Raw genomic sequence first — 144,179 nt, 5'->3', positions numbered from 1 at the left:
TGAAAGTTTTCTTTAGTGACATACCTGCAACAACCTCACCTAACAGTACTCAGGAGACTGGTGACCCTAGGATGTGGAAATTAACGGATATGGGACTGTACTTACAGAGTGATTTTCAACCCCCAGTAGTTAAAGACTCTATCAACACTTACATCGATCTAGTGAGAAAAGGGGTGGAAGAAATTGGACTACAAACAGGCACACATAATATTAAAAAGAATATGGGTAAGGGTGAGACGATGGCGCTAAAAGCGATTTGCAGTAGGAAGGACATTACAATTAAAAAAGCTGATAAGGGAGGGGCAATAGTCATAATGGACACTGCAAAATACATAGCAGAAATACAGAGACAACTAAGCGATGTAAAGGTATACAGACCTGTAGACTCTGACCCTAAGTTTGCCATTATGCGCAAAATAAAACTGCTTGTTGATGATGCCTTTGCCACAGACCTGATTGATGAGAAACTACACAGGTTTCTACTAGTGGAACGACCGGTCACCCCTATACTATACATGTTACCCAAAATACACAAAAGCCTAAAGAAAAAAACGGACGCCCAATAGTATCAGGGATCAACTCAGTATTCTCTCCACCAGCAACCTTTTTGGATAAATACCTCAGGATTTTATGCCCACGCCATGGCACTACCACCACCATGCTTCAGTGATGAGGTGGTATGCTTAGGATCATGAGCAGTTCCTTTCCTTCTCCATACTCTTCTCTTCCCATCACTCTGGTACAAGTTGATCTTGGTCTCATCTGTCCATAGGATGTTGTTCCAAAACTGTGAAGGCTTTTTTAGATGTTGTTTGGCAAACTCTAATCTGGCCTTCCTGTTTTTGAGGCTCACCAATGGTTTACATCTTGTGGTGAACCCTCTGTATTCACTCTGGTGAAGTCTTCTCTTGATTGTTGACTTTGACACACATACACCTACCTCCTGGAGAGTGTTCTTGATATGGCCAACTGTTGTGTAGGGTGTTTTCTTCACCACGGAAAGAATTCTTCGGTCATCCACTACAGTTGTTTTCCGTGGTCTTCCGGGTCTTTTGGTGTTGCTGAGCTCACCGGTGCGTTCCTTCTTTTTAAAGAATGTTCCAAACAGTTGTTTTGGCCACGCCTAATGTTTTTGCTTTTTCTCTAATGGGTTTGTTGTGTTTTTTTCAGCCTAATGATGGCTTGCTTCACTGATAGTGACAGCTCTTTGGATCTCATCTTGAGAGTTGACAGCAACAGATTCCAAATGCAAATAGCACACTTGAAATGAACTCTGGACCTTTTATCTGCTCATTGTAATTGGGATAATGAGGGAATAACACACACCTGGCCATGGAACAGATGAGAAGCCAATTGTCCCATTACTTTTGGCCCCTTAACAAGTGGGAGGCACATATGCAAACTGTTGTAATTCCTACACCGTTCACCTGATTTGGATGTAAATACCCTCAAATTAAAGCTGACAGTCTGCAGTTAAAGCACATCTTGTTCCTTTCATTTCAAATCCATTGTGGTGGTGCATAGAGCCAAAAATGTTAGACTTGTGTCAAAGCCCCAATATTTATGGACCTGACTGTATGTGCTATGGAACAAAAGACATAGAACAAGGAATATGTCAGATATCCCTTCCTGTGACCATAAGCAATGAAGACATCATGGACTGGGGAATACTGATAGTATTTCCCTTGTAAAAATATAAAATCCATTTGCTAGTAGCGAATATTACAAACATCTAAAACTTTCTTGCAAATCATTCAAGCAGGAAATTGTCATTAGCTCTAGATATTCTTTGGCACTGAGTCCGTTGCCTTAGGAGAAGAAGGGTACGAAGGATGAAGAGTGCAAGCATTTGTTCTGCTCAGATACTAAAAAATAGTGTATGCTGAATGTGTATAATTTTCACATGATGGCTCATAAGCCTGGATATCTGAATGCAATGTACTGTGACTACTTCTTGTCAGTAAGTGGCTTGGAGCAGATTAACATCACCATTGGCTCCAAAATAGCAATAGCTGACTGGGCAGTACATTGCATTTGCAGTGACCCAGTGTGTCACTGATAAAGGATCAAAAACAATGCTCTGATATGTTTTGTGGTCTTATTTTATTGCAGATTGTTCTTCTGTTGTTTGTGTGTACCCGAAGGCTGATTTATGGAGTTCATTTCCTTCCACTATAGAGAGTACCCTCTGCACTTGGATCTTTAGATTAGGGCTAATGCACACGACCATTGTTGTTTTGCGGTCCATTTTTCACGGATCCGTTGTTCCGTATCTGAGTTTTTTTTCTCTGATTTAAGTCCTCTTCCATTCCGTCATTCCACAAAACATATTTGTATGGTTTCCATATGCGATCCGTTTTTTGTTGATCGGAAACAGAAACAGTAAATTATTAACACATGAGCAATATGGGCTGGGCATAGCATTTCTACAGTATGGATCCGCAAAATACGGATGAAATACGGATGACATACGGATGTGTTCCGTATTTTTTGCAGACCCATTGACTTGAATGAGACCTCGGACCATGATTTGCGGACAATAATAGGACATGCACTACATTTTGCAGAGTACCTTCCGTTGTTTTTGTGGACCGATTTGAAGTGAATGGTTCCACATACGGTCAGCAAAAAAAGGAACGGAAGCGGAAAGAAAATATGTTCGTGTGCATGAGCCCTTAGAGTGAGTCTATCAGTTAATCAGTGAGAAACTTGTAGGAACTAGTGTCGGGCGAGCAACGTTAAACACTACACTATAGAGCTGCATGGCCAGTTACTTAAAAAAAATAAAAAATAATTGAGACTTCTGCTATATAGAAATACTTACTAGTAGTAAGTATTCCTATACAGCAGAAGTCTTTTTTTGAAAAAAAAAGCAACTGGCCATGCAGCTCTATAGTGTATTGGTTAACATTATGGGCTGTAATATAGAAGGTTGTGAGTTTGAATCTTGTCAGAAACTTTTCAGAAATAGAGGCAAAATTAAATTTATATATTTTATATTTTTTTTAGTAGTTGTAAAAAATATGTAATTACAAAAAAAAATAATATATATATATATAAATAAAATCATACTTCTGATATACAGTATATGAATGCATAATATGTGGGAAACTACTACTGATGTTTTAGCCATAATATATTTACATATATTATAATATATTATATATTCTAAATACATAATAATATGTGTAATTATATTATGGCTAAAAACTTATATATATATGTTTAAATTAAATTTAGCATTTATTTCTGAAAAGTTTCTGATGGGATTCAAACGCTCAACCTTCTACATTACAGCCCAGAATGTAAACCACTACATTATAGAGCTGCATGGCCTGTTACAAAAAAATAATAATATATAAGACTACTGCTGCAGTGGGGGCGGGGGGGAGGGGCCGTCCGCCCCAGGTGCCGGCTCTCGGGGATGCCAGAGCCTAGAAGCAATGAGCGCTTCCATCAATATAAATGGAAGCGTGCATTTCAGGAGCACAGGGAGCTGCGGTCCTGTCACCAGCTACCTGTGCTCTGTCTCTCCCGCACTGAATGGTGAAGCAAGAAGACTTCTCCCTGCTCCACCATTCAGCCTGCAAGCACAGATTGTGCTGCCGGCCTATGTGGGCAGAGCCTGCAGCCTGGAAATCTGCATAGGCTCCGCCCATACAGTGCTGCAGAGCGATCTGTGTCTGTAAGGGAGAGAGGACTGTGAGCTTCAGGAGCGGGACAAGGTGAGTAGGTTCTGTGTTTTTTTTTATTTTATTTAACAGAGGGCATTTGGTGGGGGCACAGAGGGCATTTCTACCATGGAGAGGGCACAGAGGGCAAAATTACTACAAAAGGGGCACAGAGGGCATTATTACTACAAAGGGGGCACAGAGGGCATTACTACTACAAAGGGGGCACAGAGGGCATTACTACTACAAAGGGCATTACTAGTATCAGGAGGGCACAATGGGCATTACTACTATGAAGGGGGCACAATGGGCATTACTACCATAAATTGGATACAATGGGCATTATAACTATGAAGTATAATGGGCATTACTACTGTGAAGAAGGCACAGTGAGCATTATTACTATGAAGAGGGCACAATGGGCATTACTACTATTAAGGGGGCACAATGGGCATTACTACCATAAATGGGATACAATGGGCATTATAACTATGAAGTGGGCACAATGGGCATTACCACTGTGAAGAAGGCACAGTGAGCATTATTACTATGAAGGGGGCACAATGGGCATTACTACTATTAAGGGGGCACAATGGGCATTACTACTATGAAGGTGCACAATAGGCATTACTACTATGAAGGGAGCACAGATTGCATTACTACTGTGAACGGGGCACAGAGAGCATTACTCTTGTAAAGTGGGTGGGCATAACTGCTATGGGGCACTGAGTGGGCATTATTACTATGAAGGGGCACAGAGGGCATAATTACTGGTATGGGGGCACAGTAAGGGGAAAACTACTCTGAATGGGGCACAGAGAGGGCATTACAACTGTGAAGGGGGCACAGATGGGGCATTACTACTTTTAAATTGGCACAGAGAGGGCATAACTACTGTGAGGGAGGCACAAAGGGGGCATTACAACTGTGAAGGGGCACAATGAAGGGATAAATACTTTAAAGGGGCACAATGTGGGCATAACTACTGTGAAAGTGGTATAGTGAAGGCATAAATATCTTGAAGGGGCACAATATGGGCATAACTACCATGAGAGGGCACATATCTGGACAAAACTACTGTGAAGGTTGTACAATGAGGGCATTACTACTGTAAGGGGGTACCATTTTTTTAAAAGTATTGGTGAGGTGTGATAGAGAAAGGACCGCCCTGGGTGCCAAACACCCTAGGCACGCCACTGTTCTGCTGTATAAGAATACTTACTACTAGTAAGTCTCTTACTACAGCAGAAGTCTCTTTTTTTTTTTCTTTTTTTTTAAGTAGCTGGCCAAGCAGCTCTATAGTGTAGAGGTTAAGATTCTTGGCTGTAATGTAGAAGGTTGTGAGTTTGAATCACGCCAGAAACTTTTCAGAAATAGAGGCTAAATTGAATTTAAATACATTGGGTGTCCCCAAGCACTGACTCCATATATGGACATAGCTAAATATGGAGTCAGAGCAGGGACTCCTAAGCTGAACTAAAGTCCCGACACCCTCCCCTCTTCAGAGCAGGGGGTGTCTGGTTTAATGCTCGGGTTCTCCCATTGACTTTCATTGTGCTCAGGTGCTCTATAGAGCACCCGAGCATCGGGAAGTGTTCTACTCGAGCACCAGAGCACTATGGTGTTCCACCAACACTAGTAGGAACCAGTCCTGTATGAAGAGAGGAGACCAGGCAGGACTCCCCAGAGTAGTGAAGGTCAGCAAGAAGGTTGGGTAGCCAAGAGAAGAAGGTTTGTGTGCGGAAGCAGGCTGTGGAGGTAACACATGCTTATGGCTCCTGGATTCCATAGCCCTTGGCTAGGTTCAAACAGCCTCTGACTCCCTGTCATATCAGTAGGACAGATTGTGTCTCTGTCTTAAGGTCCATACCCTGCAGGGGCATTGTAGATATATATTTTTGTGAGAATTGCACATTACTTCTCTACACTTTATTATATCACTTTAGATGAAGCAGTCTACTGTGATCCTCATGTCATCAATCCTGATGACATCTCACTATGGAGGTAAGGTGGCCAACTATATTCATACTGTGGGTTCCTCTGAGACAAATTCATCATAGGGGTCTCTAGGATCCTCCAATTTCTTGCTTTCAAATATATTTTGATAGGGCAAATGGCAAAGGATTGCCTGACATCAGACAACCCATTCGTACATTAAACCAGCATGTCTCATTTCATCAGCTATATTTTAAAGGGGCTCCTACTATTATTATCTTCCCCAGTTCCATTATAAAAAATCACTATATACACATAGGAATGACTGGGTAGTAATCTGTAGGAAATGTGCTTTGCAAAAGCACTCTCAATATAGTATACTATACTCAATATACTACATGGGGTGTTACCTAAACAGACCTGCATCTAACCTCGATATAAATAACATAAATGTAATTCATCAGAATATCCATTTAAAGGCAATGTGTCATAACAAATTGACTGCTGTTCAAAGGGACTTTGTCACCTTGGACCTCAGCAATCCAGCCAAACAATTCATAAAAGTCCTCGCTATGCATTACATGGTTGCAGGGGCGTAGCTAGAAATGACTGGGCCCCATAGCAAAAAATTTTATGCCCCCCCCCCAGATCTCCCACCCCCACATACCTCTCGGACCTCGCCGCCACATCCGCAGCTCCTCATGCACTGACTGTAACGCGTAGGACTGAGCACAGACAGTTGGTCACTGGCAACGCATTTGTGCCAGTGTAGGAAATGTATGAATCTAAATGTCTGTGTATTAAAGCAGGACTAGTCAGAACTGCCGCCCAGACTGCGTGACCACTCCAGGGGTCAAGTCCTGGGAAAAAAAGTGTGGGAACTCACCCAAGATCCACTGCCACCCCGACCCCCCCCCCCCCCCCCCCCCCAAAAAAAAATATATATACAGTACAGACCAAAAGTTTGGACACACCTTCTCATTCAAAGAGTTTTCTTTATTTTCATGACTATGAAAATTGTAGATTCACACTGAAGGCATCAAAACTATGAATTAACACATCTGGAATTATATACATTACAAACAAGTGTGAAACAACTGAAAATATGTCATATTCTAGGTTCTTCAAAGTAGCCACCTTCTGCTTTGATTACTGCTTTGCACACTCTTGGCATTCTCTTGATGAGCTTCAAGAGGTAGTCCCCTGAAATGGTTTTCACTTCACAGGTGTGCCCTGTCAGGTTTAATAAGTGGGATTTCTTGCCTTATAAATGGGGTTGAGACCATCAGTTGCGTTGAGGAGAAGTCAGGTGGATACACAGCTGATAGTCCTACTGAATAGACTGTTAGAATTTGTATTATGGCAAGAAAAAAGCAGCTAAGTAAAGAAAAACGAGTGGCCATCATTACTTTAAGAAATGAAGGTCAGTCAGTCAGTCAGCCGAAAAATTGGGAAAACTTTGAAAGTAAGGGCTATTTGACCATGAAGGAGAGTGATGGGGTGCTGCGCCAGATGACCTGGCCTCCACAGTCACCGGACCTGAACCCAATCGAGATGGTTTGGGGTGAGCTGGACCGCAGAGTGAAGGCAAAAGGGCCAACAAGTGCTAAGCATCTAAGTATATATTTCGCAGAAAATTCAGTGCAACATAAAACGTAAACAAAAACTGGAATTTGCGCTATATGTCTGTTCAGACATAATTCGTCTCTTTCATATTATAAGCTCCCCTTATATATCATTTACTTACAGTTCTTAAGACTCAGGGGTGCTGGCTGGCTTGGCCTCAGGGGTGCTGGCTGGCTTGGCCTCAGCGGTGCTGACAGGCTTGGCCTCAGGGGTGCTGACAGGCTTGGCCTCAGGGGTGCTGACAGGCTTGGCCTCAGGGTTGCTGGCTCGCTTGGCCGGGCAGAAGGAGTGTGGGAGACTGTGAAGCCTTTTTTCTCCAAGCTGCTCCAGAAAAAAAATATTTTTCATTATACCTCAGGTCAGACCACCAATCAGACCCCCAATGTTAATCAGACCTCAGATAACAGCCCCAATAAGATCCCCAATGTTAATAAGACCCCAATAAGACCTCAGATAACACCTCAGCTCAGACCCCAATATGAATGACCCCCAATCAGACCTCAGATAAGAGCCCCATGCCTCATAGCAGCCCCCAGTAGCCTTATAGCAACCCCCAGTAGCCTCTCCATCAGCCCCCGGTGCCTCTCCATCAGCCCCCAGTGCCTCTCACCAGCCCCCAGCGCATCTCCATCAGCCCCCAGTGCCTCTCCATCAGCCCCCAGTACCCTCTCCATCAGCCCCCAGTGCGCCCTCCCCAGTATTAAAATCATTGGTGGGCAGGGCCCCCCCCCCCCCTGTATTAAAATCATTGGTGGGCAGTGCGCCCCCCCCCCTTCCCTGTATTAAAATCATTGGTGGGCTGTGCGCCCTACCCCCCCTCCCTCCCCTGTATTAAAATCATTGGTGGGCAGTGCGCCCTCCCCCCCCTCCCCTGTATTAAAAACATTGGTGGGCAGTGCACCCCCCCCAAGTATTAAAGGGAGTCTGTCACCTACATAACATTTTTCAAACTGACTATATAGCTCTGTGGGAGGCAGATCCATAACACTAATGGTACCTGGGTTTAGTTTTTTTAGAGCCTCCAAAGTACCCAAAATGAAGTTTTAAAGATAGGCAAATTACCTATCGCAAGTGCCCAGGGGCGGATAGTGTCCTGCAAGTGCCCAGTGCCCTCCACCTTACTTGCTCCGACTCCTCCCCTCTGTATCGTCCGGCCAGCCCTGTATCCTTGCGGCATCATTCTCGTCTCCATTCATAATCCAGAGCCTGTGCGCTTCACCGCCAGGCCTGTTACTTAACTGGCGCATGCGCACTGCATATCAGTATGCCTCTGCCCACAGTGGGCAATGTACTGCGCATGCCCGGACCCGGTGGTGAAGCGCACAGGCGCAGGATTATGAATGGAGATGAGAATGACGCTGCAAGGATACAGGGCTGGCCGGACTATACAGAGGGGAGGAGTCAGGAGCAAGTAAGGCGGGGAGCACTGGGCACTTGCAGCACACTCTCCGCCCCTGGGCACTGCCGCTGCCACATGAATTTAATTTTTTTTAAATCCTCAGCCGGCGGCCCGGGCCCCCAGTGGCGTAGGGCCCCATAGCTGTTGCTATGGCTGCTATGGCGATCCCTATGCCACTGCATGGTTGGTTTGTGGATGAACAGGGGAAGACCCAGAGGGAATATAGAAATAAAGATTACTGATGTGAACCCACATGTACTATTCATGCATTACTGTAGTTAACAGGGATGGTCCGAGGTGAAGGAGTCCCTTTGAGTTTTTATGTTAAACATATAGGAGGTCATTTACTATTCTGAATATATCTATAAGACTAAATTAGGTGTATGTCAGGAGCAGATGGCCATCTGCGACTTCGCCCCACTCATGCCAGGTCTAAAATTATGGACATGATGTGGGCGGGGAAGGGGACGGGTCAGCAGGCCCGACTCATTCATTACTTTCTACGCATGTTTTAGGCATAGAAAAAGGTCTAAATGTCAGAAAGCTCAGAAGCTGCGGCAGTGCGTGGACCAGGAGCGACGCAGGGAAAGTGATGTGGGACCCGGGTAAGTATAGGATTGGATAACCCCTTTAATAATTTTTGGTAAAATTTCTTTTTTAATTTTTCTATCTTTACATTTTAAACAAAATCCTAAAATCCTGCAGTTTTCACACTGGCCACTAAGCCTCATTATAGGCTGACACTTCCCACACTGTGGAAGTCATTTCTTTATCATCACAGGTAATATTAAAATGACAGGTAGAATAGAAAGACAACCAAGGCCTCCAGCTTGTGGCCACGGTATCAGCCTTCTTAGCGAGAGGGACAGTTAGCTCAGGCATTTCCTCAGCATGAACCCTTCTTCTGCTAGATTTTTCTCCAGATCTGACTTGTCACTGTGTTCTCCAGCATGTTCAGGAAAACAGGTTGCATGCTAAGTTTCAGAAGTGCATGTTCGAAAAGACTTCTCTTCCTGGATTATATATTCACCGACCGTGGCATTCAGATGGACCCAGAGAAGCTGAACGCAGTTCTGGAATGGCCTACTCCCACAAGCCTGAGAGCCATCCATTCTTGGGCTTTGGCAATTATTACAGGTAATTTATCCCTCACTTCTTCATTGTTATCACCACTATCCTTACATTTACCCGCAAAGGGTTAACACAAGTGAGAGGACACTTGAGACAGAATCTGCGCTCCATGCTCTCAAGCAGGTCTTCTCCACAGCCTCAATTTTGCCTCATCTAGATGTCTCTAGGCAGTTCTTATTAGATGTGGATGTGTCCAATGAGGGAACCAGAGCTGTCCCCATCCCAAAAAGTTACTTCAGTAAGATGGTCACTTGTGGCTACTTTTCTAAGTATGAATCTAAGTATTCCTAAGAATGGAAACATCTCCTAAAGCATCATCTCTGTCACCACATTCAAAATCATGTTAAATAGGAGTCAGCATACACCTGCCATCATTTAAAGTGCCTCTGACTAACCCCAAATAAAGTTCAGCTGCTCTAGTTGGTCTTTCCTGAAATTTTCTTAGTCGCATCCCACAGCAAAAGCTATGGTCCACAGAGAGCTTCCAAAGCATCAGAGGGATCTCATTGTTAAAAGGTATAAGTCAGGAGAAGGGTACAAAAGAATTTCCAAGGCATTAGATATACCATGGAACACAGTGAAGATAGTCATCATCAAGTGGAGAAAATATGGCACAACAGTGACATTACCAAGAACTGGATGTCCCTCCAAAATTGATGAAAAGATGAGAAGAAAACTGGTCTGGGAGGCTACCAAGAGGCCTACAGCAATATTAAAGGAGCTGCAGGAATATCTGGCAAGTACTGGCTGTGTGGTACATGTGACAACAATCTCCCATATTCTTCATATGTCTGGGCTATGGGGTAGAGTGGCAAGATGAAAGCCTTTTCTTATGAAGAAAAACATCCAAGCCAGGCTACATTTTGCAAAAAAGCATGTGGGAAAAGGTGTTATGGCCTGATGAAACCAAGGTTGAATTTTTTGGCCATAATTCCAAAAGATATGTTTGGCCCAAAAACAACACTGCACATCACCAAAAGAACACCATACCCACAGTGAAGCATGATTATGGCAGCATCATGCTTTGGGGCTGTTTTTCTTCAGCTGGAACTGGAGCCTTAGTTAAAGGGTTTCTACCACCACATTTTGACCTAATTAGCTGTCAGACACTAGCGATCTGCTAGTGTCTGCTGTACCTAACCATGCTATTGTAATTCCTTTCTCTGCAGCGGTTACCCTAAAAAAACGTAGTTTTATTGGTATGCAAATGAGCCTCTAGGTGCTATGGTGGTGTCTTTTCAGCACCTAGAGGCTCCGTCCACTCACCATTTCTGCCGCCCAGCGCGCTCCAGCCCGCCCCTCTACTCTAGATTGACAGCCTACTTCTCTCCATCTCGGCCGAATTCTCATGCCTGCGCCGTGTGCTTCTGTATTCGGCGCAGGCGCAGTGACTGTCTCCCTGCGCCGGCATCTTCACTGCGCCTGCGCCGATTACGGCGCAGGGAGCAGTCCAACAGTCACTGCGCCTAGCAGATCGCTAGTGTCTTACAGCTAATTAGGTCAAAATGTGGTGGTAGAAACCCTTTAAGCTAGAGAGAATTATGAACAGTTCCAAATACCAGTCAATATTGGCACAAAACCTTCAGGCTTCTGCTAGAAAGCTGAACATGAAGAGGAACTTCATCTTTCAGCATGACAACGACCGAAAGCATACATCCAAATCAACAAAGGAATGTCTTCACCAGAAGAAGATTAAAGTTTTGGAATGGCCCAGCCAGAGCCCAGACCTGAATCTGATTGAAAATCTGTGGGTGATCTGAAGAGGGCTGTACACAGGAGATGCCCTCGCAATCTGACAGATTTGGAGTGTTTTTGCAAAGAAGAGTGGGCAAATCTTGCCAAGTCAAAATGTGCCATGCTGATAGACTCATACTCCAAAAAAATTAGTTCTGTAATAAAATTAAAAGGTGCTTCAACAAAGTATTAGTTTAAGGGTGTGCACACTTATGCAACCATATTATTTTATTTTTATATTTTTTCTTCCCTCTACCTAAAAGATTTCAGTTTGTTTTTCAATTGAGTTGTACGGTTTATAGGTCACATTAAAGGTGGAAAAAGTTAGATTTTTTTTTTTTTACATCACAGAAACCTGACATTTTAACAGGGTTGTGTAGACTTTTTATATCCACTGTATATTGTAACACAGTGAGAGGTTTTGTCTGGGAAAACAAGTATTTTGCTCCCAGCATGTGCTGCTGGGCTGATTTACGGCCAGGTGAGGTCAAATACCAGACCGGATTTTAAGTGCCGGTCCAGGTTTTGGCAGCACCTGGCTGTCCTTAAATAGGCAGCTGGGCTCAGAAGCCAGGTCTCTGTGTTGTGATCTGGGAGCCTTGTGTCTGGATGAAGGCTTGCTACCTGTTTGGCGTGAAAACAGGTTGGTGCTACTATGGTCAAGGACTCTTTGAGGCAGAATTGACCATTGACTTTTTGGAGTGGGTTGTTGTTCCCACGCCTCTTTGGCCAGGTCCAAGAGACCGCGAGTGTGTCTGCCATATAGCAGTTCGAAGGGCGAGAACCCAGTAGAGGCCTGGGGTACCTCTCACACTGCGAACATGAGATAGGACAGAAGGAGGTCACAGTCCTTCCCATCTTTAGCCACTACCTTTTTCAACATATTTTTTAATGTTTGGTTAAACCGTTCTACCAGACCGTCCGTTTGTGGATGGTAAACGGACGTCCGTATTTGTTTTATGTGCAGCAACTTACAGAGTTCCCTCATCACCTTGGACATAAAAGGGGTCCCTTGGTCGGTCAGAACCTTTTTAGGTAGTCCTACTCGAAAAAACATCTCCATTAACCCCCTAGCTATGAGTTTGGCCGAGGTATGTCGCATTAGCACTGCCTCCGGGTACCGAGTGGCGTAGTCTAGAATGACTAAGATGTGTTGATGCCCTCTGGTGGACTTCGGTACTGGGCCTATGAGGTCCATGGCTATTCGGTCAAACGGTACTTCAATAATCGGGAGAGCTACTAGGGGACTACGGAAATGTGGCTGGGGGCTAGTTATCTGGCAGGTCGGGCAAGACTTACAAAACTCTTCCACTTCTTTGAATATGCTGGGCCAGTAAAACCACTGTAGAATACGATCCTGAGTTTTCTGCAGCCCCAGGTGCCCACTGAGAACATGTTGGTGGGCTAGATCTAACACAAGCTTGCGATAAGCCTTGGGGACCACCAACTGTTCAATATGCTCACCCTGTAGTTGGTTTACCCGATACAACATATCCTGATAAACCACAAAATGGGGAAACACTGACTCTGCCCCAGGTTGTGGTGGTTCACCATCTACTATTAACACATTTTCCCAGGCGTGGGATAATGATGTTATCCAAGTGACAGGATTAATGATGTTATCCAAGTAGTATGGGCTTGTCACTGTACCATTCACAAAGTGTAGAACAGTTCTGTATTGACTAGACACACCTGCCCACACTGTAACAGCACCACCACCAAAGGCTCGTCTGGTGACAACAGTGACTGATGCATAGCGCTCTTATTGACGTCTCCAATATCATTGGTGGCCATCATTTCTGCTCAGCGTGAATAGACTTTCATCAGTGAACAGCACTGAGGCCCACCGGTCCCTCCTTCAGGGTGGAGGCTCCCTGGCCCATGCAAGATGATGACTCCTGTGCCTGGTGGTGTGGTCAGGTACCCTTAGTGTGGTCGTCTAGCACGCAGACCATGCTGATGTAAACGTTTTTGAATGGTCTGCCGTGACACTTGGGTGAACCTCACCTCCCTTAAATGTGCATGGAGTTGTGTGGCATTCATCATCTGGGTCCGCAGGGCATTGTTTACAATGAATGAAGTGCTCATCAGTGTGGGATGTGGCCCAAGAACATCCACTTCTATGCCTTTCGACTCTTCCAGTCTCTCTGTATCTCTATTGCAACCTGCTGTTAACACTCTGTGATACTCTAAGCGTTGCAATGGCGAGGTACTGTTGATCAATTTTTAGGTGTCGTCTTGGTGTCATGATGTCGAAATGTGAACAGCATGATGAGGACCGTTTTAATACCAATTCTATTTGAAACAGGAAATTTATTGGGTGATTTATGGATCAAACACCTGTTGTAAATTTTGCTGTTAAGCACCTTGTTAGAGAACAGCAAGTTGCGCAAAAAGTACTAAAACATTGAACAGTTGGACATGTGCATTAGAGAAGATCACATTAAGTTCGCCTGTAAAGGTTAGAGTGCATTTTAGGTTCACCTACAAGCCAAATATCTCTAACTTTTTGTGAGTAGTGTATATATATATATATATATATATATATTGTGGGGTTTCGCTCCGGTAGACCGGATTAGCGGACGCAGTATAGAGGCAACAACAAGTTCTTTGGATCAAACAGTTCAGTGTTTTATTCACACTTTAGGCAAGTGACAAAACAAACAGTCATAAACAAGCAAAAAGTCACCTTGCGGTATTGGTGGTAATTGACACCATGCAGCAAGTCTGCCTCAAAGAGTCCTCGAGCATAGCAGCACCAACTTGTTTTCACACCAAACAGGTAGCAAGCCTTCATCCAGACACAAGGCTCTGAGATCCCAACACAGGGACCTGGCTTCTGATCCCAGCTGCCTATTTAAGGACAGCCAGGTGCTGCCACTTAAAATCCGGTCTGGTATTTGAACTCACCTGGCTGTAAATCAGCCCAGCAGCACATGATGGGAGGAAAATACCTGTTTTCCCAGACCAAACCTCTCACTGTTTCACTATATATATATATATATATATATATATATATATTTATATATATATAATACACAAATAGTGCAGCAGCACAGTCAGACACGGTGCACCGGGTGCAACTCCCCACAGAGGTCGGCTATTCCTCCACGATATATATCAAGCAAATGATGAGGCAGCACTTCCAGCTTTAAAGCTGGAAGTGCTGCCTCATCATTTGCTTGATATATATATATATATATATATATATATATATATTATACAGTCAGGTCCATAAATATTAGGACATGGACACAATTCTAACATTTTTGGCTCTATACACCACCACAATGGATTTAAAATGAAACAAACAAGATGTGCTTTACCTGCAGACTGTCAGCTTTAATTTGAGGGTATTTACATCCAAATCAGGTAAACGGTGTAGGAATTACAACAGTTTGCATATGTGCCTCCCACTTGTTAAGGAACCAAAAGTAATGGGACAGAATAATAATCATAAATCAAACTTTCACTTTTTAATACTTGGTTGTAAATCCTTTGCAGTCAATTACAGACTGAAGTCTGGAACACATAGACATCACCAGACGCTGGGTTTCATCCCTGGTGATGCTCTGCCAGGCCTCTACTGCAACTGTCTTCAGTTCCTGCTTGTTCTTGGGGCATTTTCCCTTCAGTTTCGTCTTCAGTTAGTGAAATGCATGCTCAATCGGATTCAGCTCAGGTGATTGACTTGGCCATTGTGCAGTACGCAGCCCTGCAGGGTGAGCGAATGTGAGGTCACGGGTTAATAGGCAGACCGGGGGTTGCTCTTGGTACTCACAGTTTATAGAAGACCCTGGGCAGGCATACAGCAGTGATGGAGAGGCTGGAACATGGATCCTCTGGGGCACTCTCTGTATGTAGGGACCAGGCCGGATGGTAGGTGAGGTGCCCTGGGTGTTGTAGGTTTAGTGTGCCGGTGGCAAGATCCCTTATAGTTCGTGACGCCAGTGCCGGTAACGATGGCACACCGATTTGTTGTAGGAATAATTGAGGTACACAAAGTTGCAGTGAACCAGAACTTCTTTTACTGAACAGTTCAGCTATATACAGTCTTCAGTTAGTTTCATATGTATAATGTTGAATACAGGCAGGCTTCATACAAATGGCAGGCAAAGTCTTTGCAAGATACTCAGAGGGAATAACACTTACAGATCAGGCTGTACTTTCCTCAGATCCTGTCTGGCTTTCACCAAGGCCCGTATGCCCTATTGTTGGCTTTATCCTTGGGTAGGGAAAACATCCTCTGGTATATATCCTCTTGCTGTAAATATCCTTCTGCCCTTCAGCTTTCTATTTGGCTGGATAAAAATGGCTCTGCACTGTACTTTTAAAGGTGCTATATATCTTCAGGAGGTAACTTCTTCCCCTGGATTACCTTCTGAGCTTCTCTTGCTCAGGGACCTCAGGCAGGCTAGACTGAGCTACTTAGCCTCCTGAATTAGACTGAACTAACTCTTTCCTGTCCGGGCTAACTATATATACTAGGGGGTTCCCTAGCTCCCTCTACAGCTTGGGAGGAGAAACTACACCCCTAACAGGCCTGGTACACAGGAATTAACATGGCATTACACATTACAATGCAATACAAAATACCAATCTCCCACAGGAGGTGGTAGCAACATAACCCTTATTAGTGCCCACCCTTACGTAGTGGGACATTACAATTGCATAACATTCCACTTCTTTCCCTTAAAAAACTCTTTGGTTGCTTTTGCAGTATGCTTTGGGTTATTGTCCATCTGCACTGTGAAGCGCCGTCCAATGAGTTCTGAAGCATTTGGCTGAATATGAGCAGATAATATGGCCTGAAACACTTCAGAATTCATCCTGCTGCTTTTGTCAGCAGTTATATCATCAATAAATTCAAGAGAAGCAGTTCCATTGGCAGCCATACATGCCCACACCATGACACTACCACCACCATGCTTCACTGATGAGGTGGTATGCTTAGGATCATGAGCAGTTCCTTTCCTTCTCCATACTCTTCTCTTCCCATCATTCTGGTACAAGTTGATCTTGGTCTCATCTGTCCATAGGATGTTGTTCCAGAACTGTGAAGGCTTTTTTAGATCTCGTTTGGCAAACTCTAATCTGGCCTTCCTGTTTTTGAGGCTCACCAATGGTTTACATCTTGTGGTGAACCCTCTGTATTCACTCTGGTGAAGTCTTCTCTTGATTGTTGACTTTGACACATATACACCTACCTCCTGGAGAGTGTTCTTGATCTGGCTAACTGTTGTTGTTTTCTTCACCAGGAAAATAATTCTTCGGTCATCCACCACAGTTGTTTTCCGCGGTCTTCCCGGTCTTTTGGTGTTGCTGAGCTCACCGTTGCGTTCCTTCTTTTTAAGAATGTTCCAAACAGTTGTTTTGGCCACGCCTAATGTTTTTGCTATATCTTTGATGGGTTTGTTGTGTTTTTTCAGCCTAATGATGGCTTGCTTCACTAATAGTGACAGCTGTTTGGATCTCATCTTGAGAGTTGGCAGCAACAGATTCCAAATGCAAATAGCACACGTGAAATGAACTCTGGACCTTTTATCTGCTCATTGTAATTGGGATAACACACACCTGGCCATGGAACAGCTGAGAAGCCAATTGTCCCATTACTTTTGGTCCCTTAACAAGTGGGAGGCACATATGCAAACTGTTGTAATTCCTACACCGTTCACCTGATTTGGATGTAAATACCCTCAAATTAAATCGGACAGTCTGCAGTTAAAGCACATCTTGTTCTTTTCATTTCAAATCCATGGTGGTGGTGTACAGAGCCAAAAATGTTACAATTGTGTCGATGTCCCAATATTTATGGACCTGACTGTATATGTGTGTAATACATTAGTTGTACCTGAAAGACTCTGTAATGCATAATAAATATATATTTTATTAGTATACTGCATGTCGAGTCTCCGTGCGTACATACAACAGAACGTGAGAGAATAGAACATTATTAGGGAGGCGGAGACCCCCCCCCCCCCCCCCCCCCCATATCCTTTTAAAGACTGCACCCTAGTTTTCTCCTGCAGACAAGATTTGACTGTCCTCGAAGAACATCAGACTCAAGGTACCCTCGTATAAGTTGGTCCTTTTGAGGTTCTTAGAAAGTTGAATCCGGTCAATTAACCCTTGCATCCTCCTGCTTCTTTACACATCCCTAATTCCTTTCATGTTTCCTTATTAAGCCACTTGTGTCCAACCATTATTTCAGATGTTCTGTCCTGCTCTTACTCCTGGCTCAGTATGAGGTCAAGGACATTTTAGACATGAAGTCAGAGGTAAAAACTTCTTCCTGGAGGAGGTTTTGGTCAAGATAAGATGACTACATGTTGCTACCTCTGCCTGTCTCCTGGATTTGATTTTGATCTTTTGATGGCTGATCTGACCTCTACCTGATCTCTGTTCTGTCCCATAGCTGATCTCCCTGACCTTTGGACTGTTTATCAGATTACAAAAACTCTGCTTGTTCAGACCTTGGCCTTTCCCTAACAACGGCTTTGCCTGATCCCTGAGTGTGTTACACCGGTGTCTCTTGTCCCCATGTGGGTCAGCCGTCACTTGAACAAAGATTACTCTAAGAGGTAGCAGCCTGGTGGTTACCCTACAGCAAAGTCCAAATTCCTGTACAGGGCTTAAAGGATGAATACCAGGAGGGATAAAAGCCCTTAGAAGTAGTCCTAAGGTAAATGTGTTCAAGTGACAAAGCAAATACACATCCACAATGTGAAGAAGTTTAGCTTAAACCAGGCTTAGGCTGTCTATACACAATGTGGTCCTGCATGTGTTTCAAATAGCACGTGCAAGCGTGGGTGTCAAGTACAGGTACAGCACAGCAATTAGCGGTGATCAGCACACAGATCGGCTGCCGGATTGCATTGTGTATGGGCAGACTTACTGTAGGAACAGTTTAAATCCTAGACATGTTTAAAATAGTTTGGGGTGAGTTTAGGGCTCCTTATTAGTGGACCCCAGATGCATACTTATACTAGTAATGTGTTTGCTGTTGAACATACAGGAGTTAAACACTCACAAAAAAGGCTGTAACATTATCACAGGCAAGATACAGGAAATAATTATGCCAGCAGGGCTCCTTTGTGAGACTGTATAATAAAGGACTAAGTAGGGCTTGAACGCCGCCTTAAGTTCCAGCCACTAAAGAATCAGTGCTGCATGCATCATACTTGCTCCACAAATTCCCTGAGCATCAAACCTCACATAAAGCGAGCAGCAGGAGGGCGCCAGATACGTGCGCTAATGCAGTCAAGTATGAATTGAAGTTCTTTTGAAAACACTTCTTTCATACAATTGATTTTATTATCAGTTCCCTCGCAGTCGTCCGTCGTTATGAACTTTCCTTCTACACTAAGAAATTTCACTGTCTTCAGGTGCTTATTTAAGGAAATGTGAAAGCAAGGTACAGTGTAAATTAATACCTAATAACACCCACCTCTGAGATCATTCTACATTTTCTTTCCGGTAAACCTGCAATTATTCAACTGACATTAATGCGTACCTTTCGCCCACACATGCTGGAGGCAGCCATTCTGTGCCTGACCCAATATTCATGGGGATGCAGCCTATCAATTTACTTGAAATTAGCAGCAAAATGATTTCCTATATATTAATAATAACCACTGAGCCCATCTGCTATGTCCCCATCTCAAACCATGCCCTCACTATGTGAGGGTTACAGTTAGGTCAGGGCTACAGGGCAAAATGTGTGAGGCCACTGCTAAATACAGAGCGTGCACCAGAGAGTCCTCATATTCATGAGTTCCCAGCAATGTCCCACTCAGTTTGTGCTAAAGTTTAGCAAAATGACTGAATCAGTTCAAGAACGTGACCCAGCATTTCGCTAAGGTCTCAATCACACGACCGTATGGCCGCCGTGCCTGTGTTGTGGACCGCAAACAGCCATTTGCTGCCCGTGCTGTGATGCTGAACCATTGACTTGACTTGGATCCGCAAAATACAGCAAAAGATAGGACATGTCCTATCTATTGCAGAGCGGAGGCATAGATCGGAAGCCCATGGAAACACTCAGAAGCCCTTCTGTGGGATTTCGGGTCTGTGCCTCCGTGTCCTATCCTTTGCCGTATTTTGCGAATCACGGACCTATTCAAGTCAATGGGTCCGCACCTCAGCACGGAGTGCACACAGCAGGTGCCCATGCATTACGGACCGCATTGCATTGCAGTCGTGTGAATGAGTCCTAAGGGTATCTGTCACCAGTTTACGTAGCACTTATTTAAGACACCACAAAACTGCTGACAGATTCCCTTTAAAGGGAACCTGTCACCTGGATTTTGGGTATAGGGCTGAGGACATGGGTTGCTAGATGGCCGCTAGCACATCTGCAATATCCATCTCCCATAGCTCTGTGTGCTTTTATTGTGTTAAAAAATAAGATTTTATATATATGTAAATGAGGCTACTAACGTTTCCAGAGCCCGTGAAGGAGCCCAGCACCGCCCCGCATACTCCGAATCTCCTCCTTGCTCCCCGACGTCACAAAGCTAGAGCGCTGTAATCTTGTGATGCGCGAGCTAGCACATGCACAGTGTCGGCATAGTGTTCCTTCCCTATGCTGGCATCAGCCTCAGGGAACAAACTGCGCATGCGCTAGCTCGAGCATCGCAAGATTACAGCGCTCTAGCTTTGTGATGTCGGGGAGCAAGGAGGAGATTCGGAGGATGCGGGGTGGTACTGGGGTCCTTCACAGTGGGTGGGGCTGGGCTCAGAGTCCGAGAACGCTGGACTCATCTCTCAAGCATGGAGGAGACAGGACTCATCTAAGGTTCATTTACATATCTATAAAAAAAAAATGGACACAATAAAAGCACAGAGAGCTATGGGGACTGAATATTGCGGATGTTCTAGCGGCGATTAGGCAACCCATGTCCTCAGCTCTATACCCAAAATCCAGGTCACAGGTTCCCTTTAAAGGTAGTCTATCACCAGGAAATTCACTCATAAACCAGGCACAATCCCTTGTAGGACTAGCTCAGGTTTATGTAGTGATACCTTTCAATTAGCGATCCATTACTTCATTATGGAAAAAAAAGCACTTTAGCCCATATGCAAATGAGCAGTTAATTGCACCAAGAACAGGACCAAGAACAATTGCTCCTCCTGCTTCCTCTACCAGCTCCTCCTTCTCCATCTTGATGTACAGGACCAGGCAAGATAACTATGCAGGAACCTGGAAGGAAAGGGCGGGGCTGGCATAGGAGCAGGGGTGGCAGGGGTGCTTGGGCTTGGGCCCACACTCAGTGCACTTAAAGGCTCATTTGCATATTGATTTAAAGTACTTTTTTTCCCATAACGAAGCAACAGATCACTAAGTGTTTATTACATGCAGCTGAGCTAGTCCTACAAGGCATTGTGCCTGGTTTATCAGTGAATTTCTTGGTGGCAGACTCCCTTTATCACTCGGTCTTTGGCACTTAAGATGCAGTGCAGCATTAAAAAAAAAATAATGACCGTGGATTTGTCATTCTCTGTCAGATGAAGCAGTGTCAGCATCTAACATCTTGTATTGCTTACACCGACAGTGTCCAGTATGGCAGTGCACTGAATGCTTTGTACTTTCATAGTTGTCAGCAGGATCTGCATAGTTTCTACTGTGTGTCAGGGCAATAGCTAGTATTATGCATTCCTATTACTCCTCGGGCCCTTTGGAGAAATGCAACAGAGAAGTCTGATCGCATACGGCATACAGAAGCGTCTTCTCCTTGCCGTTGTGCTCAGCTGTCAAAGTTCACCTTCTCATTCTGGCTGCATCTGGGACCTTAAGATTTCAGGATGAAAGTTACCACAAACGCTGTACATTTACTTCCATCGTCCTGTAAATTTGCTGAAAGCCAAGAAAGAACTTGGTTTTCATAGGAACCTGAAGTCAGAACATGACAGGGTTTGCTGAAAAAAAAATATGTCGCAGCTTTTCCCTGGTGAAAATATGATTTTATGCTGTCTATCGGGGCAGATTGAAATCTTAAAGTGGCCCCGGAAAAAATAAAATAAAAGTGGCCTTATATTGTTGTTTGGTTAAACTGGCAGCAGGTGGGGTCAGCAAATCATCAAGCATGACCACCTTGGTGGTGTGCAAAAATACAATGGAACACCCCATTGACAATAGGACAGAGCTTCCCAACCCTCAAAAGAAGCTCTGGAGCGCCATGATTTTAAATATAGCTCTATATAGGGAGTCCAGTTATTACATACATAGTATATATACATACAACAGGACACAAATCCCTAACTCTTATCTGCAGTTCTATGGCAAATATGGAGCTGTGGATGTGCCATTCGTGCCATACACAGATAGCAGTTGGTTAATGGATGAATGGCACTTGAATAAATGATTATCTGGTGAACGATCATTTCACAGACACAACCATACACGTTTTAGTCCAAATTGGCCATACATATTCGACGAAACCGGGCGATGGACAAAAGATCTTTCTACAAGCATTCTTTCTTTCTATGAACATTTCAAACATTCTATTCAGATAATGATGGTCTGTCATCAGTTGGCTAAAACAATGATTTGTTGTTAAATTTCACCTGCTGAATTATCATTTTGGCCAAAGTTGTCTATTTTGCACAATTTTAAGTTGGCTGGTATCCGTGTTTTGCGGATCCGCAATTTGCGGACCACAAAACATAAACGGCCATGTGAATGGGCCCTTAGGAAGATGTCAAAGTGTCTAGTGAAGGTCCCATAGTAAGCCATAAAAGAGCCAACCTCCATTCAGCCTCCGCCTAGGAAATTACCACCAGCAAAAATGCTGCATTGGAACACAATTCTGTCTTGGTATAACACAGCAATTCCAGAGCTAAAGACATCACTAAGTGAACATGCTCCGTCTCTGTTCTCAATTATGGGCATGACACTTACACATTTAAACACAATAACAGAACAAATGAGTTATCTGCTGCATCATCAGATGGTCCTTTGTGGAGTGCAATCTGTGGGAAAACTACAACTCCCAGCTTGTGGAGCCCAGGGAAGCAGGTTTTAGGGAGTACTACAGTCACTATCCAGACCACTGCTGGTGAACCCAAAAACTGCTGCCAGCCTTCTGAAATCAGTCCGGCTACCCCTAGGTATTCACCATACGCAGGCTGCTAGGGACCCAGGATACCCAGAAAGGGGGTCCAACACCGTATTAGTATGGTGTTCCTAATAATTCTTTAGGTGAGTGTATATATATATATATATATATATATATATACACACATACATATTTATTTATACACAAAATATAACACACGTGTTTAATATATTTATATGTGTATATACATTGCAGTCCGCAATGCATGGGCACTGACCGTATGTGTATATATACAGTTGCAAGAAAAAGTATGTGAACCCTTTGGAATTATATGTATTTCTGCACAAATTGGTCATAAAATGTGATCTGATCTTCATCTAAGTCACAACAATAGACAATCACAGTCTGCTTAAACTAATAACAAACAAAAAATTAAATGATACCATGTTTTTATTGAACACAGCATGTAAACATTCACAGTGCAGGTGGAAAAAGTATGTGAACCCCTAGACTAATGACATCTCCAAGAGCTGATTGGAGTGAGGTATCAGCCAACTGGAGTCCAATCAATGAGATGAGATTGGAGGTGTTGGTTACAGCTGCCCTGCCCTATAAAAAACACACACCAGTTCTGAGTTTGCTTTTCACAAGAAGCATTGCCTGATGTGAATGATGACTCGCACAAAAGAGCTCTCAGAAGACCTACGATTAAGAATTGTTGACTTGCATAAAGCTGGAAAGGGTTATAAAAGTATCTCCAAAAGCCTTGCTGTTCATCAGTCCACGGTAAGACAAATTGTCTATAAATGGAGAAAGTTCATCACTGCTGCTACTCTCCCTAGGAGTGGACGTCCTGTAAAGATGACTGAAAGAGCACAGCACAGACTGCTCAATGAGGTGAAGAAGAATCCTAGAGTGTCAGCTAAAGACTCACAAAAGTCTCTGGCGTATGCTAACATCCCTGTTAGCGAATCTACGATACGTAAAACACTAAACAAGAATGGATTTCATGGGAGGATACCACAGAGGAAGCCACTGCTGTCCAAAAAAACATTGTTGCACGTTTACAGTTTGCACAAGAGCACCTGGATGTTCCACAGCAGTACTGGCAAAATATTCTGTGGACAGATGAAACCAAAGTTGAGTTGCTTGGAAGAAACACACAACACTATGTGTGGAGAAAAAGAGGCACAGCACACCAACATCAAAACCTCATCCCAACTGTGAAGTATGGTGGTGGGGGCATCATGGTTTGGGGCTGCTTTGCTGCGTCAGTGCCTGGACGGATTGCTATCATCAAACGAAAAATGAATTCCCATGTTTATCAAGACATTTTGCAGGAGAACTTAAGGCCATCTGTCCACCAGTTGAAGCTCAACAGAAGATGAGTGTTGCAACAGGACAACAACCCAAAGCATAGAAGTAAATAAACAACAGAATGGCTTAAACAGAAGAAAATACGCCTTCTGGAGTGGCCCAGTCAGAGTCCTGACCTCAACCCGATTGAGATGCTGTGGAATGACCTCAAGAAAGTGATTCACACCAGACATCCCATGAATATTGCTGAACTGAAACTGTTCTGTAAAGAGGAATGGTCAAGAATTACTCCTGACCGTTGTGCAAGTCTGATCTGCAACTACAGGAAACGTTTGGTTGAAGTTATTGCTGCCAAAGGAGGCTCACCCAGTTATCCAAGGGATCACATATTTTTTCCACCTGCACTGTCAATATTCACATGGTGTGTTCAATAAAAACATGGTACCATTTAATTATTTGTGTGTTATTAGTTTAAGCAGACTGTGATTGTCTATTGTTGTGACTTAGATGAAGATCAGATCACATTTTATAACCAATTTGTGTAAAAATCCATAATATTCCAAAGGGTTCACATACTTTTTCTTGCAACTGTATATGTGTGTATGTGTGTGTATGTATTTATGTCTAAGGGTCCATTCACACATCCGTGTGTGTTTTGCGGATCCACGGATCCGCACAACACGGACAGCGGCAATGTGCGTTCCGTATTTTGCGGACTGCACATTGCCGGCACTAAGAGAATATGCCTATTCTTGTCCGCTATTGCGGACAAGAATAGGACATGTTTTATTTTTTTCAGGATCGGAATTACGGCCCCATAGAAATGTATGGGTCCGCAATTCCGTTCCGCAAAATGTGGAATGGAATTGCGGATGTGTGAATGGAGCCTAAGTATGTGTACATATAAATATATATATATATACAGTACAGACCAAAAGCTTGGACACACCTTCTCATTCAAAGAGTTTTCTTTATTTTCATGACTATGAAGGCATCAAAACTATGAATTAACACATGTGGAAATCTTCAAAGTACCCACCTTTTGCTTTGATTACTGCTTTGCACACTCTTGGCATTCTCTTGATGAGCTTCAAGAGGTAGTCCCCTGAAATGGTCTTCCAGCAGTCTTGAAGGAGTTCCCAGAGATGCTTAGCACTTGTTGGCCCTTTTGCCTTCACTCTGCGTTCCAGCTCATCCCAAACCATCTCGATTGGGTTCAGGTCCGGTGACTGTAGAGGCCAGGTCATCTGGCGCAGCACCCCATCACTCTCTTTCATGGTCAAATAGCCCTTACTTTCAAAGTTTTCCCAATTTTTCGGCTGACTGACTGACCTTAATTTCTTAAAGTAATGATGGCCACTCGTTTTTCTTTACTTAGCTGTTTTTTTCTTGCCATAATACAAATTCTAACAGTCTATTCAGTAGGACTATCAGCTGTGTATCCACCTGACTTCTCCTTAACGCAACTGATGGTCCCAGCCCCATTTATAAGGCAAGAAATCCCACTTATTAAACCTGACAGGGCACACCTGTGAAGTGAAAACCATTTCAGGGGACTACCTCTTAAAGCTCATCAAGAGAATGCCAAGAGTGTGCAAAGCAGTAATCAAAGCAAAGGGTGGCTACTTTGAAGAACCTAGAATATGACATATTTCCAGTTGTTTCACACTTGTTTGTTATGTATATAATTCCACGTGTTAATTCATAGTTTTGATGCCTTCAGTGTGAATCTACAATTTTCATAGTCATAAAAATAAAGAAAACTCTTTGAATGAGAAGGTGTGTCCAAACTTTTGGTCTGTACTGTATATATATATATATATATATATATATATATATATACTGCTCAAAAAAATAAAGGGAACACAAAAATAACACATCCTAGATCTGAATTAATTAAATATTCTTCTGAAATACTTTGTTCTTTACATAGTTGAATGTGCTGACAACAAAATCACACAATGTATGAGCAATGTATGAGCAATGTATATATATACAGTATATGACTATACATACACATATGTATATATACATATTTATATACATATATTTACACACATGTGTGTGTTTGTGTATACATTGCAATGCATGGGCGCCGACAGTGTGTCCACTGTCTGCAGACATGAACCCATTCATTTAAATGGGGTCTGCAATCTGCATCCGACAGTACTTTTTCGCAGTGCGGAGGCATAGACAGAAAACCCATGGATGCACTCCATAGGTTTCCGATCTGTGCTTCCATTCCAGACCACACCGTATCTTTCGGATTTCAGACCCATCACTTGATACGGTACGCACACGGCTGGTGCCTGTATATTGCAGACCCCCTGTTTGCTGGCCACAATACAAGCGCAGGCAGGCTATGGTCATGTGTATGAGGCCTAAAGCCATACCTCCTTCCAGTATCCGGCAGGACAGTCCCGGATTTCAGTGGCGGTCCTGGTACGGGGGAGGTATGTCGAAAATGGATCAGTTTTGCCCTAATGCATTCTGAATGGAAAAGGATCCACTCAGAATGCATCAGTTTGACACCGATCAGTCACCATTCCGCTTTGGAGGCGGACACCAAAACGCTGTCCGCCTGATGAAACTGCGCCAAACGGCACAATAGAAAACGGATCCGTCCCCCATTCACTTTCAATGGTGTTCAAGATGGATCCGTTATGGTTATAGAAGACCTAATACAAATGGATCCGTTTATGACGGATGCATGCGGTTATATTATGGTAACGAAACCGTTTTTGCAGATCCATGACGGATCTGCAAAAAACACAAGTGTGAAAGTAGCCTTGGGCACGTAGTGTCCCTCTTCCTTCTATTCTAAAGTTGGGAGGTATGCTAGAGCACTGATGAGATGACACCTGAGGTGCTGTTGTCACTATGGCATCACAAGTCGGCAGAGATGTCATGTGACTGCTCCCCTGGAGACGCTTGCTGTGATGCATGCTGGGATTTTTACTTTCACTTTGCAGCTGCTCCACCCCCACAGCCTCTCATTAATGGGAGCATGCTATGCCGAATGCAGTAGAAAAATGATATATATACAGTATATCTGTCATGATACAAATTCCTCTTGGCTTTAGTTATTGTCTGGGGCACTTTATTGTTTTTTATACTTATGGTGGCCAACCCCTTTAATGTCGTTGTCTGCTAACCATTTCTTTACCACTTTTGCTGTGTGTTTTGGGTCATTGTCATGCTGAAATGTCCGGTGGTGCCCAAGGCCAAGTTTCTCTGCAGACTGCCTGATGTTGTCGTTGAGAATCCTCATGTATTGCTCTTTTTTCATGGTGCCGTTTACTGTGATTAGGTTCGCTGGTCCATTGGCTGAAAAACACCCCCAAAGCATTAGGTTCACACCACCACGTTTGACAGTGGGGATGGTGTTCTTTGGGTTGAAGGCTTCTCCTTTTTTACGCCAAATGAAGGAAACATCATTGTGACTAAACAATTCAATTTTTGTTTCATCTGACCATAACACAGAAGACCAGAAGTCTTCTTCTTTGTCCAGATGAGCTTTTGCAAAGGCCAAGCGAGCAAATGTAAATAAAAGCTGAGAAATGTTTTTTTCTCCACAATAATGCCTCTTGTACATCGTCTTACTATCTTTTGGGAGACACCTATGTCATTTGCCGTCAAAAAAAATTACTTGCTGGTTGAATAAAAGTAACTTTAAGTCAAAATTTGCCAGGGGTATGAATAATTATGGGCAGCACTGTACATATTACATGAGCAGGAGATTCCAAACTCTATTGAAGATTTTAACTTTAAAGTTTTATGAATATGAAATGTTCAACAGCCAGTAATAGAAGTAAATCAAAGGCATAGTTAACAATTAATATCACCAAGAATAATGACTGATGATCAGCCAAGAGAGATTGTACAGAGTGATACCATATGAAGGAGCACTTTGTATCATTTATAGGAAATGGATCTTCCATTTGTATCATTTATGGAATAACAGAAGCAAACTATCAGATTCTTTTATCTTTCATACATACATATAAATTTGGCAGCATATTTTTTCTGGAGCATATACCCAAGTAATAAAATTCATCTGTAATTATTAACATTGCTGTTTTATTAGTCTGCTCACTTTTTCACTTGTTAAAGCAGTAATTTTTGCACTAGAGCTGTTGCACCCCTTGGGGTCCAGGGTATTGCTTTTTATCTTATTCAAGTGAATGGACCAAAGCTGCCCCACCCTCTACTACAAACCAAAAACCGGACCATATCGCTTGCCTGGGCACTGTAGATTAGTAGAGGTGCCCAGAAGAAGTCCCTCACCAATCTGATTTGGTTGGCCTATCCTACGGATAAGCCTTGTTTAAAAGGATAAACCTTTTAAACGAGTAGCTGCTAAGCAGGTCCAGCCTGAGGAAGTGCAGAGAGTGCATTTTCACATAAACAGTATATATTACCTCTGACATTTTCAAGATGAATTTCTTAAATGGGTTCCGGGGAACCCTATATTGATGACCTCTCCTCAGGGTAGGTCATCAATATCTAATTGGTGGGATCTGACACTCGTCAACGTCACCAATCATCTGAATGAAAGGACCCCGGCCAGGGGCCTACGCTAAAGGCTTGTGGGCCCTGGTGCAAGATTTTAGCTTGGATCCCCCCTTCCCTCAGAGCACATAGCTCTCCTTCAGTCTGAGGTAAAAATTGAAACTGCCCCCCCCCCACCTCCCCCATGACAAATTCTTGACCTAACCCTTTCCGTCCAGCCAGAGGTGTAACTTGAAGATTATGGGCCCCAGTGCAAAATCTATAAAAGAGCCCTCCCAGCATGCACTTTCTATAATACCAGTGTCTTCTTATGAGGGTCTTTGGGCCCCCTCAAGCTCTTGGGCCCGGTTGCACCCCCTATAGCTACGCCCCTGGCGCTCCAGTGAGCATTGCAGCCTCCTCGCAGCTTACCAAGCACAGCGCCATACATTGTACAGTGGCTATGCTTGGTGTTGCAGCTCAGCCTCATTCATTTGAATGGGACCGAGTTACAACTAGGCCATGTGACCAATGAACATGACATCACTGACCTAAAAAGAGGCTGCATCACTCATCCGAGCGCCATGGCCTCTTCAAAGAGCTGATTGGCTTGGATGCCCGGAGCTGGACCCCCACCGAACAAATATATAAAATCTGGAAAACCACTTCAAGGTAAAAAAAATTTAATAAAGTGTGGCTTTTGTGCACAAGACCTATATTACACTATTATTCCTACTAGAATTGTGTGAATAATTTGACAACTGATCACTACCATTATACATTACTGTTACCAATGGGGTGTGCCCCATACACTGTCTGACTTTGTCTGCACTGATTGGACAGCGTCACACGATTTACGGACACGGCCCATTGATACGAGAAATTCTAATACCCAGCTGTCAATTTATTCATACAGTCCCAGGAGGAATAACATAGTAATATCACAATGAAGAGATCTAAGAAAGGATGCTCCAGAACTGCTATCCCAAGGGCAGCTAACGGGTGGATTTTCACATGGTAGACATTTATGGCACATCTGCCTCTGAGACCTCCATTCATTCTCTACCTAGATGTTCTCCCTGGGATCCCACCTGTCAGACATTTATGCTGATATCCTGTAGATATATATTTAAGATCAAGAAACGCTTTTAATGAACTGGCAATGCTTGATGATCCTGTTCGGTGGATATCACCACTGAGCATGAAAAAATAAAACACTTCTCATATATTATCTACATAACTATACTTTGAAGGGCCCCTCAAGACCCATTTTCCTCGCTTCCATAATGAGGTTTAAATTAAAAACAGAATAATGAATGTCTACAAAATGTATTACAGAATCGGATGTATGTAGTTGACAGCATTTTAATAGTATTTCCATGTTACCGCTTGGCATTTTCATCTCTGTACATTGTCCTGGAGGACCTCCGCGATGATCTTGACGTCGGCATGGAGTTATTTTTTTTTTTTATTGCCTATATTATTCACTAAAGATTAATAATCCATCTGAAATAGGAATGAATCATGAGAACTGAAGGTCTGATATTATGATTCAATGGCGTGTACAAGTAAATAGTGCATTATTCTCTTATAATAAACTGTCTGGAGGACCATGGTGGAGGTCCAGACCACACATAGGAATTCAGACAGTTCTTGCAAGACAAGTCATTTTTAAAAAGAAGTGGGCCCTACCATCAGCCGATTATCGTGGCTCCAGCTTCTCAATCAAGTGCAATCACTATGGAAAGATGTGTCACTGGAATATACATTTACCCTCTAGGTGCTCCTGCAGGGCAAAAATAGCATTCAGGCTCATTCACACGACCGCATAAATGGGTCTGCATCCATTCCGGAACAGTTGCAGAACCATTAATTTCAAGGGGCCTGCAAAAGATGTAGACAGCACACCGTGTACTGTTCTGTTCACATTTGTATGTCTGTTCCACGGCCTCGCAAAAAATATAGAGCATGTCCTATAGAGCATGTTTTTATTCCAGTTTCATTCCGCAAATTGTGTGTGAATGCGCCCTTCCAAAGGGTAAACTGAGCAAAGTATTGGAAAATTCGATTCGGGTGCTTCGTGAAATTTTACAAAAATATTTTGCTTTGTGACTAATTACTTCATCACAAGCCATTGCACCGCGCCCCCTACACCCCCCTTCCCCCGTCATTGTACCCCTCAGATGCCGCATCCATCGCTGAAAGCAATAAAACTGTAAAAATAGAAAATCATACTTACCTCATCCGTTTGATCGCGAATACCCAGCCGCAGTCATCTTGATTGAAGATCCCGCGCGGCCTGTGATGATGTCATTACATCAGCTGACATGGTGACTTCATATGTCACTGCACACGGGATCTTCAATCAAGATGGCCGCGGCCCGCTCTTCGCGATCAAATGGATGAGGTAAGTATGATTTTTTAAATTTTTTACAGCCATTTCAGGGAAAATTGATTCACTACCAAGAAGCACAGGGAAATTCGGTTTCACGGCTAATCGAATTTTCCCTCTCAACATAAGCATGGATCCCCTAGGTGGGAGAGGCAACTGTTGGACGTCTAAGATGGGCAGTAGTGCCGCCACATCCCACTGTCCATGTTTAGCTTGGACAGACTTCCTTCCACATGTAACAATTTAGAAAATTGAAAAGTCCAAGTCAGCAGAACTCCAATAAAAATCCCAAATGTGTTATTTCTTCATTAAAGCATACTCGTTTGCGTCCACACACAGCCTTTACAAGCCAATATCTCGCTTATATATATTCAAATGGAGCAATTGAGGTTTTCAACACATCTATTCAAATTCCCAAGATTAGATGGTTATATCCACAATAGGGCAGGTCAGCAGGATACATGGAAAGCACTTGACCACTAAAACCGTGGTTCCATGCGCCACGTTGCCTGTATATATGTGCACCGCCATGTGGCCATGTGTTGTGTACATATCCTGGTCACCAAGTGGAGTGTCCTACTATGGAAAATTGTGGAAATAACCATCTAACCATGGGAATTTGAACAGATGTGTTGAAAACCACAATTAATCCATTTGAATATATATAAAAGCGAGATTTTGGCTCGTTAAAGGCCGTGTGTGTGCGAATCATCGCTAACAAGCACGTTTTAAAGAGGAAAATAACAAGTTGGTGATTTTTTTTAATTGGAGTTTCGATGTATGAGAATGGACAACCCTTTTAAATGCACTTTGGGAGCTGTACATTTGAAACAATTGGAGACCATGGGTATAGTGACAATTATTGAGAAGCCATATGTTGGCTTTTAAAGAAATTAAAGGGCATCTGTCAGCAGATTTGTACCAATGACACTGGCTGACCTGTTACATGTGCGCTTGGCAGCTGAAGACATCTGTGTTGGTCCCATGTTCATATGTGCCCGTATTGCTGAGAAACATGATGTTATACTATATGCAAATGAGCCTCTAGGAGCAACGGGGGTGTTGCTGTTGCACCTAGCGACTCTGCTCTCTCTGCAATTGCTGCTCCCTCTCCAATTTGATTGACAGGGCCAGGATGTGAAAACGTGATCACACCTGACCCTAAATATCAACTGACCACACAGTACATGTCAACGTTTACTAATTTAGCGAGCTAATTGATGATCCACCAGGACCTAAATACGTCTTTGGATCATGTACTGTTTTTATTATCTAAAACTTTACTTTTATTCATTAACTTTTTTTAAAAATGTGTTTTTCCCCTACCACAATGTATACATAGACATTTAAAACTATCAGTGGTGAGGGCTGCTCTATCTTGTTATTTTTATATGTCACTTATAGTGCCCTACTACTGTTTAGTTGCCACAGTTATTCGTGGCCTATGTTTACTTGTCACAATAAACCTATTTTCCCTTGCATAGCTGTGTGATCACTTAGTTCATTACTGACATTGCTATAGATCAGCTGCTACTTTTATTGCCGCTGTTATTTCTACCTTTTTGTTAATGATGGCTATACTTCATTGCCACCTGTATCTCTATGCATGCACTACTATTATAGCGCACCCTCACTACCACTGTCTAAAAGCTAACACTCATGCACACTGCATCCCGACATGTTTCGCTGGATAACCAGCGTCTTCAGGGGATAATGCATTAGCATTCGTTGTAACGAATCGCATTTTTTCCTAAAATGGCTGCTGCACGTGTTAGGACATGGAGCAAGGAACTCTGGGAAAAAAGGATCACCCAGGATGCCATGCATGCAGCCAATCAGCATCCAGCCAGCCCTGTGATGTCACAGCCCTATAAATAGCCTCAGCCATCTTGGATTCTGCCATTTTCCAGTGTACTTAGTGCAGGGAGAGACGTCAGCAGGCACTAGGGAAAGTGGTAGAAAAGACTTTAAAACTTTTATTTTGCTGTATAGAAGTTCAGGGAAAGGATAGGGAGGAATCATTCTACAGTATTGAAGCAGAACAGGGTTCAGTAGGGGAGTTTACAGCCTGGGTAATAGGAACAATCCTATTACACCTTGCTGCACTGACTGCGGATCCAAATTGTCATTATACAGCTCTGTAATTCCAGCAAACCATTTTTGTTACTGGGGTGCAAGTGCTGTTTGATACAGGCATTTACAGAATTTATTACAAGGAAATATTTCTACATCTTATTTGCCCTTGTGCGGTGCAGTTATATGTTCTAAAGGATTTTTTGGCTTGTATTAGTGGGAAAAAGGGGCCTCTTAGCTGTTGTGTGGTGAAGTGAAAAAATGATAGCCCTTTTTGGCATGTATTAGTGGCAAAAAAATATATATATATTTGCCGTTCAGCGGTGCAGTTATATATTCTAAAGCCCTTTTTGACGTGTATTAGTGGCACAAGAAAAAAAAAGTATTTGCCGTTGTGTGGTGAAGTGAGAAAATTACAGCCCTTTTTGGTATGTATTAGTGGCAAATAAATATATATTATTTGCCGTTCAGCGGTGCGGTTATATGTTCTAAAGCCTCTTGTGGCGTGTATAAGTGGAAAAAAATAAGGGCCTATTTGCCGTTCAGTGGTGCAGTTATATGTTCCAAAGCCCATTTTGGCATATATTAGTGGCACAAAAAAAAGTATTTGCTGTTATATGTTCTAAAGCCCTTTTTTGTGTCTATTAATGGGGGGATAAAATAGGGCTTATTAGCCGTTGTGTGGTGAAGTGAGAAAATTACACACTTTTTTGGGGTGTTTTAATTTCCTTTTTATTTATTTATTTTATCTAACAGTATGTCAGACAGAGAAGTGCCAGGCTGTGCACAGGGGAGTGGCAGAGGCCTAAATGTTAGGCGGCGTGGCAGCAGGAGTCGCAGCAAGAGGCCTGAGCTCCCGGTGTCATCTAGCGGTCGTATCTTAACCAGCATCCCAGCGGTTCTTGAATGGTTGACTCGGTCATCCACTTCGTCCCTAGTGACATCAGACACCCCCAGCCAAGAGTCGGTGGGTTCGTCAGCCCTGTGCCCTCACCTGTCCTCAACCTGCCTCTGTCCTTTTCTGTTCCCTCAGCCAGAGAAGTATTTTATCCTGTGTGGCTCAGCTCCACTATACAGCGAGGACGAGCTACTAGAGGACAGTCAGCAGCTACTGGCCAGCCAAGATGTGGAGAAGACATCTGCCGCTTCCTCCGGAACGCGGGCAAGTAGTGATAAGAAGAGTGGCGTGGGAGCTGGTGTTGCGAGTGGTCAGGCTCCTGACCCAGAGACCGTTGAGGAGGACATCAGTGACGTGCAGACAGCACTCGATGATGATGATCGCACTTGGGAGCCGGGTGAATTAGGGGCTTCATCATCATCAGGAGAAGAGGGTGGCAGCTTGTCCGTGAGGCAGCGGTGGAGCCAGCCAGTCGCTAGTGTGGCCAGGAGTCAGCAGGGTGGCAGCAGTGGGATGAAAGGAGACGTGCCCGGGATAGACCACCCGCTTCACAGGAGCCTACCTGCTCACGGAAGCAGAGGCGGTAGCAGTCAGTCAGTGCGTAGTGTTGGGGGTAAAATCACCTACTTGGCAGTGTGGCAGTTTTTTGTTAAGCCGCCAGAGGTGAACATGGCCATTTATAGAATTTGTGGGCAGAAAGTGAAGCGTGGCCAGCATGCCAATGTTGGCACTAGGGATAAGCGAATCGACTTCGGATGAAACATCCAAAGTCGATTCGCATAAAACTTTGTTCTAATACTGTACAGAGCAGGAGCTCCGTACAGTATTAGAATGTATTGGCTCTGATGAGCTGAAGTTATTGCTAAATTAATTTGTACTGTAAAAAAACATTTCCCGGTTCGGTTCCATGTAGTCACACAGGTGAGAAGCTGCACCATGTCCTTCATCAAGAAATCGAATCCTGGCTTTCTCTGCGACAACTCAAAATCGGAACCGTAGTGACCGACAACGGGAAGAACATGGTGTCGGCACTGCGTCAAGGAGGGCTGAGCCACGCGCCCTGCATGGCACACGTGTTCAATCTGGTTGTCAATCGGTTCCTGAGGTCTTCCACCTATCTGCAAAACATATTAAAAATGGCCAGGAAACTTTGCATGCACTTCAGCCACTCGTACAACGCAAAGCACACCCTCCTTGAGCTGCAGCAACAGAACGGCATCCCCCAACATAGGCTGATATGCGACGTTTCAACCCGTTGGAATTCCAACCTCCATATGTTGGATCGACTATACAAACAGAGAAAGGCCACAAATGATTTATTAATGATCTAAGCGGACAGGAGTACTCCCCTGTGTAACCGTTTGCTCAGGCCCTTTGAGGAGGCCATGTTATTTGTCAGTCGCCAGGACTATGAGATGAACAACATCATTCCACTGCTTCATGTCCTGGAACAGATGCTGGTAAATCTGGCTGGTCAGGGGACTGGAGACGTGGTGCCTAGATCTCACGGCCACATGAGCCCTGTGGAGGCTGAACTGGAGGTGGAGGTTGACATTGGAGGGAGGACAAACTGAACTACTATAGAGACATCCTATGTAGTCAGTTGGCCGCTGCCCATCTACGCCATTGTCCATCCTCTCGCAGGTTTGACCGGGGGGGACCTCTGCGCTCACGTTCCTCTGCCATGGCTGCTGTGGCATGGTGGGAGGGTAGAAGTAGTTCCAGCTCCTTCAGCAACAACTTGAGTCTAGAGTCGCTGATGAGCAGCTTTCTTCACCCACATAGTGAAGAAACTACTCACCAGCAGCAGCAGGTAGACCTGGAGCAGGACCTGAACCAGCAGGTGGTGGCATACTTGGACAGCACCCTACCACCCCACATTGAAGATCCGCTGGACTACTGGGCAGCCAAACTGGATTTGTGGCCGCAACTGGCAGCGTTTGCCCTGGAAAAGCTGTCCTGCCCGGCCAGTAGTGTGGCATCTAAGTGGGTGTTTAGTGGGTCGGGGGCCATAGTTACCCCAAGAAGAATTTGCCTGTCCACCCAAAATGTGGAGAGACTGACCTTTGTCAATATGAATCAGGCATGGATCAGCCAGGATTTCCACCCACCAATGCCTGATGCATCAGACTAGATCATCCATGGCGCCACACCAACACTTTGACAAAAGAGATTGGTTTCTTCTGGCTGCCTGCCTCAGCTACTATTCTGATGCTGCCACCCGCTGATGTCACACATCTGATGCCAAGTGCTCCTTCTTTCACCAACCATCTTCAGCTGGTACTGGAATTGCCACCCACCTCCCCACTCTGTCACCGGGTCACTCTGTGGTCTCCTGATGCTGCTGCCACCTCAACACTATGTCACCTTGCCACTCTATGGCCTCCTGATGCTGCTGTCACCTCCACACTATGTCACCTTGACACTGTGTGGTCTCCTGATGCTGCTGCCACCTCCACACTATGTCACCTTGCCACTCTGTGGTCTCCTGATGCTGCTGCCACCCTCACACTATGTCACTTTGCCACTCTGTGGCCTCCTGATGCTGCTGCTGCTGCCGCCACCTCCACACTGTTATTGTGCCACCCTGCAGCCTCCTCATGATGCTGCTGATGCCACCTCCAAACTGTCATTTTGCCACCCTGTGGCCTCCTCTTGATGCTGCTGGTTGCGCCACCTACACACTGTTATTGTGTCACCCTGCGGTCTCCTCCTAATGCTGCTGATACCACCTCTAAACTGTCATTGTGCCACCCTGTGGCCTCCTCCTGATGCTGTTACTGCTGCCACCTCCACACTCTATCATTGTGCCACTTTGTGGCCTCCTGATGCTGCTGCTGCCATCTCCACATTGTCATTTAGCCATCCTGTGGCCTCCCCCTGATTCTGCTTCTGCCACCTCCACACTCTGTCATTGTGCCACTCTGTGGCTTCCTGATGATTCTGCTGCCACCTCCAAACTCTATCATTGTGTCACCCTATGGCCTTCTCCTGATGCTGCTGCTGATGCCACCTCCACACTCTGTCATTGTGCCACTCTGTGGTCTCCTCATGCTGCTACCACCTCCACACTGTCATTGTGCCACCCTGTGGCCTCCTCCTGATGCTGCTGCTGCCGCCACCTCCACACTCTGTCATTGTGTCACTCTGTAGTCTCCTCATACTGCTGCCACCTCCACACTCTGTCATTGTGCCACTCGGTGGCCTCCTGATGCTGCCGCCTCCACACTGTCATTGGGCCACTCTGTGGTCTCCTCATGCTGCTTTAACCTCAACACTATGTCAAAGGGCCTCTCTGTGGACTTCTCATGCTGTTTCCACCCTCCACACTTCATGACTGGGCAAACTATTTTGCCTTTCTGCCTGGCTGACCATCATTTATTTGACCCTTCTTCTGATCTGTCAGAAGGAAGGAAAAATGAGACGCACAACGGATCCTGTCTATGTAATAGCTGTAAGGCCTGCATGACATGGTCCCTATTTTGCATCAGAATTGGCTTATGATTTGGTAGCCAAACGCAGGAGTGGTACAAAACACAGAAGACATGCAAATATTCCATTCACGTGTCATCTCTGTTTTGGATCCACTCGTTTTTTTGGCTTTAGCAATACTGATGGATTACTGACCAAATGCTGACCGAGTGAAGGCAGATGCTCCACAGACAGGATCAGTTTTTTGGGGGTTATTGTTCTGACAGATGAGAGGAAGGGCAAAATAATCTGTGACATCAACACAAACTTACTTCTGACACCCTCTCCACTCTGTTGGGTGGGCTCTACTTGTATAAGCGTTTAATAGAACAGGTTCTGTAGACATCTATGTGGAATCAGCTGACGACGGTGTAAAAAGAGTGCACTTCTTCTTGATGCTAACATTGACCTGTAAGGCTGAGTTCACACTTGAGTTATTTGGTCAGTTTTGGCCCAGTGACTGCCCAAATAAGTGAAGTGTGCAGTGATTCTAAGAGCGAAGCGTGTGATCTGCATGTCATACGGACTCACAGTATTGTTTCACTACCACAGCAGACTCCCTATGCGTGTTACTGCAAGGTGCAGTGTTTTACACCACTGTAAAGGCTCTCTGCAGCCAGGAAATAGCTGTTTTTTAACGCAATTCGCTGCGAATAAATTCAGATCGAAACAATTTTTTTTGAAAAATTTGGCGAACTGGCCAAATCGAATTTTTGAGAAATTCGCTCATCTCTAATTAAAACATTTTTCTCAGCAATGCGGGCACATAAACAGATGCCTTCAGCTGCCAAGTGCACATGTAACAGGTCAGCCAGTGTCATAGGTGCAAATCTGCTGACAGATGATCTTTAACAAGGATTGAGCTACTTCTAAGTCAGTCTTTCCACGTCATGATGTAAGGAGCCACTAGACGGTGCGGGATACAGTCTAACTTTCCATTTCAGCCTGACTTGTGCAGTCATTACACATAGCTGTAGTTATCATCTGCATCCCAGGATTGTGTGGAGGCAGCTGACATATCATTCAATTTGTTCAGTGACCTAGGAGTGACATTCGCCTAATTGGAACGGTCACCTTTAGTCATGCAGGAGGCTCTGTATAAAATGACTGCAGGTAGGTCTGCCTGGCCTCCGGAACGCCATACCTTCATTTAATGTACTAACTTACTTCCATAATGGGAAATGTACCTTGGGCTCTAACCCCTGAAGTAATTTCACGCAGGATCCTTCTCCGACCTCTGTCTTTTGCATGAGGTGGAAGGTTAACTGTTTCGGTGGCAGATTGCCTATTTATCAGGTCTACCCAATTACATTCCACTGGGTTCGATATGGCCTTCTCCACAGGACATCATCATTATTAAACCACATTTTAGAACGCTCTCTGCACATGAACTCCCCTCACAGAGCTCTCGGAATTATTGGAAAGGACAGCTAGTGGGGCTTTCAGTTCCTCATTGTGAGGTCCCATCTCATCGAATTTGCTTTTTAGCTAGATAATTTCAAAGGTTTTGTTCTGGTTTCATCTTTACTGTATAGAAAAGTTACTCAGTCTTCTAATATACTCTGTATTTCAACTAGTCACCATTTTCAAGCTCCTTGCTTGCTGTCAGTGAATAAAAGGTTTCTTGTTTTCCTCAGTAGTCATATAAAAAAACTTTCGCGATCATGTCCAATTTCACAGGTGCATGACTTTGTTAAAGGAGTATTCTAGCTTTTAGTATAGGTCAGGGATCAGCAACCTTCGGCACCCCAGCTGTTGTGAAACTACAATTCCCAGCATGCTCCATTCATTTATATGGGAGTTCTAAGAAGAAAAGAGCAAGTAGGCATGCTGGGAGTTGTAGTTTCACAACAGCTGGAGTGCCGGAGGTTGCCTACCCCTGGCACGACGCAACACCCGGCACCTGCATCGATCAGTTACTTTAGGCAGCCGCCAGCACTGGAAACATAGACAGAGCTGGCAGTAGGCACTGTGCACCATGTACTGCACCTCCACTCCCACTCAAGTGAAAACAGATGATAGGTGGAGGTGCCAGAGGATACGTCAATAATATCTAAAAGCTGGACACCCTCTTTAAGGTTGTCAGATGCAGAACTCATGCTAAATCTAAGGCGCCATACACAGTATTTTCCAGCCATATTATTCCTGTTTCAGCTGCACAGCTAGATGCATATCACTCAGAAGTGGGGCATCTGCCTTCTGTCTAATTTGCTAGCACTGTACTACTGTGACATCCTTTCCCTTACTTCCCACCATGTTTGTTTTCAGCTCTGGAGCTCACAGAACAGATCAAGAGGGGGAAATAACACAGACACACAGGAGGCTCCTATAACCTTCAAAAGCTGTTGAGAAGCAGTTTCATCAGGCAATCTGCTGTGCCTCGGTTACCAGGGTCAGATCTTGTCTGACAACAGGCAGTGGACTGCAACTTGGGTTGAAGTGAGACCCCTGGTAGTCATGACTTTACAGCTAATTACACCATTTTCTATTAACCCTTAGGATACCAGAGGTTTTTTGTTTTTGAGTTTACATTTTTCTTCCCTATCTTCCTTGTGCCATAACTTTTTTATATTTCCATTCACATAGCTGTATGAGGTCTTATTTTTTGCAGGATAAGTTGTACTTTTTAATACTACCATAAATTATAGTATAAAATGTAGTGGGAAGCAGTAATAAAAATTCCAAATGGGGTGTAATTAGAAAAAACTAACGCAATTCCTCCACTGATTTAAGGGTTTTGTTCCCACGGCGTTTCATTTGCGGCAGAACTGACTCATGCCCTTCATTCTCTGGGTAAGTACGATTACGATACCCCAATGTGTATAGGTTTTTTATGTCTAAATTGTGTAAAAATAAAGCAAGGAAAAAACTTTTTTTTCCGTTAAGCCATTCACCGTGTTAGATTTTTTTAAAATATATTAATAGTATAGGCGCTTTCAGTTGCAGTGATACCCATGATGTTTATATTTATTGTTATTTAGGTATTTATTTATATTATACAGAAAGGGGGGGTGATTTAAACTTTTATATTTTATTTTTATATATATATATTTTTTTAACTTTTTAAAAATAAATTATGATGATTTTGAAGTTCATATGAAGGGTTTTGGAACCGCGCTGCTCTGGACCAAGTCTCCCGATAAACGTGGATGGCAGAGGATGAGCCCCTTTCTCCCAACACCCAAAGGATCCAATCTTCAAAAGATCTCCTCCTCTAAGGGTTTAAATGGGATAGGCAGAATAGTGAAGCACCCTTTGCAATTTTTTCTTAAAAGGTTTTATTATACTCACAAGAGTTGGTAGACAAAAAGCATATAATACAAGATATCAGAACGTCAGGTTCCTGCCCGACCCGGGTTTCGCTGTCTCGCTTCCTCAGGGGACCTACCACACTACTCCGGGACCAGCAGCAGCGCAAGTAATTTGTCGGTGTTGGGACACAGGACTGACTTTTCATTTTGCTTTTGAAGTTCATATGAGCCTATAAACTATGGTTTTTAATTTTGTACTATCAGGGATTTTTTTTTTTTTTTTTTTTTTTTAAGCTTGAACTTTTCATCACAGTGTATTTTTATTGAAATATCATAAGTAGACATAGATTCCAACATAAATGATATACATTACATGTGGATTATTCATTACATGTTATTATTTGCATAACAGTAGTGTTCCCACATTACGGTGCTTTTTATATCATGTCTTGTCGATATACATATATATATTTTTTATAAGAGGGTAGAGTATGGTTAACCTACCAAAACATTTAAACATTTTGTTATTACAAACTTTCCTATGTCATTTTTAACATATACACAGGTTATAAATTGTTACAGATTGCTACAGATTCAAATGACCTGCAATTTTTAACTGTATATAACTGTATATACAACAGTGATTTTTAAAATGGGTTTTGGACAGAAAATTGCTCACTTCTGATCCTGGCCTGCCAACTGGTGGCCAAAATAAGAATTGCAGCATGAACGCTATAAGCCTCGCCAGCAAGGCTGATAGTGTTCAGTGCAGCTACCAATGCCCCCATTGGCCACAGGGTTTTTGCGCATTTAAAAGCCATGATCTCACTTGATCAAGGCATCTAAAGCCTTTAATTACTGTGATCGACATTATTGCCGGTCACAGTAATTAGCCACAGGTCTCTGCTATTTGAAACAGCAGAGACTTGCTTGCCATGATGCCCACTGCACGTGGGAGCGGGCGCCGTGTTCGCACATCGCTCCAGCGCCATAGATGTACGGCGTTGGTAGCGAAAGGGTTAAATTAAATTGTGTGAAAGTAGAGTGACTCTTTAATGATCTGGCAGAGCTCTCATAAAGCGCTTTGTTGGTTCAATGAAAGCACCGGCCTCTGCATACTTCTCTCCCCCTGCCTGACACCGATCTGTGTTATCAGTGCAGGCAAGAGAGGAGGCTGAATGATCGTCCAGCTAAGGCCTCATGCACACAGCCGTTGTTTTGGTCCGCTTCCGAGGCACAGTTTTGGCGGCTTGGATGCGGACCTATTCACTTCAATGAGGCCATAAAAGATGCGGACAGCACTTCGTGTGCTGTCCGCATCCGTTGCTCCGTTCCGTGGTCCGCAAAAAAAATATAACCTGTCCTATTCTTGTCCGCGTTTTGCAGACAAGACGAAGCAGTATATTAATGGCTGTCCGTGCTGTTCAGCAAATTGCGGAACGCACACCATCCGTGGTTTGTGGACTGCAAAACACACAACAGTCGTGTGCATGAGGCCTAAGGCTGAGTTCACATCGCTATTATTTTCCGTTCTTCTGATCCATTAGAAGAACAGAAAAATAAAGAATAAGCAGAGCCAGAGCATCAGTTATACACATTTGGCATCCATTTTTTTTAGACGGGAAAAAATCCTGCATGCATGCAGGGCTTTTTTTTTTTACATCTAAAATAACAGATCACTGTCAGAAATGGCTCAAATGGATGTCAAACGTGCATAATGGATGCTCAGGATCTGTTTTTTTTTCTTTATTTTTCTGTTCTTCTGATGGATCAGAAGAACAGAAAAATAAATGGTGATGTGAACTCAGCCTAAGGGCTCCTGCACACGAATGCACGAACACCGACTGTGGGACAGCCGCATGTTCTATCTTTTTGCGGAACGAAAGTAGGGGAGAAAGAACTCCGTAGTGCTTTCATAGGGTTCCGTTCCGTGCTTACGTTCCGCATCTTCGGACACATTAAAGTGTATAGGTCCGCATCAGTGATGCGGAATGCCCACGGAACGGCGCCCGTGTATTGCGGATCCGCAAATGTGGTCCACAATACGGCAACGGGCAGCACACGTTCATGTGCAGCACACGTTCATGTGCAGGAGGCCTAAGACTAGCTTCACACTAGTGTTCAGAGATCCGACAGGCTGTTCCAGCAGGGAACAGATTGCTCGAGCTCCCTGGATCCGGCGTTGCTGGACACTGCCTGAATACCCGCCGACACCAGCGGTTTTAGTCCAGCTTATTTGCCAAGATGCATCTGGAACTCCGCCGGTCTCCATTACAGTGAATGAGGGCATTCAGGCAGTGTCCAACAATGCCGGATCCAGAGAGGAGCAGCCTGCCAGATCTAGTGTGAAAGTAGCCTAATGGCTTTCTCCACCCTGAAGGTCTCCAAGCTGCAGATAAGGAGATGGAAGCTACCACCAACTGCAGCTTCAGGGCCTTTGGTCACAAGTGGGAGGAGCCAGACCAGGAAGAGCAGAAATGTGAGGTTTTATTAACGTTGTGTGTGAGCTGCGTATGCAGCAAAGCTGTGTTTGTCAGTTGTGTGTGCAGCATTGCTATATGGGTCAGCTGTGTATGCAGTAGAGCTGTGTGTATGCGTCAGCTGTGTATGCAGTAGAGCTGTGTGTGTGTCAGCTGTGTATGCAGCAGAGCTGTGTGTGTCAGCTGTGTATGCAGTAGAGCTGTGTGTATAAGTCAGCTGTGTATGCAGTAGAGCTGTCTGTATAAGTCAGCTGTGTATGCAGCAGAGCTGTGTGTACATGTTTATGTGTATGCATACTGCACCGCTGTGTGTGTGTACTGCAGGGATGTGTGTGTGTAATATGCATTCTGTAGAGCGGTGTTTGTAAAATGTGCATACTTTAAAGATGTTTGTATTTGTATAATGTCATGATCATAGGGGGTAAAAAAAATATATACCTAAAAAATAACTAATCTAGCAGAACAAGCATGGCGGAAGACTACAGCGCAAAAGCAGGAAACATATGTCCTTGGAAAGGTACATTAATGAGATAACCACATGCGCCATTGCTGTTGGTTTCAATGGCTAGCAGAGGACACACTAAGGTTGGCGGATGCTGACCAAAACTATTAACCCCTTCCGCTAGACCCCAAAGTTAGTGACCTAATTTTCTGTTTTCTAAGCCTGGTGTGTGTCTTATAGCTAGCTGCGTCTTATGGTCCAAAAATATGGTATTCTAACTTTATTATTCATATGAAATATGGACCTACAGTGTGGGCCCATATAACAGCTATCTACAGTACATACTGCTTTACAGCTTGGAGCCATGTACAAAGCCATAGGGCAGCTTATTATATGAAGCTTTAACCCTTAAAACCCTCAAACTAAATAACCATTTAAATTCCTACTTTTAAAGATTAAGGAACACTACACATGGAGAATACACAGAAATGTTTTTAAAAAATCTCCCTTCATAACCTTCTTTCTTTTTGAACCTATTTTTTTCTAATTTTACTATTAAAACTGAGAAACCTATAAAGACATCTGTGTACATAGCTGGTGCTCCGCCAAGTCATCCCCCCTTCTCACTATACAGCATCTGGCTGTAGGACAGCTGGCTGAGGCAGAAGCCTCTCTGCTCCAGACCTCTCACTTAGATCGGCAGATCTCCAGCTGAAAATGGAACAGATCAGCAGGAGAGTCTTTTCTGTAGGATTTCTGCAAGACTGGCAGGAAGGGAAAGCCTATCTCCTGTTTACTTTTTCCATTCATTTCTAGCTATAGCTTTGCTCTCTTTTAACCATCTTTATAGGAGCATGGCAAATATGTCATTTATTTATTTGTTGACTCAAACCATCGGTATAAAATGAAAGCAGCCATTTGGAGCAGGCATAGCGATTTGTGCTAATTTTGCTCACTGGAAAATTCTGTACTCCTCCAATACCAGTGGATTCAATCTACAGTAACTGCATATCAAAGCCATTGAGTCATGGTAGGCTAGTAACTGGGCAACACCTGCTCAGTCTCTGTGTGTTCTCCACTGGCACAATCTAAATTAATATGATAAGAGAATTGTATATTGTGATCTCGATGGTGACTAAACAGCACCCGGCATGTAGGTTTTCCAATTATTCATGCATGTATCCTTGCCAGGCTCTTCCATTATTGATACCTACTTCCGCACCTGCTAAGGCCAGGCTAAGTTCCTAAAGCCGTATGTGTTTGTAATTAGTGCTCTGGCCAGCAGAGGGCGATCTTCACTGTGAGAAAATGTCATAAACCACACTTCTGGCAGACGAACCAATCAGAAGCGTAAATAAGGCAACTGCAGAGCAAGCCTAAAAATGATCGGTATAAGTTACACGGAGTAGGGAAGACCTTTCTGATATGTCAAGAAACGTGTGACATACCAGAAGGTAAAGATACCTGTAAAGGGCATGTGGTAAGGCCTTGTTCACTTTTCAGTCTCTGCATTTTCCAGACACCACATGTACCCACTGAAATTAATTTGTTTGTTCACACATCAATATTTTTTTTTATTGACTGAGAGCTCATGCACACGAGCATATTTTTTGTCCCCGTTTTTTTGTGCAGTTCGCATCATGACCAAAGATAGGATGGTTCTATTATGGCCCAGATAGTCTGTTCCTCAAAATGCAGAACGCACACGGCCGGTATCCATGTTTTGCGGACCGCAAAGACTGTTATGTCCATATGCATGAGCCCTGAGTCAGTCAAGAAATCATGGAGACATGCACCACTTTGGTCCATGATGTGGACCAAACATGCTCATTAGTCTATGGGTCCATGAAAATCATGGACGATCCGTTTTCACTGGCCAATGATAGGAGAGGTTCTGCAAATTTATTTTCAGCCAAGTAGTGTCTGTGGAATACGGATGACACACGGATTCTTCATGGATAGATTTTTTTACACAGACGTCAAACAGACACAGAAATGTGAACGAGGCCTAACTGCGATACACATCGTGTGGTACGGCCATCTGGACTCCCAGAGAAGAAAAATAATGATCTCCCCTTTCAAGTTGAGGGCAACCTAACAAATTCTGGTTTTAGAGGGCCCATCTCTGGAATGGTGAGAAAATATTACTAGTGTAGCTATGAAGTCAGTCAGTGTTCTCCAACCTGTGGCTACACTGCTGTCACAAGACTACAACTCTCAGCATGTCTTGGTCATCTCTCTAATCTGGAATTAGCATAAGTGTTCAATATCTGCCTGACAGGGGTTGGACACCTCTTCATCAGTTAAATGAGGGGTCAGTAGCGCACCATACATAGAGGTGGCCAGACCTGGTACTACATCTCACCAGCATATGGACAGTGCTGTGCATCAGAAGACTGTGAAGAGGACAAAGCGTTCACTATTGTTTCAGCCAGTGGCATGGCCGCTTCATTCAGCTGACTGGTGGGGAGGCCATTGTTTAGACCCCCATTAATTAAATATCAGATAGGCCATCAATAGTACAGTTCCACTTTAAATAGGACCTGTCAACCCTATTAAATCAAGTACACAATATTGTTTGGTAGGGTTGATCCTGCAGATTAAAACTTGAAGAAAATCTGATTAGTGATTCAGGAGACATCTTCGTTTGATTCCATATACACGTTCAGCCTTTGGTGCACTGAGGGGTGGGCTCAAGCATCTCGGTGGACCACAGCTCCTCTGCTTTCCAGACTTTGGCAAACTCCTGTGTGACAGTGCCAGGCATCCTCATTGTACTGTTGTCTGGCCTTGTAATCCAGTGCATGCACAGTACATCTCATCTAGGTTTCCCTCCTATCAAGATGCTTAAAGCGCATGAGCTGATGAAGTCACCCTCCAACCGGAAGAGTGACTATAGAAGCAAAAGGCACAGACATTGGTATGTGTGCACTAGGTTTCCCCTGTAGTGGCCGCTGTAGGCGGAAGTGTATAGCCAGCAGCAGCTGATCAGTTGGCAATCACAAGGGGTTTCTGCAGCATGCCCTGCAGTACAAGGCGACTACCAGCTTCTATGAAATATCTAAAAAATACTGTACTGATATGTTACAGCCATTAGAGCTTCCTCAATAGGTTGCCAGTAAATTGCTGAAGATTCAGCAATGACAAATCTGAATCATGCAGTTACACCTCTCCGATTTGGGAAAACTTTACTTGTCAGAATGGTCCCTTAAAACTAAGCCGATAACTCATCCCCTGCTGGGACCCCAGTGATCTGCTGTAATCTGAGGGGGAGCCTGACAGAGCTCAATTTCCCCGCAGCGCCACAACAGGGGAGCATGAAATACAGGACAGGTCCTCCAGCGAGATGCTCTGTGTAGGAGGATTCCGAGCAGAGGACTTTTTTGGTAAATTCACCCATGGAAGATTTGTTGAAAATACTTCTGCCCTATTCAACTGCATAAAGCTTTAACGCTAGAAGATTTGCCATCCACAACTTAAATGTTGAATGACCACCATAAAGAGCTGCAGTGGTGACCAGATTAACGCGTAACTAACTAGGGCAGGGATCAGCAACCTCCAGCACTCCAGCTGCTGTGCAACTACAACTCCCAGAATGCACACTTACTCTGCTGTTCGTGTAACTCCCAAAGAGGTGAAAGGAAGATTCTGAGAGTTGTAGTTTCAGAACAGCTGGAGTGCCGGAGGTTGCTGATCCCTGAACTAGGGAATATTGACTTCAATTAGTAAGGGGCACCCTCCCTCTATGAGCCAGATCAGCGAGCAAGATGCACGCAGTGACTCTCGTTCTGACAGATCCAGTCCACCCATTGTGCAACTACCCCATGGAAGATATCCAGCAGAAGTACCAGTGTAAGCCATTCGTGACCTCTTCATGTACATATGCGTCAGAGCTCCCATTTATTTACAGTGCCTCTTCCCCTGGCGATCACAGGGTTCCTATTTAAGGTGGCATCCAGATCTGATTAACAGCCTCTGGTCCAGGTGCTGCCAATTGGACCCAACTGGTTCAAGGTCCAGTAATTAACATTCTTCAGTCCAAGGCCTCTTGCACATAAACGTATTTTCATTCCGTTGCGGTTCTGTATTTTTTCTTTTTGCGGACCGTCTACAGAACCATTCATTGCAATGGGTCCGGAAAAAAAACAGAAGGTACTCCATGTGCATTCCGTCCTGCAAAAAAAATAGAACATGTCCTATTGTCTGCATTACGGACAAGGATAGTGCTGTTCTATTAGGAGCCAGCTGTTCTGTTCCACACAATACGGAATACACATGGATGTCATCCGTATTTTTGGCGGATCCGTTTTTGGCAGACCGCAAAATACATACGGTCGTGTGCAAGAGGCCTAAGTGCTGTTATCAGGACCTGAACCAATCAGATCGCAAGAGGACATAGGAGCAGAGACTATTAATGGATCTAGTAAAATGTTCAAAAATAATATTAATGAATAGAAAAACAATAAAAAGTTTAAAAGGGATTCGGTCATGAGATTTTACCCCTATAACCTAAACATATGCTCATGTCCGGAGTAGTAATAAGAATCCTAAGCAGGCCTTATTAAACCTCATTGTGGCTCTATTTGCACAAAAAACAGGTTTTTATAACCTGTCACTCACTTAAGGTGCCAAAGGGGAGGTCCGTTAATACAGGGTGCCCGGCCGCACCCCTCGCCGCCTTCCCTAGCTCAGCGCTGCCTCCGCAATCCTACCTGTCCCTCTGCCAGATACCGTGCCTGCGCACTAGGCTCTGCCTGATGCTAGGAGTAAGCGGCGCAGCGGCTTCGTGGAGCGAAGTGCGCATGCGCCGGATGATGCTTAGCTTAGGATTCCTATATATTACCCCTAGGCTATAGGGGTAAAATCTCATGACAGAATCCCTTTAACATTAATGAAAAGTAAATGTGTGATGTGAACACATGAATGTTTTGTATGGGATCAGGTGCTCAGGCTTTCATACACTATGGGGGAGGTTCATCAAACTGGTGTAAACTAGAACTGGCTTAGTTGCCCATAGCAACCAGACTGCACCTTACCTCTTTCACAGCTCCTTTGGAAAATGAAATGCGGAATCTGATTGGTTGCTAGGGGCTGCTGACACCTGTTCATGAAGTAACCACTCCAACTTTCCTGAAGCTGATGCAGAACATCCTGGTTTAGTATAAATAGACTTTATTGAAGCCGATGCCTCCACACTGAGGCCGAAGTTTGGGACTACAGATGCACTAGTTGTAGCATTTCACACAACTTCTATAAAGGAATGTCACCGGTTACAACGCTCATGCATAACATGGTCTGATCACGTTTCAGAAGCGGATTCAAACATTTCTAGTGAAATGCTCAGAGTATTGTTATATATAGAACTACTTCCAATAAACTGCAAAAACATTGATCGATGTTTCCAGTACGAGCTACAGTGTCAACACAAAGGGGAGCCATAAATGTTTCATTTATGTAAGAACGTCATGAAAGAACAAAAATTAAAAAGCTTTCAGATCAAGGCCATCACTGAACCATCACAACAAGGTACAAATTTATCAGTCCACATTCTCTAGATCTCAAAAAAAAAAAAAAATTGAATAAAAAAACTCATTCGTGAACCCTCAGTACTGGGAGTACTCCTTTGTCTGAAATTTGGCAATGAGTCTTTCCAGCTGCCTCTTGGCTTCACACTGTGGGAAGTTGCTCATGTCGTAGTACTGGGCAGCAATTTTCACCAACCTGAAATAAAACGTACATACACACATTACTCATTACATATAAAACAGAGGAAGATGCTATTAGAATCAGACAGCCTCCCGTAGAAATTATAGGGATGCTCGGCCTTTTCCTTACTGGTGATCTATCCTTTGGATAGATCATCAGCATCTGATTGCCAAGAGTAGGCACTCGGGACCCCCACTGATCAGCAGTTTTAGAAACGAGTGGTGACGTCACTGGGCTGCGGCCCACTGTGGGTGGCACTGGGCTGCACGCATGCACTATATTTTTTTTCACCACAGTAGGTTATCGCAGAGGTTTGGATGAACATTTACGCCTCCTGCAAATACAGGAATTCAGCTGCCTTGAAAAATATGACCTGAGGGGGAAATCTTGAAACTTACCATTCCGGCTTTATGTCTGTGCATGTGCGGATGTAATTCTTTGTTGTAAGGACAAATTCATTATAAAGGACCCACTCTGGCTTGTGGTCCAGAACCGTAGAAGGATGCAACTGCACAACCTGGTTGTCTTTCACGGTCAGGTAATGGCCGGTTCTTTCCAAATGTGCCACCTTAGGAGAGGAAATAAATCCAACTCTTATGAAAAAGGGATTATAATCCTTACAAAGCTGCTCAATGAAAAGCTACACGAGGACAGAAAACAGTTTATTTACACTTCATTGCTCAAGGGCATAGACAAATCTCTGCACGGTCAATAATCAGAAGACTTATACTGCTGCAGAGCGGGGGACAACTAGCACACTAAATTAAAACCCTTACGCCACCTAACACGGCCGCGCAGACGTCTGCCGCACCAAGAAGAAACAGATTTACCTGGGAGATATGTACTAGATATAAAGAAAATGGGCAGCAATGCTACAGCCTGGTGTATTGTGGAGTTTCAGGTTTTTACGTTTTGGGGTACATATACTGTATTGAAGAGGACATTCCCCCGCTCCTGACATGCCTGATTTAATAGCTTCATGCATTCCCCATGCAATAACAATTCTGGAGCGTGTATTATGACTATGTTGTGCTGTTTCTTTATTATTTCTACTAGAAGGTATGAATGAATAGCTAGCAGTCTGCAGTAAGGGTACAGAGGGGCGGCGACAAGTTAGGGGTGTGTACCTGCAAAGGCTGACTCTATCCAATCAGTGCTGCTATTTTCAGTCTGTGCAGGTACACCCCCCCTAACTGGTTACCTCCCCTCTGTACCCTTACTGCAGACTGCTAGCAGTTCATTCATAACTTCTAGTAGAAATAGTAAAGGAATGGCACAACATAGATCCATAAGAATAGAGGCTCCAGAATTGTTATTACATGGGGGATGCATGAATATATTAAATCAGACATGTCAGGAGTGGTGAAAGGTCCTCTTTAACACAGTTTATTATATTGTACTACTTGCACAATAAAACCACCATTTACAAAATTAATTGTGTGTCACCTCATTCCAAGACGCAACCATTTAATGGCGTAACTCTGTGGAGGCTGTTTTTCTTGTGGAACAATTTGTAGTTTCCATTGGTGCCATTTCTGATTACTATTTATTCTGGGTTGGGTAGGGGAGATGAATGGAAGACTGCAAGCCTGGTATAGTTTTATTTTACGGTGTTTCCTGCACCCCATAAATAAGTTACGTTTATGACGTGAGTTGCTACAGATGACAAAAAATATTGGTCAAGTTTAAATGGATGGAAAAGGGGTGTGGTTATGGGGGCGTGGCTTAAAGGCCTTTGACACATTTTTTTTTATTCCTGTTATGTTTAACATAAAATGCAACTGAAAATGATGCAAAGGCATGCTGTGTGAACAAGTGTTATTGAATCACTGCTGCCCCCATGCCATGCAGCCCTATGCAGGAGCCCTACCATATAACTGAAAGCGATCATTTACAGCAAGAGTCAGTGAGAGGAAAGTCTTCTCAGAGTCAGAAATCTTTATCATACATATTAAACAGATAGATATTAGATTTTCCACTCTAGTGATGATCATTATTGCTATTACTGCAGCATGCAATGATTAGCACTAGAGAAGCGGCCTGTATATGTTACAGTAAAGATCAGGTAGGGACAGTGTAAAATGTAAACTTTATTGAGGTTTCTGTAAAGTTCAACTTGACACAGTGTACCAGGCACTAGTAAATGTCTTGGGTCATGACATTAATAAATGGCCTAATTAGGTGCAGAGGGGTGATTAGATTAGACACTCATATGACAATCAGAGCAAAGTGATCTGACTGATGGGGCAAAGGGGGATTGATAACATGCACAGAAGTCCATGTGTAAAGCAAGGTTTTATTGATTGGCCCTTCCTCTATAAATCCTTGTAATTTAAAGGGAACCTGTCATGTGGATATTTGATTATAATCTGACTAATTATATACAATCATTAACTACTAAAAAGTACCTTAGATGTATTCACTTACTGGTGTGACAGATGGTTACCTCATAATATACACACAAAGATACTGCATGCTAGAGAGCTGATTTGAGTCCAGCGTTTATTTAATTAACAGCTATAGCCACTCCCCTGCTGCTGATTCATATGGAAAATAACTGTCAATCAGCAGCAGGTGGGCGCAGAGAGTCAGGAGCTCATAAATATTCATGACTCATCATCATCAGCTGGAGCTTTTCAATACAAGATGTTGGCAGATTGACTCGGTCAATTAAAGAAAGTGACCCAGCATTGTGCTAAGAGAATCAGTCACTTATTTATGTTGCCCTTAGTTAGGACACCATAAAACTGGTGACAGGTTTCCTTTAACTGTAGTTATGCCCGATACTTGGCTGTATTTCTGCAGTATGAGGTACCTGTACTAGCAGGGTGGGGCTAGGAGATGAGAAAACACTGAGGGGAAGATTTATCAAACTGGTGTACAGTACAACTGGCTTAGTTGCCCATAGCAACCAATCAGATTCCATCTTTAATTTTTTTACAGCTCCTTTGTGAAATGAAAGATGGAATCTGATTGGTTGATATGGGCATAGTTTTGGAACAAAGAGCATAGCTCCATTGAGACATCAGGGTAAGGACAATTTCTTTCAGTTATTCAGCGAGTTATTTCCATCAGTTATTGGGAGCCATAACCAGTAGTGAAGCCTTCAGAAACCAGGTGTAATATAAAGATTTGCACCTATTCTATGTTTTTGCTCACAATAAGGCCTCATGCACACGATCGTTGTTTTGGTCCGCATACGAGCCGCAGTTTTTGCGGCTTAGATGTGGACCCACTCACTTTAATGCTTTGCTCCGTTGCATGGTCCGCAAAAAAAAAAATATATAACCTGTCCTATTCTTGCAGAAGGCACACGGATGCCATCCGTGTTTTGCGGATCCGCAATTTGCGGACCGCAAAACACACAACATTTGTGTGCATTAGAGCTGCAGCTAATGATTATTTGAATAATCGATTAATCGGGGAAAAACACCAAAATGACGAAAAAGGGGTTTATATGACGTTACTTGAAAAATTATGTTCAAAGGCCATATTAAAACAAGTTGTGGGTGGCACTGTTATGGGGAGGGGGATCTGTGGGTGGCACTGTTATGGGGGGGGGGGATCTGTGGGTGGCACTGTTATGGGGGGGGGGGGGGATCTGTGGGTGGCACTGTTATGGGGGGGGGGGGATCTGTGGGTGGCACTGTTATGGGGGGGGGGGGATCTGTGGGTGGCACTGTTATGGGGAGGGGGATCTGTGGGTGGCACTGTTATGGGGAGGGGGATCTGTGGGTGGCACTGTTATGGGGAGGGGGATCTGTGGGTGGCACTGTTATGGGGAGGGGGATCTGTGGGTGGCACTGTTATGGGGAGGGGGATCTGTGGGTGGCACTGTTATGGGGAGGGGGATCTGTGGGTGGCACTGTTATGGGGAGGGGGATCTGTGGGTGGCACTGTTATGGGGAGGGGGATCTGTGGGTGGCACTGTTATGGGGAGGGGGATCTGTGGGTGGCACTGTTATGGGGAGGGGGATCTGTGGGTGGCACTGTTATGGGGAGGGGGATCTGTGGGTGGCGTGGCACTGTTATGGGGAGGGGGATCTGTGGGTGGCGTGGCACTGTTATGGGAGGGGGATCTGTGGGTGGCACTGTTATGGGGAGGGGGATCTGTGGGTGGCACTGTTATGGGGAGGGGGATCTGTGGGTGGCACTGTTATGGGGAGGGGGATCTGTGGGTGGCACTGTTATGGGGAGGGGGATCTGTGGGTGGCACTGTTATGGGGAGGGGGATCTGTGGGTGGCACTGGTATGGGGAGGGGGATAACAGTGCCACCCACGGTGCCATACACAGATCCCCCTCCATAACAGTGCCATACACCGATCCCCCTCCCCATAACAGCCCTGGCCCTGCCGCTCACAGCAGTATTCCTTAACCGGCAGTAACTTTTACTTTAAATCACTGCATCTTCTTTTACCTTACAATGAAGCTCCAGTAACAGGCAGAGCGGGCGGCGTAACGTCACTTACTCACGTGACGCGCCTGCTCCACCTACTTTATGAATGAAGCAGGCGGAGCATGTGCGTCACATGAGTAAGTGACGTTACGCCGCCGCCCGCTCTGCCTGTTACTGGAGATTCATTGTAAGGTAATAAAGATGTGATCTAAAGTTCAAGGACCCGCAGGCATAACGCCTGACCGCCCGCATAGCAACGAATCGGCCGATTATTCGATAACGTGATTCGTTGACAACTAATCCGGTTATCGAATATTATCGATAACGTTGATTAATCGTTGCAGCCCTAGTGTGCATGAGGCCTAACTGATTGAAATAACTGATCAAATAACTGAAGTGTGAATTCAGCCCAAGATGTCTTGCTACCATCATCTCTAGTGGCATCATATGGGTGTCAGCAGAGTGATATGTTGGGCACTGGTCGTTTTGGAGCGAGCCCATCCGTTTGACGACTCTTGGTGACTGTTACTTTAGCTATTTATATCTGTGTATATATCTTTTAGTAAAATCTTTATGCCCCCAAGTCATGTTCGGTGTATTTTTTTCCAAACCTCAGATCCCACGATAATACACCCTGCCCCTGAAGTCCTGTACAGATGGGCCTCTTTCACATGAGCGTATTTCCAATTAGTATATGACACACATTTTGTGCAAAGGAATCTGCTGCTCACGTTAATTAAAAGGGCTATTCACATGGGTAGTATTTCCATCAGTATTTGAAATCTGGAGCATGTCCCATTTTTGTGCTTATTTGCTTCCAGATACACCTATTGTAGTCTATAGGAGTGAATAAAACATTCAGGAAGGAAAGAACACGCATGTACGTTCCAGGAATCCGTGCATATTCCAGAGCTGGAACAAGGACAGATTTTGATAGGCTCGTGTGAAAGAGGCCCTGAACAAGGAAAAGAGGAACTATATGTCCCCCCTTCCTGCAACCTGTCCCCTACTGGCCTGCCTCTCCTCCTCCACACAGGCAAAATGAAAATGACCAACCATGGTCTGTGAAGAAACTGAACCAGAGTGTAATATTGGGAGATTTCAGTTCCGAAGGCTGTTGAGTTGTGAATGCAGCACTGGAATAGGATATAGGCTGCGATTTAGAATGTACAAGTAATGCAGAGATTTTTTACAAGCCACTTACTAATGTATTGTTATTATCCATATTGCTTTTTTTTCTGACTGGATTCATTTTTCCATTACATTATACATTCCTAGTTTCCGTGGTTACGGACACCCTGCAATCCAGCAGTGGTGGTCGTGCTTGTACAATATAGCTAAAAGCAGTAGTCCATGTGCGCTCCCAGTCACCAGAGAGGCTGGTGCTTTTTCTATAGTGAGCAAGCACAACCACCACTGATGGATTACAGGGTGGTCTGTAACCATGGAAACAAGCAGCGTACAATGTGATGGAAAAATGAATCCAGACAGCAAAGTAAGCAATATGGATAACAAGTGCCTTGTCTTAACTTCTTCTACAAGATAAATGCCACTTACTGAAGTGAGACAACCCCTTTAAGAGTTTAGACTACTAGTTAGATAATAAAGGCAATAATCAGGCAATCCAGATACATCAATATCCTAAAGTCAAGAAAATGGATCTGAAAGAGCCCTTCACGATTAATCCCCAGTGCTCCGGAGACAGGCAGATACTTCCCATTGCATGCAACATTTCCCTAAATCTGAGGTGACATACTTGACAATGCACCACATGCTTGATAATTTCATCTAATGAAAGTGGCTTAAAAAAATAAAAATCTAAACAAGAGCAGGAGTCGATGAGCACATAGAGAGTTAATCTTCTCATATCACAGATCAGTAGGGAGGCCAGGATCCATTTATGTGGAGTTAATTGCTTGTACTTTCTCCAGTCCCTCCAGTTCTCACATATCAATTCCTAAAAGACCTTGTTATATGATTTTAGAGACTCTCATAACCGTTTATGCAATTTATTTTCCATCTGAACTCAACCTTAAAGGCAGGAATTTAAAGTTCCCTTTTTCCAGATGCTGAAACGTACCTGCATAAAATAGCCGGTAACCAGGGCTTTTCTGATATTAATGTAATAATCCCGGCTGGTGAAGTCTGTGCTTCTACGTGGCAAGTTAAACCTGTCCATGATTCGTGACAGCTGCTGCCGTACATTGTCTGCAGACATCAGGGACCTGTAGTTAATGAAGTTGTCATAACTCCACTGAGACGACTCGTGGTCTGGGGGAGGAAGAAGAGCACCTTGATCAGAAAATGGAAAAAACAGGCTCAAGCAGTCCAACAAATGACATTGCATTATGGGTGAAGAAACCATTAAAATAGAGCACTGGGGTCATTTGCAGATGTAACATTAACCTGGTTTTATAAGGGCAGCAGATTTGTCCCTATGACACCGGCTGACCTGTTACATGTGCACTTGGCAGCTGAAGGCATCTGTGTTGGTCCCATGTTCATGTGTGTCCGCATTGCTGAATATATGCCTCTAGGAGCAATGGGGGCGTTACCATTACTCCTAGAAACTAAGCTCTCTGCCACTGCTGCACACTTTGACAGGACCAGGCTGGGCGACGTTTTCACTGCCTGGTCTTGTCAAAATTGCAGAGGGCGCGGCAGTTGCAGAGAGAGCTGAGCCTCTAGGTGTAACGGCAACGCCCCTGTTGCTCCTAGAGGCTCATTTGCACATATTAAACCATTTTTCTCAGCAATGCGGGCACATACAGTATGAACATGGGACCAACACAGATGTCTTCAGCTGCCAAGCGCACATGTAAGAGGTCAGCCAGTGTCATAGGCACAAAGCTGCTGACAGATGCGCTTTCAAGAGGACCTGGTACCTCTAATATATCTATTTTAGTCAATACTTGCGTTCCACTGAAAATACATTTCTTGTTACTCGCGTTATACAACTGTGTGTCATCAGTTCTCACAGACTGTCCTGCTGACAGGGGCAGACTGTGTAGGGACACACCACTTCGACAAGCAGAATGGTGGTAACTAGTTACATACAGGGACTGCATAACACAGATTTCTAATAAAAGATGATACCACAATGGTGAATAAAGCTGCACCCTACCCCACAGCGGTACCTGGGACACCAATTTATTTAAATGCAGGAAGACAGTTTGTTCAAATGTTTTTCCAGGAATTTAATACCGATGACCTATCCTCAGGATAGGTCATCAGTATCTGGTCAGTGGGGGCCTGACACCCGGACCCTTGCCGATCAGCTGTTTGAGAAGGCACTGGCACTCCTGTGACCAAAGAACATATCCTAGGAAAAGCTACAGAGAGCACCGGTGTCCTCTCAAACAGATGATTGGCAGATGGTCCTGGGTGTCAGACCCCCACAGATCAGATACTGATGACGTATACGTCGTCATCCGCTATAAACTCTCAGAATACCCCTTTAATGTCATCATAAATGAGGTAAGGATGAACCAGCCATAATAATGTACACATGATACACTATGCTGGCGTCCCACTGTTGCATCACCAGCTATGGAATTATTATATCAATGAGGTAGGCTCCCACCTGAGCCAAGAGCCCATTTCAAATGCAGTGTTTGAATAAGGCCTCATGCACACAACCGTGTCGATTTTTGTGGTCCGCAAACCACGGATCCGCAAAAAAACAGAAGCCGCCCGCGTGCCTTCCGCAATCTGCGGAACAGAACGGACGGCCCATTGTAGAAATGCCTATTCTTGTCCGCAAAACGGACAATAGGACATGTTCTATTTTTTTTGCGGGGCCACGGAACGGAGCAACGGATGCAGACAGCACACGGAGTGCTGTCCACATCTTTTGCGGCCCCATTGAAGTGAATGGGTCCGCATCCAAGCCGCGGCTCAGATGCGGACGCAAACAACGGCCATGTGCATGAGGCCTAAAAGACTTGCTCCTCTAGACTTTTTTTTTTGCAGTCCCAACGGAAATGACTGCCACCTTTGTCCATTCACACGTCCGTAGTGTATTGCGGTCCAAAGGCCGCCGGACTAAAAAACCTGACATGCAGTAATTTTAGTCCGGCGGCCTTTCGCCGTGCACCGCCCCCATTATAGTCAATGGGGACGGAGCGGCGGCCCAGGGGCACGGCGAAATAGCCGCAGGACGGATCCGACATGGTGAACAGCATGTCAGATCCGTCCTGCCGCAAGTGTGAAAGTACCCTAAGTCAGGCTCTACTCACATACCTCTGCAGGATGTTTATCTTATTTGCACTTTTTGCATGTTGACATTTGTACACTTGCACTGAGCAATTTATGTCACTTTTTTTTAGCAATGTTTGTCTCACCATGCATGCACTTGGCTTATTTTGTTCAATCATTTATTATCATTAATATTTATTGTTCATATTTTTACACTATGTATTTCTTATAGTATTTATTGATACATATCGATATTCATGTAGGGAAGCTTATATACTGAAGGTTTCACATATGGATGCTATATATATTTTATATATAATTTATTTCACATACTTTGGGTTTGTAGTATCACATATGGACTATATACTGTCGACTTTTTTGATTGCTATAGATACACATATACCAAATATCCCTCTAATGATTCACCCATATACTATATTTGTGATATACTTCTGTATTGATCATTTGGGGTTTGTCCATAGATATTATGCTACACCTCATCTATCTACCGATTGGGGCTGGCTTATAATATTTAGCGATTAATGTTATGATGTGCTTTAGGACCTGACCAGGCCGATCATGTGATGTGTGGTAGGTGCCCGAACTGATGACCAACAGTGATGTGGCGCAACGCGATTGGAGCATGAGCGCTTACATGACTGTAGGCGGGGCTTCCTATGGGCGGATGGCAATGACGAGTATATGTTTATGTACCTGACATCGCTCCATACTTCAATTTTCCTCTCTAGGAAAAGATTGATCATCTCCTTGACAACTACATTATGCCCTAGGTATGTCGTCATCTTGTTTTACATTATCGTTGCCTTGGGTGTTTGTTAGTGGAACTGCACCGGAAGTGACAAATGGTTGTGTCAGGCGACTGATGTCACTTCCTGTTTGTGTCACAGGATATTCCTTTCCACCGCATGTGTAGGGTGTCTGATTAGATAAAGATGACCTTTCACTAGTTTAAAAACTAAAAACTAACTATATCAGTGGGCAGAGCGGCGCCCAGGGGTCCCCCTGCACTTACTAGTATGTCTGGGCGCCGCTCCGTTCGCCCGGTATAGGCTCCGGTGTCTGCAGCTCCCTCTGCTGTACGGGGCAGAGTTTTGTATTAGGGTTGTCCCTTGCTGCAGCGCTGGCCAATCGTAGCGCACAGCTCATAGCCTGGGAGTCCCCTGGGCGCCGCTCTGCCCACTGATATAGTTAGTTTTTAAACTAGTGAAAGGTCCTCTTTAAAGGGGAATATAAGACTTAGGCCTCATGCACACGGCCGTTGTTTGGATCCGCATCTGGCGGCTCGGATGCGGACCCATTCACTTCAATGGGGCCCCAAAAGATGCGGACAGCACTCTGTGTGCTGTCCGCATCCGTTGCTCCGTTCCACAGCCCCACTAAAAAAAATATAACATGTCCTATTCTTGTCTGCACTTTGCGGACAAGAATAGGCATTTATATTGACGGCCACCCGTTTCGTTAATTGCGGAAGGCACAGAGGCGGCTTCGTTTTTTAAGGATCCGCGGTTTGCGGACCGCAAAAACCAGCACGGTCGTGTGCATGTAGCCTTAGAAGCACTATCTATCTATCTATATATATATATATAATGTTTTTTATTATGTTTTGTATGTAACAATAAAGATTTGGTATGTTTTACATTTGAACACGGCTGTGTTGTACATTTATAGGTGTTTATTCATTTCTATCTTTAGCTCACAGCCATTATTGCCTTTGGGCGTAAATTATGATTGGTGTTGTGTGTTCACATCTGCACTGGAAGCTCCATCCCAGATTGTGGCAAGTCTGACAAGAAAAATTGCACGTAGAGATATTTTACATTTCAAAATGAAGGATCCAATTAAAGGGGTATTCCACTTGTTTTTTTAATTATTAGATCAGTAGAGGTCCTGAGGCTGGGACCACCAACAGTCACAAGAACAGAGACCCCCTACCCATTGAACGGGGTGGCAGGTCAGGCATGCGAACTGCTGCTGCATTCATCACAATGGGAGTTCTGGGTAGGGGGATATCCCATAGAGATGAATGAAGCAGCAGTGTCCATGCCCAACCTGCCACTCAATTAATTTCAGGTGTCCCCAAGGGTTACCGAGACTCCGTTCTTTTGACTGGTGGGTTCTCTGGAGTAGGACCCCCACTGATCTAGTAGTCATCCCCTATCCTGTGGATAGGGGATAACTTGTCAAAAGCGGAATACTCCTTTAAGTCAATGTATTCTGTCAAGCACCATCAGTGTCCATCATGGGATGAATCTGGTTAAAACCATAGCAGAGAACAGAGAATTAAAAAGAAAACTAATCCAGGCCATTTATTTCTCCTTATACATAATGCATACATTTAATAAAGCTACTCACTCTGTTTGAAAGCGTGGTAGACGTTCAGCAGCGTCAGATGATCGCCATCTATGTGGGCAAACCTCATCTTGGATTCATCTGCAGCTTTCTTGACTTCCGTGGGTCGAATAAAACACTGTGGGACTAAACAAGGTTGGTATGGGCCCAACACAAATGCCCATATCGATGAGTCACGCATTCACTGACAGAGGAACAAGGCCTAGCTAGGTCAGTTCACAGAGCATAGGGCAGGGCAGGATGGTCATCGTGGGCTGTATACTACCTCTCTTTGGTACATCAACACCTAACCCCATCTGTAAGACAAGAGGGTTTCAAAACTACAAAGAATCGGATTATACTGTCTAGAGCTTATTGATGTGTACAGCACCATGACAGCCAGTAAGTGAGCAAACATACGTATGAGGGTCAGAAGGACTAAACAGAGCAACAGAGAAAGGCTGCCTTCTCCACCACAACCTATGGAAATTGGTATAAAGAAAAAGAAAAAGAAAAAAACTGCTGGGACTTGGTTGTGTATGTCCATTCAGAATGCAGTCTTCCTTCCACTAATGGCCAATTCCTTGCAATTCGATAGAGAAACAGATCTCTGCGGAGGTGGCAGCAGTAGTGACACTTCCTATCACCTCTCTAATCTTATGGGATGTTCCCCTTTAAATTATCCGATCTTATAAACTGACAGATGGGACTAGTTCTTCAATCAGTCCCAACAGGAAGCTACAAAGCAGATGCTTGCCCTTTAGGAGGTTGTCCAGTTTAGAAATCCTATTTTCATATAGCCTGTTTGGGAATTCTGCTTTAATTGGGGGATGAGAGGGTCCTCTGCTCAGTATCCTCCTCTTTCAGACAGAGGGGAGGGTGTCACTCTGGAGGTCCTGTGCTACTGAAGGTGTCAGAGAAAGCCCTTTGATAAGAATAGGCACTATGCAATGCTTAAAAGTGGTAACAAAGTTATTCCCTATCCACTGGGAAGGGAATAACTAATTGATTGGGGGTGGGGGGGGGGGGCACCCCCACGATCACTACACCATTGTGATGGAGCAGCAAGCCAAACATGCGCAGTGCTCAGCTATCTCTGGCACTCCCATAGAGAATGAATGGAGCGGCACGGTGCATGCCGGACCTGCCGCTCCATCAGGATGAGGGGTACAGGATATGAAAAGTTATGGCTACACCCACTAAGCTACCACCATCTCCACAGAAAACGCTGAGAGAAAGAAAGACTCTGCCCTGCCCATCTGCTCTGAGTCTGAATCATCTGATTGATCTATAAAAAAATGTGATAATAAATGAGCATATACACGAACAAAATACTGATGCATGGAAGAACAAGAATATTCTTAAAGGGGTATCGTGGTCACAACAAGCTATCCCACTATACACTGGATAGGCTATAACTGTTAGATGGGTGTGGGTCCAACTGCTAAAACCCCCACCAATGACAAGAATGGGGGTCCACTGTGCTCTGTTTGAAAGTAGTGATGTCATGATATGTGCACCACCACAAGTTTATTGGACTGCCAGAGATGGCCAAGCCCCACACTCCACCGGCAGGTCCATAGAGATTAATGAAATGGTAGTGAGCATGCTTAAAGGGGTTGTCTCACTTCAGTAAGTGGCATTTATCATGTAGAGCAGGCATCCTCAAACTGCGGCCCTCCAGCTGTTGTAAAAGTACAACTCCCACAATGCCCTGCTGTAGGCTGATACCTGCAGGCTGTTAGGGCATGCTGGGAGTTGTAGTTTTGCAACAGCTGGAGGGCCGCAGTTTGAGGATGCCTGATGTAGAGAAAGTTAATACAAGGCCGTTACTAATGTATTGTGATTATCCATATTGCCTCCTTTGCCGGCTGGATTAATTTTTCCATCACATTATACTCTGCTCGTTTCCATGGTTACCATCAGCGGTGGTCGTGCAACCCATCAGTGGTGGTCGTGCTGGCACACCAAAGGAAAAATTGTCAGCCTCTCTGGTGGCCGGGACCATGAGAGCACATTTAGGCTACTGTTTTTTTCCTATAGTGTGCAAGCACGACCACCACTGACGGATTGCAGGGTGGTCTGTAACCACGGAAATGAGCTGTGTATAACGTGATAGAAATTCTGGATTTTTTCCATGAGCCCATGACAGTACCTTTAAGAGAGCCCGCCTCCATCCAGGACAGGAAACAGGAACCCCTGTGGAGGGCTTTAAAGGAGGGGCATTGTCCCTATAGCACCAGTTAATTGCGAGAACTCGTCCTCATCTTTACTACTGTAAAGCTCTATAAGAATTATTATTATTTTTATTATTTTTTTTTCACTTTAAAAAAAATAAAAAACGATTACCCATGACCGCACCCTTCAGAGACGACAACTAGAATAGAACTAGCTTGGGGGGGAAGACTACTGCAAAACCTTTTTTTTTTCCAAAGGACAAGCGCTCATTAGAGTCTAAATCCAGTCTATAGTGCCAAAAAAAAAAAGGTACACATGGACTTCGATGGCCGCCCTAGAAATCGGCTCTAATGTTGCATCAGCTCTTTCTGCCCAGGAGGTAGAGACAGATCTAGCTGAGTGAGCCCCGAAGGTGGAGACTCACCGGCTGCAGAATAGGCATCTGGCTAATGTTCTGGAAGAAACTATCACCCTTACTGCTTCCTCCAAACTGCACAAACAGCCTGACAAAAAGGGAGGAAGGACAATGTCTTGAGATCTATGAAAAGGTGAAACCACCTTGGGAAGGAAGGAATGATCTGGTCTAATGAGCACTCTATCCTCCAGAATATTAGCATAGGGAGGGGATGCCGAGAAATTTCCACTGTTAAGGCCAATAGATCTTTTGATTTGGTCCCTCCCTGTCTGTTCAGGCAGGATACTACGGTAGCATTGTCCGAAAAGATTTTTACCCCTTTTTCTAGAAGTTTGGGCAGAAAGCCCTTCAGGGCTAGGACAACAGTTCTCAACTCTGGTGCTATAGGGGGCAATGTCCCTCCTTTAAAGCTCTCCACAGGGGTTCCTGTTTCCTGTCCTGGATGGAGGCTGGCTCTCTCAAGGGTGCCGTCATGGGCGTAAGGGAAAAATGAATCCAGCCAGCAAAGGAAGCAATATGGGTAATAACAATACATTAGTACAGGGCTCGACAAATCCCAGGTGCCAAGTCGCCATGGCGACCAGGAATTTAGTCCTGGCGCTTGGGTATTTGTCAGCCCGTTTTCAAAGGTGCCCGGGCGATGGGTGCGGAGCTGCCGTTCTGTCCGGAGGCAGCACCGTGTGAAACATCTCCGTCACAGCACACAATAGCAGAGACGCTGGCAGCAGGGAGGGGAGGGGCTCAGGAGGAGTGTAATCTGATCCTAGAGTGGAAGCTGCTTCTGCCAGCCCCTCCCCTCCCCGCCCACCAACCAATCAGAGCTGAGGCAAGGCAAGCACTAGCAGCTCTGAGTCACTGACACAAGTACAGGAGGGAGTCTAAGTAAGAAAGAATCGAATGAGTCTCAGGTTAAAAGAATCTAAAGATCCGAATTAGTTAGTGACTCATTCGATTCTTTGAGTTAAAAGGTCAGTCAGACTCTAGAACAGGTTACACTTAGGGCTCTTTCACACCTGCGTTATTGTCTTCCGGCATAGAGTTCCGTCGTCGGGGCTCTATGCCGGAAGAATCCTGATCAGGATTATCCTAATGCATTCTGAATGGAGAGTAATCCGTTCAGGATGCATCAGGATGTCTTCAGTTCCGGTACGGAACGTTTGTTGGCCGGAGAAAATACCGCAGCATGCTGCGCTTTTTGCTCCGGCCAAAAATCCGGAACACTTGCCGCAAGGCCGGATCCGGAATTAATGCCCATTGGAAGGCATTGATCCGGATCCGGCCTTAAGCTAAACGTCGTTTCGGCGCATTGCCGGAGCCGACATTTAGCTTTTTCAGAGTGGTTACCATGGCTGCCGGGACGCTAAAGTCCTGACAGCCATGGTAAGTGTAGCGGGGAGCGGGGGAGCAGTGTACTTACCGTCCGTGCGGCTCCCCGGGCGCTCCAGAGTGACGTCAGGGCGCCCCAAGCGCATGGATCACGTGATCACATGGATCACGTCATCCATGCGCATGGGGCGCTCTGACGTCATTCTGGAGCGCCCCGGGAGCCGCACGGACTGTAAGTATACCGCTCCCCCGCTCCCCGCTCCTACTATGGCAACCAGGACTTTAATAGCGTCCTGGGTGCCATAGTAACACTGAAAGCATTTGGAAGACGGTTCCGTCTTCAAATGCTTTCAGTACACTTGCGTTTTTCCGGATCCGGAGTGTAATTCCGGCAAGTGGAGTACACGCCGGATCCGGACAACGCAAGTGTGAAAGAGGCCTAAGGCTGTCGGCTGCTTTTGTTGCAGCAGTGATAAGATTAAGGGACAGGAGCAGAGAGATAAGAGAAGTGACAGATGACAGTTTAGATTACAGGTTGAATTAACCCTTTAGGATCAAATTGCCTTCTCAAGGAGATATATATGTTAAAGGCATCCCTTCTTCTGTCTCATTCAGTAGCTATAGAACTAAAGCTACTTTCACACTTGCGGCAGGATGGATCTGGCAGGCTGTTCACCCTGTCGGATCCGTCCTTCTGCCGGACCGCAGCTCTGTCCCCATTGACTATAATGGGGGTGGAGCTCCGGCGCAGCACGGCAGTGCATGGTGAAAGGCCGCCGGACTAAAAGTACTGCATTGGAAAGCTATAGTAAAGGGCGAGCACACTTCATTTGGACTAACACTAAAATTTAATTAAATCACACTTAATTTCACACGTGTATAACGGATAAAGTTATAAAATACAATAAAATACAAAGCATAAAATACACTTCACTTTGTATTTTATAACTTTTTATCTATCCGTTATACACGTGTGAAATTAAGTGTGATTTAATTAAATTTTAGTGTTAGTCCAAATGAAGTGTGCTCGCCCTTTACTATAGCTTTCCAATCCACATTTTCAGAGGGTGGGTGTCCCTCTTACCAGGGCTAGTAGCACCTGCTCCGCAATCACGTTTGAAGTGAGCCACCATCTTGAATTTTATATTAAAAGTACTGCATGTCCAACTTTTTAGTCCGGCGGCCTCTCACCGCAAACTGCCATGCTGCGCCGGAGCTCCACCCCCGTCCCCATTATAGTCAATAGGGTCCGGGGACGGAGCGGCGGTATATGTAACATGGTATACAGCATTATTGGGGGGGCTCTATGGAGAAGTAGGGGGGGGGCACCTACTAGGGGCTTTATGACGCGGCTCCGCCTGGCTCCTAACTTTTTTAGCTGGCTCCTAGATTCCAAGGAAATTTGTCAAGCCCTGTATTAGTAAGTGCCAGGCTTACATTAACTTTCTCTACATGATAAATGCCACTTACTGAAGTGAGACAACCCCTTTAACTTGTCACTCCAATCACAGGGCACTCCATCCAATCCTTGTGCTTGCCATCGGTTCTAACCAGAATACTCCTTTAATTCTTTAAGTCTTCATTTCTCAGATCAAGAAATTTTGCAGACAATGTGCCAAAGCTAGTTAGTACTCAACAGATCAGCAGAAACGGTTCTAAGTCTCTGTTCACATCTGCAGTGGAGGCCCAGTGTTAAGCCTCTGTCGCAGACTCGGTAGTTTGGACAGGGGCAGAGCACTGCATGCAATAAGTACATAACAGCGGAAACCATAGTAAGTCAATAGGGGTCTGTGAGTCACTGCCCGCGTCCACTGTGCAATGAATCCGGCACTGTGCTGTGTTTTCCATTCATAATACAAATCACAGATGTGAACAAAGCCAAAGATGAAGCGTCACAATTGCCCACAGTAATCAGTCAGAACGCCTCATTTTCAAGCTTGATGCTGAAAACTGAAAGTTGGGTTCAGACTGGTTTCTATGTGCGACACAGACATCTTTTTTTGGAAACTATTTTCATGTGTGAGGTTCTAATGGTTCTTCAAAATACAGTAAGTCTTGGATATTTCCTTGAATTTAGTTACCAGCTGCTCCGCAAGCTATTCACATTCCATTAGAACAGTGTTTCCCAACCAGTGTGCCTCCGGCTGTCGCAAAACTACAACTCCCAGCATGCCCAGACAGCCTTTGGCTGTGCGGGCATGCTGGGAGGTGTAGTTTTGCAAAAGCTGGAGGCAACACTGGTTGGGAAACACTGCATTAGAATAGGCATTAAAGTCTACAAAAACCTGTGAAAAGCCTAAACCGTAAGATTAAAAATGTGTAAAAGCTTCCGTACCACTAAGAATATATAAAATAATCTTGCAAGGAGGAGTGTGACATAAACTGGCCATAAACCTAACACCTAAAGACCATCTCCTTTAACTGACCCACAATCATGTACATGGAGATCTAGCAAGCGCTCATGTTAAATGGTCTGTCCAGTTTCAGGAGGAAACCGGAGAGCCCCCTTAGATCTACCTGAAATAAAAACGGGTAAGTCACAGATCCTGGGGCACCGCTCTGATCCTAGTTAACCCAGCAGCAGCAGTTACGTCAACAACATTCATCTAGCCTCATCAGGTGCACCGCTGAGACCAGTGATTGGCTGAAGTGGTCATATGTTGTTGACATATCACCACTGTAGCTGGGAAAATCAGAGGGTGGGCACAGGATCTGTGAGCCAAGTACGTACCCTGGTCTCCATTTCAGGTGGAACCAGGGGGTTTGCCCGGTTTCCTCCTTAATCCGGAAAGCCCCTTTAACTGCAACAGAGACCGCGCTCACCGCCAAGATCAACCCACACCAAATGTTATCAACTGATGGCAGATGTTGAGGGAATGACACTATAGGTGTATTGGTGTATGGCCAGGTTTATTCTATAAGTCAATGCTTCATGAGGCATGCGTGCTGCATGCAAAGGCAAGACGAAGTAGGTTGTCATTAAGCGCCTGAACCATTTCCACCCCCATGCACAGACAACATCTCTCTATAACGAGACAGCAGCACAATACACGACAGTCTCTGTCCAAAGTGGATAAAGCCCCAAGAGCAGAGACACGGGACAGTAAGCATGTGTTAGCCTCTGGTCCATACAACCCCATATACTGAAGTCTGACATTATGTCACTTGGATACACAGTAAGAATGCATTCACACAATCGTATGTATTTGCAGTACGCAAAAGGTGGATCGGCACAATATGGATGACGTCTGTGTTGCATTTTTGGGGAACAGACATAAGGATGTGAAAAACACAGATGATTCATGTGCTTTCCGCACCTGTATGTCCGGCCCACAGAACATAGAACATGTCCTATACTCGGCTGCAAAATGCCGTTCACGGACCCATTGACGTCAATGGGTCCGCATAAAAAGCAAAGGCAACACAGATGTCAAATGGACATCATCCGGCTTTTGCGGACTGCAAAATACATATGGTCGTGTGAATGCCCCCCTAAGTCATTCTTGCCTTGCATGTGCCCTGCTATTACCTGACAACATAGCCGTTATGGATAGGATCTCATTAGAACAATTGAAGTCACAACTGGCAATGACCATCTTGGCAAGCTGGGGGTCGAGGGGAAACTCTGCCATCATGGATCCCAGTTCAGTCAGATCACCATCATCATTTAAGGCAGCAAGGTAATTTAGCAACTCCAAAGCTCGCATCAGTGTTTCAGGGGCTATGGACAGAAGAAAAACAAAGTAAATAAATGTTGTGCAAAAAAATAAAAAAAATAAAAATCACATTAAAGGGGTTCTCCGGGTATTCAGTCTAATTAGTGACTGGTGCTAACCTCTGGAAGGAAGTGCTTTTACATAGGACTTACCCTCCCTTGTTTCCCCGATGCGGTCGTCTGCACTGCATTGTTGCGCGCTCTTCTGCCCTGCTCCCGACCGGATGTGGCCACTTCTTTTCCCGTTTAGCTGCTCAGCAGCCACATCCAGTTGGAAGATGGGCGGAGGAGCCTGCAGCAGGCGACAGCGGCATCGGGGAAATGCAGGAGGATAAGTCTTATATGTAAAAGTTTCCCTCCACAGGTTAGCACCAGTCACTAATTAACCCCTTTAAACTACGCATCTTTGACCATTCAGACATATCATTACAAAGTAGAAGGCAGTGTCAGGGGTCTGCTCCACATACGGTGCCACAGAGAAGATGTATCAGACCTATTCAAGGCCAAGAATGTTCAAAGGAAGAAGAGGTAAGCATAGCACTATATTTAGTTATGATGCTATGTAACCCTTAGGGCTCTTTTACACGAGCGAATACAGTGGGTGGAATCTGCTGCGTGAAAGACAGCCAAGCCCTGTTCCATACAGCAGAGACCCGGAGCATTAACATGATTAATAATGCTCCGTGCCTCTGTGATCTTTTTACTACAAAATCACAGTGACAACTTTATCTCACTGTGATTTTGTAGTAAAAAGATCACAGAGCGGCACGGAGCATTATCAATCATGTTAATGCTCTGGGTCTCTGCTGTCCGAAACAGGGCTTGGCTCTCTTTCACGCAGCAGATTCCACGCACGGCATTCGCTCGTGTGAAAGAGCCCTTAGAGTTCTGGAATGTATTGCACAACACTGACATAATGCGGTCAGTGTTATCCAATACATTCCAGAAGTCTAAGGGTTACATAGCATCATAAATCAATATAATGCAATACAACCCGGTCAGCGCTGGGAGTTCAGGACGGGAGCCGCAGCATACTCACGTGGAACTCACTCGTCTGAAAGGGGCCTATAGGGATGGCTCACACACAGAGCCTGCTCCATACATGGCAAAGGCTGGCTTTGTAATACACCCGACACTGAGCCTCAGTGACTGGCATCAGCGATGATGCAGATTCCGGTCAATTAACCCCTCAGAAACAGTGTAGAATTGTGACTAATGTATCTGAGGCAGCTTACCCCGATCACTCTCTATGGTAACCTCAAAGAACTCATTGCTCACATCCTAGAACTTCAGAGGCGTGTGCATGGCCTATAGGACTCCTCACGCCGCTTAAGGTGCTTTCCATAAGGAGACGTAGGACTCTAGCCCAGTTAAGCCAGCACTCTCTGCACTGATGAGGACCAATCACTCCGAAACAGCTGTCTGCAGATGAGGTGGTGGCTTAGGTAATATCCAAATCATGTCTCAAGGCCTTTCAAATGGTCCAGAAGTGAGACTTACAGGATACCTACCTTACATCTGGTGGCATTAGAGGCAGAGCTTGCTAAGAGTTCACTTGCATACCGGCTCCCCAGAATTCCAGAGGAGCGTGCACGGCCCATAAGACTCCTCACGTCGTTTAAGGCTCTCTCCCTAAGCAGATTTTGCATTCCCTAAAGCGTGGACCATTCTTTAACCCATTCGCTACCAGCGCCGTTTCATGCAGCAGAGACCTGCGGGTAATTACCGCGACCAGCAGTAATGCCGATTGCGGTAATTAAAGACTTTAGATGCCGTGATCAAGTGAGATCACGGCATCTAAATGCGCAAAAACCTGGAAGCTCGCGCTTCTTGGCTTCCTACCGATGCCTCGCGCAGCCAATGTGGGCATCGGTAGTTGCGCTGAACACTGCAAGCCTCGCTGACGAGGCTTTAAGTGTTCATGCTGCAATTCTTATTTTGGCCACCCGATGGCAGGCCAGGATAAGAAATGAGCAACTTTTAGTTTAAATGTCATTTAAAAAATCCCTGATAGAACAAATTTAAAAATTATTTATTGGCTCATATGAGCTTCAAAATCACATTTTTTTTTATAAATAAAAAAAAATATATGAAAGTTTAAATAAACCCCCTTACCGTATAATTAAAAAATAAATACCTAAATAACAGTAAACAAACATGGGTATAATCGCGACAGAAAACGTCCATACTATTAAAATAGCCCAAAAAATTATTTCCAATAGGGCGAATGGCGTAATGGAAAAGGGGGTCAAAATGGTCAATTTGCCATTTTTTCATTGCTTCTCTTACCCAAAAAAATGTGATCAAAAAGTCACCCACACTCCAAAATTGTATCAGTTAAAACTACAGATTGCTCTGCAAAAAACTAGCCCCTAAACAGCTCAGTAGACATAAGTATAAAAAAGTTTTGGGGGACAGAATATGGTGATGTAAAACTTCATTAAAGTTTAAATTTATTTTTACGCCATTTATGGGGTATCGTTGTAATCGTACGGACCCAGAGAATGAAGGCCATGGGTCAGTTTTGCCGTAAATGAAACGCCGTGGAAACAAACCCGTAAAACGATGGATGAATTGCGTGTTTTTTCCAATTCCACCCCATTTTAGAATTTTACCGCTTTCCATTACATTTTATGCCATAATTAATGGTGGCATTAGAAAGTACAACCTGTCCTGCAAAAAATAAGCCCTCGTACAGCTATGTGACCGGAAATATAAAAAAGTTATGGCTCAAGGAAAATAGGGAAGAAAAATAAAAACACAAAAACCTCCGGAGGCCTAAGGGTTAAACACCACATGGGGCACATGTTTCCATGTTCATGAATTAAAGCCATTGCAGCTTTCATCCCTTGGATGAGCACACTGGCTACACCCATACATGTAAGCTGCAATGCTTGGAAGAAGGGGGTTAATAAGTAGTGCGTTCGTAGACGATTGCTATAAGGGCGATATTTGGATTTGAACAGATGTTTGCAGCTCTGCTCTAAGCAGTCAACTGTTTGTCAGTATTACACTTCCCAGCTGAAACGTTCATAGACGCCTTCGTTTTACATGGCTAACGGCAAACGACTTAATTAGGCTCGACTTAAAGGAACATTGAGAACTGAATGTTCCTCCACTGCTTGGTGAAATAACTAATCATTTTCACCGAACATAAGATGTAAGAATGAACACCAGGAGAAACCATTACAAGTGCTTTACCAATTACACAGTATAATTTGTCCACGCCCGGCATCATACCTGGTGGATCCATGAAGTCAAAGTGTACCAAGTCATCAATACCAAGCTTTTTCAGCTGCAGCACCACTGAGCCCAAGTTGGATCTCAAAATCTCCGGGTATGTGTTGTCCTAAAAGGGAGAAATAAAACAATCATGCAAAAACATTATAATGAAACCTGTAGAAGACGTGTCATCTCATCACTGTCATTTAAAGGGCATCTGTCAGCAGATTTGACCTGTTACATGTGCACTTGGCAGCTGAAGACATCTGTGTTGGTCCCATGTTCATATGTGTCCGCATTACTGAGAAAAATGATGTTTTTATATATGCAAATGAGCCTCTAGGAGCAACGGGGGCGTCGTCATTACACCTAGAGGCTCTGCTCTCCCTGTTACTGCTGCGCCCTCTGAACTTTGACAGGGCCAGGCTGTGTGAACCACATCATGCCTGGTCCAGACTTCTTCTAAAATCAAAATGGTGGGGAGCAGCAGTTGCAGAGAGAGCAGAGCCTCTAGGTGTAACAGCAACGCCCCCGTTGCTCCTAGAGGCTCATTTGCATATATTAAAATCACTTTTCTCAGCAATGCGGGCACATATGAACATGGGACCAACACAGATGTCTTCAGCTGCCAAGTGCACATGTAACAGGTCAAATCTGCTGACAGATGCCCTTTAATGGACCGGTCCTGATTAGTGCTTCTGTGGCTGGAATAACTCAAATCCTATATTAAAAGGAATTTCCCCATAATCATCATTTTCCCCCCAAAAAACAGTGCCCTCAGCTTGTAAACAGACTACGCTATGGTAAAGACCCCCGGACGAAGGGAAGCTGAAACGCGCATTGGGGTAGCGCCATGCTGGGTGATATAGCACACAGTCTTTTGTTGGTGAGTCGCTGCTCTTTTTCACCTATACGGCACTTAAATTAGGATATTTTACATCTAGTCATTACTGAGGTTTGCTCCGACTTCATTTATGTTGCACTTGCAATGCAAACCCCGTTCTAGCTTTTTTTGCCGTGAAGGTTTTATTTTGACCGCTGACTCATCCGTCATTTAGGTTGCATTTTTTATTTTTTTTTGATCATTGGCTGGTCACCGTACCGTATACAATCTATTCCATTGATCACTACCTTTTACATTTGACACGTGTTCCTATCCCAGGGTGGCGCTCTTTTTCTGCTTCCATTCACTTAACGGCACATTATTTTTTTTAATCATGTTACAATAAAATTATATTTTTACTTTTGGTACTATGAGCTCTGTTTTCTTGTTTTTTCGCTTGTTTTACTGGGGAGCTAGTACCGAGTTACAACTACGGCTGTCCTTTTGGTTGCATTGGGTGGACACAGTTTTCCATTTTTTTTATCAATTGGACACCTTTGGTCTTTGTTTTTTCTAAAATAAACTAACTTTGAGATTCTCTTCTAAGTATTTTTAACCTTTTTCTGCCGTCCCTCTGCTCATACCATGTGACTGCAGGTTCTAACTCTGGAACTACAGCTCACAGGAGCACCACTCCCAGCACCTCTGCTTCCTGTGCACTGCTGACACGGACGCTCCTCTCAAAGGTCCTCGGCAATTTAGTGACCATGAGAGCGGTGCACAGGAGACAAACTATGGTACAAACAATTAATTTTTCTTATGCCGTCAATAAAATAACATTGATGACTGCCCCACCAGCCGCTAGACATGGCTGCCCAGCCCAACTGCTTCTCATAATAGTTAGGTCCCCACAGCTGGCGGTGCTCTGACAATGCAATTAAAGTGCAGCTCACGGAGCATGCTCACCCTGTGCAGCGAGGACAGGGAAACCTAGCACTTACCACAATACTGTGCATGCTCAACCGCCAGGAATAACTACAAGGACACGTCCAGTAGCCATAAGGAATCAACAACTCTCAATTGCTTACTTTGGGGTGTTAGGTATGGGCAAATTATTTCATGTAGAAAACTCAGCGTCTTTTCAGACTTACGCTTTCATATAAAAGCAGCTACTGAGCCATCAGCGAAAAGTTTGGAATACCCTTTAAAGGGGTTTTCCAGGATTCCTCAAGATGGGTCATCAGTATCTTAGTGCTTGGTATCGCGCTCAGCTGCAGTGAATGAGACTGAGCTGCAATACCAAGCAGAGCCCGCTTCACAATGTACAGCGCTGTGTGTGGTAAGCATGGAGAAAGCCGCGGTGCTCACAGGAGTGTAATAACCTTTTCCCCACAGTTTATAAGATCCAGGGTTATGAAATATTGGATGCCATGTATTCCAGGTCCCTCTCAATGAGTGGATGTGATGCTTATAAATTGCAGCATTGGGACACACGGTAGTAAACGGAGCACTGATTTCTATCACAGTGCCACTTGCTGGATACATGAAGTCATTGTCTCGTACCACCCACTAAGCAAGAAAAGCCAGGGAACGAGCAGCAGAACCACGCAATGAACACCGACACATGGGGAAATTAAATTACTATGGAGATGGAAAGAGGGTTAGAAATGTGATTGGGGCACAAAAGAAATGAAAAAGGGAGACGAGAATAGGCCATTAAGGATAATATCTTCACCCACTCCAGTTTTAAATTTGCTTCTATGTTACTTGCAGATTTCAACCCCTGTAAAAAATGTAAAAGGAAAATAAAAAACACAACCTACCTGCATTTCTGTTTTATACGCCTTCTCTGTGTAAAGTCTGAAGCATTTGCCGGGCCTGGTACGACCAGCACGACCTGCTCTTTGCTGTGCGGAAGCCTTGCTGATAGCAGTAACCAGAAGAGACTCTACCCGAATTCGAGGGTTGTACACCTATTCATGCACATAAGAGCCACATTAACACATTGGATAACAATATGAAAGTGAAAGTCACAGCAACTACAATTTCCTACATCAGGTGATAAAAAGGTCAATGTACCTTTTGCTTAGCAAATCCAGGATCGATCACAAATACAACACCATCAATGGTTAATGAGGTCTCAGCGATGTTAGTGGATACCACAACCTAAAAAGTGACAAGAGGAAACTTAGAAAATCATGGAAAACAGATCGCCGATGTTACTTCCATACATATTGAGTTACCACATTGTGCAGGTTTTTTTTTAAATCTTTTTCACAGATTTTTTTTTTTTTTTTTTAAGTATTTTGCCCACATTTATTAACTTTACACCTGTATTTGTTGCAAATGGAGATACGACCTGTCACTGCCCAATCAAATGACGAGTGGATGTGGTCTGGAAGAAGATGTAGTTCCAGTGCGATTTATTAACATCAACCCCACCAGACAATATGCCTGGTTTAATATGGTTCATCATGTTGACCTCAACACTCCTACTTTTACGGGAGCTGTCTTACAAAGACAAGACATTCACAACATATTAACCCTATTTGGGCTCCCTCACTTACAAGAAAGAGGAGAGCGCGTCTAGGGCTACTTTCACACTAGCAGCAGCCTTCTCCGGCAGGTGAACAGCCTGCCGGATCTGTGCTGCCGCAACGTCGTAGTTTTATTCCAGCCGCCTCTCTGCATGTTTGCCGTGCTGCTGCCAGACCTCTGGCCTGCCCCCATTATAGTCAATGGGGCTGGAGCGGCCCTCCGGCGGCACAAGTGAACTCGCTGGAACAGCCTGCCGCTAATATGAAAGTAGCCTAACAAAAAGTGACTATCACCCTGTGAAAGAGACATCAAACTGTTGTACTGTGCTTGGCTGTCTCTGTCAGTCCCATGAACCTGGACTGGTGTGGCAGTTTACAGGAGACGCGTCCCTGCCCCTCCCCCCCCAATCCTTTAGTGAGCCAGTGGTTCGTTGCTATGTGCCAATCTTAGGATGACCTCCGTTCTTGTTCTCTCTGCTCTTATACTCACTTTCCTTCCTATTGCACCACTGGGTTTCTTGGGTGGAGGGGGTTCAAATATTCTCTGCTGTTGCTGGGGTGGAAGGGTAGAATATAGAGGGATGATCTTTATATCTCCAACTTCAGGGCCCAAGTCATCAATTTCTCTTTTTATCCTTTTGCACGCTTCATCAATTTCCTAAAAGGACAAAAAGAAACATTATAGAAAGGGGAAAATTAATTCAGAAACAGCTGTCATGTGGCATGTACAGGTGAAACTCGAAAAATTAGATCATCATGCAAAAGTTCATTTATTTCAGTAATGCAACTTAAAAAGGTTGAACTAATACATGATATAGACTCATTACATGCAAAGCGAGATATTTCAAGCCTTTGTTATAATTTGGATTATGGCTTACTGCTTAAAGGGCTTCTGTCACCCCACAAAAGTCTTTTTTTTTGGGATAGTTACATTCCTTATAGTGCGATATAGGAGAATATAATCTTATCACTTACTTTCATGCGGCCGTTTCTTTAGAAAACGAAGTTTTATAATATGTAAATCCGGTCTCTACCAGCAAGTAGGGCGTCTACTTGCTGGTAGCCGCAGCAGAAAACCGCCCCCTCGCCGTGTTGATTGACAGGGCCAGCCGTGATCTCCTCCTCCGGCCGGCCCTGTCAGTATTTCAAAAATCGCGCGCCTCTGGTCATTCGGCGCAGGCGCTCTGAGAGGAGGAGGCTCGTCTCCTCAGCACTCCCTCAGTGCGCCTGCGCCGATGACATCACCTAAAGAGAAGACGTCATCGGCGCACTGAGGGAGTTCTGAGGAGACGAGCCTCCTCATCTCAGAGCGCCTGCGCCGAATGAACAGAGGCGCGCGATTTTTGAAATACTGACAGGGCCGGCCGGAGGAGGAGATCACGGCTGGCCCTGTCAATCAACACGGCGAGGGGGCGGTTTTCTGCTGCGGCTACCAGCAAGTAGACGCCCTACTTGCTGGTAGAGCCCTCATTTACATATTATAAAACTTAGTTTTCTAAAGAAACGGCCGCATGAAAGTAAGTAAGACTATTATATTCTCCTATATCGCGCTATAAGGAATGTAACTATCCAAAAAAAAAAAAATGACTTTTGTGGGGTGACAGAAGCCCTTTAAGAAACCCCAAAGTCACAATCTCAGAAAAAGGAGACTTTTGTATTACTTACCAGTAAAGTCTCTTTCTCGCTCTTCCTTGGGGGACACAGGAAACCATGGGTATAGCTCTGCTCCCTAGGAGGCGTGACACTAAGCGAAAGCTGTAAGCCCCTCCTCCATCAGCTATACCCTTCAGCCTGGAGAAGAGACTGCCAGTTGCGTGTCCAAGTAGTGAAAGATAACCACCAACCGGAAAAAGAACTGTCGAGCCCCAACGGGGGCAACCAAGCCGGAACCACAACTGTAACCCAATGAAGGGCGGGTGCTGTGTCCCCCAAGGAAGAGCGAGAAAGAGACTTTACTGGTAAGTAATACAAAAGTCTCCTTTTCTCGCCCATATTCCTTGGGGGACACAGGAAACCATGGGACGTTCCAGAGCAGTCCCAGAAGGGAGGGACCAGAACAAACTCAACCAACGCCAGAGGCATCAATCAACTGCCGCCTGCAACACCAGACGGCCTAAAGCAGCGTCAGCCGACGCATGAGTATGCACCCTGTAGAACTTGGTGAAGGTGTGCAAGGAGGACCAAGTGGCCGCCTTGCAAATCTGCTCCGAAGAAGCCCGATTTCTCTGAGCCCAGGAAGCCCCGACCGCTCTAGTGGAGTGAGCGGTAACACCAAGGGGAGGAACCCTGCCCTTGGCGAGATAAGCCTCAGTAACAGCCATCTTGACAAAACGAGCGATAGCAACTTTGGATGCCGCCATCCCTCTGCGCGACCCTTCCGGGACCACAAAGAGCGAGTCAGTATGCCTGAAAGAGCTGGTTACTTCCAGGTAAATCTTGAGCGCCCTGACAACGTCCAGGCGATGAAGCTTCCTCTCCCGCGGATGGGAAGGGGAAGGACACAAAGAGGGGAGAACGATGTCCTCGTTCAGATGAAAGGCGGAGACCACCTTAGGAAGGAAGGAAGGGACCGGACGAAGAACCACCTTGTCCTGGTGGAACACTAGGAAAGGTTCCAGACAGGAGAGTGCAGCCAATTCGGACACCCTCCGAAGAGAGGTGATGGCTACAAGGAAAATAACCTTGCAGGACAGAAGTCGCAAGGAAACCGTCCGCAGAGGCTCGAAAGGAGAAGCCTGGAGCGCTGAGAGAACCAGGTTCAGGTCCCAGGGCGGTACCGGAGGGCGATACGGGGGAACCGCGTGAGCCACGCCCTGAAGGAAGGTCTTGACAGGACCAAGGGGGGCCAGTGGGCGCTGAAACAAAATGGACAGCGCAGATACCTGACCCTTCAAAGAACTAAGGCCTAGACCTTGGGCCAGTCCGCTCTGCAGAAAGGACAAAACGGTGGGGAGAGAAAAGCGGAGCGGAGGAATCCCCAGATCGGTACAGAACCCCAAAAAAGTCCTCCAGGTCCTATAATAGATCCTAGAAGAGGACGGCTTACGGGCGCGGATCATGGTGCGGACGACATCCGCAGAAAAAACCCCTACGTGTCAGGACGGTGGTCTCAACAACCACGCCGTCAAACGTAGGGACCCTAAACGCGGGTGGAAGATCGGTCCCTGAGAGAGAAGATCTTCCCTGGCGGGCAGTGGCCAGGGCGCGTCTGCCAGGAGCAGCATGAGGTCGGCATACCAAGACCGGCGGGGCCAGTCCGGAGCGACCAGAATCACCGAGACGCCTTCCGCCGCGATCTTCCGAAGGACCTTGGGCAGGAGAGGGATGGGAGGGAATATGTATGGGCGCGCGAAGCCTCGCCAAGGAAGAACGAGGGCGTCGGCTCCGCAAGCTCCCGGATCCCTGGCCCTGGACAGATAGGCGGGGACCTTGTGATTGAATTTTGAGGCCATGAGGTCCACGTCCGGAATGCCCCAACGAAGGCAAATGGCCTCGAATACCTCCGGGTGAAGAGACCACTCGCCGGGGTCGACGGTGGTGCGACTGAGGAAGTCCGCCGCCCAATTGTCCACCCCTGGAATAAAAATTGCAGATAGGGCCGGGACGTGGGCTTCCGCCCAACGGAGAATGCTGGTGACCTCCCGCATCGCTGCAGCGCTGCGAGTGCCCCCCTGGTGGTTTATGTACGCCACGGCCGTGGCGTTGTCTGATTGTACACGAACTGGATGACCCTTCAGCAGATGAGTCCAGTGTCGTAGAGACAGAAGGGCCGCTCTCAGTTCCAGGACATTGATCGAGAGTTTGGACTCCGATGGAGACCAAATGCCCTGGACGGATCGGGGAGGAAACACGCCTCCCCAGCCCGAGAGACTGGCATCGGTTGTAACCACCAACCAGTTGAGTGGCAGAAAGGACCTGCCCAGAAGAGGGGACTGTAACCACCAGCGGAGAGATGACCGCACCGGAGGCGACAGATGGAAGGGATGATCCAGAGACTGCGGCGATTTGTCCCAGGAGGAGAGGATCGCCCGTTGGAGAGGGCGGGAGTGAAACTGCGCAAATGGGATCGCCTCGAAGCAGGCAACCATCTGCCCCAATACCCGCATGCAGAAGCGGAAGGACGGTCGACGGTGGAGAAGGAGACCCCGAACCGCCCCACGGAGGATCAGACGTTTTTCCGAGGGAAGACGTACCTCCGCCGTTCCCGTGTCTAAAAGCATTCCCAGGAAGACGAGTTGTCTGGAGGGGGGAAGGGAGGACTTGGGGAAGTTGATGACCCAACCAAACCTCGCCAGAGTCTCTAGAGTGAGATCCACGCTGGCAACCGCTTGAGAAAGGGACGGAGCCTTGATGAGGATATCGTCCAAGTACGGTAGCAGAAAAACACCCCTGGAACGGAGTAAGGCTAAAACCGGGGCCAGGACCTTGGTGAACACCCGGGGGGCTGTTGCCAGTCCAAAGGGAAGGGCGACAAATTGGAAGTGGAGGTCCCCCACGGCGAATCGAAGGAAGCGATGGTGACACTGGGCTACCGGAACATGGAGGTAGGCATCCTGTATATCGATGGAAGACATAAAATCTCCCTGCTCCAGGGAAGCCACCGCGGAGCGGAGGGACTCCATCCGAAACCGTCGAAGGAGGAGAAAACGGTTGAGCTTTTTGAGGTCCAAAATGGGCCGCACCGAACCTCCCTTCTTGGGAACTACAAAGAGGTTCGAGTAGAACCCTTGGAATCTTTCCTCTAGAGGAACGGGGGTAATCACCCCCCTGTCCAGTAAAGCTTGAACGGCCGCGGAGAACGCGGCCGCGTCTTTCGGGTCTCGCGTGGGGCGGGAGCGAAAGAACCGATCCGGAGGGAAGGATGCAAATTCGATTTTGTATCCGGAGGACACAATTTCGAGGGCCCAGGCGTCGGAGACGTGAGCCATCCAGACGTCCTTGAAAAGGAGGAGCCGGCCCCCCACCCGGGTGGGTGGGGGCGCGCCTTCAGGCAGAGGACTGTTTTGCTGCGGGTGTGCGGGCAGCCTGCGGCTTGCGCCAGGAGGGCTGCGCCCGAAAAAACGGCTTCCTACGCTTGTCCTGGGGAGGAGCCGAAGCGGCAGCTGTGGTGGGAGCCCCAGAGGCCCTGCGGGAGGACCGAAAACGAGACGCACCAGGGCGTCCGCGGGGGGCGCCCCTGGCTTGGGGTTGAGGAAGATGGGTGCTTTTACCACCCGTGGCCTCTGAAATAAGTTCGTCTAAGCGGACCCCGAAAAGGCGGGAACCCGCAAACGGTAGCCCCGCCAAGGAACGTTTGGAGGCAGCGTCCGCTTTCCAGACCTTCAGCCAGAGCTCCCTCCTGACGGCAACTGCCAGGGCGGAGGAGCGCGCAATAAGGGCTCCCGCATCAAGGGAGGCCTCACAGACAAAATTCCCGGCCCGAATAATAAGCTGGGCCAAGGAACGTAGGTCCTGGATGGGGATGTCCGAGTCCAACTCCTGTTCCAGCTGCGTACCCCAAGCAGAGATTGCTTTCCCTGCCCAAGCAGAGGCAAAAACCGGTCTGAGGGCAGAACCGGAGGCAGCAAAAATGCCCTTGGACAGGGTCTCCATGCGACGGTCCTCCGCTGACTGAAGAGAGGACCCGTCGGGAACAGGGATGGCCGTGTTCTTTGACAGCCGGGCCACAGGGGGGTCTACCTTGGGTGGGGAAGACCAGGTGGCCACGACATCGGCTGGAAAAGGATAGCAAATGTCCAGCTTCTTTGGGTTGACAAAACGGGCGTCCGGGCGAGCCCAAGCCTTAGACACCACGGAGGAGAAATCAGAGTGGATTGGAAAGACTTTTGAGGCCTGCCTGGGTCTGATAAAGGAGACGCTAGCTGCGTCCGAGCTAGGGGGGTCATCCTGCACCTTAAAGGTGTCACGTATATCAGAGATGAGTTGAGCCATCGCTGAGGCTAGCTTGGACGGCAGGGCCGAGTCCATTTCCAAATCTGAAGCCGCCAATTCACCTTCAGAGAGCGAATCCTTTGGAGAGGAGAGGCTCGTCTGGGTGCGCACGCGTGGCGGGGAGAGGGAGGCATCCGAGGAGGAGGCTCGCTCTACTCTAATACGCTTCTGAGAGTGCCTAGCTCGGGAGGGGTCACTAGGAGAGGATGAACCCGCTGCAGCGGCAGAAGCAGTGGACCCGGAGGGCGCGACAGTCAGAGTGGCGTCCTGCGGGGTAGGTGGCCTGTCTATTAGGCGGCCCACGACATGAGTGAGGCTTTCCACGGCCTGGGACAGGGATCTAGCCCAGTCAGGCGGGTCAGAGGAAGCAGGGAGCGACACAGCGGGCGACTGAGGCTGCGGTGGAGCTCGGCATGCAGTACAGTGCGGATCAGACTGCCCCCGGGGAAAGGGTTCCCTACAAGCGGTACAGGCATGGTACCATGGCTTGGCGGCTGCAGAAGGGTCTGACATGGTGGAAAGATGTTGCACTTTAAAGCAACAGTACTGTGGCACGGAGGGGGTTAAACAGTCCTACCAGACCCGATGATACAAGCGGCAGCTGTAAGGGGAACAGACTGAGGAGGCTGTGGAGGAGAGGCAGCAGCACGGAGCTGAAAGGCTTCAGGATCGCACGGCAGAGAGATGAACCCGGAAGTAGCGGAGCGCAGCAGCACGGAGCTGAATGTGTAAGGAAGCTCCGCCCCCCCTCTGCCGCGCTGAAGCCGAAGCAGAGCCGCGCGCGCGCGGCAAAATGATTTTAACCCCCAAGGATGTTGAAGTGCCGGCCATGACATGGCGCCGTTCATGCCAGGAGAACGGCTCCCACCGCGCCTAGATGTAGCAGACGGCTTGCAAGTCTGCAGCCGTCCCCTGTAAGGCAGCGTTCTAGGACTTGCCCAGATAGACTGCCCTCCAACTAATGCCCGGTAACGTCCCGATATGCGGGGGGGGGGGGGGGGGGGGGGCGGGGGGGGGTTTGCAGTGGTCATGTAACAGTGGCCATGTTGGTAGCAGCGGTGGGAGGGAGGAAGGGGAGGCTGGAGCAGCCACTCTCACCATACGCTGTCTTCGCCCTCAGTCCATCCAGCGGGGTCGCCCCTTCAGCTCCTGGCACCGCGGTGGCAGGAAGCCGGGGGAGGGACTTGGCGTGCGGGCGACCCTGAGCTGGCGGGACGCAGGGGAGCGAGGCTGCCATGGTCCACCTTGTCTTCTGTGGGGGAGGCGGCAGTGCGGAATTACCGGCACTGGCGCAACTCAACCCCGGGAGAAACAGAGGGGTCTAATGCGCCTCTGTTGTCCCTGTAGGTAGAAAAAAACCGAGTTAAAAACAACAAATACGTAAAAAATAAAAATCATAGGATAACAACCCTGCATAAGCAGGGGGTGTCTTGCCTCCTTGGACACTAAGCAAAAACTGGCAGTCTCTTCTCCAGGCTGAAGGGTATAGCTGATGGAGGAGGGGCTTACAGCTTTCGCTTAGTGTCACGCCTCCTAGGGAGCAGAGCTATACCCATGGTTTCCTGTGTCCCCCAAGGAATATGGGCGAGAAATTATACTATTACATGAAATCAAAATAAAAAAAAAGGGTGTTAAATAGAAAAATGTAGGACCTCTGAAAAGTATAATTATGCATATGTATTCAGTACTTGGTTTGGGCCCCTCAATGCAGCGTGGCATGGATGCTATCAGCCTATGGCACTGCTGAGGTGTTATGGAAGACCAGGATGCTTCAATAGCAGCCTTCAGCTCTTCGGCATTGTTTGGCCTCATGTCTCATCTTTCTCTTGGCAATGCCCAATAGATTCTCTATGGGGTTCAGGTCAGGCGAGTTTTCTGTCCAATCAAGCACAGTAATCCCATGGTCATTGAACCAGGTATTGGTACTTTTGGCAGTGTGGGCAGGTGCCAAGTCCTGCTGGAAATGAAGTCACCATCTCCATAAAGCTGGACGTCAAGCATCTTGCATTGTGTGCCTCTCCATTCTTCCTCCAGACTCTGGGTCCTGTGCTTCCAAATGAGATGCAAAAGTTGCTCTCATCAGAAAAGAGGACTTTGGACCACTGAGCAACAGAGCAGTTCTTTTTTCTTTAGCCCAGGTAAGACGCTTCTGACAATGTTGTTCAGGAGAGGCTTGACAAGAGGAAAACGACATTTGAAGCCCATGTCCAGGATCTGTCTGTGTGGTGGCTCTTGATGCAGTAACTCCAGCCTCAGTCCACTCCTTGTGAAAGTCCCCAACTCTTTTGAATGGCCTTTTCCTGACAATGCTCTCCAGGCTGCAGTCATCCCTGCTGCTTGTGCACCTTTTCCTTCCACACAACTTTCTATTATTGTGCTTTGATACAGCACTTTGGGAACATCCAACTGCTTTTGCAAATACCTTTTGAGGCTTTCCCTCCTTATGGAGGGTGTCAATGATGGTTTTCTGCACAACTGTCAGGTCAGTAGTCTTTCCCATGATTGTGATTCCTACTGAACCAGACAGAGAGACCATGTAAAGGCTCAGGTCCCCTTTGCTCAGGGGGTATGGACTAATTAGCTGACTAGAGTGTGACACTTTGAGCCTAGACTATTGAGCCTTTTTACAATATTCTAATTTTCTGAGGTTTCATAAGCTATAAGCCATAATCATCCAAATTATAACAAAGGCTTGAAATATCTCTTTCCATGTAATGAGTCTCTCTCATATTAGTTTCACCTTTTAAGCTGCATTACTGAAATAAATGAACTTTTGCAAAATATTCTAATTTTTCAGAGTTTCACCTGTAGATACCGCTCTAAATTCAATGCTCTCTAGGCGGTCAGCTTAGGTTACAGCCCAACAGTGGAGCTGGCCGCACAGAGTCACGCAGCAGCCAAAGGACCGCAATTTGTACTATCATGAAAAGCTGCAAGGAATACTAATGTACCAATCTCTGAACAACAAAAGGAACAATGAATAAGGGCGGTATATAGGTAATCTGTCATGGCAGACACCTTTTAAGAAAATCATTTATAGCCTATCAACAGGATAGGTGAAAGGTGTATCAGATTGAGTGACCAGTGTCATATCAGCCACACATGCAAATTACCACTCCATCCACGCCAGGGACTCTGTGGGAGGCCCTAGCAGTCAGATCTCCAACAATCATGGATTTGAAAAGGTGATAACCGACTCTATAACCACCATATAATCTGCACCTTTTATTTAAATTAGGATCTGTAATAGTAACGATTTTTTTTGGAAATACACAAAAAAATAAAATATCCTATGAATTTGCACTCCTCCCCTGTATGTTGTTATTATTTTTATCTCATAGCTGTTAAAAAGGACCAGACAGCTGAATAAAAGGGGGACATGAACCAACACTTTATTTAGAGGGTGGAGTTTCCTTTGCAGAACCTATAGACAGAACGTAAAAAAAAAGCTGCAAAGGGGGGACAAAGTCCATAATAATGGCTATAGATTTAAAACAAGATGTCATGAAGGCTCCTGCAGGCATCATAATACGTATGTCCATATAGAGTATGTCAAGCTCCAACTCCTTTTACAGCAGCTTAGAACAATATATATATATGTCCAATGATATCTCAATGAATAACCAGATTTTTTTTTATTATTGCATTGTACTTCTTTAGAGCTAAATTTTTTCTATTTTTTTTTATTAAAAATATGTAGGCTTTTTTGTGTACAGAGCCGAGATGCTCTTGTAGCTGCCTGTGGATTCTCTGTCTTTTCCCGTCATCTGGGGAGCAGACTGACTCCTTTTCTCTGCTCTCTCACATTATAATTAACATGCATTAAAGCTCAGTCCTTATCTTTTTCAATAAGTGTTTATGACCTCCTAGTGGTTTAGAGATCAGGCTTAGAGGCACAACGTGAAAGTACCAGTCACACAGCAAGAAAAACAGTTAACCCTTTGTGACAGAATGTCTCAATATTTTTAATAAAGGCCAATTGAAAATAATTTTTAGCCAAAAAATAGTAAAATGCAATCAAACAAAAATTGCCTCCAAAAGGTGTACATAGCCTTTAAAGGGATAGTCCCATGTTATGCTATGGCCTCCATGTTACCCAACAGATATCCTTCCGTCAGTTCTGCTTAAAGGGAATCTGTCATCAGGTTTTAGCATATTAAGCTGTTACCATTGCAATGTACAATAAACTGCCTTCTTTCCAGCAAGGGTCTTCTCTCTTTTTTTCATGTTGTCATTTAGATTTTTTTTTAAAAAGCTATTTTTTAGTTATGCTAATGAACCTTCAAGGTGCCCGGAGGGGCGTTATTCCTCTCCTCTAGAGCCCAGTAACGCCCCCTGCAGTACCCAGACAGCCTTGATTTCAAGCCCAGACCGCCTTGATTTCCTCAAATAAATTTCCTCCCACAGCCGAGCTGAACTGCGCCGCCCCCTCTGCTACATCATATAATATTTCAACATACGAACCTTGCTTAATCCTTTCTTGTGCATGAAATCTCGCGCAGCCGCAGTATCGCCGACTGCCTGCGGCAACAGCGTTCTGATTATGTCACTGGGCCCGGCGCATGCCCAGTGACACTAGTGAGGCTGTTGCAGATACTGCGGCTGCGCGAGATTGCATGTGCAAGAAAGGATGAAGCAAGGTTCGTATGTTGAATTATTATATGACGTAGAGGAGGGGGCGGCGCCGTTCAGCTCGGCTGTGGGGGGAAATTTATTTATGAGGAGGCGTGCTTGGGCTTGAAATTAAGGCGGTCTGGGCACTGCAGGGGGGCGTTACTGGGCTGTAGAGGAGAGGAATAACGCCCCTCTGGGCACCTTGAAGGTTCATTAGCATAACCGGAAAAAAAAAATCGCTTTTTTATCTAAATGATAACATGAAAAAAAGAAAGAAGACCCTTGCTGGAAAGAAGGTAGTTTATTGTACATTGCAATGGTAACAGCTTAATATGCTAAAACCTGAGGACAGATTTCCTTTAACAACGGGTGGCTGGGAGTGTCGCTGTGCAAGGAAATCCAGTTAACTAAAACACTGCAGCTTCTGAGGGTGAAGAACTGAAGGCTTGTATGAGTGATATACCATCAGTAAGGAAAAGGCTACCATCACAATGATAAATAGCTGTAAGTTGGTGACACAAACCTCTTGGCCGGTAAGGAAGAGCAGAAGATCTCCCTCCTCCTCTTCACACATATGAATCTGAATGACTGTACGAATGGCTGCTTCTAGATAGTCTCTCTCGGGCTCCGGAGTGTAAAAGATTTCTACAGGATGTGTGCGACCAGGAATAGTGAGGAGAGGACAGCTATCGAAGTAAACTTGAAACTTTCCTGCATCAAGAGTGGCGCTCATGACTATAACCTGTGGAAAGAAATTGGACGAATGAAAACAAAACCAGAAAGAGCATGGAGAAAGGGACCTCTAGTAAATCACACAGTCATTTAAAGCGAGCAAATTCACTGTTAATCCGGTCACAACGCCTGAATGCAATGATACTGTGAAGCAACAGAATGCTATCTGAATTCTGGAGAAAAGGTATTTTACGGTCATATGCAAATGAGCAATTAAGTGCACCGAGGGCGGGCCCAAGCCAGTCTGTACTTATTTGCTCCACCCCCTTCCTCTGCAAGCTCCTCTCTCATTGACTGATAGAGCCATGTGAAATGAATATGCAGAAACCTGTCCCCATTTATCAACAAGGAGATGAAGGGGCTGGCAGAAGAAGCAGGGGAAGCAAGGGTTCTCAAAAGTGGCTAGGGCCTGCCCCTATCACATTATATACTGCTCATTTCTATGGCTACGACCACCCGGAAATCCATCAGCGATGGACACCAAAACAGCACGAAAGACAGCAAAAAGATCTGCTTACCTTTAAATCATTCCTTTGTCGAACAACCTCTTTTAAAACGCCCATTAAAATATCTGTAGCTAAAGTTCTTTCATGGGCTTCGTCAAGTATGACTACACCATAGCGCTCCAACAAGGGGTCGTTCATTGCCTCTCGGAGTAACATACCATCAGTCATGTACCTACAGAGAGAGAGATACATTCAGCATAGCTCCAATTTATTGTACATTCTATTACAGCTAGTTACCTAGCCACCTGGGCAAGCATCAGGGGCAATTTCAATAGTGGAAATGGACTCGTAGTAAGTTTTAAGATAATTGGGGGGGGGGGGGGGGGGGGGGTAGTAAAATGATTTTATAGATCTGTAAATTAGCCAAGTAAGGTGCCCAAGGCGTGGTTACTTACGGTTAAGGAGCCCAGCACCGCCTGCATCCAGGAATCTCCTCCTTGCTCACGAAGTTAGTGCCATAATCTCGCGATGCGCAGTTCGTTCACTGAAGCTGATGCCAGCCAGGGAACTTTGCAGACACTGCGCATGCGCCAGCTTGCGCATCGCGAGATTACGGCACTGTAACTTCGTGAGCAAGGAGGAGATTCCTGGATGCAGGCGGTGCTGGGCTCCTTAACCGTAAGTAACCACGCCTTGGGCACCTTACTTGGTTAATTTACATATCAATAAAATCATTTTTTAAGCAAAATAAAACCAGAGATATGGGACAAGTATATTGTGGACATGCTAGCGGAGATCTATCCGCGCATGTCGGCAGCTCTATAGGGTAAAACTAGGTGACAGATTCCCTTTAAAATATGATTCACCTCAGCAAATGGCATTTATCATGTTAATTGAAGGCACTTACTAATGTATGTATTATCCAGATTGCCTACTTTGCTGGCTGGATTCATTTTTCCATCACATTATACACTGCTAGTTTCCATGGTTACGACCAGCCTGCAATCCTGCAACAGTGGCCGTGCTTGTGTAGGAGAGGCAAAAGGACCGTAAGAGCGCACACAGGTTGGTGCTTTTCTCTATAATGTACAAGCACAGCCACCAGTGAGGGACTGCAGGGTGGTGGTAACCATGAAAACAACCAGTGTATAATGTAGAGTTGTTTCGATACCATAAAAAAGTATTGCGATACTCGATACCATGCCAAAAAAAGCAGCACGCATTCCGCATTTTATGGAACGTCCGGCCCATAATCGAACAGTCCGATCCTATTTTTTTGGGGAGACAAGGTGACTAAAAAAAGGGCGAATCGCACGGTTTTTATTTTTTCTGTTACGGCGTTCACCGCATAGGAGGTTTTTTTAAAATAGGTTAATAGTTTGGACTTTTCGGATGTGGTAATATGTAAATTTATTTTATATGCAAAGTTAGGAAAGGGGGTGATTTATACTTAATATTTTGGTGTGTTTTTTTATTTTATTTTTTTACTTTTTATTTAATAACCATTTCCCCCCTTGGGGGCTAGATCCTGGGATCTTTTCATCCCTTGTCCTATTCACCCTAATAGAGCTCTATCAGGGTGAATAGGACTTCACACTCTACCTGCTGCGCTGTGCAGCCAGGGCTTCAGTAGCGTCCTGGCTGCCATGGTAACCGATCGGAGCCCCAGGATTACACAGCTGGGGCTCCGATCAGAAGCTGCCACTGCCGCCAATGAGAGGTGGTGAGGGGACTCTGTGGCCACCGCCACCAATGTTTTTAATACTGAGGGGGGGCGGCACACTGCACCACCAATGATAATTAACGTTTAAGGGAGCTGCGATCAGCGGCAGTTAACCCCTTAGGTGCAGCACCTGAGGGGTTAATTGCCGCGGACGCAGCGCCCTGTCAGAGGTCGGGTGCCGGCAATGTGTTTCTGCCGCCGGCTGTATTTGTAATGTATTAAACGTTCGTTCTAATTGGTGGCACAGTTCGCTCTCCCCTCTTATCTTTGTTCCCATTGGTGGCAGCGGTACAGGGAGGAGGGAGAGACTGCAAACCAGAAAATTCAATACCTGAAACAACCCTAGTATAATGGGATGGAAAAATGAATCAACCCAGTAATAGGAGACCATATGGATAACAATACATTAGTAAGTGCCTTGTATTAACTTCCTGTACATAATAAGTGCTATTTGCTGAAGTGACAACCCCTCGTAGATGTCCTGCCTTTTGGGAGCAGATACATGGTCTATAGACATAATGGACAGGAGCTGACCCCATTGCCTTCTATGGGAGATTAATCTAGGCATGCTCTGTGACCTGTGCAGAGGTCAGGAGGGAGCGATAGCTGGGATATCATCTATTGTGAATGGTGGATTCTTATCTATACAGAGGTGTTACTTGTCATTAATTCTGCCTGTGGGGATAATGGCTACTGAAAAGTTATCTGTACAGAACAAGCCTGCTGGCCAGTGTAAAATTTGCAGGATTATATACATTTATGATAAATACAGATAGTAACATGGGAAAAAAAAAAAAAAATTTTTTTTAAAAACAGTAACTTATTTATTAATGACACATTGCCTTTAAAATTCAATTTCCAGACATTAAATACACAAGAAAACATTTGTAGTTCCATATTCTCCACTAGCGAGATTACACCTTACAGCTAGGGGTGTAATTATTAATTAACATAATTATAGAGACTGCACAAAGCAGCCTTATTACCTGCTGTCAGCGCACAAAAACGGCACTAAACAGTAAGCTCTAATTAGCTGTTCTTACTGAAATAGAGCCAATACAAGTTGTTATGCTAGCTGCCGTTGAACTAAACGCAGCAAAAAATAAAAAAATGGCTAGAAAACATGCAAAACAAACTTAATTGCTCAGTATTCCAAAGAGCCAGAAACAAGAAAATCAATCAGTGGCAATGGTACAAGGCCTGAGAACTCCACACTACACCCTCTCTGCTCAGTAGAACTGTTTTATTTAAGTGATACAAAAATCAACTTAAAAGATTATTGCCCGATCTGGATATTTAGACTGTAGCACAGGGGTCAGCAACCTTCAGCACTCCATTTTGGTGAAACTACAATTCCCAGCATGCTCCATTCACTTCTACGGGAGTTCTGAAAACAGCTAAGCAAGTGTGCATGCTGGGAGTTGTAGTTTCACCACAGCTGGAGTGCCGGTCCTTGCTGTAGCATATCTAAAGGATATGCCAACTCTGGGACCTGACCTCAAGAATAGGATGTTGTCACACACAGCCAGGAATAGAGGGGTTTTCTCCTCTGTGGCGAAAATAACCTCGCCACTGGGTTTTGGAGGGGCCCGTTTGTCAGCCTTTTGCCTCAGGATTATTACCTCTCAGTAAAAACGCTTGTCTGTGTCTTTTTCCTATGTGGTTCGGCAAATGGGATTCACCGAACAAGACGCTTTCAATGAAAGTATGCACGAACGGATACGGTCATGCAATTTGTACATGCTTTGAAGGAGAAGGTAGACCGGCCGCACAGTGGAACTGTTTTGGGCAGGAAAGCCATGCATGCGGTCGGTCAAATGTGACTTCCATGGAATTTGGGAAACCCTGCTAAGATCTGGGTGATTTTTAGATATATTGTCCGTCCAGATCAGAGCTATCCAGGGATGTATAATTTATGGGGATATGTGGGGTTTTGAGGTGTTTTTGGGAAAAATGAGTGTTTTCTGCCTGTGAGTGATTAAGTGAGCCTGTTGTGTTTGTTAATTGTATCACAGGCAGAGCCCATTGTGTGCACGGATGACACATCCTGGACTGACAGCCACGGATTATTGGGAGTCGGGACCATTTCGTGTTGCCTATTTTTAAATGAAGAAATACATTTTTACATCGGTGCTGGATTTTCACAATTTTGGATTACTCTGGATAAGGCCCAAGTCCTGGGAACATCTGGGCACTGAGGACACATCGCGGACTGATTGCCCACCTGTCTGGCTTTTCTTCCTTTCTTATCCACTGGATAGGTGATAAATACTAAATTTAACGGAAAATTAATACAGTCCACGATGAATACAAGGGCCATCTGACAACTCTGCTAGGGCATGCTCACATGTGACATTTTTGCAGCAGACATTTCTGGGACCATTCCATACATTCTAATGGGGTCGACGAACATTTCCGCAGGATATCTGTGACATAAAACCACAAAGATGCACTCCTCTGACTAGAGGTTTTGCATAAAGCAACTCCCTATAAGGGACCCAGGTGGCATTCCTAGTCAAAGAACACTAGGTAGTCAGTGTGCCCTGAAATGAAGTGGAAGGCTTCAGTGTTAAGGCTGTACTTACTTCAGAGTTGTTTTCGCACTGCTGCAGTCTTCAAATCGAATAGAGTAGCCAACCTCTTGGCCAAGCATAACATCCATTTCATCGGCAACTCTCTGAGCCACGCTCATGGCAGCCACTCTTCTGGGCTGGGTACAGGCAACGGCTCTCTTTGGACCAGGTAACGACCTCATGTATTCTACACACCACTGAGGGATCTACAATATAACAGTGCAGGAGTTTAGCACACTCTTCATGCAATGTTACTAAGAACAGTCACGAGACTGCATAGCTAGGAGTCAAGGACTCTTACCTGTGTAGTTTTTCCAGAACCCGTCTCTCCCACCAAGACAAAAGACTGGTTCCTTATGAGGATATCTGTAAAACGTTCCTTGTACTCCCAGACAGGCAACAGCAGACGCTTCTTCAGGATTTCATAGTACCGTGGTGTGTGGGGTAAGTTGGTATATGGATTGACGCCCTGGGGAAGTGCTGCCGGCTTCACGGCCTGTACTCCACCAGCTGAGATAAATGGAGTGTTCGACGTAGCACGAGATTCTTTATCTTTGTCTCTATCCCGCTCGCGATCACGGTCTCTGTCACGATCTCGGTCCTTTGAGCGGTCATCTCTATCACGATCCCGGTCCTTCCTAAAATTTCAGAGATATTAGACGAGATTAAAAGCTTGTACATGTTAACACCAAGTGAAGAATCACGTAAGAGATAAGCAAAGCCACTTAAAGGAGTCTTCTGAGACGCAGCGGGCCCTGCAAACTCACTTTACTTACACATAACTCGCCTGTAGAAAAAAAGTCTGCAATATACTTACCATCTCAAACTTGTGTGGATCAGAAGCACGGTCACTCTTCTGAAAATCCAGATTCCATCGGTTTGTGGCCTGAGCTATGGACGAGTTGTCACCATCACAGCCCATGACGGGAAGGGTGCTTTGGACAGAACAATTCCCCTCCCTGGAGCATGTGCAAACACCTGCGCATACCCCATGGGGGGAGAATAGTTCTCGCCCAGTAAACAGCACTGCCTCTACTGAGCTGCAAAAATGACGTCAGCAGAAGCTGGATTTTCAAAAGAGGAGCAAAGCGTGACTGGGAGAAAGACATCAAAGTTACGTAGAAGTCTAAAATCAGCCATTGCCAGAGGCTTCCCTCTCCCCAGTGAAACATGTAGGTTTGTGGAGTAATCCAGACAACAGCAATTTCATATGAATGGCCAGTTGAAGATGCATCTTCTGTGAGTGATCTCCAGATTCCCCCCCACTTACAGCTCCGCTATGATCCTCCCAGATACAGAACTCAGCAGAAGCACCATTGGGACTCAGCAGCTAGATGTTGCTCCTGCTTGAAGGTTTTGGTGAAAGATTCAGCTAGTAGTCAATGACCGGATCACTTTAAAGGGAACCTGTCACCGGGATTTTGTGTATAGAGCTGAGGACATGGTTTGCTAGATGGCCGCTAGTACATCAGCAATACCCAGTCCCCATAGCTCTGGGTGCTTTTATGGTGTAAAAAAGGAGACTTTTGTATTACTTACCAGTAAAGTCTCTTTCTCGCTCTTCCTTGGGGGACACAGGAAACCATGGGTATAGCTCTGCTCTCTAGGAGGCGTGACACTAAGTGAAAGCTGTAAGCCCCTCCTCCATCAGCTATACCCTTCAGCCTGGAGAAGAGACTGCCAGTTGCGTGTCCAAGTAGTGAAAGATAACCACCAACCGGAAAAAGAACTGTCGAGCCCCAACGGGGGCAACCAAGCCGGAACCACAACTGTAACCCAAATGAAGGGTGGGTGCTGTGTCCCCCAAGGAAGAGCGAGAAAGAGACTTTACTGGTAAGTAATACAAAAGTCTCCTTTTCTCGCCCATATTCCTTGGGGGACACAGGAAACCATGGGACGTTCCAGAGCAGTCCCAGAAGGGAGGGACCAGAACAAACTCAACCAACACCAGAGGCATCAATCAACTGCCGCCTGCAACACCAGACGGCCTAAAGCAGCGTCAGCCGACGCATGAGTATGCACCCTGTAGAACTTGGTGAAGGTGTGCAAGGAGGACCAAGTGGCCGCCTTGCAAATCTGCTCCGTAGAAGCCCGATTCCTCTGAGCCCAGGAAGCCCCGACCGCTCTAGTGGAGTGAGCGGTAACACCAAGGGGCGGAACCTTGCCCTTGGCGAGATAAGCCTCAGTAACAGCCATCTTGACAAAACGGGCGATAGCCACTTTGGATGCCGCCATCCCTCTGCGCGACCCTTCCGGGACCACAAAGAGCGAGTCAGTATGCCTGAAAGAGCTGGTTACTTCCAGGTAAATCTTGAGCGCCCTGACAACGTCCAGGCGATGAAGCTTCCTCTCCCGCGGGTGGGAAGGGGAAGGACACAAAGAGGGGAGAACGATGTCCTCGTTCAGATGAAAGGCGGAGATCACCTTAGGAAGGAAGGAAGGGACCGGACGAAGAACCACCTTGTCCTGGTGGAACACTAGGAAAGGTTCCAGACAGGAGAGTGCAGCCAATTCGGACACCCTCCGAAGAGAGGTGACGGCTACAAGGAAAATAACCTTGCAGGACAGAAGTCGCAAGGAAACCGTCCGCAGAGGCTCGAAAGGGGAAGCCTGGAGCGCTGAGAGAACCAGGTTCAGGTCCCAGGGCGGTACCGGAGGACGGTACGGGGGAACCGCGTGAGCCACGCCCTGAAGGAAGGTCTTGACAGGACCAAGGGGGGCCAGTGGGCGCTGAAACAAAATGGACAGCGCAGACACCTGACCCTTCAAAGAACTAAGGCCCAGCCCTTGGGCCAGTCCGCTCTGCAGGAAGGACAAAACGGTGGGGAGAGAAAAGCGGAGCGGAGGAATCCCCAGATCGGCACAGAACCCCAAAAAGGTCCTCCAGGTCCTATAATAGATCCTAGAAGAGGACGGCTTACGGGCGCGGATCATGGTGCGGACGACGTCCGCAGAAAAAACCCCTACGCGTCAGGACGGTGGTCTCAACAACCACGCCGTCAAACGTAGGGACCCTAAACGCGGGTGGAAGATCGGTCCCTGAGAGAGAAGATCTTCCCTGGCGGGCAGCGGCCAGGGCGCGTCTGCCAGGAGCAGCATGAGGTCGGCATACCAAGACCGGCGGGGCCAGTCTGGAGCGACCAGAATCACCGAGACGCCTTCCGCCGCTATCTTCCGAAGGACCTTGGGCAGGAGAGGGATGGGAGGGAATATGTATGGGCGCGCGAAGCCTCGCCAAGGAAGAACGAGGGCGTCGGCTCCGCAAGCTCCCGGATCCCTGGCCCTGGACAGATAGGCGGGGACCTTGTGATTGAATTTTGAGGCCATGAGGTCCACGTCCGGTATGCCCCAACGAAGGCAAATGGCCTCGAATACCTCCGGGTGAAGAGACCACTCGCCGGGGTCGACGGTGGTGCGACTGAGGAAGTCCGCCGCCCAATTGTCCACCCCTGGAATAAAAATTGCAGATAGGGCCGGGACGTGGGCTTCCGCCCAACGGAGAATGCTGGTGACCTCCCGCATTGCTGCAGCGCTGCGAGTGCCCCCCTGGTGGTTTATGTACGCCACAGCCGTGGCGTTGTCCGATTGTACACGAACAGGATGACCCTTCAGCAGATGAGTCCAGTGTCGTAGAGACAGAAGGGCCGCTCTCAGCTCCAGGACATTGATCGAGAGTTTGGACTCCGATGGAGACCAAATGCCCTGGACGGATCGGGGAGGAAACACGCCTCCCCAGCCCAAGAGACTGGCATCGGTTGTAACCACCAACCAGTTGAGTGGCAGAAAGGACCTGCCCAGAAGAGGGGACTGTAACCACCAGCGGAGAGATGACCGCACTGGAGGCGATAGACGGAAGGGATGATCCAGAGACTCCGGCGATTTGTCCCAGGAGGAGATGATCGCCCGTTGGAGAGGGCGGGAGTGAAACTGCGCAAATGGGATCGCCTCGAAGCAGGCAACCATCTGCCCCAAGACCCGCATGCAGAAGCGGAAGGACGGTCGACGGTGGAGAAGGAGACCCCGAACCGCCCCACGGAGGGTCAGACGTTTTTCCGAGGGAAGACGTACCTCCGCCGCTCCTGTGTCTAAAAGCATTCCCAGGAAGACTAGCTGTCTGGAGGGGGGAAGGGAGGACTTGGGGAAGTTGATGACCCAACCGAACCTCGCCAGAGTCTCTAGAGTGAGATCCACGCTGGCAACCGCTTGAGAAAGGGACGGAGCCTTGATGAGGATATCGTCCAAGTACGGTAGCAGAAAAACACCCCTGGAACAGAGTAAGGCCAAAACCGGGGCCAGGACCTTGGTGAACACCCGGGGGGCAGTTGCCAGCCCAAAGGGAAGGGCGACAAACTGGAAGTGGAGGTCCCCCACGGCGAATCGGAGGAAGCGATGGTGACACCGGGCTACCGGAACATGGAGGTAGGCATCCTGTATATCGATGGAAGACATGAAATCTCCCTGCTCCAGGGAAGCCACCGCAGAACGGAGGGACTCCATCCGAAAGCGTCGAAGGAGGAGAAAACGGTTGAGCTTTTTGAGGTCCAAAATGGGCCGCACCGAACCTCCCTTCTTGGGAACTACAAAGAGGTTCGAGTAGAACCCTTGGAACCTTTCCTCTAGAGGAACGGGGGTAATCACCCCCCTGTCCAGTAAGGCTTGAACGGCCGCGGAGAACGCAGCCGCGCTTTTCGGGTCCCGCGGCGGGCGGGAGCGAAAGAACCGATCTGGAGGGAAGGATGCAAATTCGATTTTGTATCCGGAGGACACAATTTCGAGGGCCCAGGCGTCGGAGACGTGAGCCATCCAGACGTCCCTGAAAAGGAGGAGCCGGCCCCCCACCCGGGTGGGTGGGGGCGCGCCTTCAGGCAGAGGACTGCTTTGCTGCGGGTGTGCGGGCAGCCTGCGGCTTGCGCCAGGAGGGCTGGGCCCGAAAAAACGGCTTCCTACGCTTGTCCTGGGGAGGAGCCGAAGCGGCAGCTGTGGTGGGGGCCCCAGAGGCCCTGCGGGAGGACCGAAAACGAGACGCACCAGGGCGTCCGCGGGGGGCGCCCCTTGCTTGGGGTTGAGGAAGATGGGTGCTTTTACCACCCGTGGCCTCCGAAATAAGTTCGTCTAGGCGGACCCCGAAAAGGCGGGAACCCGCAAACGGTAGCCCCGCCAAGGAACGTTTGGAGGCAGCGTCCGCTTTCCAAACCTTCAGCCAGAGCTCCCTCCTGACGGAAACTGCCAGGGCGGAGGAGCGTGCAATAAGGGCTCCCGCATCAAGGGAGGCCTCACAAACAAAATTCCCGGCCCGAATAATAAGCTGGGCCAAGGAACGTAGGTCCTGGATGGGGACGTCCGAGTCCAACTCCTGTTCCAGCTGCGCACCCCAAGCAGAGATTGCTTTCCCTGCCCAAGCAGAGGCAAAAACCGGTCTGAGAGCAGAACCGGAGGTAGCAAAAATGCCCTTGGAAAGGGTCTCCATGCGACGGTCCTCCGCTGACTGAAGAGAGGACCCGTCGGGAACAGGGATGGCCGTGTTCTTTGACAGCCGGGCCACAGGGGGGTCCACCTTGGGTGGGGAAGACCATGTGGCCACGACATCGGCTGGAAAGGGATAGCAAATGTCCAGCTTCTTGGGGCTGATAAAACGGGCGTCCGGGCGAGCCCAAGCCTTAGACACCACAGAGGAGAAATCAGAGTGAATTGGAAAGACTTTTGAGGCCTGCCTGGGTCTGATAAAGGAGACGCTAGCTGCGTCAGAGCTAGGGGGATCATCCTGCACCTTAAAGGTGTCACGAATATCAGAGATGAGCTGACCCATTGCTGAGGCTAGCTTGGACGGCAGGGCAGAGTCCATTTCCAAATCTGAAACCGCCAATTCACCTTCAGAGAGCGAATCCTTTGGAGAGGAGAGGCTCGTCTGGGTGCGCACGCGTGGCGGGGAGAGTGAGGCCCCAGAGGAGGAGGCTCGCTCTACTCTAATACGCTTCTGAGAGTGCCTAGCTCGGGAGGGGTCACTAAGAGAGAGTGAACCCGCTGCAGCGGCAGAAGCAGTGGACCCGGAGGGCGCGACAGTCAGAGAGGCGTCCTGCGGGGTAGGTGGCCTGTCTATTAGGCGGCCCACGACATGAGTGAGGCTTTCCACGGCCTGGGACAGGGATCTAGCCCAGTCAGGCGGGTCAGAGGAAGCAGGGAGCGACACAGCTGGCGACTGAGGCTGCGGTGGAGCTCGGCATGCAGTACAGTGCGGATCAGACTGCCCCCGGGGAAAGGGTTCCCTACAAGCAGTACAGGCATGGTACCAAGGCTTGGCGGCTGCAGAAGGGTCTGACATGGTGGAAAAAAAGATGTTGCACTTAAAGTGGGAGACCCCAAGAAAAGTGGTGGCACGGAGGGGGTTAACAGTCCTACCAGAACCGGATGATGCAAGTGGCAGCGGTAAGGGGAACAGACTGAGGAGGCTGTGGAGGAGAGGCAGCAGCACGGAGATGAATGGCTTCAGGATCGCACGGCAGAGAGGATTCCACGCAGCCCTGAGAAGTGGAGCCCGATGAAACCGGAAGTAGCGGAGCGCATGTAGGAAGCTCCGCCCCCCCTCTGCCGCGCTGAAGAAGAAGAAGCAGAGCCGCGCGCGCGCGGCAAAATGAATTTAACCCCCAAGGATGATGAAGTGCCGGCCTGAAATGGCGCCGTTCACGCCAAGTAAGCGGCCCCCGCCACGCCTGGATGTGGCAGACGGCTTGCTTTTTTCCTGCAGCCGTCCCCTGAAGGCAGCGTCCCTGCCAAGGACTTGCCCAGATAACTTCCCCTGCCCGGTAACGGTCCCGATATGCCCGGGGTGGGAGGGGGCGGGTGGGGGCGGGGGGTGGGCGCACGATGTAGCAGTGGCCATGTAGCAGTGGCCAAGGGGGATGTAGCAGTGGCCATGGGAGCCCAGGAGGGAGGAAGGGGAGGCTGGAGCAGCCACTCTCACCATACGCTGTCTTCGCCCTCAGTCCATCCAGCGGGGGTCGCCCCTTCAGCTCCTGGCACCGCAGTGGCAGGAAGCCGGGGGAGGGACTTGGCGTGCGGACGACCCTGAGCTGGCGGGACGCAGGGGAGCGAGGCTGCCCTGGTCCACCTTGTCTTCTGTGGGGGAGGCAGCAGTGCGGAATTACCGGCACTGGCGCAACTCGACCCCGGGAGAAACAGAGGGGGCTAATGCGCCTCTGTTGTCCCTGTAGGTAGAAAAAAATCGAATTAAAAACAACAAATAACGCAAAAATAAAAAGTCATAGGAAAACAACCCTGCATAAGCAGGGGGTGTCTTGCCTCCTTGGACACTAAGCAAAAACTGGCAGTCTCTTCTCCAGGCTGAAGGGTATAGCTGATGGAGGAGGGGCTTACAGCTTTCACTTAGTGTCACGCCTCCTAGAGAGCAGAGCTATACCCATGGTTTCCTGTGTCCCCCAAGGAATATGGGCGAGAAAAACCGATTTGATCCATATGCAAATTAACCTGAGATGAGAACTGTCCCTGACTCATATCACATACAGGATTCATCTCAGGTTAATTTGCATATGTATCAAATCTTTTTTTTACACCATAAAAGCACACAGAGCTATGGGGACTGGGTATTGCGGATGTGCTAGCAACCAACTAGCAACCCATGTCCTCAGCTCTATACCCCAAATCCCCAGAGGGACACCTCTACCGCCAGTCCTTTTTCAAGAACTAAGAAAGATAACATCTTAAAGAGGACCTTCCACCTGTATAAACGATGTTAACTGAGTATGCTGCCATATAGAGCGGCGCCCGGGGATCTCACTGCACTTACTATTATCCCCGGGCGCCGCTCCGTTCTCGGCTCCGGTACCTTTGCTTCTTAAGTTATAGTAGGCGGGTCTTCTCTTGTCCTGTGGGCATCTCCTTCTCCTAGGCTGCAGCGCTGGCCAATCGCAGCGCACAGCTCACAGCCTGGGAGAAAAAAAGAACTCCAGGTAGCCACCTTACAAATCTGTTCTATAGAAGCTGAAGCTCTCTCTGCCCATGAAGTGGAGACTGATCTCGTAGAGTGAACCCCCAAACCCAGAGGGCGGAACAACTTCCTTAGAAGAGTAAGCTAAGGAAATTGCTTGTCTAATCCACCTAGCAACAGTCTGAGAAGCGGCAGATCCCTTCTATGCTCACATATGCTCAAAATACATCTGCTAACATTTAAACAATGGAATTCTCATTCCTTCTTATTTTTAGGGGAAGCACAGAAGGAAGGTAACCTCCTGAGAACGGTGAAAAAGTGAAGAGACTTTTGTTAAAGAAGGATCAGAAGAAATCACCACCGGATCTTCCAAGATTACCAAGTAGGCAGGGTCAACCGAGAGAGCAGAGATCTCACTAACCCTTCTAGCCAAAATAATGGCCAGAAGGAATGCAAGTTTAAGGGAGAGCATCTTCGGGGAGATCTTATCAACAGACTCGAAGGGGTCTGAAGGGAGAGTAGAGAGAACCAAATTTAAATCCCAGGGAGGAACTCTATTTTTACAGACCGGAGATGACTTGGACACTGCTGTCACAAACCTCTTAACCCAAGGATGTTCTGCTAACTTAAACTCAAACAAAGCGCTTAAAGCTGGCCTACGTTTCTTCTTCCAACCCTCTTGTAGGAAATGTAATACAAGTGGGATGTCAGGAACTTCTAGCACATCCACAGGTCTAATGGCGAATCTGAAAAAGGCTCTCCAAACTCTCAGATATCAGAAGTGACCTTCTTCCGACTGGCCAACAGAGTGTTAATTACATCCTGAGAGAGACCTCTTCTTTAAAATCCCCTCTTTCAACAACCAGGCAGTCATGTGCAGATTTTTCACCTCTGGGTGAAAGATTGGACCCTGAGACAGAAGCTCTTGAGATTCTGGAAGCACCTATGAGGTCGCCATTGACATCTTGCGGAGCCTGCAAAACCACACCCATCTCGGCCAAAAAGGAGCTATAACTATCACAATGGTTATCCTCTCCGATTTTCCTGAGAACCCTTGGTAACTTTAGGGGGGGGGGGGGGGGTATAAAGAAGGCCCTACTGCCACGATTGGGCCAATGTGTCCACTGCTCTCAGATGCTCTCCTGGAGATAGGGAAAAGACCTTTACTTTTCTGTTTCACCTGGTGAGATCCATTTCCAGAATCCCCCATAACGCTGCAACCTGATTGAATACCCCCTGATCTAGGGACCACTCTACCTGGTTTAGATGATGACGACTGAGGTCCGCTTTCACATTGTCTGAACCCCTTAGGGCTCTTTCACACTTGCGTTGTCCGGTTCCGGCGTGTACTCCATTTGCCGGAGGTGCCCGCCGGATCCGGAAAAACGCAAGTGAACTGAAAGCATTTGAAGACGGATCCGTCTTCAAAATGCGTTCAGTGTTACTATGGCAGCCAGGACACTATTAAAGGCCTGGTTGCCATAGTAGTAGTGGGGAGCAGTATACTTACCATCCGTGCGGCTCCCCGGGCGCTCCAGAATGATGTCAGAGCGCCCCATGCGCATGGATGACGTGTCCATGTGATCACGTCATCCTCGCGCCCGGGGCCCCCTGACGTCACTCTGGAGCGCCCGGGGAGCCGCACGGACGGTAAGTATACTGCTCCCCCGCTCCCCACTACACTTTACCATGGCTGCCAGGACTTTAGCGTCCCGGCAGCCATGGTAACCATTCAGAAAAAGCTAAACGTCGGATCTGGCAATGCGCCAAAACGATGTTTAGCTTAAGGCCGGATCCGGATTAATGCCTTTCAATGGGCATTAATTCCGGATCCAGCCTTGCGGCAAGTGTTCAGGATTTTTGGCCAGAGCAAAAAGCGCAGCATGCTGCTGTATTTTCTCCGGCCAAAAAACGTTTCGGTCCGGAACTGAAGACATCCTGAACGGATTTCTCTCCATTCAGAATGCATGGGGATAAAACTGATCAGGATTCTTCCGGCATAGAGCCCCGACGACGGAACTCTATGCCGGAAGAAAAGAACGCAAGTGTGAAAGGGCCCTTAGATGTACTGCAGAAAGAGAATTGAGAAGCTTCTGCTAAACTGAAAATCTGATGAGTGAGAGACATGAGGCCCCGAGCCCTTGTACCTCCCTGCCGATTGATATAGGCCACTGATGTCGTGTTGTCCGTGTAGACTCACATTTCTGCCCTTGATAGCCTGGAGACTCTGTACTAAGGCTATCTTGATTGCATTCAATTCCTTGAAATTGTGAGACTGGGATAGAGAATTGCGGTCCCAGTTCCCCTGCAACAGCAGGAACCCCACATGGGCTCCCCAACCGGATGGGCTTACATCTGTGGTCAAGTGGAGAACCGCCTCCCTGATACAAGGAGCTTTTTTTTAAAAAAAATTTGCAGATCCATCCACCACCCTAAGTAACTCAGTCTGGGGTGATAGAGAGATCTCTGCGTCCAAAGAGAGAAGACATCTGTCCCAATCCGGCAGACTCTGAAGAAGCCTTTAATGGTACTGGGCCCAGTCTACTCCCAGAATAGCAGCTGTCATGAGACCCAGAACCGACAAGGCCTCTCTTAGGGTGACTAACAGACCCAAGTGTAGAAGCTGAACTCTTGATCTGATAAGTAAAGCTTTTTAAAGGGGTAACAGGCACATCTGGGAACTGGAGTCCAAAACCATTCCTAGGAAGCTACATCTCTGGCTTGGGCATAAACTGGATTTTTTTAGGTTTATCTCCCATCCCAGTTTCTCTAGAACCTTCCCTCAACCAGGCAATCTGTCCCTGAAGAATCTGACTTCAGAAAATCATCCAGGTATGGTATAATGACTCTTTCTCCCTCACATGGGCCATCATGTCTGAAACAATCTTTGTGAAGACCCTCAGAGCCTGTGACAGCCCAAAGGGTAAGGCCTGGAACTGAAGATGCAGAACATCTTTCTCTAACTGGACTGCCACCCTCAGAACCATATGGTGGCCGGTATGGATAGGGACATGATAGTAGACCTGAGGGATGCGTACTGTGGCCATAAAGCAGTCCAAGAAAAGATTGTTCACAGCTGACCTGATGGACTACAAAATCCCTTGCACAGCAGATACCGGTTCAAACACTAAGTTTATTATTGTTCAAAACGAGCCATTTGTTTTTTTGTGTTTTTTTTTTTTTAAAAGAGTAACGTAACAAGGTACATATAAAGTATCTTATACGTCTTGCAAGACGTGGAAGATAGGAAAGATAAATTACATTCCAAAGTGATAAAATGACATATGGCATTTATTTCAGTAAAGGTTGTACAAGAAAAAGGGTCGAATAAAATCCCTGTCACTTCCTGCTCTGGAACTCTTACCAACACCTTTTTCTCTATTATGGAAAAAACCTCAGATGATGGCCGACTGCTTTGTGGGATCTGAAGGGTAATCTGTAACTAGGGGTGCACCGAAATTTCGGCAGCCGAAAATATCGGCCGAAAATGTACCTAATCCATTTCGGCCGATATTGCTACATATCGGCCGAAAATATGGGGTGTGGGATTTGTCACCCACCATCTGCGGGCGGGCGGTTTACTGCATCTTTATTTTACCTTACAATCGTGACGCTCCAGTAAGAACTCTGCAGGCAGAGCGGAGGGCGGCGCAACGTCACTTACTCACGTGACGCGCCTGCTCCGCCTCCTTCATTCATAAAGTGGGCGGAGCAGGTGCGTCACGTGAGTAAGTGACGTTACGCTGCCCTCCGCTCTGCCTGCAGAGTTCTTACTCGAGCGTCACGATTGTAAGGTAAAATAAAGATGCAGTGAGTGATGCTGTGAGCAGCAGGGCCGGGGCTGTTATGGGTAGGGGGATCGGTCTATGGCACTGCTATGGGGAGGGGGGATCTGTGCACTGTTATGGGGAAAGGGATCTGTGCACTGTTATGGGGAAAGGGATCTGTGCACTGTTATGCCCATAACAGTGCACATATCCCCCCCCCTCCATAACAGCGCCACCCACAGATCCCCCTCTCCATAACAGCGCCACCCACAGATCCCCCCCTCCATAACAGCGCCACCCACAGATCCCCCCCTCCATAACAGCGCCACCCACAGATCCCCCCCTCCATAACAGCGCCACCCACAGATCCCCCTCTCCATAACAGCGCCACCCACAGATCCCCCTCTCCATAACAGCGCCACCCACAGATCCCCCTCTCCATAACAGCGCCACCCACAGATCCCCCTCTCCATAACAGCGCCACCCACAGATCCCCCTCTCCATAACAGCGCCACCCACAGATCCCCCTCTCCATAACAGCGCCACCCACAGATCCCCCTCTCCATAACAGCGCCACCCACAGATCCCCCTCTCCATAACAGCGCCACCCACAGATCCCCCTCTCCATAACAGCGCCACCCACAGATCCCCCTCTCCATAACAGCGCCACCCACAGATCCCCCTCTCCATAACAGCGCCACCCACAGATCCCCCTCTCCATAACAGCGCCACCCACAGATCCCCCTCTCCATAACAGCGCCACCCACAGATCCCCCTCTCCATAACAGCGCCACCCACAGATCCCCCTCTCCATAACAGCGCCACCCACAGATCCCCCTCTCCATAACAGCGCCACCCACAGATCCCCCTCTCCATAACAGCGCCACCCACAGATCCCCCTCTCCATAACAGCGCCACCCACAGATCCCCCTCTCCATAACAGCGCCACCCACAGATCCCCCTCTCCATAACAGCGCCACCCACAGATCCCCCTCTCCATAACAGCGCCACCCACAGATCCCCCTCTCCATAACAGCGCCACCCACAGATCCCCCTCTCCATAACAGCGCCACCCACAGATCCCCCTCTCCATAACAGCGCCACCCACAGATCCCCCTCTCCATAACAGCGCCACCCACAGATCCCCCTCTCCATCACAGCGCCACCCACAGATCCCCCTCTCCATAACAGCGCCACCCACAGATCCCCCTCTCCATAACAGCGCCACCCACAGATCCCCCTCTCCATAACAGCGCCACCCACAGATCCCCCTCTCCATAACAGCGCCACCCACAGATCCCCCTCTCCATAACAGCGCCACCCACAGATCCCCCTCTCCATAACAGCGCCACCCACAGATCCCCCTCTCCATAACAGCGCCACCCACAGATCCCCCTCTCCATAACAGCGCCACCCACAGATCCCCCTCTCCATAACAGCGCCACCCACAGATCCCCCTCTCCATAACAGCGCCACCCACAGATCCCCCTCTCCATAACAGCGCCACCCACAGATCCCCCTCTCCATAACAGCGCCACCCACAGATCCCCCTCTCCATCACAGCGCCACCCACAGATCCCCCTCTCCATAACAGCGCCACCCACAGATCCCCCTCTCCATAACAGCGCCACCCACAGATCCCCCTCTCCATAACAGCGCCACCCACAGATCCCCCTCTCCATAACAGCGCCACCCACAGATCCCCCTCTCCATAACAGCGCCACCCACAGATCCCCCTCTCCATAACAGCGCCACCCACAGATCCCCCTCTCCATAACAGCGCCACCCACAGATCCCCCTCTCCATAACAGCGCCACCCACAGATCCCCCTCTCCATAACAGCGCCACCCACAGATCCCCCTCTCCATAACAGCGCCACCCACAGATCCCCCTCTCCATAACAGCGCCACCCACAGATCCCCCTCTCCATAACAGCGCCACCCACAGATCCCCCTCTCCATAACAGCGCCACCCACAGATCCCCCTCTCCATAACAGCGCCACCCACAGATCCCCCTCTCCATAACAGCGCCACCCACAGATCCCCCTCTCCATAACAGCGCCACCCACAGATCCCCCTCTCCATAACAGCGCCACCCACAGATCCCCCTCTCCATAACAGCGCCACCCACAGATCCCCCTCTCCATAACAGCGCCACCCACAGATCCCCCTCTCCATAACAGCGCCACCCACAGATCCCCCTCTCCATAACAGCGCCACCCACAGATCCCCCTCTCCATAACAGCGCCACCCACAGATCCCCCTCTCCATAACAGCGCCACCCACAGATCCCCCTCTCCATAACAGCGCCACCCACAGATCCCCCTCTCCATAACAGCGCCACCCACAGATCCCCCTCTCCATAACAGCGCCACCCACAGATCCCCCTCTCCATAACAGCGCCACCCACAGATCCCCCTCTCCATAACAGCGCCACCCACAGATCCCCCTCTCCATAACAGCGCCACCCACAGATCCCCCTCTCCATAACAGCGCCACCCACAGATCCCCCTCTCCATAACAGCGCCACCCACAGATCCCCCTCTCCATAACAGCGCCACCCACAGATCCCCCTCTCCATAACAGCGCCACCCACAGATCCCCCTCTCCATAACAGCGCCACCCACAGATCCCCCCCTCCATAACAGCGCCACCCACAGATCCCCCACTCCATAACAGCGCCACCCACAGATCCCCCTCTCCATAACAGCGCCACCCACAGATCCCCCTCTCCATAACAGCGCCACCCACAGATCCCCCTCTCCATAACAGCGCCACCCACAGATCCCCCTCTCCATAACAGCGCCACCCACAGATCCCCCTCTCCATAACAGCGCCACCCACAGATCCCCCTCTCCATAACAGCGCCACCCACAGATCCCCCTCTCCATAACAGCGCCACCCACAGATCCCCCTCTCCATAACAGCGCCACCCACAGATCCCCCTCTCCATAACAGAGCCACCCACAGATCCCCCTCTCCATAACAGCGCCAATCATTTAACCCCTTAAGGACGCAGGGCGTACCGGTACGTCCTAACTTGAAATCGGCATTCCGGCGCCCCAGGGGTTAATCGGAACGGGATTTCGGCTGAAATCATTCAGCCGGCATCCCGTAGCAATGCAGGGGGGGGGGGTCATTTGACCCCCCCGCATCGACGATTGCAGAAAACCGCAGGTCAATTCCGCAGGTCAAAACCGCAGGTACCTGGAAGGGAGGTCGCGGTTGATGAGTCTCTCGTTGCGTTCAAGGGGAGACTCAGTTTCCGCCAATATATTCCCACAAAGCGGGCGAGGTATGGCGTGAAGCTATACAAAATTTGTGAGAGTACCTCAGGGTACACTTACAAATTTCGTGTGTACGAGGGGCGAGATTCCCGGATTCAACCCCCAGAATGTCCCCCCACTCTGGGTGTTACCGGGAAACTCGTGTGGGACCTTATGTACCCACTGCTGGATAAGGGTTACCACTTGTACGTGGACAACTTTTATACCAGCATTCCCTTGTTCAGGTCCCTTGCCGCCAGATCCACGTTCGCTTGTGGGACCGTGCGGAAAAATCAACGCGGCCTCCCTGCCTACCCCCTCCAGGTACCTATCCCCAGGGGTGAGACCCGTGCACTTACCAGTGGAAACCTGTTGCTGGTCAGGTATAAGGACAAGAGGGATGTCCTTATGCTGTCCACAATCCACGGTAACGGCATCACCCCAGTCCCTGTGCGAGGTACCGCGGCAACGGTCCTCAAGCCCGATTGTATCGTCGCCTACAATCGGTATATGGGAGGAGTTGATCTCTCGGATCAAGTCCTCAAGCCATATAACGCCATGCGCAAAACCCGGGCATGGTACAAAAAAGTTGCGGTCTACTTGGTGCAGGTTGCCATGTACAACTCTTTTGTACTATCCCGAAGCGCTGGCAGCACAGGGACATTCCTCCAATTCTATGAGGCAGTCCTCAAGGACCTGATCTTTTCGGACCGGGAAAGAGCAGGCCGGAGTACCTCGGGAATTGGAGGCGCCCGGATCGTCCCTGGCCAACACTTTCCAGGTGTGGTCCCCCATACTGGAAAGAAGGGACGAACCCAAAAAAAGTGCAGAGTGTGTCGCAGGAGGGGGATACGGAAGGACACCACTACTCAATGTGACACTTGCCCCGATCATCCGGGCCTCTGCGTTATCGATTGCTTCAGGGAGTATCACACTTCCATGGAGTACTAAATTTTTATAATCCCCAACAGTCCACTAGAGAGAACATAAAAAACTATGGCTCTCAGACTTTGGAGACACGGAAACATTTTTTTTCCCCCAAAAAAATATTAGTTTTAGTGCAGGCATCCTCAAACTGCGGCCCTCCAGATGTTGTAAAACTATAACTCCCAGCATGCCCAGACAACCTACAGCCATCAGCAGGGCATGGTGGGAATTGTAGTTTTACAACATCTGGAGGGCCGCAGTTTTTAGGATGCCTGCTTAGTGTCTCCAAAGTCTGAGAACCATACATATTGGGCATCGTCGCGTGCGTAAAAGTCGTCGCTATAAAAATAACTTTTGCCCAAACGCCTCGGATGAACGGTGTTAAAAATATAAAATAAAAACGGTGCCAAAACACTCATTTTTGGGCAAAATTTCCATTTGAATCCTTTTTGCCGGTAATAAAGCAAGGGTTAACCGCCAAACAAAACTCAATATTTATGGCCCTGATTCTGTAGTTTGCAGAAACACCCCATATGTGGTCGTAAATGGCTATATAGCCGCACGGCAGGGCATAGAACGAAGGGAACTCCATATGGTTTCTAGAAGGCAGATTTTGATGGACAGTTTTTTTTTTGACACCATGTCCCATTAGAAGCCCCCCCTGATGTAGCCTAGACTAGAAACTCCAAAAAAGTGACCCCATCTAAGAAACTACACCCCTCAAGGTATTCAAAAGTTACTTTACAAACTATGTTAACCCTTTAGGTGTTCCACAAAACTAAATAGCGAATGTAGAAACAATTTTAGAATTTTTTTTTTGTTCCATTGCCTCAAAAAAGAGTAATATAGAGCAACCAAAAATCATATTTACCCCTAAAATAGTCCCAAAACAACAACCACCTTATCCCGTAGTTTCCTAGATGGGGTCACTTTTGTGGAGTTTCTACTCTAGGGGTGCATCAGGGGGCTTGAAAGGGTACATGGTGTAAATAAACCAGTCCAGCAAAATCTGCCTTCCAAAAACCATATGACGTTCCCCTTCTTCTATGTCCTGCCGTTTAGCCAAATAGTAGTTTACGACCACATATGGGGTGTTTCTGCAAACTACAGAATCGGGGCAACCCATTTTGAGTTTTGTTTGGCAGTTAACCCTTGTTTTACTCCTGGAAAAAATTGATTATTTTGGAAAATTTTCCAAAAAATAGAAATTTCAAAATTGTTTCTCCATCTGCCATCAACTCTTGTGGAACACCTAAAGGGTTAACAAAGTTTGTAAACCCAGTTTTGAATACCTTGAGGGGTGTACTTTCTTAGATGGAGTCACTTTTTTGAAATTTCTATTCTAGGGGTGCAACAGGGGGCTTCAAATGGGACATGGTATAAACAAAACCAGTCCTGCAAAATCTGCCTTCCAAAACCCATATGGTGTTCCCCTCCTTCTATGTGCTCCCGTTCGGCCAAACAGTAGTTTACGACCACATATGGGGTGTTTCTGCAAACTACAGAATCGGGGCAACCCATTTTGAGTTTTGTTAGGCAGTTAACCCTTGTTTTACTACTGGAAAAAATTGATTATATTGGAAAATTTTCCAAAAAATATAAATTTCAAAATTGTTTCTCCATCTGCCATTAACTCTTGTGGAAGACCTAAAGGGTTAATAAAGTTTGAAAAAACAGTTTTGAATACCTTGAGGGGTGTAGTTTCTAGAATGGGGTCATTTTTGGGAGGTTTCTATTATCTAAGCCTCACAATATGACTTCAAACCTGAACTGGTCCATAAAAAGTGGGATTTTGAAGATTTCAGAAAATTTCAAAATTTGCTTCTAAACTTCTAAGCCTTGTAACATCCCCAAAAAATAAAATATCATTCCCAAAATGCTACAAACATGAAGTAGACATATGGGGAATGTAAAATCATCACAATTTTTGGGGGTATTACTATGTATTACAGAAGTAGAGAAACTGAAAGTTGGAAATTTCCTAATTTTTCAAAATTTTTGGTAAAAATTGTATTTTTTTATGCAAAAAAATTAACTTTTTTGACCCAATTTTAGCAGTGTCATGAAGTACAATATGTGACGAAAAAACAATCTCAGAACGGCCTGGGTAAGTCAAAGCGTTTTAAAGTTATCAGCACTTAAAGTGACAGTGGTCAGATTTGCAAAAAATGGCCAAGTCCTTAAGGTGAAATAGGGCCGAGTCCTTAAGGGGTTAAAAAAAAGTATTTTAAAAGTATTTGGGCAAAAAGGCAGTTTCGGTTAAGGGCATCCTGAATTTTCGGTTTCGGACCAGAATTTTCATTTCGGTGCACCCCTATCTGTAACTACAAATCTCCCTTCTGGAATGCTCTGAATTGATAGCTTTAGGCCGTCCCTTGTGCATGGGCTGTTAGAGATCTTCTGCCATTGAAGAGAAAATTGACAGACTACCTCCGAGAGGGGCCCTGGCGTCCACTGGGACTGCTTTTTTGAGGCATGCGATCCTAAAAAAAAAAAAATCCACCCTCATCTTTCTTTACCCTTAAAGCTCTTTTTATTAAATCTGGGACGGAATGACCTCCTGGGGGGCCGACTAACAGAGGGGAAAACTTTTTTTCTTGTCCGAGGCCTTTTCTAGTAAATAGTCATGGACCGGTCCAAACAAAAACTCACCCTGACAAGGAATAGCACAAAGTTCTGCCTTGGAACTAGCATCCCCATTCCAGCCCTTTAACCAAATTGCCCTACGGGCAGAGTTGGATAAGGCAGAAGCCCTAGTGGAAAATCTTAAAGGGAACCTGTCACCTGGATTTTGTGTATAGAGCTGAGGACATGGGCTGCTAGATGGCCGCTAGCCCATCCGCAATACCGAGTCCCTATAGCTCTGCCGATTTGATACATATGCAAATTAACCTGAGATGAGTCCTGTCCCTGACTCATCTCAGGTTAATTTGCATATGTATCCAATCGTTTTTTTACACCATAAAAGCACACAGAGCTATGGGGACTGGGTATTGATGTGCTAGCGGCCAACTAGAAACCCATGTCCTCAGCTCTATACACAAAATCCCGGTGACAGGTTCCCTTTAAGGAGTCCGCAGAAGCGTCGGCTAAAAAAATCCAAGGCATTATTTATAGTAGGGAAGGAAGAACGCTACTGCTCCCTAGGGGTAGCCTCCTTAATGCGAGCCTCTAACTCCCCCATCCACACTTTTAGGGACCTAGCAACAGAAGTAGCGGCAATAGCAGATTTAAAAGCCGCCGCAGAGGCTTCCCAGTTCTATTTTAAATAAACTTCTGCTCTCTTGTCCATCGGGCCCCTAAGTAAAGCCATATCTTCAAAGGGGAGTGCGGCTTTTCTGGACATTTTCGCCACTGGAGCATCAAGCTCTGGGGCCCTATCCCAAGTAGTGGAGATCTCTTCATCAAACGGATACTACCGCTCCACAGAAGAAGGACCAAAAAACTTCCTATCAGGGTTTTACCACTCTCTGGCAATCACTACTTGAATGTTTTTATGCACGTCAAACACTTTCTTTTCCTGGGACAAACCTTCAAACCGAGTCCTGGACTGATTGCTGTGGCTTCTGATCATCCGACCCCATGGTAGCTCTAACCGCCTCGACTAGGGAGTTAGTGTTCTCAACATGAAACAGTGGATTGATTACCTGCGGCCTCGTCCTCAGAAGATTCATCTGATGACACCCATTCTCCTTCTTCCAAACCAGAAAGTATATCACTGTCACTGGAGGGGGGAGACCTTAGCTGCAGAAGCCCCGGGGCAGCTTTTAATCAAACCGCTAACTGACTCTCTGACCTCTTCAAAGATCTGCTTAATGCTGCCCATTAAAGACAGAGCCAGGCAGAAGGTAGCTTCTTTTTACACACAGTACACCCCCTTTTATTTTGCTCTGGAGGTATTCCTGGAAGACTCCTCAAGCTAGTTTCGCACTAGCGGCAGTGGACTCAGACAGGCTGTTCCGGCGGGTGAACAGCCTGTCGGATCCGTCCTGCTGCTAGTTCATGTGTGCCCCCGGACTGCCGCTCCATCGCCATTGACATTGCTGCAGACCGGGGGCACACGTGAACTAGTGGCAGGACCGATCCGACAGGATGTTCATCCGCCGGAACAGCCTGTCGGAGTCCTTTTTTTCGGATGACAACCAAAAAGACGGATCCGGTATTGCAACGCATTTATCAGATGGACCCGCAAGCGGATTGCCGTAAGTGTGAAAGTACCTTAATTTCTACAAAAAACTAGGGGGTCTAAAAGCCCACTACACCCCTAGATGAATACCTTAGGGCAGTGATGGCTAACCTCTGGCACTCCAGCTGTGGTGAAACTACGACTCCCAGCATGCTCTATTCATTTCTGTGGAGTTCTGAGAACAGCCAAGCAAGTGTGCATCGTGGGAGTTGTAGTTGTACCACAGCTGGAGTGCCGGAGGTTAGCCATCACAGCCTTAGGGGGTCTAGTTTTCAAAATGGGAGTCTTCTATTGTCTTGGCAGCTCAACGCCATTACAAGTGTGCAATGGGGCCTAAAACATTTTCAAGCAAATTTTGTCTCCTGAAAGCCACTGGGTGCTCCTTTATGTTTGGGCCCTGCCGGTTGTCAACGGCAGATTAAGGCCACAATGGTGGTATTTCTGAAGACAGGAGAAATGGGGTGATATATTTTGGGGTGTACTTTATTTTCATGTGCTTTGTAGAAAAAAAAAGTCTTTAAATTGACACTTGTCTAAAAAATGTAAATTTTTTTTTTTTCACCTTCTTAGCATTAATTTCTTTCAAAATCTAGGGGAGACAAAAAACTCATTACACCCATAGATGAATATGTTAAGGGGACTAGTTTTCAAAATGGGGTCCCTTTTGGGGAGGGGGGGTTCTATTATTCTGACACACACAAGCCTCTGCAAACTTGGCTTGCTGCAGGAAAAAATAGGCACTTCAAAAATGTTAAAATTAATGTTAAGTCTCCTAAATTAAAAAAAAATATGTTTTTTGTAAGTGCAGCCAAAATAAAGTAAAGATGTGGAAATATATTTCTGATAAAAATATTGAATAGTATTTATATACGTGAAATACTGCAGTTGAAAATAGAAAAGTATGGCAATTTTTTAAAATTTTCATAGATTTTTAAGTATTTTAATAAAGATACGCATATTTTATCGGTAAAATTTTACCACCTAAGTAAAGTACAATATGTGATGAGAAAACAATGTCAGGATTACTTTGATGCGCGAAACCTTTACAAAGCTATTCTCCGCTAACGTGACATGCCAGATTTCCAAAATCTGGCTTGGTCCTCAACGCCCAAACCGGCTTGGTTACTAAGGGGTTAAAGCGGCGCCTGAGCCTATTTCAGAGCGCCATTTTTCTTCTCCAAATATCACACTTTGGTCCCCTGAAGAACCAGTACATTGGGTAAATTAATCAGTTCCTCCTTTCTAGTGCGATTCAGGTCACAAGATAGGATAAGTGAGGTTGCCTCTTTGGGGGGGGGGGGGGGGGGACAAATTAGGCATATATATCATTTTCCCAAACCCGACTGCACTTTGCTAAACCCTACCATGTCTCTGATCATCATATCCTAAGTAAATCCATGTATTATTTCTGGATTTTCGCATCACCAGATATATACAGAACAAGCGGACGTTTTTGTGCATATTTATCATTATACGGCCACTGACAATGTGAGAAGATATAGATACAATTATCAACATTTTTTAAATTTTGTTTGCTCTATTTTTTTTCGGGAACGGAATTGCAAGTCCGCAATTCCATGCCCGGGCAGCACATGGTGCTGCCCCATAGAAGTGCGGAACGAAATTGCGGACTTGTGAATGGACCCATAGAGGGATTCAAATGAACTTTTCCACAAAGGGGACGGACCCCCCTGCTGACCGGAGAGCAGCAGCATCCTTGTGGAGAAAGTCACTGACCCTTCAAAAAGGTATAGTTTGGTGGGGCCGAGTCCCGAGTCGATCCCTAGAACGAGGAGAGGGGCATTCCCATAGCGGGCTTCTCTCTTTGCTGCAGTAGACAAAGTGAAACGGACTCACAAATCCTATGGGTCCATCCCCTGCAGTGATGAGTGAGGGTCTCGGGACTCAGACCCCCCCCCCCCCCCCCCCCAGATCAAAGCCCACCACTAGGACATATCAAGATTTCCGGAAGCTCTGCGACTCTACCATTTACAGATCACACTGCCGCCAGCAATGGTGTTGGGGGAGCAGCACGACAGATGAAGACTGCTGCCCATCTTACCGGCCATTTACACCATGTAATGGTCAATACAACTTTCACCAGACCAGTAGGGCTTCTTCACATGTGGTCAGTATGCTGTGACCGCGAGAAGATCTTTCCTTTATACCTTATTGCTATGTAGCCTCCATGCCTGAATTTAGCTCACAATCACGGGTGTGAACTATACCCAATAGCCTCGACACACCGCCACTACCCCCAGTATGCGCGGCGCCTCGACACACCGCCACTACCCCCAGTATGCGCGGCGCCTCGACACACCGCCACTACCCCCAGTATGCGCGGCGCCTCGACACACCGCCACTACCCCCAGTATGCGCGGCGCCTCGACACACCGCCACTACCCCCAGTATGCGCGGCGCCTCGACACACCGCCACTACCCCCAGTATGCGCGGCGCCTCGACACACCGCCACTACCCCCAGTATGCGCGGCGCCTCGACACACCGCCACTACCCCCAGTATGCGCGGCGCCTCGACACACCGCCACTACCCCCAGTATGCGCGGCGCCACGACACACCGCCACTACCCCCAGTATGCGCGGCGCCTCGACACACCGCCACTACCCCCAGTATGCGCGGCGCCTCGACACACCGCCACTACCCCCAGTATGCGCGGCGCCTCGACACACCGCCACTACCCACAGTATGCGCGGCGCCACGACACACCGCCACTACCCCCAGTATGCGCGGCGCCTCGACACACCGCCACTACCCCCAGTATGCGCGGCACACGACAAACCGCCACTACCCCCAGTATGTACGGCACACGAAACACTACCCCCAGTATGTACGGCACACGACACACTACCCCCAGTATGCACGGCGTACAACACACTACTCCCAGTATGTATGGCACACGACACACCCCCTTAGTACAGGTAGCATGCTACATACCACCACTTCCCCAGTATAATACTCTATACCTCACAGTATACACAGCACACTACATACCACCACTTCCCCAGTATGCTCTACACCTCACAGTATACACAGCACACTACATACCACCACTACCCCCAGTATGCTCTATACTACCCCCAGTATGCTCTACACCTCACAGCATACACGGCACCGTGCAGTGTCAGTCCTATGTACTAACGGACGGGGAAGGAGGACGAGGCCTGTCGTACACTCTTCACACCAGGCAGGCTGGATATAGACACCAGCAGAGCGGACCATTCCAGCCGTACAGAACAGGTAACCACGAGCTTCCTGACGCGCAGGTCTCCAGACTCATGGTGGCCGCCATGTTCCAGCGGACAAAGAAGAGGGCATGGCGCCTCCTCTCCCCGGCACTCACCCTTCTCCTCTCTTCTTACTCGTGGCATAATCCTCGCCCAGGTCCAGTCGGTGCCGCTTGGACATGTTCGCCGCTTCTCCTCCCGGTACGCTAGGCCTAGCGGCTCCGAGGTCACGTGTCTAAGACGGGTCCACAGAGAAACAACGCGAATCGCGGCTCAAGAGGGCCCAGAGAGGAGGCGAAAGGCGCCTGCGCAAAGACAAAAGCGGGAAAGGGGGTCGGCTAGAGAGGCGTGACGTCAGCAAACAAACAAAAACTGCGATTGGACGATCGGAAGAAGCGTAATGAGTGGAGGACGCTCAGCCAATTGAACCGCAGCACGTAAAGTGAGGGGTGACGTCACCGCGCTCTTGGGTTGCTGTGCTTGTGCTAATGTGCTGCTAACTGTCTGGGGGGAATTGCGTCAGAAGCTGCGTGGTGTGTGCGTGCTCTGTGCGTGGTGTGTGCGTGCGTGCTCTGAACATGTGATAACGTGTATAGAGAGGAAATCACAAATGCCATTTATTAGCAAAAGAGACTCGTTTTGTGAGAAAACCACCACATAATACACACTAGAGCACGAGGCTGAAGTTGGTTTCTTATTCACATCATTTGTATTTTTTATTTTGAGGACATCTTATCAACAGTAACAGGAAAAGATGCAGTGAGCTGTCTTTAACCACCTCCGGACCGCCTAACGCAGATTCGCGTTCCGGAGGTGGCAGCCCTGCGCAGAGTCACGCATATATGCTTCATCTCGCGATGGCCGAGATTTCCTGTGAACGCGCGCACACAGGAACGGAAGGTAAGCGAGTGGATCTCCAGCCTGCCAGCGGCGATCGTTCGCTGGCAGGCTGGAGATGTGATTTTTTTAACCCCTAACAGGTATATTAGACGCTGTTTTGATAACAGCGTCTAATATACCTGCTACCTGGTCCTCTGGTGGTCCCCTTTGTTTGGATCGACCACCAGAGGACACAGGTAGCTCAGTAATATGTTGCACCAAGCACCACTACACTACACCCCCCCCCTGTCACTTATTAACCCCTTATTCACCCTTGATCACCCCTGATCACCCCATATAGACTCCCTGATCACCCCCCTGTCATTGATTACCCCCCTGTCATTGATCAACCCCCTGTAAAGCTCCATTCAGATGTCCGCATGATTTTTACGGATCCACTGATAGATGGATCGGATCCGCAAAACACATACAGGCGTCTCCCTGGAGCCTTCCAGGGGGGGTGATCACCCCATATAGACTCCCTGATCACCCCCCTGTCATTGATCACCCCCCCCTGTCATTGATCACCCCCCCTGTCATTGATCACCCCCCTGTCATTGATCACCCTCTGTAAGGCTCCATTCAGACATTTTTTTTGGCCCAAGTTAGCAGAATTTTTTTTTTTTTCTTACAAAGTCTCATATTCCACTAACTTGTGTCAAAAAATAAAATCTCACATGAAGTCACCATACCCCTCACGGAATCCAAATGCGTAAAATCTTTTAGACATTTATATTCCAGACTTCTTCTCACGCTTTAGGGCCCCTAGAATGCCAGGGCAGTATAAATACCCCACATGTGACCCCATTTCGAAAAGAAGGCACCCCCAGGTATTCCGTGAGGGGCATATTGAGTCCATGAAAGATTGAAATTTTTGTCCCAAGTTAGCGGAAAGGGAGACTTTGTGAGAAAAAAATAAATAAAATCAATTTCCGCTAACTTGTGCAAAAAAAAAAAAAAATTCTATGAACTCGCCATGCCCCTCATTGAATACCTTGGGGTGTCTTCTTTCCAAAATGGGGTCACATGTGGGGTATTTATACTGCCCTGGCATTTTAGGGGCCCTAAAGCGTGAGAAGAAGTCTGGGATCCAAATGTCTAAAAATGCCCTCATAAAAGGAATGTGGGCCCCTTTGAGCATCTAGGCTGCAAAAAAGTGTCACACATCTGGTATCGCCGTACTCAGGAGAAGTTGGGCAATGTGTTTTGGGGTGTCATTTTACATATACCCATGCTGGGTGAGATAAATATCTTGGTCAAATGCCAACTTTGTATAAAAAAATGGGAAAAGTTGTCTTTTGCCGAGATATTTCTCTCACCCAGCATGAGTATATGTAAAAAGACACCCCAAAACACATTCCCCAACTTCTCCTGAATACGGCGATACCACATGTGTGACACTTTTTTGCAGCCTAGGTGGGCAAAGGGGCCCACATTCCAAAGAGCACCTTTAGGATTTCACAGGTCATTTACCTACTTACCACACATTAGGGCCCCTGGAAAATGCCAGGGCAGTATAACTACCCCACAAGTGACCCCATTTTGGAAAGAAGACACCCCAAGGTATTCCGTGAGGGGCATGGCGAGTTCCTAGAATTTTATATTTTTTGTCACAAGTTAGCGGAAAATGATGATTTATTTTATTTTATTTTTTTTCCTTACAAAGTCTCATATTCCACTAACTTGTGACAAAAAATAAAAACTTCCATGAACTCACTATGCCCATCACGAAATACCTTGGGGTGTCTTCTTTCCAAAATGGGTCACTTGTGGGGTAGTTATACTGCCCTGGCATTCTAGGGGCCCAAATGTGTGGTAAGACGTTTGAAATCAAAATGTGTAAAAAATGACCGGTGAAATCCGAAAGGTGCTCTTTGGAATATGGGCCCCTTTGCCCACCTAGGCTGCAAAAAAGTGTCACACATGTGGTATCTCCGTACTCAGGAGAAGTTGGGGAATGTGTTTTGGGGTGTCATTTTACATATACCCATGCTGGGTGAGAGAAATATCTTGGCAAAAGACAACTTTTCCCATTTTTTTATACAAAGTTGGCATTTGACCAAGATATTTATCTCACCCAGCATGGTTATATGTAAAATGACACCCCAAAACACATTCCCCAACTTCTCCTGAATACGGAGATACCAGATGTGTGACACTTTTTTGCAGCCTAGGTGGGCAAAGGGGCCCACATTCCAAAGAGCACCTTTCGGATTTCACCGGCCATTTTTTACAGAATTTGATTTCAAACTCCTTACCACACATTTGGGTCCCTAGAATGCCAGGGCAGTATAACTACCCCACAAGTGACCCCATTTTGGAAAGAAGACACCCCAAGGTATTCGCTGATGGGCATAGTGAGTTCATGGAAGTTTTTATTTTTTGTCACAAGTTAGTGGAATATGAGACTTTGTAAGAAAAGAAAAAAAAAATAATAATAATAATTATTTTCCGCTAACTTGTGACAAAAAATAAAAAGTTCTATGAACTCACTATGCCCATCAGCGAATACCTTAGGGTGCCTACTTTCCGAAATGGGGTCATTTGTGGGGTGTTTGTACTGTCTGGCCATTGTAGAACCTCAGGAAACATGACAGGTGCTCAGAAAGTCAGAGCTGCTTCAAAAAGCGGAAATTCACATTTTTGTACCATAGTTTGTAAACGCTATAACTTTTACCCAAACCATTTTTTTTTTATCAAAGACATGTAGAACAATAAATTAAGAGCAAAATTTATATATGGATGTCGTTTTTTTTTGCAAAATTTTACAACTGAAAGTGAAAAATGTCATTTTTTTGCAAAAAAATCGTTAAATTTCGATTAATAACAAAAAAAGTAAAAATGTCAGCAGCAATGAAATACCACCAAATGAAAGCTCTATTAGTGAGAAGAAAAGGAGGTAAAATTCATTTGGGTGGTAAGTTGCATGACCGAGCAATAAACGGTGAAAGTAGTGTAGGTCAGAAGTGTAAAAAGTGGCCTGGTCTTTCAGGGTGTTTAAGCTATGGGGGCTGAGGTGGTTAAAGGGGTTGTCCGGGATTGGGGACATTGGTTTAATTGTTTAACAAGGACATAAATATCTCCTACATGACTGTCCTAACCTTCCCTCCCCCGTATTCATTACACAAATTCTCAGCCGGAAGTGAGTCTTTTCTCACAATCAGTGACGTAGAGGGTCCCTTCTGCAGAGTCACCATCAGCCGCAGGCGTTATGCAGAGCGCTCGGAGGGGCGGTACCTCAGCGGCAACAGATCGCGCTAAGCCACGCCCCTCCAGTCCGGTGACGTCACCCGGCAGGGCGTGTTGTTCACAATGAAGGAGGCAAGGGAACTATATGGAATATGATTCAAGGGGGGGCGGATGCATGGAGGACGTAGCGATGTGCGGCAGGAGGCGGAATAACAATGAGGGGGCGGAGTCACAGCGGAGATGAGAGTTGTCTGAAAGCACGTGATGCCGCGCTGTGCTGGGACCCACAGTGCAGAGCGGCAGGAAGTTAGACAAAAATAAACAGAGATGTAAACAGTGCGTGGGAGACCGTCAGCGCCATGTAGAAATGGCAAAAATACCTTAAAACATATGGGGGGACCTAGAATCACCTGTCAACAGTGAGTACACTTAAAAAAAAAAAAAATTTGATCCCGGACAACCCCTTTATCGCAAATCAATTGAAAGCAGCATTAAAATACAAAAGATGGGCACAAATTGGGCATCAAAGAGGGCTAAAAAAAAAAAGTGTAATTTAAAGTGGTTGTCTCATCATGGATAATGGGGGCATATCGCTAGGATATGCCCCCATTGTCTTATAGGTGCGGGTCCCACCGCTGGGACTCACACCTACAGTGCCTTGCAAAAGTATTCACCCCCCTTGACTTTTTATTGTTTTGTTACATTACAGCCTTAAGTTCAATGTTTTGTTCGACACATCGCGGATCGGGTTGACAGATTACTGGGAGGGGTTGGAGAAGATCCAGCGGTCATGGTCCATATCGGAACCAATGACAAAGTTAGGGGTAGGTGGAGAGTCCTTAAAAATGATTTCAGGGATTTAGGTAAAAAACTTATGGCAAGGACCTCAAAGGTAGTATTTTCCGAAATACTGCCTGTACCACGAGCCACACAAGAAAGGCAGTGGGAGATTAGGGAGATTAACAAGTGGCTCAAGAACTGGTGTAGGAAGGAGGGGTTTGGGTTCCTGGAGAACTGGGCCAACTTCTCTGTCAGCTACAGGCTCTATCGTAGGGACGGGCTGCACCTCAATAGGGAAGGGGGAGTTGTATTGGGGGAGAAGATGGCTAGAAGGTTGGAGGAGTGTTTAAACTAGGGACTGGGGGGAGGGTAATTACACTATAGGAGGGGAAGATAGTGCAGATAGAGACCGGGGGCAAGGTAGTGGGTCTAGGGGAGGAATGGAAGGAGGGACTAGAACAGTTCAGAAGGAAAGGTGCAGGGTAAAAAATATACATAAACCTCTCAAATGTATGTATACTAATGCCCGAAGCCTGACTAATAAAACTGGGGAACTGGAATTAGTGATGTGTGAGGAGGACTATGACAGTGGGAATAACTGAGACATGGCTGGATGATACCTATGACTGGGCAGTTAACGTACAAGGTTACAGTCTGTTTAGAAAGGATCGTCAAAACCGGAGAGGGGAAGGGGTCTGCCTTTATGTAAAGTCCTGTCTAAAGCCCACAGTCCGAGAAAATATAAGTGAGGGACATGAACATGTGGAGTCACTGTGGGTAGAGATACATGGAGCTAAAAACAACAATAAATTACTAATAGAAGTTTACTATAAACCACCTAATATACCAGGGTCCGCAGAAAATCTACTACTAAACTAGATAGACGAGGCGGCAAATCATAATGAGGTGGTTATTATGGGGGACTTCAACTACTAAGATATAGACTGGGAAACTGAAAGCTGTACATCCCATAAAGGAAACAGGTTCTTGGCAATAACCAAAGACAAATGTAGTAATAGAGTAATGAGCGAGCACTCATACACTTGGCAACCAGATTGACATGTGCAGAAAATATTTATTAAATCCCCATAAAATACAAGTAATAAAATTTATAAGAACAATGTAGCAATAATATACAACATTACAGTCACATATATTGTGGTAGATATGATCGACACTATATTCATATGACTCAATAGTGTCGATAAATTCAATAATATATATCACACCAAAAAACTTCAAGTATATGCTGTTATTTGGGAAAGAGGGGGTATTATCTTCTAGAGCTCTATCCCAATTTGGGAAACTGAATGTCACTGAAAATGTTGTAGGTGTATTCACTGGGAGCGCAATATGTTCATAAAGTGTCCACAGGAATCCTGATAATGTGAAAAGTCTCTTATAGCTGATCCTTTTAAGCTCGATATGAGCTTTGGATTGAAGAAAACTTTAAATCGATATTTGGCTTACCGTCTAGCGTCTGCTGTCTCCCTATTGCTTCAATGGAGCTTTAAATATTTGCCGGCTTAGTCAGTCGCTCCATACAGCAAGCTGGTTTAAATTTCGCAGGAGTTCCAAAGATCGCAGGAGTTGCCACTCTGTTCCGCAATTTCCTTTGGTGCAGCTTTCGACGATAAGAATAGTTAATCCTTTACTGTAGAGATTTTCTTCTGTATGGCCATACAGTATTATCAGAGGCTTTTCAATGCAGGTACATCACTTGTTTCACCATACGCGTACCATACCTTAACTACTTGCTAGTGAGCCACCACAACCTACCACTGTTTTTTAATAACCAAAGACAATTACCTTTCCCAACTGGTTCAGGATCCGACTAGAGGGACAGTCATACTGGACTTAGTATTAACCAATAGGCCTGACAGAACAACAGACTTGCAGGTTAATGGACACCTGGGAAATAGTGACCATAAAGTAATAACCTTCCAATTATCATTCAAAAGGATGTTTCTTCAGGGAGGAACAAAAATACCAAACTTCAAAAAAGCTACATAGGCCTAACTAACTGGGACAAAGTCCTAAAAAAAAAAATACAGCGACAAAATGGGATATTTTTAAAAACATCCTAAAATCTAATTGTGAGAGGTACAAACCTTATGGGAATAAAGGGTTAAGGAAAAACAAAAAACAATGTGGATAAATAGAACTGAAAAGAAAGCAAAAAATGACAAAAAAAAGCATTTAAATCACTAAAACAGGAGCGTAGTGAGGAAGTACTGAAAAATTATAAAGGAAAAAAATAGAATATGTAAAAAACAAATAAGAGCAGCCAAACTAGAGACCGAGAGATTAATTGCCAAAGAGCAAAACTAACCCTAAAATGTTCTTCAATTATATAAATGTTAAAAAGTATAAATCTGAAGGTGTCGGCCCTTTAAAGAGTAATGAGGGGGGATTCGCAGAGAGCGACGAGAGAAAGCAAAGCTGTTAAATATTTTTTTCTCCAATGTATTCACTGAGGAAAATAAACTGTCAGATGAAATGCTGAATGTAAAAATAAATTTCCCATTAAAAGTGTCCTGTCTGACCCAGGAAGAAGTACAACAGCAACTTAAAAAGATTAAAATAGACAAATCGCCAGGACCGGATGGCATACACCCCCGTATCCTAAGGGAATTAAGAAATGTCATAGCTAGACCCTTATTTCTGATATTTGCGGACTCTATACTGACAGGGAATGTTCCACAGGATTGGCGCATAGCAAATGTGGTGCCAATATTCAAAAAGGGTCCAAAAACAGAGCCTGGAAACTATAGGCCGGTAAGTTTAACATCTGTTGTGGGTAAACTGTTTGAAGGTTTTCTAATAGATGCTATCTTGGAGGATCTCAACAGAAATAAGCAAATAACGCCATATCAGCATGGCTTCATGAGGGATCGGTCATGTCCGATCCCATTTTATCAGTTTCTATGAGGAGGTAAGTTCTAGACTTGACAGCGGCGAATCAATGGATGTTGTATATCTGGACTTCTCCAAAGCATTTGACACTGTACTACATAAAAGGTTAGTATATAAAATGAGAATGCTCGGACTGGGAGAAAACATCTGTATGTGGGTAAGTAACTGGCTCAATGATAGCACTGTTGAAACGCTACCTGGTCGTGGCAGAAAGAAGATGCTGACTTCGACTGCTGTGCGCTACCTGAAGCGCAAAGTGGAGAAAAGTCCCCGTGTGACGGCTGAGGAACTGAAAAAAGATTTGTCAGATGTGGGTACTGAAGTTTCAGCTCAGACAATAAGGCGCACACTGCGTAATGAAGGCCTCCATGCCAGAACTCCCAGGCGCACCCCCTTGCTGTCTCCAAAGAATAAGAAGAGTCGACTGCAGTATGCCAAAAGTCATGTGGACAAACCACAAAAGTTTTGGGATAGTGTTCTGTGGACTGATGAAACTAAATTAGAACTGTTTGGGCCCATGGATCAACGCTATGTTTGGAGGAGGAAGAACAAGGCCTATGAAGAAAAGAACACCTTGCCTACTGTGAAGCATGGCGGGGGGGGGTCAATCATGCTTTGGGGCTGTTTTGCTTCTACAGGTACAGGGAAGCTTCAGCGTGTGCAAGGTACCATGAATTCTCTTCAGTACCAGGAGATATTGGATGAAAATGTGATGCAGTCCGTCACAAACCTGAGGCTTGGGAGACGTTGGACCTTTCAACAGGACAATGATCCCAAGCATACCTCCAAGTCCACTAGAGCATGGTTGCAGATTAAAGGCTGGAACATTTTGAAGTGGCCATCGCAGTCACCAGACTTAAATCCGATTGAGAACCTCTGGTGGGACTTAAAGAAAGCAGTTGCAGCGCGCAAGCCTAAGAATGTGACTGAACTGGAGGCTTTTGCCCATGAAGAATGGGCGAAGATACCCGTAGATCGCTGCAAGACACTTGTGTCAAGCTATGCTTCACGTTTAAAAGCTGTTATAACTGGAAAAGGATGTCTTACTAAGTACTAAGATTGAATGTCACTTGGGGGTTGAATAAAACTGATAATGATGTGAGCACAGAAAATACATTTGTGGTTATTTAATTATAAATGTTATGTTATATTTGTCTGACTTACAAGTGCCTCTTTGATTTAATTGTAAACAAGAGGACTGAAATGATCAAAATCAATGTCAAACTGGCCAAAACACTCAATTTCAGTGGGGGTTGAATAATTTTGAACACAACTGTATGGCTTAACGCGTTTCGGGGACAGTATTCCCCTTCCTCAAGAGCAGGTGCAAGTACATAAGCATATACGGTAGTTTAAAAGTACAGCTTTAAAAACACTGGACAAATATACCTATAAATAAGGTATATTTGTCCAGTGTTTTTAAAGCTGTACTTTTAAACTATATGCTTATGCCATCACAGCCAGAAAATTAGTGTAAGTTGATGGTGATTTTTATTCAGAAAAACGTCAAATGCAGCTTTCCTTGTGCGAACGTTTTCGGCCGACAATTCAGCCTTCGTCAGGCACTACAATTGTACAATGAAATATAATCAAAATAAGGTTTGTGTTGACATACATAAAAAGTTATGCAGATATATAGCGTAAAGAATCACTATGCAGAATATATACTGCTCAAAAAAATAAAGGGAACACAAAAATAACACATCCTAGATCTGAATTAATTAAATATTCTTCTGAAATACTTTGTTCTTTACATAGTTGAATGTGCTGACAACAAAATCAAATTTTTTAACCCATGGAGGTCTGGATTTGGAGTCACACTCAAAATTAAAGTGGAAAAACACACTACAGGCTGATCCAACTTTGATGTAATGTCCTTAAAACAAGTCAAAATGAGGCTCAGTAGTGTGTGTGGCCTCCACGTGCCTGTATGACCTCCCTACAATGCCTGTGCATGCTCCTGATGAGGTGGTCGACGGTCTCCTGAGGGATCTCCTCCCAGACCTGAACTAAAGCATCTGCCAACTCCTGGACAGTCTGTGGTGCAACGTGACGTTGGTGGATAGAGCGAGACGTGATGTCCCAGATGTGCTCAATTGGATTCAGGTGTGGGGAACGGGCGGGCCAGTCCATAGCATCAATGCCTTCGTCTTGCAGGAACTGCTGACACACTCCAGCCACATGAGGTCTAGCATTGTCTTGCATTAGGAGGAACCCAGGGCCAACCGCACCAGCATATGGTCTCACAAGGGGTCTGAGGATCTCATCTCGGTACCTAATGGCAGTCAGGCTACCTCTGGCGAGCACATGGAGGGCTGTGCGGCCCTCCAAAGAAATACCACCCCACACCATTACTGACCTAATGCCAAATCGGTCATGCTGGAGGATGTTGCAGACAGCAGAACGTTCTCCACGGCGTCTCCAGACTCTGTCACGTCTGTCACATGTGCTCAGTGTGAACCTGCTTTCATCTGTGAAGACCACAGGGCGCCAGTGGCGAATTTGCCAATCTTGGTGTTTTCTGGCAAATGCCAAACGTCCTGCACGGTGTTGGGCTGTAACCCCAACCCCCACCTGTGGATGTCGGGCCCTCATATCACCCTCATGGAGTCTGTTTCTGACCGTTTGAGCAGACACATGCACATTTGTGGCCTGCTGGAGATCATTTTGCAGGGCTCTGGCAGTGCTCCTCCTGTTCCTCCTTGCACAAAGCGGAGGTAGCGGTCCTGCTGCTGGGTTGTTGCCCTCCTACGGCCTCCTCCACGTCTCCTGATGTACTGGCCTGTCTCCTGGTAGCGCCTCCATGCTCTGGACACTACGCTGACAGACACAGCAAACCTTCTTTCCACAGCTCGCATTGATGTGCCATCCTGGATAAGCTGCACTCCCTGAGCCACTTGTGTGGGTTGTAGACTCTGTCTCATGCTACCACTAGAGGGAAAGCACCGCCAGCATTCAAAAGTGACCAAAACATCAGCCAGGAAGCATAGGAACTGAGAAGTGGTCAGGTCACCACCTGCAGAACCACTCCTTTATTGGGGGTGTCTTGCTAATTGCCTATAATTTCCACCTGTTGTCTATCCCATTTGCACAACAGCACGTGAAATTGATTGTCACTCGGTGTTGCTTCCTAAGTGGACAGTTTGATTTCACAGAAGTGAAGATTGACTTGGAGTTACATTGTGTTGTTTAAGTGTTCCCTTTATTTTTTTGAGCAGTGTATATACATTCAAGATATGCCGTCATATAATAGTATTTTTCGTTTATGCCTGGAGGAATAAAACGGAGGAAAACAACAGAATGTCATCTAGGTACAATTGTTAAGGTAATAAAATACATAAGATTTCCTCAGTAACTAGTTGTCCCTTGTGGTAAAAGGTTGTTGCTTTGTACATAAGTATGATAATGTCACTAAATACATTTCAAGAGGTATTACAATTACATTCACATAGCCTTCAAACTGGTTTTTAGGACTCCTGGTTTCAGTAGGCATAAAGATGTGCTATGGTAAATATCTCTAACTTACCTGTGCCGCTGGAAGGTAGAAGATTCAGAAGAAGTAATTTTGACGGGGCTGGGAACCCTATCCACAGCTAAACAGAAGCAGATGGCTACAAAGTTTGTCTAAAGCCTTATTTATAGCCATGTGGCTGGTTTCTGTGTGAAAATGCTCGCTATAGCGCCGGAACCAAAAGTTACGCACCGAAAGCTGTCACATCCCAGATGTGGTGAGTACCACCTTGAAGCGCAGAGTGAACGGAAGCGCAAGAACGGCACCGGAAGTGTAGAGGGTGCCCAAAGCGTTCTACACTGGAGCGCACCAACAGGAAACTAGTCGGTGCGCTCCACGCTGGAGCGCATCGGGCAAGAAGGAAAGCAAATAGTGGACTCGCGAAAGGGTGGCCACTAAATAGATACAGTGGTTATAAAAATTCTACACACCCCTGTTAAAATGTCAGGTTTCTGTGATGTAAAAAAAAAATGAAACAAAGATAAATCATTTCAGAACTTTTTCCACCTTTAATGTGACCTATAAACTGTACAACTCAATTGAAAAACAAACTGAAATCTTTTAGGTAGAGGGAAGAAAAAATGTAAAAATAAAATATGGTTGCATAAGTGTGCACACCCTTAAACTAATACTTTGTTTAAGCACCTTTTGATTTTATTACAGCACTCAGTCTTTTTGGGTATGAGTCTATCAGCATGGCACATTTTGACTTGGCAAGATTTTCCCACTCTTCTTTGCATAAACGCTCCACATCTGTCAGATTGCGAGGGCATCTCCTGTGCACAATCAATCGGATTCAAGTCTGGGCTCTGGCTGGGCCATTCCAAAACTTTAATCTTCTTCTGGTGAAGCCATTCCTTTGTTGATTTGGATGTATGCTTTTTTGTCGTTGTAATGCTGAAAGATGAAGTTCCTCTTCATGTTCAGCTTTCTAGCAGAAGCCTGAAGGTTTTCTGCCAATATTGAATGGTATTTGGAACTGTTCATAATTCCCTCTAGCTTAACTAAGGCCCCAGTTCCAGCTGAAGAAAAACAGCCCCTTGGCATGATGCTGCCACCACCATGCTTCACTGTGGGTATGGTGTTCTTTTGGTGATGTGCAGTGTTGTTTTTGCTCCAAACATATCTTTTGGAATTATGGCCAAAAAGTTCAACTTGGTTTCATCAGACCATAACACCTCTTCCCACAGGCTTTCGTATGTGTTTGTCTGTATTGTCTGTCCTCTCCCTGGTGTTTCCCTCCTAGTGTCAGTGGTGCGGACTAGCGATCCCACCGGCCCGTTGACTATCTAGGGCTCATTCTAGGGAAAGCCAGGGTTTAGGCACGTGATCGCCGCACGGGTGAGGAACCCGTCTAGGGACGTCAGGGCAGTCAGGTGCCAGCCGCAAGGTGAGTCAGGGGTCACCACCTTTCCCTCTCCCTTGGGCAGGGCTTTCCCTTTTCCCTCCCTGTGCGTGACGCGGGTCATTACATGTATATAAGATGATGCAAACATTTCTAGGAGCACATCGGGCAAAGGAAAAGGAGTAGATATTGGTCTCACTGTTGGTGATCATTAGATAGATAATTATATCTATACAATGTGGGCGCTCTAGATTCTAGCAGTGTGGGATGCCTGGTATATGTAAAATGATGCAAGCATATATAGGCACGTATAAACAGATACGGAGATATATAAGTACATGTGCCGATATAAAAGTACATATAGACATAAATATTAAAACATACATAACAAAAACGAATAATAAATAAGTTGATGTAAAATCTATCGCAAAAATCAAATGGTGACTAGGGATGAGCGAACTCGAACTGTATAGTTCGGGTTCGTACCGAATTTTGGGGTGTCCGTGACACGGACCCGAACCCGAACATTTTCGTAAAAGTCCGTGTTCGTGTTCGGTGTTCAGCGCTTTCTTGGCGCTTTTTGAAAGGCTGCAAAGCAGCCAATCAACAAGCGTCATACTACTTGCCCCAAGAGGCCATCACAGCCTTGCCTACTATTGGCATGGCTGTGATTGGCCAGTGCAGCATGTGACCCAGCCTCTATATAAGCTTGGGTCACGTTGCGCTGCACGTCACTCTGCTGATTCAAGCATAGGGAGAGGTTGCAGCTGCGACGTTAGGGCGAGATTAGGCAGATTAACTCCTCCAAAAGACTTCATTCAGTGATCGATCTACAGCTGTGGATCATTGAAGTGCTATTATTGACTTGCTCACTTTTTTGAGGCTCCCCAGAGCGTTTTAAGATCACTTTTTTTCTGGGGTGATTGGCGGCCATTTTGTGATTTGTGGTGCGCCAGCACAAGCGATCACCAAGTGTATTTAACCATCAATAGTGTGGTTATTTTGTGCTATATCCTACATCAGCTGCAGGCTGAGCCTGTGTCACCGAAGTGCATTTAACCATCAACAGTCTGGTTATTTTTTGGCCATATACTACATCAGCTGCAGGCTGAGCCTGTGTCACCGAAGTGCATTTAACCATCAACAGTCTGATTATTTTTTGGCCATATACTACATCTGGTGCAGGCTGAGCCTGTGTCACCCAAGTGCATTTAACCATCAACAGTGTGGTTATTTTTTGGCCATATACTACATCAGGGGCAAGTTGAGCCTGTCACCCAGCGCCTAAAAAATAGACCTGACATTTCTATTCAACCAAATCTGTACTGTTTTAGCTGGTCAAGTTATTTGTAGCGACCGTAAAAGCCCTTTTTTTTTTCTGGGTTGAAAATCTATCCCAAAAAGGATATCTTACATTGAAGGTACTGATAGTGTCATTCAGAAAAACCTAAGACACACACTACCGTGCAGATAGAAGTCTGATTCTGAGATTAAACCTTAACCTGTCACACAGTGCAAAAAAAAACAGGTCTCACATTTCTATTCAAGCAAATCTGTACTGTTTTAGCTGTTCAAGTTATTTGTAGTGACCGTAAAAGCACACTTTTTTTTCTGGGTTGAAAAACTATTCCCAAATTTGCCATTCTCAAAATAACTAGTTTCTGGTATTGGAGGCCTACTTGAAATCTATCCCAAAAAGAATATCTTACATTGAAGGTACTGATAGTGTCATTCAGAAAAACCTAAGACACACGCTACCGTGCAGATAGAAGTCTGATTCTGAGATTACACCTTAACCTGTCACACAGTGCAAAAAAAAACAGGTCTCACATTTCTATTCAAGCAAATCTGTACTGTTTTAGCTGGTCAAGTTATTTGTAGTGACCGTAAAAGCACACTTTTTTTTCTGGGTTGAAAAACTATTCCCAAATTTGCCATTCTCAAAATAACTAGTTTCTGGTATTGGAGGCCTACTTGAAATCTATCCCAAAAAGGATATCTTACATTGAAGGTACTGATAGTGTCATTCAGAAAAACCTAAGACACACACTACCGTGCAGATAGAAGTCTGATTCTGAGATTAAACCTTAACCTGTCACACAGTGCAAAAAAAAAACAGGTCTCACATTTCTATTCAAGCAAATCTGTACTGTTTTAGCTGTTCAAGTTATTTGTAGTGACCGTAAAAGCACACTTTTTTTTCTGGGTTGAAAAACTATTCCCAAATTTGCCATTCTCAAAATAACTAGTTTCTGGTATTGGAGGCCTACTTGAAATCTATCCCAAAAAGAATATCTTACATTGAAGGTACTGATAGTGTCATTCAGAAAAACCTAAGACACACGCTACCGTGCAGATAGAAGTCTGATTCTGTGATGAAACCTTAACCTGTCACACAGTGCAAAAAAAAAACAGGTCTCACATTTCTATTCAATGGTCTGCCGGGTGTTCACTCCAAGGTCATGGAAGTCACGCCTGCGGCCACCCCGTTTTCCTAGGGATATGTCCTGAAATCCAGCTGAAAGCTGCAGAACATCAGTCGGAGGTCTCTCCACTACTGGCGGGCCTCTCTGGCACCCTCTTCCCACAAGCAAAGGCTCGGCTGGTGGATGCTGGGGTCTTTCAATGCGTCTATGTTCTTGAGCCTCTTGCTCCTGTCCAGGCTGTCCTTGGCTGGGCTGCCCCCTGGCACGTGCTCTTCCGCAGGCTCTGGCTCGTCCACTCATCTTCTATTCCTGAGAGGATATAAACCGCTAATAAGGTCAATCTGCCGCCTAGCAGCTCCGCCGTGGCACAATAACCTCAGAACTCGCACACTGGTGACTTTAGGTATCTTCACTGGTCACTTTGAGCAGAATGATGACATCCGAGTCACGGCACCAAATGTAACCCTCTTTTCCTTGCACCATCTGCGACACCTCCAGCTTTCACACTCACTCGGTCACCAGCTCCTCCAGGCATAAACTCTAAGTGGACTCTAAGGGACGATACTCAGGTCTTCTGTGGTTTAAAGCTTTATTGAGGTGGAGTGCACTTGGCTGGAGCCTGTAATACAACAGGGAAACACTGCCACTATGTGGTATACAGCCAGGTCACCAGCCCACCTATATCATAACAGGCAGTCATTATATTACATTCCCACATACATGTTACAGGATATAACAAAGCATACAGAAAAATGAACAAGAGAAAATCATTTACAAAGATATTGCAGCAGGGTGACCTGGAATACAGCATGTCTTGCAGCCATTTTAGGAAGAACACATGGCTCTCTAACTGTACATCATCTACTCAGCCTAGCATGTGCTGCAGGGTTTAAAGACTGCTAAAAAAAACATACAGTCACCTCTTTACATTCTACATAACTATTATGGGTATATATTATAACTTTTTACAATAGATAAATGAACTTTAGCTTTACAGAACTTAGACAGAGATCCTACCTCCTTCACAGTAAATGTCTGCACTGAGGAGACCAAACCAAGTAGCAGAATACACAGGGGGCTTTCTGGAAGAGTCCACTGTAAAGACTCTGTCTGTTAAAACTTTCCTCAGTTATCTAATAGCACATTTGAAGAGGTTTATTTAGCATGTCCTGACTCTCTGCTAACAGCTTATGAATATATGGAACTATATTTAACAAGTGATCATTGCTGCAGCTCCTGTATATTGGTATGACCCTATTGCAAACCTGCAGACTGGATATTTGGTGAAACTTCATGTGGTTCATATCGACTGTACTACACCACTGACTTGGTGCCTGGGCCTAAATATGTGACAGTGGCCTGTTCCAGTGGTGGGTGACGTGATGCCTGATTCTCTGCTATGACATGAAGACAGATTCTGTGCTGACATAAGGCCAGATTCTCTGTTACGGGACCTCTCTCCTCTGCCTGGGCCTAAATGTGTGACAGTGGCCTGTTCCAGTGGTGGGTGACGTGAAGCCTGATTCTCTGCTATGACATGAAGACTGATTCTGCGCTGACATAAGGCCATATTCTCTGTTACGGGACCTCTCTCCTCTGCCTGGGTGCCTGGGCCTAAATGTGTGACAGTGGCCTGTTCCAGTGGTGGGTGACGTGATGCCTGATTCTCTGCTATGACATGAAGACAGATTCTGTGCTGACATAAGGCCAGATTCTCTGTTACAGGACCTCTCTCCTCTGCCTGGGTGCCTGGGCCTAAATGTGTGACAGTGGCCTGTTCTAGTGGTGGGTGACGTGAAGCCTGATTCTCTGCTATGACATGAGGACTGATTCTGCGCTGACATAAGGCCAGATTCTCTGTTACGGGACCTCTCTCCTCTGCCTGGGTGCCTGGGCCTAAATGTGTGACAGTGGCCTGTTCCAGTGGTGGGTGACGTGATGCCTGATTCTCTGCTATGACATGAAGACAGATTCTGTGCTGACATAAGGCCAGATTCTCTGCTACGGGACCTCTCTCCTCTGCCTGGGCCTAAATGTGTGACAGTGGCCTGTTTCAGTGGTGGGTGACGTGAAGCCTGATTCTCTGCTATGACATGAAGACTGATTCTGCGCTGACATAAGGCCAGATTCTCTGTTACGGGACCTCTCTCCTCTGCCTGGGTGCCTGGGCCTAAATGTGTGACAGTGGCCTGTTCCAGTGGTGGGTGACGTGATGCCTGATTCTCTGCTATGACATGAAGACTGATTCTGCGCTTACATAGGCCAGATTCTCTGCTACGGGACCTCTCTCCTCTGCCTGGGTGCCTGGGCCTAAATGTGTGACAGTGGCCTGTTCCAGTGGTGGGTGACGTGATGCCTGATTCTCTGCTATGACATGAAGACAGATTCTGTGCTGACATAAGGCCAGATTCTCTGTTACGGGACCTCTCTCCTCTGCCTGGGTGCCTGGGCCTAAATGTGTGACAGTGGCCTGTTCCAGTGGTGGGTGACGTGAAGCCTGATTCTCTGCTATGACATGAAGACTGATTCTGTGCTGACATGAAGCCAGATTCTCTGCTATAGCATGAAGAGACTGATTCTGTGCTGACATGAAGCCAGATTCTTTGCTATGGCATGAAGAGACTGATTCTCTGCTGACGTGAAGCCAGATTCTCTGCTATGGGACCTCTGTCCAATTGATATTGGGTCATTTTTATTTTTTTAATTTTTTTTTAAATTCATTTCCCTATCCACATTTGTTTGCAGGGGATTTACCTACATGTTGCTGCCTTTTGCAGCCCTCTAGCTCTTTCCTGGGCTGTTTTACAGCCTTTTTAGTGCCCAAAAGTTCGGGTCCCCATTGACTTCAATGGGGTTCGGGTTCGGGACGAAGTTCGGGTCGGGTTCGGATCCCGAACCCGAACATTTCCGGGAAGTTCGGCTGAACTTCTCAAACCCGAACATCCAGGTGTTCGCTCAACTCTAATGGTGACTACTAAATTCATTTGTTTGCAATTTGTGTGATTAGTACATGAACATATAAAGTGAGAAGGAATTTGAGAGTATACACTCACCTAAAGAATTATTAGGAACACCTGTTCTATTTCTTATTAATGCAATTATCTAGTCAACCAATCACATGGCAGTTGCTTCAATGCATTTAGGAGTGTGGTCCTGGTCAAGACAATCTCCTGAACTCCAAACTGAATGTCAGAATGGGAAAGAAAGCGGATTTAAGCAATTTTGAGCGTGGCATGGTTGTTGGTGCCAGACGGGCCGGTCTGAGTATTTCACAATCTGCTCAGTTACTGGGATTTTCACGCACAACCATTTCTAGGGTTTACAAAGAATGGTGTGAAAAGGGAAAAACATCCAGTATGCGGCAGTCCTGTGGGCAAAAATGCCTTGTGGATGCTAGAGGTCAGAGGAGAATGGGCCGACTGATTCAAGCTGATAGAAGAGCAACGTTGACTGAAATAACCACTCGTTACAACCGAGGTATGCAGCAAAGCATTTGTGAAGCCACTACACGCACAACCTTGAGGCGGATGGGCTACAACAGCAGAAGACCCCACCGGGTACCACTCATCTCCACTACAAATAGGAAAAAGAGGCTACAATTTGCACGAGCTAACCAAAATTGGACTGTTGAAGACTGCAAAAATGTTGCCTGGTCTGCTGAGTCTCGATTTCTGTTGAGACATTCAAATGGTAGAGTCCGAATTTGGCATAAAAACAGAATGAGAACATGTATCCATCCTCTGATGGCTACTTCCAGCAGGATTATGCACCATGTCACAAAGCTCAAATCATTTCAAATTGGTTTCTTGAACATGACAATGAGTTCACTGTACTAAAATGGCCCCCACAGTCACCAGATCTCAACCCAATAGAGCATCTTTGGGATGTGGTGGAACGGGAGCTTCGTGCCCTGGATGTACATCCCTCAAATCTCCATCAACTGCAAGATGCTATCCTATCAATATGGGCCAACATTTCTAAAGAATGCTATCAGCACCTTGTTGAATCAATGCCACGTAGAATTAAGGCAGTTCTGAAGGCAAAAGGGGGTCCAACACCGTATTAGTATGGTGTTCCTAATAATTCTATAGGTGAGTGTATATTAAAGGTCATAATTATATATATGAACACTTGTGTATCATATATAGAGAAAGGATATATAAAAGGGGACACAATCCCACTGTTTCAAAGTCATGTGAGTGTGGCAAATCATATGGGGTAATTATTTTTATTGAATATTTCCAAGTTCCCGTCACTTACACATAATGATTCCCAAAAGATGGCCTAAGGTGGATAAAATCAATTTGGATAAGATAAAACAATAAAAGAATGTCTTAAAAACCTGTGAGGCTGAAACAGTAAATATTGTAAAAGAGAAGGGGTTTCTACGAGGTAAGAAGGAGTAGGGACAACCTATCCGGTATAGAAAAAAGGGATTCAGTAATTCACATATTCCAATGATTCATTCAATCCAAACGGAGCTAGCGTGTTAAGTCTATAAATCCAATACATCTCCTGCGACAAAGGGTCTGGTAAGAATGGGGAATCCAATACATCTCATGCGACAAAGGGTCTGGTAAGAATGGGGAATCCATTTGAGTGGGGTTACTTTAAGAGGGGTTGGGTCACCATCATGATAGATGGGAAAATGGCAGGACACACTGTGGGTATTTACTTTTCGTTTTATATGAGACCTGTGCTCATTCATATGTTCACGCAGTGATTGAGTGGTACGGCCTACATAGTACATGTTGCAGGGGCATTGTAGTAGATATATTACATTGGAAGTACTGCAATTCATGTCATGTCGTAGTTGGATAGGGTCTTCAAAGGTTGCTAGAGTCAATTCCTTCTTATTGTTAGTAATCATACTACAACACTTGCATCTCCTTGACCCACACTTGTGGGATCCTACTCTACACACGGTCATATTTCCCCATATGGGTAGTTGTCCGCCCAGTGGCTTTTTAAATTTGGAGCAGGATGGTGCAAAGATATCTTTAAGTGTTTTTGCCCTCCGAAATGTCAGATTAGGGACTTTTGAATTTTTTTTTCCCATAATGGTATCCTTTGTTAGCACTGTCCAATGTTTAGTCAAAATTCTCCTGATCTCTGCATGTTTAATATTGTAACGTGTGATCAGACTGAGTGGGCGATATCTAGAGGCAGGTAGTTTCTTTTTTGTGTGTGATAAACTCCCTTTTTGCCACCATATCTTTTTCCCACCATATCTAATTGTTCTTTGACTATCTTATCATCTGAGCAGTTCCTCCTACCGTAATCCTTGTCATCTGACTGTAGGGGATGTTGTTTTTCCAATAGTGGTGGTGGCAACTTCCAGGTAGCTGTTCGTATCCACTCGTTTAAAATGTGTCCTTGTGATAATTTGGTTGTCTACTATATTTAGGTGCAGGTCTAAAAAGACCGCTTCCTTCGGGTGATGTTCAAGTGTAAAGGTCAAATTCCAATCATTATCAATAAGATACATGTTTCCACCTTAAACCACTCAAGTGTAGCTTTAGCAGTGTGTTTGGGGTCATTGTCCTGCTGGAAGGTGAACCTTCGGCCTAACCTCAAATCACGCACAGAGTGGTACAGGTTTTGCTCATGAATATCCCTGTATTTAGCACCATCCATCTTTCCATCAACTCTGACCAGTTTCCCAGTCCCATCCCCACAGCATGATGCTGCCACCACCATGTTTCACTGTGGGCATGGTGTTCTTTGGGTGATGTGATGTCTTGGGTTTGCGCCAGACATAGCGTTTTTTTGGTGGCCAAAAAGTTCAATTTTAGTCTCATCAGACCAGAGCACCTTCCTCCATACATTTTGGTAGTCTCCTACATGCCTTTCCACAAACTCACAACGTGCCTTTTTGTTTTTAGCTGAAAGTAATGGCTTTCTTCTGACCACTCTGCCATAAAGCCAAACTCTATGGAGCGTGCGGCTTATTGTCGTCCTATGTACAGATACTCCAGTCTCTGCTGTGGAACTCTCTCCTTGCTCGGTCCGTGAGTTTTGGTGGATGGCCGTCTCTTGGCAGGTTTGCTGTTGTGCCATGTTCTTTCCATTTGGTTATGATAGATTAGATGGTGCTCCTGGGGATCATCAAAGATTTGGATATTTTTTTATCACCTAACCCTGACTTGTACTTCTCAACTTGAGACCTGTTTTTCCTCCCTCACTTGTTTTCTTTCATTATTTTAAGTACCTTTTCGTTCTGCATTTGTTGTATTTACTATATTCCAGGTGTAGGGAGTGATCTATGTATTTCACTTATCTGTATTTTAAACTTACTACACCTAAGACTAAGGGAGTAGCGCTAATCACCTTGTACTCTACGGACTTTTACCATTAGACTGGTGAGATCTTCTCGCCATACGCCGGTCATTGACCGACCTCATTACCACATACATCTAGGTGCTTGAGTCTACCAAGCACTCTCCTTTCCAGCTGCCTTCCCTGCCTTTTACTTACTTCCTAATCTCTATCATCCCACCACTGTAGGCATCCATTTTTCCTTCCCCTGGGAGATTTAACAATCTCTTAGGATTGGAATAACTTCCCTTTTTTTCTTTCTTTTTTATTGTCTCTATTAACCGGCGAGGGGAAGTACCCATGCCGGATATAAGAAATGAGGCAGACGCAGGGTGGGAGTACCTTTTAACAGACGTGGTTAACCTGATGAACAGATTTACACGGGAAGTCAAAAACTTTCTACAGAACCAGAATGCTGAGAAACTTAAACCTACACCAAAAGGCACCTGGGCTGATACGAAGGTAGAACATGATAAGGACACGATGAATAACATCGAACGAACTGAGTCCAATATTCTGGGACTTATCAAGGACTTCATCCGTAATAAATTGACAGTTATTTTCTTTCCATGTATTTATCCCTGGGCATTATACCCAGAGGCCTTAGATCATCTTTAAAACCCTCATTTCCGGATGACCCATTGTTCTCTGAGAAGTGGCTTAAAGTTAGTGATGAGTACGCTGCTAACCTAATGAGAATTTTGATTACCAAATGGAAGCATCTTTGCTCCAATTTGGTAGTTATACTTAAGAAGCTATTATACATTACATTGAATTAGATACCGTACACTCACCTCACCCACTGTCACATAAGAGAAAAGACCTCAGAATATTTGAATATCATATAGTTAGAGACAAATGTGGCAAACTTATGAGGGACCTTACAGATTATAAAGATAGTAAAATTAGAACTTGGGAACGTACGCTTCCTCGCCCTAATTACTCTCTTAAACCTTTGACAGTACGCAACAATATCCAACATGGATCATACACCTATGCTGACATTGTGAAACGATCACAAAGAGATCTGACCTTATATAACAGCAACATCTATAAAAACAAACATTCGCAAAAATAACCCTAGAAGGACATTTTCAGGTGATCCTCATCCCACTAAACGATGGGCTAAACACCCTGACTATACAGGGAACCACCCCACACCTTTCACCGATCCACTTGTGAACATGGCATCTTCTACAGTTAGGGACCCCGCTTTAAACCATCCTCGTACTCCTACCTCTATGATCAGGATAGAACCCACAGGGGTTATTACATCCGCACATACCACTCCCAGTAAATATACATCTGGTCAAAAGGTTAGTACCATTGAGATAAAAACATGTACTGAAGAACAAACTGGGGAGGAACCGCGAATAAGTGAGACCCACACCATACAACCTCCCACTAGCTCCAGTTCAGAGATGTCTACCACAATACCAATAGAAGACAATTTGAGTTTCTCCACCTACTCAACATCGTCATCTAATTCTGACCACTTTTTAGCTCCACCATCCAATTTGACTGAAGATTCTTTTTTAGATCGGGTCTCCCCAACGGTACAGACACCCAACCCTACTCCACCGACCAGGAAGATCTTAACCAGCATTCTATCCCTCAACTCGATGATCAAATCGTTGGATTCACCCCATCTGAGTACCCCATCAACAACACGATCGCTGAAAATTACCCACTTTTACACCCGGTATCGAGCATTAAAAAAAAGCGACTAAACACAGATTTAGAGGATGTCAAGGAGGTAGAAAAAGACGCACGCTAATCAAGAGACTCAAGCCCAGAAAGTTGGAGAATCATTAGATCCCACCAATAAGGAAAAAGAGAAAGGCATCTTCAATTTGTCTAAATACCCACTTACACCCAATGAAATTAAACTTCTAGGAAAGGGACTCTCTTTTTGCCCCACTAATAAACCCGACCTCTTCGAACTATTTGTGGATTTGAATCAATTTGTTAGAAAACTTACCCTCTATAGACATTTTACCATTAAAGACCTCACAGGTCCGAATCCTAATATTGTGTCCCCTGCAGTCATCCTATCTGACTTAATGCCCGTCCACACTACACCTTACACCTCTTCTATTAACGGCAGTATTCCATATCTCTTATCCAAGAGTACCATCATACCCTCTAAAATTAAGCCTAAATCAACATTCTACCCCCTTGAGAGCAGAGGCCCTAACATAGAAAGCTTCTACAATATGGTCATGGCTGACCTAAAAGAAAATCTCACCATAACTTCGATCACTGAACGGGAAAATAATCTTAACCCGGAACTGACTCGTGCCCTAAGAACTCTGACCAAAAATAATAACATTGTCATAAAAAGTGCCGATAAGGGGGGCGGTATAGTTATTATGGACACCAACTACTATGTTTCTGAATCCCTCCGTATTCTATCCAATCGGGATTACTATGAACCGTTGACATACGATCCCACCCAGGAATATAAAAAGATAATATACTAACTTATAGATGAAGGTCATAGCACGGGTATTATTGACAAAAAAGGTAGGACCCATTTAAAAACTCCCCACCCATTAACAGCCATTGTGTTGGAATGGCCTAGTCAAAGCCCAGATCTCAATCTAATAGAAAATCTGTGGTCAGATTTAAAGATTGCTGTTCGCAAGCGCAAACATCAAATTTGAAGTAGCTGGAGCAGTTTTGCAAGGAGGAATGGGCAAAAATCCCAGTGGTAAGATGTGGCAAGCTCGTAGAGACTTATCCAAAGCTTCACAATAAAAAAAATAAAAAATCTTCAAAAGTTGTAGGCATGTTCTGTAAATTAAATGATGCAAATTCTCAAACAATCCTTGTTAATTCCAGGTTGTGAGGCACCAAAAAACGAATCAAGGAGGGTGAATAGTTTTGCAAGGCACTGTATATCGGACGGAGCGCCGCAAGTGAAGTAGGGCGCACTGCGCATGCGCAGCCACCCTGCAATAATTTTCTATGGGGCCAGCGAAAATAGCCGAACGCTGGCTCGGCTATTTTCATCGGCCCCATAGAAATGAATGGGAGCGGGGGCCGCGCATGCACGGTACGCTCCCATTCACTTCTATGGGGAGCCGGCTTGATGGTGGCCGGACCGGAGTCCTCCAGCCACTACCTTGCGGGGCTCCGTTCTCGATATAGGTGTGGGTCCCAGCGGTGGGATTCGCACCTATAAGACAATGGGGCATATCCTAGCGATATGCCCCCATTGTCCATGATGAGACAACCCCTTTAAGGAATTAAATTAATTCGGACCAGTGATCTCACACTGCCAACATATAGGGCGGGATGCCCCGCATCAGATACAGTGGTTTTCCGCCTGGCCCGAACAGGTTCTGGGCATGAACACTGGCATCAAAGTGGGCAGACGGACACTTTTCAATGATTTGAATAATTAACTGATGTTTTTAAGGGGTTAAATGAATTCCGGCCAGTGATCTCGCATTGCCAACATACGGAGGGTGATGCCCCGCATCGGATACAGTGGAGTTCCGCCTGGCCTGAACAGATTCTGGGTAGAGATGAGCGAACTTTGCGCACTCGCGATTCGCCGAACATGTGGCGATTTTCGTGCCCGCCATATTCTTTTACATTGTTAAGAACTTTGACCCATGACACATCCATCAGGTGGTACAGGACAGCCAATTGAGACGTTTCAGCACATGGACACACCCCCTACCTTATAAATAAACCTGATCTGGGCACCATTTTACATTCCGTCTTTTGCCAGTGTAGGGAGAGGTTGCTGTGTGGAGCAGGGACAGACTGTTAGGGACACCAAACGCTAGCTAATAGGGCCACAAAAGTCCTTTTAAGGACTGGTGTAGGTGTGCTATCGATAGGTGTGACATACTGAGGGGTGTAATATACTTACACTGCGTGCAGAATTATTAGGCAAATGAGTATTTTGACCACATCATCCTCTTTATGCATGTTGTCTTACTCCAAGCTGTATAGGCTCGAAAGCCTACTACCAATTAAGCATATTAGGTGATGTGCATCTCTGTAATGAGAAGGGGTGTGGTCTAATGACATCAACACCCTATATTAGGTGTGCATAATTATTAGGCAACTTCCTTTCCTTTGGCAAAATGGGTCAAAAGAAGGACTTGACAGGCTCAGAAAAGTCAAAAATAGTGAGATATCTTGCAGAGGGATGCAGCACTCTTAAAATTGCAAAGCTTCTGAAGCGTGATCATCAAACAATCAAGCGTTTCATTCAAAATAGTCAACAGGGTCGCAAGAAGCGTGTGGAAAAACCAAGGCGCAAAATAACTGCCCATGAACTGAGAAAAGTCAAGCGTGCAGCTGCCAAGATGCCACTTGCCACCAGTTTGGCCATATTTCAGAGCAACATCACTGCAACATCACTGGAGTGCCCAAAAGCACAAGGTGTGCAATACTCAGAGACATGGCCAAGGTAAGAAAGGCTGAAAGACGACCACCACTGAACAAGACACATAAGCTGAAACGTCAAGACTGGGCCAAGAAATATCTCAAGACTGATTTTTCTAAGGTTTTATGGACTGATGAAATGAGAGTGAGTCTTGATGGGCCAGATGGATGGGCCGGTGGCTGGATTGGTAAAGGGCAGAGAGCTCCAGTCCAACTCAGACGCCAGCAAGGTGGAGGTGGAGTACTGGTTTGGGCTGGTATCATCAAAGATGAGCTTGTGGGGCCTTTTCGGGTTGAGGATGGAGTCAAGCTCAATTCCCAGTCCTACTGCCAGTTTCTGGAAGACACCTTCTTCAAGCAGTGGTACAGGAAGAAGTCTGCATCCTTCAAGAAAAACATGATTTTCATGCAGGACAATGCTCCATCACACGCGTCCAAGTACTCCACAGCGTGGCTGGCAAGAAAGGGTATAAAAGAAGAAAATCTAATGACATGGCCTCCTTGTTCACCTGATCTGAACCCCATTGAGAACCTGTGGTCCATCATCAAATGTGAGATTTACAAGGAGGGAAAACAGTACACCTCTCTGAACAGTGTCTGGGAGGCTGTGGTTGCTGCTGCACGCAATGTTGATGGTGAACAGATCAAAACACTGACAGAATCCATGGATGGCAGGCTTTTGAGTGTCCTTGCAAAGAAAGGTGGCTATATTGGTCACTGATTTGTTTTTGTTTTGTTTTTGAATGTCAGAAATGTATATTTGTGAATGTTGAGATGTTATATTGGTTTCACTAGTAAAAATAAATTATTGAAATGGGTATATATTTGTTTTTTGTTAAGTTGCCTAATAATTATGCACAGTAATAGTCACCTGCACACACAGATATCCCCCTAAAATAGCTAAAACTAAAAACAAACTAAAAACTACTTCCAAAAATATTCTGCTTTGATATTAATGAGTTTTTTGGGTTCATTGAGAACATGGTTGTTGTTCAATAATAAAATGAATCCTCAAAAATACAACTTGCCTAATAATTCTGCACTCCCTGTATAATATACTTTCTAACATAGAAAGTATATTATAGTGCATTTGTATTGTGCAGCAGTTGTGTGCGGTTCTACTGCGTTACCGCAGCCACACAGAGTGCCAAACGCTATTGGAACAAATAATTTCTACTGGTGGGATATACCACTTTCACCGCCAAAAAATTATTGAAGCAGGGGTGTGATATACCAATAATATACTTTCTATATAGTGCATTTGGGTAGTGCAGCATTTGTTTGCGGTTTTGCTGTGTTATCTCAGCTACAGATAGTGACAAACGACATTGGAACAAATAATTTTTACTGGTGTGATCTACCAGTTGCCCCCCAAAAAAGAGGAAAAAAAAGTGGGCTACAGTAAAATTGTTATTCAGTGACCGCATAATGTACCTCGAGCCACATAATCACAATTTCTTTTATGTCAGGTGAATGCCTAATTTGTAAGGCCTGTACTCCTGTGGCCTAAAATGAAAAATTTCTAGGCTCCAACAGGGCACATTTCAGAGAATTTCCCTTTAAGACGCATAAAAATGGGTCCCCTCGTCTAGTATGTCCCTATCCATGTTGTGGGACTATTTGTACACTTCTACTAAGTATTTGGTGGCTGCAAATATGAGCTGAAGGTTTTTCAAGTTCGCCTGCCATTAAAGTGAATGGGGCCCGCCGAGAACTTGCGGTTCGCGAACAGTCCCGGCCGATGTTCGTCCATCACTAAATACTATGAGTCAGTATGACACGCACATGACAGGCGTCGCTCTAAGGCTACTTTTACACTTGCGGCAGAGTGATCCGGCAAGCAGTTCCGTCACCGGAACTGACTGCCGGTGTCACAGCCACTATCTCTGGCTGTGACCTTCTGTCCTTGCTTGTTCGGCGCTCCTCGCTGAAGTTTCGTTTCTGTGTGCTATTTGTGGTTCTGTATGGGTTAACTCCCCTGTGTTCCTTTTAGGAGTTAATCCTCTGTCTGCTCCATGGGTGTGGTCTCTCTGCTGCACCCATGGAACCTGTATATAAGGCTGAGGTTTCCTCAGTTCTGGGTCAGCTCTTCTGGTGTGTGTTGTCTTGTCCTGTCCTGCTCCTGGTTTGTACTCTCTCTCCCATGCTGCTGACCCATGGGATCCGTGTCTGTCTGTCTGTGCTCTGTGGGTTTCCCTACTTGTTCATTGATGTCCTCTTTCCTGTCTTTCTGTTATCTGTTCTGCCAGTTATGTTTTAGTTACTTTGTGTTTATTCATATGTCTGTGTTCAGCAAGCCCTTGCTGCACCTTTCTTTGCAGCAGAGTGGCATGCGCAAGGCCACGCAGTATACCACTGGTGGAGCAAGTCCTTCTCTGCTCATTGTCAATCCTGTTTCCTTGCTATGTATTTCTGCTTGTGTTATTAGTTGCCCTGTTTTGTATTTGCCTGTCTGTTATGTTTGCCTATGTGCCGTCGGTACCTTCTGGTACCTGTTGTTCATTCGTTCCTGCTGTCACTGTCTAGTTCACGCTCCAGAGTGGACCCTGGCAACTTCCTGCGGCAAAGCCTAACCCTACCTTCTGGGGCCCTAGTGAATACCAGGAGTTGCTTAGTCACGCCCCTCTGGAGTATTACTAGACAGTGGCGCAGTGGGGGCTTTCTCCCACTGTGCTGACGGTACATAGAGCTCTTGTTTTGTCTGTGCTGCCTTCCCTGGTTTTTGTTTGTGCAATAAACTCTTATGTGTCTGTACCTGATTTCTGTTTGTTTATTGCTTGACGACGCGGTGGTCTCTCCTGGGACCTCCAACTCGTGACAGCCGGATCCCGCAATCTGCATGCAAACGGACAACATTTGTAGACGGATCCGGATGCGATTTCTGTTGTAACCACTAAAATAATACCTTCTTTTATTTTGGATTTTTCTGATGTATTCTCTGAAAGTGGAGTCCAGGAGTTGCCTCCGCATAGGGAGTATGATTACCTTGTCAACCTTATTACCAGAGCTAAGTTGCCCAAGTCTCGGTTGTATAATCTTTCTGAACCCGAAAGAGTAGCCATGCGAGAGTATATCACTGAGAGTTTGGCTAAAGGTCATATTAGACCATCCAAATCCCCAGTGGATGCAGGGTTTTTCTTTGTTAAGAAAAAGAACGGAACTCTTAGGCCATGTTTGGACTTCCGTGATCTTAACCGGATTACTGGCCGTGATCCCTATCCCCTTCCTTTGATCCCAGATTTATTCTATCAAATTGTTGGTGCCAAGGTGTTCTCTAAGTTGGATTTGAGGGGGGCATATAATCTGGTAAGGATCAAGGAGGGGGACGAATGGAAAACGGCCATTATTAGCCCTGAAGGTCATTTTGAGAATTTGATCATGCCTTTTGGGTTGACCAATGCTCCGGCTGTTTTTCAACATTTCTTCAATGACATCTTTCATCATCTGGTGGGCAGGTTTGTGGTGGTGTATCTGGATGATATTCTAATTTATTCCCCCGACATAGAGAAGCATCAGGATCACGTGAGACAGGTCTTACAGATCCTAAGGGAGAATAAATTGTATGCTAAGATGGAGAAGTGTGTATTTGAGGTCCCGGAAGTACAATTCCTGGGTTACCTGCTCTCATCTTCGGGTTTTCGTATGGATCCGGAAAAAGTCTGTGCTGTGTTGGACTGGGATCGACCTGAAAATCTGAAAGCGCTCATGCGAATTTTGGGGTTCATCAACTACTATCGTAAATTTATCTTGAATTACACGCCTGTTGTTAAACCATTAACTGATATGAATAAGAAAGGTGCGAATTTCTCAGTCTGGTATGATGAGGCATTACATAAAGGAAAATGTTTTGCTTCGGCTCCTATACTAGTGCAACCTGATGTGTCACACAGGGGCGGACACAGGCAGCAAAGGGCCCCTGTGCAAAGGATGTGCCCTGGGCCCCCCCAAACCACACATACAAATATAAACATATATGTGCAAATAAAAAACATCTTATGAATATGTTTACAATATGTATATATATTCTTTTCATACTAAGCCACACCTCTAACTCTGCCCAAAGCATAACTATACACACCCAGTCCCCTTAACCACCTCCCGAGCGCCTAACGCACGGATGCGTCCTGGAGGCGGTCGATTCATTCCTCCTGGACGCATCCGTGCGTCATCTCGCGAGACGCGACATTTCCTGTGAACGCGCGCACACAGGTGCGCGCGTTCACAGGATCGGAAGGTAAGCGAGTGGATCTCCAGCCAGCCAGCGGCGATCGTTCGCTGGCAGGCTGGAGATGCAATTTTTTTTAACCCCTAACAGGTATATTAGACGCTGTTTTGATAACAGCGTCTAATATACCTGCTACCTGGTCCTCTGGTGGTCCCTTTTGCTTGGATCGACCACCAGAGGACACAGGCAGCTCAGTAATAAGTAGCACCAAACACCACTACACTACAACCCCCCTGTCACTTATTAACCCCTTATTAACCCCTGATCACCCCTAATCACCCCATATAGACTCCCTGATCACCCCCCTGTCATTGATCACTCCCCTGTAAGGCTCCATTCAGACGTCCGTATGTTTTTTACGGATCCACGGATACATGGATCGGATCCGCAAAACACATACGGACGTCTGAATGGAGCCTTACAGGGGGGTGATCGATGACGGGGGTGATCACCCCATATACACTCCCTGATCACCCCCCTGTCATTGATCACCCCCCTGTAAGGCTCCATTCAGACGTCCGTGTGTTTTTTACGGATCCACGGATACATGGATCGGATCCGCAAAACACGTACGGACATCTGAATGGAGCCTTACAGG

General features: G+C 46.0%; 1 protein-coding gene across 1 annotated transcript; it reads right to left on the bottom strand.

Annotated features, from left to right (window-relative positions):
• Nucleotides 1-48,523: 48,523 nt before the first annotated feature.
• Nucleotides 48,524-113,894, bottom strand: DHX15 (DEAH-box helicase 15). Its single transcript, XM_040419026.1, has 14 exons — nt 113,702-113,894; nt 90,554-90,890; nt 90,265-90,458; nt 86,029-86,188; nt 85,302-85,520; nt 74,724-74,891; nt 73,776-73,862; nt 73,520-73,669; nt 70,892-71,000; nt 67,466-67,657; nt 60,042-60,164; nt 55,552-55,742; nt 49,473-49,642; nt 48,524-49,089 (listed from the first exon to the last, which is right to left on the bottom strand). Exons 1-14 carry the CDS (start codon nt 113,764-113,766, stop codon nt 48,972-48,974), a joined length of 2,283 nt encoding a protein of 760 aa, XP_040274960.1. The 5' UTR covers nt 113,767-113,894; the 3' UTR covers nt 48,524-48,971.
• Nucleotides 113,895-144,179: the final 30,285 nt, after the last annotated feature.

The sequence above is a fragment of the Bufo bufo genome, chromosome 2 (assembly GCF_905171765.1).
Source record: "Bufo bufo chromosome 2, aBufBuf1.1, whole genome shotgun sequence".
In the NCBI taxonomy this organism is placed as follows: domain Eukaryota; kingdom Metazoa; phylum Chordata; class Amphibia; order Anura; family Bufonidae; genus Bufo; species Bufo bufo.
This window is presented reverse-complemented; position numbering and strand designations above follow the sequence as displayed.

Excerpts from the sequence above, each read along its gene's own strand:
- DHX15 (XM_040419026.1), bottom strand. The coding sequence starts at position 113,766 with ATGTCCAAGCGGCACCGACTGGACCTGGGCGAGGATTATGCCACGAGT. Across the intron at positions 73,863-74,723 it reads GTGGTGCAATAGGAAGGAAA|GTTGTGGTATCCACTAACAT; the intron begins GTGAGTATAAGA and ends GTCACTTTTTAG. Across the intron at positions 49,643-55,551 it reads TTACCGGCTATTTTATGCAG|GTGGCACATTTGGAAAGAAC; the intron begins GTACGTTTCAGC and ends TCCTCTCCTAAG.